Here is a 144,179-nt window from a genome sequence, read left to right on the forward strand (position 1 = left end):
CTAGGCACAAATCTATAAGAATACCAGAACAGACTTAGGCATCATTACTTTGACATTTTCCCCTCCAGTCATGTTTGGTTCCATCCTAGTTCTATTTGAGTCATCCAGCCTTTGGGTCCTGATGCTCCAGGCACTGTCAAGGGTGGACTTATTCTCCTGGAATGGGTTTTAGGCTAAATCAGTCATTGGTTGGCCACTCCCTCAGTCTCTAGACCACCCTGACCTCAACACATACCACAGACAGGACAGACTGTGGGTGGAAGATTATGTGGCTAGGTTATTTCCCCAATCCTCCACTTGAGGTCTTGCCTGGTCACAGGAGATGGCCAGTTAGTATCTGCTATTGCTAGGAGTCTTAACTGGGATCATCTTTGTAGACTGCTGGGAGATTCCCTTGTGCCAGAGTTTTGCCTGACGCTCATATGCACCCCCTCTTTCCAGTAGTCTCTCAGGACTCTCCCTCTCCACCCTACCTGATTGCTCATATTCTCATCCCCACCCACCCTCAGTCCACTCACAAAAATCTCTTTTATTTCCACTTCCCAGGGGGTGTCCCCCCTTTACCCCTCCTTGTTACTTAGCTTTTCTGTGGCTGTGGATTCTAACAGCATAGTTATCCTTTATTTTATCGTATTTGTCAGGCTAACCTTCTATATCCCAGGACCACCTACATAGGGATGGCACTGCCCACAGTGGGCTGGGCTCTCTTACATCAATTAACAATCAAGACCTTCCTCCACACATATGCCCACAGGCCAATCTGGTCTAGGTAATTCCTCAGATGAGGTTCCTTTCTCAGGTGACTCTAGATTGCATCAAATTGACAGTTAAGACTCACTAGGACGTTTCAGACACAACCAAGGTAAACAAGGTATGTCATCCCTGACACCTTTCTAAGAGAGAGGACAGGCACCGCCAATGTTACAAAAATTCATTTTAGTGTGAGACAGGACCGTGTTAGATAAATAGACAGGGATACACAATGAGTCATTTTAAAACATCGTAGACTGAGAGAAAAATAAATCCCTTTCCAATGGTCTTTTGAATCCTTCTGATTATGAAAAGGAAAAGCTTCAATTTAATGTGGATACATCTCTACTGTCTGATTTCATAATCTCCCCTTTTAGTAAAAAGGAGGCCAGGACGTAGCTTAGAACCTTTTTGAACAGTAGTATCTAGTGAAATGTTACACCAGGCTTTTCGTAGCACTTTCTAGTTGCATTCCCTCTGCACAGAAGGCACTGCTTACCTTTTATTATATCAAAGAAATAAAGACTTTATTTCTTTAGTGAACTAAAGGGTATCAGAATTAAAGAAAATTCCAAGTAAGTAGTAGTTTTTGGTGGTATCTAGATGTGGCAAATAGAGAAAAGGGTGACATCTGAGTTGTTAAGTTTGAGAAATATGATCCCTTGATATTTTTATTTTTTTTCTGTATGAAAATGAGAATTTCATGTTTTATTCAGGATATCTGTAGATCCCATAGTGGTGAATTAGTCACAGGTCAACAACTGACAGAATAACCAAGTTTACAGAATACAAGAGGAAAGAAAGCTAAGCAGCCTTTTTAAAATACAAGAATCGTAAGAAGAGCTAAAATGCAAATTAGAGCCAAAGTGTAAGGTGTTACTTTATTTTTTTTTTCACTACTCAATACTAGATACTTAATACTGGTCTTACATCTCAGAGAATGTTGTTCTAGCCAATATTCACACGTTCATACCACGTAAGGAGAAATGTAAATTTAGTGCCTTCTTTGGAGTAAAGATGGAATGCCAGCTAAACTTTCCAGTCTGCTAATCCAGGTTCACAGCCTCTATTCCTGCCTTTCTCTGATATCCTTTATTTTCCTACTTTGTTCTCTCCTTTAATGACAGTGACGGATTCCACAAGTAAAATAAACTGGTGGGTAATCGCTCCTCTCCTCCTTCCTTCTCCAATACACACTGTAGTGGAAACGGTGTTTGATGTCTTCTAGCTCAAAACAATTTTCAAGGAAGCCTCTGTCCACCATCCTCTGTCATTAGCCAGTTAAATACACATCAACGTGCTTGGTCAAGGAGAAGAAAGTGTATTCCTTACTAGTACTGACTGAGTTTAGACAAAAATTTCAGACATTTTTTGGTTGTTACAACTGGTGGAGATTTCTGGTCCTAGCATCTGCCACCTCTGTATGTCCTATGATGCACAGGCATGCTCTCCAAAGCGAAGAGTCATTGGGACCTAAATTTCAAATAGGGACAAGGTTGGAAAACTCTAAGAAAGAGTTCTGAGTCCCTGGACATGAGATAGAGATGAAGCAGAAGGACCTTGCCCTCTGTCTACCAGCAAATGCTTTTTTAAATTGCAATTTGCACCATGATGTGTTAAATGAACTTGAACATTGAACAATGTATTGTTATAACAGTCAGTCCTTTACTAGTACGGATGGGTAACATGAAGTCAGTCTTCAAAGTGTTTGAAGAATTGTCTCATCACTTGTTCTGTATCATGAGGGGCAGATTAGTAAGAATGAAAAAGAGACTTCTACTTTTGAACTTCACTAATGGGTTGATGTGGTTGCGGATTCTTAAGGAACATGGTATTTCCTACCTGTGGTTTCTCAGAGATATTGTGAAGCTTAAATGCATTTAATCTTGAAACAACTTAAAGCACATATGAAGCATGGGTGCTGCTTAACGAACATCAACTGACACCGTCATGATCATCACTGTCATGTTGTCAGCACCACCATCAGCAGCAGCAGCATCAGTACCACCATCACCAAAGTGTTTCCTCAACTATAGGATGCTCTAGGTATATGGTAGGTTGTAGAGATGGAAAAAGGGCAGACGGTCCCTTTGCATGGAATTAAGGTTATCCTTCAGAGCTGTTAGTAAGAACCCAAACATAATGAATACTATTAGCCATCTGTGAAGCAACTCAGCAGATGGCCTAATCTTCTTAACTGGGTTACAATCCTCTATAATCCAGACCCTACTGACCTGTGTGTTCTCACTCTCTGATGAGCATCTCTTTGACCTTACCCCATGGTCTCGCTTGTCATTTATTTTATTCTTATGTCCTTTATCCCACCCTGAATGGCATTCGTCTCTCACTGTCTGTAGTTCCTGTTCTTTACCCATGACAAACTGCTCGCTACCTGCAACAATGGTCTTTATCACGTTTTATTCTGCATATCTCAGAAAGAACTCCCCAGTTTGAAAGGATTGCCTATGATCTACAGTCCCATTCAGTGTAAACTTTTTCACTGGGGGTGCAAGATTTGATTTATAGCTGCCTTTCTTGTTCATAAAAGAGAACCTTGAACTTAAGGTCACTTAACAAACATGCACTCAGTAAACAAATACTCCAGTAAATCTGTGCAGAGGCAATAATGTGGACACCAAGTTTCCCCCACGTGGATTTAGGTGTGTTCTTGGGGAGGCCTGACCGAAGTGAGACTGGGGTTCCATAACTCTTAACAAGACCATGTCCTACCGGGCCTCCTGTTTGGCTCCACCTCTCCAACACTTTATCACCTCTTTATAGCACCTAACCTGAGGAGTAAGTCTTTAATAATAGAACTTAAGAAGGTGGAGACACTGTGGTCAGGCTGTAGAATAAATAAGTAAATAAATAAAAAGAAAGTAGAGATGCTTAAGACTTAAACTATAGGAAGGAGCAAGAAAATAAAGTTTCTGTGTTTGATGATATTTTGGAATTTTTCTGTTATAGTAACATCCCTATTCCCCAATCCTTAGGGAATCACACATTTGAAAGATCAGTGTTCTATGGCCTCTAATAGTCCACCAGTGACTCTGGGATAGGCATCCTCGAGTAACCAAAGCCTGTGAATTTATGAGTGTTTCTTAGGCCTTATCCAAAAAAAGAGTTGTCAGTTTGCAAGGTTTCTAGTGCTGAGCCATGTCCCTGCTTCTAGCCCCTCCATGGTGAATTCTAGGTAGGTGCTCTACCACTGAGATACATTCCCAGCCTCCTCTTTACCTTTTATTTGGAAACAGTTATTTTGCTAAATTGTCCATGCTGGTATCGAATCCACTCTGTAGTGCAGACAAGCCTTGCACTTAGACTCTTTCTACCTCAGCCTCCTGAAAAGCATTACAGGCCTATGCCTCAGAGTCCAGTTCTGACTTTTTCTAATCCTTGTTGTACTAGTAAGAAAACTGGTACTGTGCTGTCCATGCAGTGAGGTATGGCAGAGTCAACCTTCTACCCAGAATTCCACCCGAAGACCCCAGGCACACTGCATGCAGTCTTAATGGTGGCTTTACATCTTCACTCAGCACACATCTCTCTTGGACCAGTTTTTAGAGTAGTCAGTGTTTGGCACTTACTGTTCTCATCAACCATTCTGACTCCTGGGTCTTTTCCTTCGCACCATCTCCTTCATGATCCACAAGCATATCCTCTAAGCAACACAAGACTCCAAGAGTTGGTGGTGAGTGGTCTGGGTTTGACTTGAGGCTCAGCTACCATTTCTACTTGTGACCCTCACTTGTTCAGTTTATATTGAATTTATTTTTATTTCTTTAAAAAAAACTTTGCATAGTAGCTGGGCATGGTGACACATGCCTTTAATCTCAGCACTTGAAAGGCAGAGTATCTCTTTAAGTTAAATGCCCACCTAGACTACAGATTGAGTTCCAGGACAGTCAAGGCTACATAGAGATACTCTGTCTAAAAATACAAAAAATTTACTTATAATAATAATAACTATTATTAACAATAAATTATTATAATGATTAACAATAATATTACTATGATTATTAACAATATCATAATATTAACAATAATCATTATTGATACTAATTATTAACAATAATATTATATCAATTGTGTGTGTGTGATGGCACACATGTAGATGTCAAAATACAACTTTTGTGGGGTTGGGTATCACCTCCTTTGTCTAGGTTTTGGGTATCTAAAGCTCCCATCCTCTTGCTGTCTCATCTGTTCTCTATAGGCTGCTGATGGAATTATTTGGGGGGTTAAACCCAAATGTGCTAGACAATTATTCTGCATTCAAGTCACACCTCACTCTCTCACTAGTGGATTCTAGGCAGGTGTCCCAACGCCAAGTTATATTCGCAACCCTTATGAAGGTCTCTCTTTCTTTCCTTTTTTTTTTCTTTCCTGAGACAGGGTTCCACTATGCAGTTCTGGCTTGGTGCCTGAACTCACCAAGTAGACCAGGTTGGCCTTGAACTCACAGAGATCCACCTGCTTTTGTCTTCTGAGTGCTGGGATTAAAGGTTTGTGCCACTATGCTCAGCTCTTATTAGGGCCTCCTTAATGCATGCTTTTATGTATTCATTCAGAAGCAAATTTTATTTATTTTTTTACGAGCAAAATTTGTTTTTTTTCCATTTTTTTATTGAAAAAAGGAGAAAAAAAAACAAGTTTCCACCTCCTCCCAGCCTCCCATTTCCCTTCCCCTCCTCTCCCCCTTCTCCCCCTCCTCCCCCCCTTCTCCCCCTCCCCCCACTCCTCTCCCTCTCCCTCTCCAGTCCAAAGAGCAGTCAGGGTTCCTTGCCCTGTGGTAAGTTCTAGGTCCTCCCCTCTCCGTCCATTTCTAGGAAGGTGAACATCCAAACTGGCTAGGCTCCCACAAAGCCAGCACATTACGTTGGTTCAAAACCCCGTGCCATTGTCCTTGGCTTCTCATCAGCCCTCATTGTTCGCCATGCTCAGAGAGTCCAGTTTTATCCCATGCTTTTTCAGTCACAGTCCAGCTGGCCTTGGTGAGCTCCCAATAGATCAGCCCCACTGTCTCAGTGGGTGGGTGCACCCCTCGTGGTCCCGACTTCTTTGCTCATGTTTTCCCTCCTTCTGCTCCTCATTGGGACCTTGGGAGCTCAGTCCAGTGCTCCAGAGTGGGTCTCTGTCTCTATCTCCATCCATCACCAGATGAAGGTTCTATGATGATATGCAAGATATTCGTCAGTATTGCTCTAGGATAGGGTCATTTCAGGTTCCCTATCCTCAGCTGCCCAAGGAACTAACTGGGGATTAATTTTTGTCTTATTTTGATTTTAAAATTTTATTTAAGCAACTTTTTTTTCATTTACTTTACATACCGACTGTAGTTTCCCCTTTCCTTCTCTCCTTCTATGTTCCCCCTTCCCATCTACCCACCTTCCCATCCACTCCTCCTCCATCTCCATCCAGAAAGGCACAGGCCTCCCATGGGCTTGAGCAAAGCATGACACATATAGTTGAGGAAGGACTGAGCTCCACCCCTCTACTGTAATCAGACTGATGACTGCCCTAATTGTCATCAGAGATTCTCTATCCAGTAACTGATGGAAGCAGATGCAGAGATCCATAGCCAAGCACTGGGCTGAGCTCTGGGAGTCTTGCTGAAGAAAGGAAGGAAGGATTGTACTAGCCAGGGGGCCATGACAGGGAAACCCACAGAGAGTGTACCTGAGCTCATGGGAGCTCATGGATTCTGGATCAACAGTTAGGAAGCCTGCACAGTACCAACCTAGGCCCTCTGCCTGTGTGTGGCACTTGTGAAGCTTGGTCTCTTTGTAAGGCTCCTAGTAGTGAGATCAGGACCTGTCCCTGGCGCTAAGCTGGCTTTTGGGAACTTGTTTTTCATGTTACTTCTTTTATCTTTTTAGGTTATAAAAAGTTACATAATTTCCCATTTCCCTTTTATTTCACCAATCCCATATATCCTTCCTTGCTCTCCTTCAAATTCATGTTTTTATTATTATTTTTTTGCCAAATGTGTACACACACACACACACTTTTTCTTTCTTTTTTAAAAATTTATTTATTTATTAAAGATTTCTGTCTCTTTCCCACCCCCGCCTCCCATTTCCCTCCCCATCCCCCAACCAAGTCCTCCTCCCTCATCAGCCCAAAGAGTGATCAGGGTTTCCTGCCCTGTGGGAAGTCCAAGGACCACCCACCTCCATCCAGGTCTAGTAAGGTGAGCATCCAAACTGCCTAGGCTCCCAAAAGCCAGTACGTGCAGTAGGATCAAAAACCCATTGCGATTGTTCTTGAGTTCTCAGTAGTCCTCATTGTCCGCTATGTTCAGCGAGTCCAGTTTTATCCCAGGCTTTTTTAGACCCAGGCCAGCTGGCCTTGGTGAGTTCCTGATCCCCATTGTCTCAGTGTGTGGGTGCACCCCTCGCGGTCCTGAGATCCTTGCTTGTGCTCTCTCTCCTTCTGCTCCTGATTTGGCCCTTGAGATTTCTGTCCTGTGCTCCAATGTGGGTCTCTGTCTCTGTCTCCTTTCAGCGCCTTAATATTCAGGAAGATGCCTATATGTTTTTCTTTGGGTTCTCCTTCTTATTTAGCTTCTCTAGGATCACTAATTATAGGCTCAATGTCCTTTATTTATGGCTAGAAAACAAATATGAGTATGTACATCCCATGTTCCTCTTTTTGGGTCTGGCTTACCTCACTCAGGATAGTGTTTTCTATTTCCATCATTTGCATGCAAAATTCAAGAAGTCCTTGTTTTTTACTGCTGAGTAGTACCCTAATATGTATATATTCCATACTTTCTTCATCCATTCTTCCACTGAAGGCCATCTAGGTTGTTTCCAGGTTCTGGCTATTACAAACAATGCTGCTATGAACATAGTAGAGCATATACTTTTGCTGTATGATAAGGCCTCTGTTGGGTATATTCCCAAGAGTGGTATTGCTGGGTCCAGGGGTAGGTTGATCCCGAATTTCCTGAGAAACCGAAACACTGATTTCCAAAGTGGTTGCACAAGTTTGCATTCCCACCAGCAATGGATGAGTGTACCCCTTACTCGACATCCTCTCCAGTAAAGGCTATCATTGGTGTTTTTTATTTTAGCCATTCTGACAGGTGTAAGATGGTATCCCAAAGTTGTTTTGAGTTGCATTTTCCTGATTGCTAAGGAGGTTGAGCATGACCTTAAGTGTCTTTTGGCCATTTGAACTACTTCTGTTGAGAATTCTCTGTTCAGTTCAGTGCCCCATTTTTTAAAAATATTTATTTATTATGTATACAATTTTCTGTCTGTGTGTATCTCTGCAGGCCAGAAGAGGACACCAGACCTCATTACAGATGGTTGTGAGCCACCATGTGGTTGTTGGGAATTGAACTCAGGACCTTTGGAAGAGCAGGCTATCATTGGTGTTTTTGATATTAGCCATTCTGACAGGTGTAAGATGGTATCTTAAAGTTGTCTTGATTTGCATTTCCCTGATAGCTAAGGAAGTTGAGCATGACCTTAAGTGTCTTTTGGCCCTTTAAACTTCTTTTGTTGAGAGTTCTCTGTTCAGCATAGTGCCCCATTATATAATTGGGTTGATTAGCCTTTTACGGTCTAGTTTCTTGAGTTCTTTATATATTTTGGAGATCAGACCTTTGTCAGTTGAGGGTTTGGTGAAGATTTTCTTCCAGTCAGTGGGTTGCCTTTTTGTCTTAGTGACAGTGTCCTTTGCTTTACAGAAGCTTCTCAGTCTCAGGAGGTCCCATTTATTCAATGAGGTCCTTAATGTCTGTGCTGCTGGGGTTATACGTAGGAAGTGGTCTCCTGTGCCCACGTGTTGTAGAGTACTTCCCACTTTCTCTTCTATCAGGTTCAGTGTGTTCGGACTGATATTGAGGTCTTTAATCCATTTGGACTTGAGTTTTGTGCATGGTGATAGATATGGGTCTATTTTCATTCTTCTACAGGTTGACATCTAGTTTTGCCAGAACAATTTGTTGAAGATGCTCTCTTTTTTCCATTGTTTACTTTTAGCTCCTTTATCGAAAATCAGGTGTTCATAGGTTTGTGGGTTAAAGTCAGGGTCTTCTATTTGATTCCATTGGTCGACTTCTCTGTTTTTATGCCAATACCAAGCTGTTTTCAATATTGTAGCTCTGTAATAGAGTTTGAAGTCAGGGATGGTAATGCCTCCAGACAATCCTTTATTATATAGGATTGTTTTGGCTATCCTGGGTTTTTTGTTTTTCCATATAAAGTTGATTATTGTCTTCTTCAGATCTGTGAAGAATTTTGATGGGATTTTGATGGGGATTGCATTGAATCTATAGATTGCTTTTGGTAGAATTGCCATTTTTACTATGTTGATCCTCCCAATCCAAGAGCAAGGGAGATCCTTCCATTTTCTGGTATCCTCTTCAATTTCTTTCTTCAAAGACTTAAAGTTCTTGTCAAATAGATCTTTCACTTCCTTGGTCAGAGTTACCCCAAGATATTTTATGCTATTTGTGGCTATCGTGAAAGGTGATGCTTTTCTGATTTCTCTCTCTGTTTCCTTATCCTTAGTGTATAGAAAGGCAACTGATTTTTTGGAGTTGATCTTGTATCCTGCCACATTACTAAAGGAGTTTATCAGCTGTAGGAATTCTTTGGTAGAGTTTTTGGGTCGCTTATGTATACTATCATATCATCTGCAAATAACGAAAGCTTAACTTCTTCCTTTCCAATACGAATTCCCTTGATCCCCTTATGTTGTCTTATTGCTATTGCTAGAACTTAAAGTACTATATTGAAGAGGTATGGAGAGAGTGGACGTCCTTGTCTTATTCCTGATTTTAGTGGGATGGCTTTGAGTTTTTCTCTGTTTAATTTAATGTTAGCTGTCAGCTTGCTGTATACAGCTTTTATTATATTTAGGTATGACCCTTGTATCCCTAATCTCTCCAAGACCTTTATCATAAAGGGGTGTTGAATTTTGTCAATCAAAATGCTTTTTCAGCATCTTATGAAATGATCGTATGGTTTTTTCTTTCAGTTTATTTATATGGTGGATTACATTGATAGATTTTCGTATGTTGAACCAGCCCTGGATCTCTGGGATGAAGCCTATTTGATCATAATGGATAATTTTTCTAATGTGTTCTTGGATTTGGTTTGCCAGTGTTTTATTGAGAATTTTTGCGTCAATATTCATGAGTGAGATAGGCCTGTAATTCTCTTTCTTGGTTGGGTCTTTGTGTGGTTTTGCTATCAGGGTAACTGTAGCTTCATGAAAGGAATTTGGCAATGACTCTTCTGTTTCTATATTTTGAAGTACATTAAGTAATATTAGCTCTTCGTGGAAGTTCTGGTAGAATTCTGCATTGAAACCATCTGGTTCTGGGCTTTTTTTGTTAGGGAGATTTTTGCTAACAGTTTCTAGTTCTTTGCGACTAACAGGTCTATTTAGATTGTTCACCTCGTCTTGGTTTAGCTTTGGTATATGGTACTTATCTAAAAAAAATGTCCATTTCTTTTGCATTTTCCAGTTTTGTGGCATACAGGCTTTTGTAGCAAGATCTAATGATTCTCTAAATTTCCTCTGTGTCTGTGGTTACGTCCTCCTTTTCATTTCTGATCTTATTTATTTGCATGTTCTCTCTCTGCCATTTAATTAGTTTGGATAGGGGTTTGTCGATCTTGTTGATTTTCTCCAAGAACGAACTTTTTGTTTCATTGATTACTTGGACTGTTTTCTGTGTTTCTATTTTGTTGATTTCCGCTCTCAGTTTGGTTATTTCCAGTCCTCTACTCCTCCTTGGCATGTCTGCTTCTTTTTTTTTCTAGAGCTTTCAGGTGTGTTGTTAAGTCCCCAATGTATGCATTCTCCGTTTTCTTTAAGTGGCCACTTAGTGCTATGAACTTTCCTCTTAGCACTGCTTTCATTGTGTCCCATAGGTTCGAGTATGTTGTCCCTTTATTTTCATTAAATTCAAGGAAGACTTTAATTTCTTTCTTGATTTCTTTATTGACCCAGGTGTGGTTCAGTAGTTGACTGTTCAGTTTTCATGAGTTTGTCAGCTTTCTGGGGGTAGCATTGTTGTTGCCTTCTAACTTTAATCCGTGGTGATCTGATAAGACACAGGTGGACACTGATATTTTTTTGTATCTTTGGAGGTTTCCTTTGTTTCCAAGTATGTGGTCAATTTTCAAGAAGGTTCCATGAGCTGCAGAGAAGAAGGTATATTCTTTCCTATTTGGGTGGAGTGTTCTATAGATGTCTGTTAAGTCCATTTGCTTCATTACCTCCATTAATTCTCTTAATTCTCTATTAGGTTTCTGTCTGATTGACCTGTCCATGGAGAGAGAGGTGTGTTGAAGTCTCCTACTACTAGTGTGTGTGGTTTGATGTCTGCCTTGAGTTCTAGTAATATTTCTTTTACATATGTGGGTGCTTTTATATTAGGTTCATAGATATGCAGGATTGAGATGTCATCCTGATGAATTGTTCCTGTTATGAGTATAAAGTGTCCATCTCGATCTCTTCTGATTGATTTTAGTTTGAAGTCAGTTTTGTTAGAAATTAGTATGGCCATACCTGCTTGTTTCTTAGGTCCATTTGCTTGAAACACCTTTTCCCAACCCTTTTCTCCGAGTAGATGCCTGTCTTTGTGGTTGAGATGTGTCTCTTGCAAACAGCAGAATGTTGGATCCTGTTTTCGTATCCAATCTCTTAGCCTGTGCCTTTTTATAGGTGAATTGAGACCATTAATATTAAGTGATATTAATGACCAGTGGTTGTTTACTCTGGTTATTCTTATTGTTTTTGGTAGTAGAGTTTGTGTGTCTCCCTTCCTTGTGTTGTGCTGGTGAAGGGTCGCTAGATGCCTGAGTTATTGTAGGCAGTGTTGGCAATGTTGGATTCCTTGGGTTGCGATTTTCCTTTTATTTCTTTCTGTAGGTCTGGATTTGTGGCTACATATTGTTTAAATTTGTTCTTATCCTGGAATGTCTTGTTTTCTCCATTGATGGTGAACAGTAGCTTGGCTGGGTATAGTAGTTTGGGTTTGCATCCATGGTCTCTTATTTTCTGCAGTACCTCTATCCAGCACCTTCTGGCTTTCTTGGTTTCCATAGAGAAGTCAGGTGTAAGTCTGATCGGTTTACCTTTATAAGTTACTTGGCCTTTTTCCTTTGCAGCTCTTAATATTCTTTCTTTAACCTGTATATTTTGTGTTTTGATTATTATATGGCAAGGGGATGTTTTTCTTTGATCCAGTCTGTTTGGTGTTCTGTATGCTTCTTGAATATTCAAAGGCATATCTTTATTTATGGTGAGAAAGTTTTCTTTCATAATTTTGTTAAAAATATTTTCTGGGCCTTTGAGCTGTGACTCTTCTCCTTCTTCTATTCCTATTATTCTTAGGTTTGGTCTTTTTATTGTGTCCCATATTTCCTGAATGTTTTGTGATGAGAATTTGTTGGCTTTGCTGTTTTCTTTGATCAGTGCGTTTATTTTCTCTATGGTGTCCTCAGAATCTTCGATTCTTTCTTCTATCTCTTGTATTCTATTGATTATGCTTGTTTCTGTAGGCTCTGCTCATTGACCTAGATTTTCCATTTCCAGCTGGTCCTCAGTTTGTGGTTTCTTCCTCGCTTTCATTTCAGTTTTTAATTCTTGAACTGTTTCCATTACCTGTTTGATCGTTTTTTCTTGGTTTCCCAGGGTATCATGTACGTATTTACTCATTTCTTCAATCTTTTTGTTATACTTCGGATCCATTTTTATAAGGGCGTTTTTCACATGTTGTTTAAGGGACTCTATTGCTTTCACAAAGTCAATTTTTTCCACTTCTTTTGTGTTAGGGTGTTCAAGTCCTTCTGTTGTAAGATCATTGGGTTCTGGTGTTTTCATGTTGTTTTTCAGATTATTGGGTGAAATTTTGCCTTGGCTCCTGCCAATCTCCTCCTATCAATGCTATCTAATCGGTCTTTTCAAACCGGATCAGGTTTCTCTGCTGGCTAGGGGCTCCTCTTACAAAATGCCCTTGCTCTGTTTCCTGGCTCCTACGGGGGCCAAGATTCCTCTCACCCCTCAGAAGCGCCTTCAGGAACAGGACCAGGCTCCCCGTTTGCCAGGGACCTTGCCAACCAAAGGCCTACCTCTTTGATTTAATTGTAGTGGGGCAATCTGCTCTCATCTGCAGCCTGCTTCTGCCGCCTGCGACCTGCGTTGTCTGCTGCTGTGCAGGTCCCTGTTGGTCCCCGCCACCTGCGGCCTGCATCGTCTGCCCTTTTGGTTTTTTTTTTTTTTTTTGTTTACATTTTTCCCATGTTGTGCTTCTCCATTTTGCCAAAGTTCTCAGCTCATCATCTCTCTGCAACAGTAACTGCACCCGAGTACCCACACACACTTTTTCAAGACAGGGTTTCTTCATGTAACAGCCTTGGCTGTTCCGGAACTCAGTCTGTAGACTAGATTGGCCTTGACCTCACAGAGATCCACCCACCTCTGCTTCCCAAGTCCTGGGATTAAAGGCGTGTGCCACTGATTCTTTGGTTTGTTTTCTGTGTTTTTATTTTGTTGATTTCAGGCCTCAGTTTGGTTATTTCCAGTCTTCTACTCCTCCTGGGTGAGTCTGCTTCTTTTTTTTTTCTAATGCTTTCAGGTGTGCTGTTAAGTCTCCAATGTGTGCTTTCTCCATTTTCTTTAAGTGGGCACTTAGTGCTATGAAATTTCCTCTTAGCACTGCTTTCATCGTGTCCCATAGGTTTGAGTATGTTGTCCCTTTATTTTCATTAAATTCAAGGAAGACTTTAATTTCTTTCTTGATTTCTTCCTTGACCCAGGTGTGGTTCAGAAGTTGACTGTTCAGTTTCCATGAGTTTGTCCGCTTTCTTAATGGTAGCATTGTTCCTGCATTCTAACTTTAATCCATGGTGATCTGATAAGACACAGGTGGTCACTGATATTTTTTTGTATCTGTGGAGGTTTCCTTTGTTACCGAGTATGTGGTCAATTTTCAAGCTGCAGAGAAGAAGGTATATTCTTTCCTATTTGGGTGGAGTGTTCTATAGATGTCTGTTAAGTCCATTTGCTTCATTACCTCCATTAATTCTCTTAATTCTCTATTAGGTTTCTGTCTGATTGACCTGTCCATTGGTGAGAGAGGTGTGTTGAAGTCTCCTACTATTAGTGTGTATGGTTTGATGTCTGCCTTGAGTTCTAGTAATATTTCTTTTACATAAGTGGGTGCCTTTATATTAGGGGCATAGATATTTAGGATTGAGACGTCATCCTGATGAATTGTTCCTGTTATGAGTATAAAGTGTCCATCTCGATCTCTTCTGATTGATTTTAGTTTGAAGTCAGTTTTGTTAGAAATTAGTATGGCCATACCTGCTTGTTTCTTAGGTCCATTTGCTTGAAACACCTTTTCCCAACCCTTTTCTCCGAGTAGATGCCTGTCTTTGTGGTTGAGGTGTGTTTCTTGTAAACAGCAGAATGTTGGATCCTGTTTTTGTATCCAATCTTTTAGAAGTAGCTGCAGGCTGCGTTCTTGCCACCCAAACCCAAAAGGATGAACATGGGATGTACTCAGTCTAATTGGTTTCTAGCCATAAATAATGGACATTGAGCCTATAATTCGGGATTCTAGAGAAGCTAAATAAGAAGATGAACCCAAAGAAAAACATGTAGTTATCCTCCTGGATATTGTAAGTAGACAAGATTGCCAGGCAAAAACTGGGAACTGGGGGTGGGATGGGATGGGGGAAAGGGGAGATGGAGAGAGAAAAATGATAAGGAGAGGATGGGAAGAACTTTGGGGAATGGGATGGTTGGGATAAAGGAAAGGTAGATATGGGAGCAGGGCAGTATATATCTTAATTAAGGGAGCCAATTTTAGAGTTGGCAAGAGACTTGAGCCTAAAGTGCTTCCCAGGTGTCCAGGGAGATGTCCCCAGCTAGTTCCCTGGGCAGTTGAGGAGATGGAGTCTGAAATGGCCCTACCCTATAGTCATACTGATGAATATCTTGCATATCATCATAGAACCTTCATCTGGTGATCGAAGGAGATAGAGACAGAGACCCACATTGGAGCACCGGCCTGCACTTCCATGGGCCAAATGAGGAGCAGAAGGAGGGAGAACATGAGCAAGGAAGTCAGAACTGCAAGGAATGCACCCACACACTTAGACAATGGGGCTGATCTATTGGGAACTCACCAAGGCCATCTGGACTGGGTCTAAAAAAGCAGGGGATAAAACAGGACTCTCTGAACATGGCAGACAATGAGGGCTGCTGAGAAGCCAAGAACAATGACACTGGGTTTTGATCCTACTGCATGTACTGGCTTTGTGAGAGTCTAGCCTGTTTGGATGCTCACCTTTCTAGATCTGGATGGAGGGGGACCTTGGACTTCCCACAGGGCAGGGAACCCTCACTGCTCCTCAGGCTGAAGAGGGAAGGGAAGAGGAGCTGGGGAGGGGGAGGGAAATGAGAGGCGGAGGTGGGGAGGAGGCAGAAATTTTCAATAACAACAACAACAACAACAACAACAACAACAAAACAATAATAATAATAATGCCTTCAGAAATGCAAAAAAAAGGTGTGTGCCATTACCACCTGACTCATATATATTCTTAAATACAACCCCAGAAGCATTTTTTTTTTTTTGTTGAACTCTTCTAATGTAGTGGGTGCAATGAGTAGGTGTTCTGAAAAATCTACACAGGAGGTGAATAAAGCCCAAGTAAATACATACTCTTGGTAATCATGGACATGAAAAAGTGTTGGAGTCTGGTACTAGCCTGGACCATAAATTATTTTTCTTGACCAGACCCCAACATAAACTATTTCTCTCTGGACCGGTGTGAAGGTGTGGAATAAAGACACAATTCACATAGCTTTATCGGGAGGGAAATTCTCAGAGATCCCTCATGAAGTCCTGATTTTACATCCTGAAGAATTCCTTTCGCTTATTCTCCAAACAGTCTTTATACCAAAACTTAACTTAGGGGAAATACATTAGCATTCTGTCTCCTAGGTAACCAGTTGAATGGCTTTTCTGTCATGCCCCCAACTACCTGCCTGCTCTGTATGCTAGCTGTCATGTAAGTTTGAATTAGCATCTCTATCAGGCATCCTCCAAATTACAAAGAAAGGAGCAACAACATGCTGACCTTTTTTTAGGTAGTGAAGGCCTGTCTGGTAGGCTACATGACCCTCCTCAGATACTGACTATGGCTTTAGAGACTGGCTTGCAGAGGTCTGAAAAAGGTGTCAAATCCCCTGGAACTGAAGTTACAGATGTTTGCGAGTCACCTTGTGGGTGCTGGGAATGAAACCCAGGGCCACTGGAAGAGCTATTAGTGCTCTAACTGATGAGCCATCTCTCCTGCCTCAGTTCCCATTTATGGAGACAGGAGAGAAACAACTTTTGCTGTGTCCCCCAGATCTTTTTACCAGTTACAACTCCATGCTTATATCCTTACCTCCTAGAAACCTGATAGCTACATCTTAGTTAAATTTTTAACCTTAATCCATTTCTACCTTACACTAATCCTTTATGTGAATCTTTAAACCACCCCTCTATGGCAAGGCTTGCTTTCCTAATTTTAGTGAGGAGAAAGATAAGATTAAAATCAAATTAACAGTTGTACATGTACTAAGACCTAGGCAGGCAGTACCACACTGCTTAAAAGTACCTGCTCGGGAGCTGGGCTGCTTGACCTTCTGTTACCTTCTGAGTCCAACAAAGTCACTACATGTCTGGGTCTCACATCATCCACAATGTCTGTCAGAAAATTATTCTATGTCTTTAAAATCTTACAGAAACATTTTATCTCCTCTCTCTCCTCCTGTCCTCTCTGTTCTCTTCTCCCCTCCCTCTCTTTTCTTTCCATTTCTCCTCTCTCTTTACCTCTCTCCTCTCTTCTCTCTCCTATCTCTTTCCTTCTCTGTCTTGTCCCTCTCTTCTCTTCCCATCCCCTTCTCCATTCTTGCTCTCTCCCTCATCTCGTCTCCAGTTTTACATATTTAGATGTCTTTGGAGATCTTCAGAGGATCCCTTTATATCACCATTTTTCTCCATTCTAGAATTAGGAGAACAAGCATTACCACAGAGGGGTGGAACAAACATTCCTGCATCTGTAAAGAGCTTAGTCCAAGGTGTAGGAAGGACTCATCTATTCTAGTTCCTTTTTTCAAGCCTTGGGATGCAGGCAGGCATCCTTAGCATCACACTGTACAAACACTCTGCTTCTCCTCATTCCTCAAGTTTCTGCACAGATAAAGGAACCTTCCTTCAGAACTTCTCACCTTGTTTCTACCAACTTACATGGTTTGGGTATCAGGGAAACTACAGCCTCATAAAATGAATTGAGCAATGTTCCTTCTGTTTCTGTTTTGTGTAATAATTTGAGGAGAATTGGCTGGTAGAATTCTGTGCAAAAATGGTCGGATCTGGCCTAATTTGTGTTGGGAGTCTTTTAATGACTGGTTCTATTTCACCAAGTTTACAGTTCTATTTAGCTTTCTAATCTTGATTTAATTTGGTAAGTGGTACCTATCAAGAAAATTATTTATTTCTTTTAGATTTTCCAATTTGGTAGAATACAGGTTTTTAATGATTCTTATGATTCTTTAGATTTTTTTTTTTGATGTCTGCTCTTAAGTTTCCCTGATTTCTTTTCCTGATTTTGTTAATTTGAATATTCTCTCTACATCTTGGAGTTAGTTTGTATAATCAAGTTAGTTGATTTCCTTAAAGAATCAATTCTGTTTCGTTGATTCTTTGTATTGTTCTCTTTGTTTCTATTTTATTGATTTCAGCTCTCAGTTTGGTTATTTCTTGCCATCTGTTCTTTTTTGATGTGATTTTCCCATCTTGTTCTTTAGCTCTCAGGCGTGCTGTTAGGTTGCTAGTGTGCGATCCCTCTGATCTTTTACTTAGGCACTTGGTGCTATGTACTTTCCTCCTAGTAACACTTGCACCGAAGATTGGGTATGCTCTGTGTTCATTTTCATTCAATTCTAGAAAGTTTTAAATTTCTTTATTTTTGTCTTGAGCCATTTTTCATTCAGTAGGGAGTTTTTCAGTTTCCATGGGTTTGTAAGCTTTCTGTTGCTTCTGTTGTTGACATCCAGCTTTAATCTGTGGTGGTCTGTTAGAATGCAGGGAGTAATTTCAATTTTCTTAAATCTTTTTTAAAAAATTTAAAAACAATTTTTTAATTTAAATAACTTTTTTTAACTTATTTTATGTACCAACCAGTTTCTCCTCCCTCCTTTACTCCTGTCCCCTCCTTTTTCTCATCTATCCCCCTCCCCATCCACTCCTACATCTCCATTCAGAAAGGGGCAGTCCTCCCATGGGTTTGCACAAAGCATGGCATATCAAGGTGAGGCAGGGCTGAGCTCATCCCTTTACATTGAGGCAGGGCCAGGTAATCCAACATGATGAACAGGTTACCAAATGCTAGCTCAGCGCCAGGATCCTGCTTTCACTGCTGGTAGCCTTACTAAGAGACCAAGCTACACAATTATCACATACATGCAGAGGGCCTAGGTAGGTCCCATTCAGGTTCCCTGACTGTTGGTCTAACTTCCATGAGCTCCCATGAGCTCAGGTCAATTATCTTTGTGTGTTCCCCTGTCATGACACCCCTGGCTGGTACAATCCCTCCTCTTTTTCTTCAGCAAGACTCTCAGAGCTCAGCTCAGTGATTGACTGTGGGTCTCTGTCTTTGCTTCCTTCAGTAACTGGATGTAGGTTCTATGATGGCAATTAGGGATGTCACCAATCCACTTTCAGTAGATGGCCAGTTCAGAAACCCTCGCCACCATTGCTAGGAGTCTTAGTTAGGGTCATCCTTGTATGTTCCTGGGGGTTTCCATGGTACCTGGTTTTTCCCTAACCCCAAAATGGCTCCCCCAACAAGATATCTCTTTTGTTACTCCCTCCCTCCATCCTGCTTCCACCCACCTCCTGCACCCAACCTGCCCAACCTGCTCCCTCTAGTTCCCATCCCTCCATCCCTCCACCCCTCCACCCCTCCACCCCTCCATCCCTCAATCCTTCCCTCCCCACCTCTCATTTACCCAGATCTTTTCTCTTTTCAGGGAAGCCCATGCTTCCCTCTTTGGGCCCTCCTTGTTATCTAGTTTCTCTGGGGCTGTGGATTGTAGGTTGATTATCCTATCCTTTCTTCCTAATAACCACCTCTGAGTGAGTACATACAATGTTTGTCTTTCTGAGTCTGGGTTACCTCACTCAGGATGACATTTTTTCTAGTTCCATCTATTTGCCTGCAAATTTCATGAGGTCATTGTTTTTTACAGTTGTGTAGTATTGCATTGTGTAAATGTACCACTTCCTTATTCATTCTTCGGTTGTTTCCAGGTTCTGGTTAATTACAAATAATGCTGCTATGAAAATAGTTGAGCAAGTATCCTTGTGTCTATTGAGTCTTGGGTGTCTGAGTATGTGATCAGTTTTAGAGAAATTTCTGTTAGGTTCTGAGAAGAAGGTATATTCTTTTGTGTTTGTGTGAATTGTTCTACAAATATCTGTCAGGGTCATTTGGTTTATACCATCAATTATCTCCAGCATTTCTCTGTTTAATTTTTGTCTGGATGACCTGTCCATTGGTGATGGTAGGGTATTGAAGTTTCCATTGGTGAGTAGGATCAACGTGTTATTTAAGCTATAGTAATGCTTCTTTTATAAGGGTGGGTGCCCTTGTGTTTTGGGCATAGATATTAAGAATTGAAATCTCATCTTGGTTGATTTTTTTTTGATGAGTATGTAATGTCTTTCCCCATCTCTTTTGGGGAATTTTAGTTTTAGTTTGAAGTCTATTTTGTTAGATATTAAAATGGCTGCACCACCTTGTTTCTTAGGTCCATTTACTTGGAATGTCTTTTTCCTTTACCGTGAGGTAATGTTTTTCATGATGTTGAAGTATGTTTCTTGGATACAGCAGAAAGATGATCTTGTTTTTGTATCCATTCTGTTAGTCTGCCTTTTATTGCGTTACTGAGACCATTGATATTTAGAGATATCAATGACCAATGACTGTTAATTCCTGTTGCTTTGCTGTTGTTGTGTATGTTTCTCTTCTTTTGGTTTTACTGGTGTAATATTAATTATTCCTCATGTTTTCATGGGTATAGTTAACCTTCTGGGTTTGGAGTTCTCCTTCTAGCACCTTCTGTAGGGTTGGACTTTTAGATAGGGAATCTTTAAATTTGACTTTATTATGTATTATCTTATCTTCTCCTATGGTAATTGAAAGATTTGCTGAATATAGTAGTCTTGGTTGTCATCTGTGGTTACTTAGAGTCTGTAGCATGTCTGTCCAGGCCCTTCTGGCCTTTAGAGTTACCATTGAGAAGTTATGGGTAGTTCTAATAAGTTTGTCTCTCTATGTTACTTGGTCTTTTCCCTTGCAGCTATTAATATTTTTTTTTCCTGCATGTTTAGTGTTTTGATTATTATGTGGCTAGAGGACTTTCTTTTCTGGTCAATCTATTTGGTGTTCTATATTCTTTTTATATCTCTATAGGTATCTCCTTTAGGTTAGAAAAAATTTTCTTCTCTAATTTTGTTGAAAATATTTTCTGACCATTTGAGCTGAGATTCTTCTCCTTTTTTATTCCTATTATTCTTAGGGTTTTTTTTTATAGTGTCCCACATTTCCTGGATTTAATGTCAGGAATTTTTTAGATTTAACATTTTATTTGACTGATATATCCCTTTCTTCTATCATATCTTCAATGCTTGAGAGTCTTTCTTCCGTTGCTTGTATTCTGTTGGTGAAACTTGCCTCTGTAGTTCCTGTTTGCATTCCTAAATTTTTCTTTCTTTTTTTGATGCCCATAATTCTTTCTTTATTCATTTTAAAATGCTTTAAAATTTCAATTTAATTAGCATTTTAAAATTTATTTTACATACCAACCACCATTTCTTTTCTCTTTTCCTATTCCCTCCCCACACTTTCCATGTACCTCCTTCCCATCCACTAGTCCTCTATCTCCATTCAGAAAGGGGAAGGCCTCCCACAGACTTGAACAAAGCATGGCACATCAAGTTGAGGCAGGACCAAGCACCTTCCCATGCATCAAGGCTGGGTGAGGTAATCCAGCATGGGGAACAAATTCCCAAAAGCCAGCTAAGTGATGGAAGCAGATGCAGAGATCCACAGCCAAGCACTGGGCCAAGCTCCAGGAATCTGCTGAAGAAAGGAAGAGGGATTATACAAGCTTCAGGAGCGGGTGGGGGGAAGGGCAGAGGGTGGCGATTCAAGGAAATAATGGGCATGGGGAACACACAGACACAACAATTTTTCATTCCCTGTATCCCTCTGTCCATGTTTTCTTTATTCTCTTTCTATTTTCAGGTCTTGAACAGTTTTACTTATTTCCTTCAACTGTTTTTTCCTTGGCTTTTTAAAAGAGATTCACTCATTTCTTCCAATGGTTTGTTTCTGTTTTCCTTGTTTTTTTGAGGGATTTACTAATTTCCTTCAGTTATTTGTGTTTTCCTAGATTTCTTTTAGGGGTTTGTTAATTTCCTCTTTAAAGACTGCTGTCATATTCATCTAGTTGGTTTTAAGGTCTTTTTCTTGTACTTCAGCTAAGTTGGAACATTCAGGGACTGCTGCGGAACATAGCTTGACTTTGGTGGGCTCTTATTGCCCTGGCTGTTATTGCTTGTGGGTTTTTTTTTTTTTTTTTTTTTTTGTTATGAAAGCTTGGTCAATAGCTTAGGCTTGTATTTTTTTTTTTATTGAGAAAAGGAAAAAAAAAGTTTCCCCCTCCTCCCATTTCCCTCCCCCTCCTCCCACCTTTCTCCCTCTCCCTCCACCCCTCTCCTCCCACTCCTCTCCCCCTCCCTCTCCAGTCCAAAGAGCAGTCAGGGTTCCCTGTCTTAATCTGGCATCTAGGCATCTGGGTTTGGGGTGATTCTAGGTCTCGGTACTGATTTCTGGGTTTATCTTTGTTGGGTGTGTGTTTTGCTCTTTGGTTTCTGTTTCCTGTCTGAATTTTCAGAGAATGTGGTATCTGTATGTTGCCCATTGTATTGGCCTGTTTGGCTGGTTGCTGGTGTTGAAGGCTAAGGGAAGGGGAGGCCAGGTGAGATAGCCACCCTGGAGATTAGGTCTGGAGGAACAAAGAGAGTGGAGAAGGTCCACAGGCAGCCTACCTGGTCATCTGGCAGGCGAGGCTTTTGGTTGAGCAGCGGTTGTCTGCCCGAGTTAGTGGATGGGATACAGTGATGTTGGGGGAGGCCAGGGAAGGATGGCATATAGGATTCACAGAAGGTGTGGATGGGGGCAAGGGAGGCTGCATCTGGTATTTCTTTGCAGCACTAGGTGTGATCCTGAGGATTGCTGGTCTGATTTTTTTCCCCTTGAAACAGGGATCTCACTTTGTTACCCTGGCTAGTTCTTTACTCACTGTGTAGTCCCGATTGGTCTTGAACTCACAGTTAACCTTCTGCCTCAGCCTCTCCAGGGCTGGGAGTAAAGATGTATGTCATTATACCTTGCTATGTATTAATTTTTAAACATTTTACTTAACTTTTAGAGATTATTTACGTATTTTGATTGTGCGTGCTCCTGTCATGGTGCATGTGTCTATGTGTCGGTCAGAGGACAATTTCCAGGAGTCAGCTCTCTCTTTTCTCAATGTGGCACCTGGAGATGGAACTAAGGTCATGAGGCTTGCAGCAAACACTTTTACCCTTTGACCTACCTTACTAGCTTCATTCTAACTTTTAAATGTAATTCTAAGGTCTTAGAATTTCTTTTAAGATGGCTGTAATTCCTTCTTTGGCCTATTAGAATTGACTACATATTATTCTTGGTCTCAATTAGAATTGACTACATATTATTCTTGGTCTCAAGCAGGATTTCTTTGATGAGGAAGTTGAGGTGAGGAAGTGCCAAGGACTTATGGAAGACCCACAGTAAACTGCTGGGAAATGGGACCACAGGTAAGCCCTATGCCTTGTTCTCAGTTAATTCATTATTCCAGAATAAGAGACCTTGGTCATTCTCTTGCCTACCTACATTATCTTTTTCTAGCTTTGCCTTCATGTCTTTCTATATGTCTTAGTGATTCTATTGCTGTGTCTCAGACATATCTCTCTTCTCATTCACTGACTCTTTTCTCCCTTCCCCATCCCTGTTCCTTTTTCTCCTTCTCTTTATATTTTCTTCAACCCCCCTCTCTCTCTATATATATATGTTTACCATTAATATCTCTCTCTATCTCTGGAGTACCATTTCAAAGACCCTGAAAGTCAACAGAACCTAGGTTCAGGGATTATATCAAAGACTGGTAAAAATTAGGTTTATGTGGTTTTGGTTCTTATTAGCCCACTTGACTAAATGGAAAGGTGATCTGATCAACTTCTGTTGTTCTAGGGCTGTTTGAATATTCTGGTAAAGAAACAGAACACAGCACTTAACGTCTGTGTATTGGGCTGGCATGGGATTTCTAAGAATGTGCTTTGGAGAGATGGATGAACAGTGAAAACCAATCCAGAAGTACTTGTCTCTTCTGTCTTCCTCCTGTGTGTGAATGCCATCTAGTGGGATGAAATGGGAGGACGCCACAGTAATTGTAAGGTTATAAATGTAAATAATTTAAGGCCAGCTGGACTGTGACTGAAAAAGCATGGGATAAAACCGGACTCTCTGAACATGGCGAACAATGAGGGCTGATGAGACACCAAGGACAATGGCAGGGGGTTTTGATCCTACTTAATGTGCTGGCTTTGTGGGAGCCTAGCCAGTTTGGATGTTCACCTTCCTAGATATGGACGGAGGGGGGAGGACCTAGGACTTAACAGGGAACCCGGACTGCTCTGTGGACTGGAGAGGGAGGGGGAGAGGAGTGGGGGGAGGGGGAGAAGGGTGGGAGGAGGGGGAGAAGGGTGGGAGGAGGGGGAGAAGCATGGGAGGAGGGGAAGGGAAATGGGAGGCTGGGAGGAGGTGGAAACTTGTTTTTTGTTTATGTTTTTTTTCTTTTCTTCTTTTCGCAATAAAAAAAAAAGGAATAGGAAGACTATCATGTTAATCTGTCTCCTGGGAACCCATAATGTTCTGAGAAATGAGTGGCCTTCATTTAGGATGGCCTGCTGAGGGATTGCTGGATAAGGGAGTAGTTATGTCATGGGGGACTCAGGGCACTGGATCAGTTTCCCTTCATTGATTGCTGGCAAGTTGTGGTTGCCACTTGCACAGAATGGTGGGAGACTTGTCTCAAGTAAAACTAGAAGGCTATGATGATAATTTAGATTTTTTTAAGAATAGATCAGAACCTGAAAAGCCCATTTTGTTCTGAGGGACTGGAAAAAATTCCCCTTTCATATGCCCCTTGTATGCCCCCATCAGCACCTGCATCCCCTGTGCTCTCAGCACCACCTGTGGCCCTCTTGGCCAGAACTCTGGCCTGCCAGTGCCTACATTAAACCAACCTCAGCAGATGCTTCCGCAAGACCAGGGTCCAACTGAAAGTTGCATTGAGACTTTTATGGCCCTGCCTAGAATTCACCTCCTCCACAGAATTATTTGAAACATGAGAGACCCTCCTGGCTGGATTCTGAGCTACTGCAGGCAACATCTCATACACAGAACACCCCTGGCTCACCCCATGAGAAATCACAGAATAACTTGTTTGGCAGCCTTCCCTGCAGCACCCCCCCCCCCCCCGCCAACTCTCTGAGATCCTGCAAGGTGCCTTACAGACTCTACTGAGAGAAACCCAGGGACACCCTCTATTATGACCAGGACAGGTGAATATGAGGAGGCTAACACATTTCTATCAGTCTTTCGCCACCACTGGTAGAATCGTACACCATCATTTACAGAAAAGCCACAACCCTGGTCATAGTGAATGTATTTTCACCTGGAAATGTGTTTTCACCTTTTTTTTTTTGGCAAGATGTATAGCTCCGTTGCTGAGGACAACACCCACACAACTCATTGAGCATGGAGAGCTGAATTGGTGCCTACATAGAACCTTCACCCCCATCTTCAAGTATCTTTGGCACGGGAAGGTACTCTGCAGGCTACCAAAAGAGAAATATAAGTACAAAACCAGTCACAAATCCTTCGATCTTTCACACCTTTCAAATATTCTAGGGTACTGGTGGCACAAAATGTGTGGGAGCAACCAACCAATGTCTGCTTTGACTTAAGATCTACTCCACGAGATTGAACCCATAACCAAAACTGCTTGGGTTACCAAGAACCAGAGACCAGATAGCCAAGAAACCTATGATAAAACCAAATACTATAAAATACTCATAGATCAGTGCCTTATTCAGACATCATCAAAGAAGCATCCTCTGTAGCAGATGAGAATAAATACAGAGACATAAAGCTAGACATCACATAAGAGAGAGAGACAGAGACAGACAGACAGACAGACACACACACACACACACACACACACACACACACACACACACACAGAATCTCCATTAAATCTCCTCCCTCAGAGCACAGGAATCCTCATGGAAAAGGAGGTGGACAGAGATGATGGAGCACACCATGAGAAAAAGACCCTCTAAATCAACATGAACAAAGCTCATATGAACTCAGAGATACTGAAGCAGCAAGCACAAGTCAGACATGGGTCTGCACCAGGTTCTCTGTGTATATAGTATGGCTTTTAGTTTTGTATGGCGCTCCTGAGTGTAGGAACAAATGTGTCTCTGATTCTAGAGCTTTCTCCTAGGGTCCTTTTCCTTCTGTTGTTTTGCATTGTCAAGTTTTGATGTAATGATTTATGTTTTATCTTATTATACTTCATTTTGTTCAATTTCATTATCTCTTAAAAACCTATTCTTTTCTAATGAGACACAGAAAGGGAGTAGATCTGGAAGTGGGGAGGAACTAGAAGACATGCAGGAGGGGAAACTGTAATCAGGATATATTGTATAAGAAAATAGTCTTTTTAATAAAAGGGGGAAAAAGAAAAAAAAATCCTAAAATAGAAGTCTTCCGAGATCACTTTCTTCTTTTTAAAATTTTAAATATAATTTAAAAATCTTATATGAATTGGTGTTTTGCCTGCATGTATGCGTGTGTAAAGTTATCAGATACCCTGGAACTGGAGTTACAGACAGGTGTGAGCTGCAATGTGGGTGCTGGGAATTGAACCCAGGTCCTCTGGAAGAGAAGCCAGGGCTCTTAACTGATGAGCCATCTCTCCAGCCCCTGAGATCACTTTCAAAGGTAAAAAGAAAGAAAGATGTTCCTTGTTACTTTCAAACATAAAATCATTACATTAAAAAACTTTCAGTACTTTGCTCACAAAAAGGTACATTTTGGAGGTGATAGATTTTTTTGGTTAACTTGATGTCACCATCCACACTTTAAAAATATGCAACAACTTCAAACTGTATCATATCAATGGATGCAATAATTATTTCTTAATAAAAATGATTGCTGAAGCTGGGCTTGGTGGAACATGCCTATAATTCCAGCACTCTGGAGCAGGAAGATCAGGAGTTAAAGATCTATTTCAGCTACACTGAGAGTTTGAGGTCAACCTGGGTTGTGTGAGACCCTGTCTCAAAAACCTAACCAATCAAGCAACCAAGCAATCAAAGTTTTTTGTTTTTTGTTTTCCCCCAAGAAAAGTGTAAAAGGATTGGCTCTCAGGCTCTAGCCTTGACTTTCTGGCACTTATGTTTTGGCAGAGTTGTTTATCTTTTTCATCTTCCACTAGAAGTATAAGTGAATTCATAGAAGCTAGGAATTCAGAACTGAGTCCCCTGAACCTCTTCACTGCATCATGATCTCATAGGCACATGGAACTGCCACCCTCCTGGGTAGAAAGGCAACAAAGTTCTCTACAAGCCAACCCAGACTCTACCCATTGCTACTTCCAGAGTTAGGTTCTGTCTACAGATTTCCCCTGTACTGGCAGGTGACGGTACTGCCTGGGTCATGATGTTCCTAGTGCCCCAACCAGTGACCGTCAGATGGCACAAGACAGAGGATCTGTAAAGTTTCCCAAAGGAAGAAGTAAGGTAGCCTTGCTGAAAAATGTTTCTGTTTCCTTTGAAGGTAAATTTTAGTCAATACTTTGTGTAATATGAAAACAATTGCTATTTAGGGAGCTAGCCAGCCCTTCATTTACCAATCTATTCATTCTCTAAAGAGTCCTATGATATAAGAAACATCCCTGGGTCTCTATAATGTATTCTTCAACTCTGGCTTATGAGGCTGAATTAAGGTATCCGTAGACACATGACTCTTCATGTGACCTGGGTGATTGTTTTCATGGAAGCATCTTGAATTTACTCAACATTATTTTTCTTTGTGCCTAGTGCGGCTAAGGTGAAGTCTTTCTTTTTATGTATCAATTCATTGCAAAGCTAGAGGCTTAATTTTGTAGTGTAGAGAGAGGGAGGGAAGATGAAGGAAGAAAAGTAGAGAGGAAGATGGAGAATACAGTGAGCAGCAGAGGGAGGCTAAGGATGAGAGTGAAGAGGGGGGAGGGGCTAGGGAGGAGGGGAAGTAGAGTAGAGGCACCAAGGGATTAGGGGTAGAAGGTCAAGAGATTAGGGGGAGAAGGTGGTAGAAGACTAGCCGTCTGGAGTTAGAGATGGAATTAACTGGGCAGATGATGAGAAAAGAGATGGGAATAGATGAAAACATGGAGAGAAATAAGAGATGGAGGAGGAAGAGAGAGATGAGGAGAGGGGGGAGATAGGAAGCCAAATGGAGTAGAAAAGGATATGAAAAATTAGCAGACCGAGTCTAGCTGTTCAGAGACATAGAGTGGGAAGAAGAGGGAGGAGGGGAGAGATGACGGTACCAGGAAGAGGCAGAGGCTGTGACTGGATCCCAGGTCTGCAAGATCTTTAGAGTAAGCCAGGTTTATTAACCATTTTCTGACAGGAGAAACATGGTCCAGCATGTGGGTATCCTATTGGTTTCCATCTGCCTGCTTCACAGTCTGTTCAGTCTTCAAGAGGAAGGTGAGGCATGGGAGTGAGTGTGGCTGGGGGCGAGTTTTTGATGAAGTAGCTGCATACTTCAATACCATGTGTAACAAATTCTGAGATGTCCTGTATGAGAGAGGCCACCCTGATTTTGTGTGTCTTGATAAATAAAAGGGCAAGTTCTTTATTGCCCAGTTGTTTTTTAAAGTGTAGAAAACATGATCTGCCAAAAAGGCTCAAAACTAGCAAGACTAAACTAACAAGGGGAAAGCCAGATGTCATGTTACAGAGCAAGTTTTCTTTTCTATATGTTTTACATGCCTACAGAAGGAGAAAAACGAGACTTAGTTATGTAAAACCTATTTTATTTCATTATCCAAGTTGCGTTGTCTTGAGTGGCTCTGAAATAGCTATTTCCAGAGGGACTTTATTCTGCTTCATGTCTTAGTATTGTGAGAATTGTGAAGAACTATGCGTTCTGATTTTTATGGAGTGGCTGAGAGCACATGCTCATTTAAGTACTCCTCGGCATGGTTTAAAATAGCTAAAAGCCAGAACAGATAAGTGTTTAAAAATGAGAGATAAAAGAGGAAGAAGAGATTCTTATTGTGCGACCATTTTTCCATTAGCTGGAATTCCTATTTTATGATCATTGGAAGATAACACCTTTTGCCTTAGCTGTGTATCTTTATTTTAAAAATGAAATGTTTATTTGTGTATGTGCATGCACACTATGCATGTGGAAGTCAAAGGACAACTTGTAGGAGTCTGTTTCTTCCCTCCACCATATGGATTCCAGGGATCAAACGCAGGTCATCAGGCTTTGGCAGCAAGCACCCTTTTCCTCTGAGATACCTTGCCAGCCCAGGTCTCTCTTTTACCATGTACACTATACACAGTACATGTCTAGAAAACTGATAAGATGTTCCTAAGACCTCTCCACACTCACTGTTTGGCCTTTGAAGGGGCTAACATCTTATCACTACATGCATTATTATTATATCACTGCTATTAAGATGGAGATCCCATGCATCCTGGGCATGTTAGCCTCTACGTAGAATGACGTAAGACTGCTTTACTTTTGGTCATCCATCTATTGCTTATTCATGTTCCTCTTTTAGACAGTTCATGAACATTTGCTTCCTAGAATTGCAAGGGGCCCCATCAATGCCTTTTTGTCCAAAAATGAGTGTTTTTACCTCTGTGAATATACATGCACCATGTGCATTCCTGGTGACCATGGAGGGTTGAAGAGATGCCCTGGAACTGGAGTTACAGGTGGTTATGAGTTGACTTGTGGCTCCTGGGAAATGAACCCAAGTTTTCTCTCTGTAAGAGCAGCAAGTATGCTTCACCACTGATATATCTCTCCAGTTGTCACCTCAGTTTTGTTTTACACTGTGTGTGTGTGTGTGTGTGTGTGCGTGTGTGTGTGTGTGTGTAGCTTATCACAGTGCCTATGTGGTTGGTGGTCAGAGGGCAGCTTGTGAGAGCAGAGTCTCCCCTTTCACTATGTGGGTTCTAGGGATCTAATTCAGATCCTTAGACTTGTCTTGGTGGTAAGCACCTTTACCTGCTAAGTGCCTATGAGGCTTCTGTCTGAGCCCCTGAAGAGCATACTGAAAACTTGTGATGTTGCTCATGGTAGTCAGTGTGGGCTGTAATGATCATGTTTCCACCACAGTCAGTCTGAAGATGATAGGATGTCATCAGAAGTTAGAGGTGTTCTGCTTTCAGAGAAATCAGACAATGCAAACGATTAAGTTTTATCATTGTGGCAGTGATAGGTTGGTAGGCTTTGGGGTGAAAAAAATAAATGTCACAGATATCTTCAGTCAATGATTGAACAGGCACGTGGGAAGGCAGAAGACACAGGCCTTGAGCAATACGTGCTGAAACTATTTATGATCATGGCCTGGAGAAGGAACAGTGACTGAAGGAACAGTGACTGAGTTGGAAACACTTCACAGATGGCTGGTTTGAGTGATCTTATTCCAGAGTTGAAATTATTATTATTTTGGGAACAAAATATAGAATCAGAAGCCAGCAAATGTTAACCTCATTTGCTTTCTATTTATTTTTATTAATTTTTATTGTTTTAAAAATTTTATATATATACACACACATAATAAAATATGATTTTATATAATATACCCTTATTTCCCCCTTCAATTTCCTCCAACATGTCCCATCCTCAACCTTTTAAAAAAATATAACCCAGTAAGTCTAGTTAATGGCACTCAAGAATGCATGGGTGTGCCTATCCACTGAGGCTTGACAATCCTATCAGTAACCACACCCCCAAAAGCTTGTGAATGCCAACAGCTTTCCAGTAAGGCATGGGCCTGGAGAGATCATCTTCCTTATTTATGCTGGAACTTTGGCTCTATTGATCTTGTGCAAGATAATCACAGTTGTCATGAGTTCGTGAGTGTGCCAGTCACGCCATGTCTAAAGGGCAGAATTTCACAACACCTCTTCCCACACTTTGGCTCTTACGTTTTTTTTTTTTTCCTGCTCCCTCTTCTGCACCATTCCCTAAGCCCCAGGGAGAGGGACTTGATATGAATGTCCCATTCAGGGCTGAGCACTCAGTATCCTATGTTTTCTTGTCTTACCCCTTTTATTGCTTATATTTGATTTTTCACAACAACTGAATTTGGTAAGATTTTTTTTCATTTTAAGTGTTAAATTTATTGAAATAAATATTTGTTCCCAATTGTGTCTTTCAGATTATTATGCACCAACTATGGGTAAGTTTGCTTCAAAACCTTTTATTAGAAGTTGTGAAAAATATGTGACAAGTGGATAGTCCATATTTTTAAAAGACGAAATACTACTTTATGTGTATATACAAGGCAAAGTAAGTTCCTTTAAAAAATAGTTGAGGAATTTGTATGGCTTGAGCTTGCGTGGGTCCTGTGTATGCTGTCAAAGTTGCTGTAAATTCAAATGTGCCACCATCCTGCTGTGTCTGGTAAACAGTGTTTCCCTAAATTCATCCACTGTACTTTCTCTGACAATATTTCTACTCCCTCATTCATGATGATCCCTGAGCCTGGGGAGGAAGAAGTGTGGTGTAGATGTCCCATTTAAGGTTGAAAAATCCCACAGTGTCTTGTTCTCTGCATGTTGACAAGTTGTGGGTGTCTGTTAAATGCCAGTAATAACAAAAAGAAGCTTCTCTGAGGAAGACTGAAATCTATGAGTGTAGTGATAAGTTATCAGGAGTAGTGGGCAGGAAGTCCCACCCTTCACTGAGGAGCTATTGCTACTTGATAGCTTCTGGAGAAAAAGAGTTATTTCTCTTCAAGGAGGTTGACTCAGGTAAGTTGCCCACACTCCAATGGATGTCCACACACCCAATAGCATATAGGGAAAAATTTGGGTAGGTATGGAATGGGTGTGGATCCAGAAGGAGTTTCTATATGGAGTGAGTAGATCAAAATATAATGTATGAGATTAATAAAAATATTAAAAATAAAAAAATAGAAAGAACAATGATTTTTTCACTATTTTTAAATGATTAAATATGTCATTATGAACACTAAAACTGTTAGTTTCTTTTCTCAAAGACTGACTACTTGAAAACATTGGGAGCCTAGCCAGTTTGGATGTTCACCTTCCTAGATATGGACGGAGGGGGGAGGACCTTGGACTTTCCACAGGGCAGGGAACCCTGACTGCTCTTTGGACTGGAGAGGGAGGGGGAGAGGAGTAGGGGGAAGGGGAGAAGGATGGGAGGAGGGGGAGGGAAATGGGAGACTGGGAGGAGGCGACAACTTGTTTTTTTCCTTTTCTCAATAAAAAAAAGAGAGAAAGAAAATATTGAAGCAGAACTTTCTTGTGTCTCTTCATATGGTCATTTTTGATAACAGCTGAATGTACTATAAAGCATGTTTTTCTTTAAAATTCCCTCACTCACTTTAATATACTATTTCTAGGAAGAACTATTTTACTTTTAATTGTATGTGTGTGCATGCGTGTGTGTGTCTGCTGGTACCCACAGAAGCCTTGATTTGGTCCTACATGCTCTTTGACTGTTACAACCCATCTACCCCTCTTCCATGATATTTCCTGAGCCCCAGGGGTAGTGCGTATGATATGGATGTTCTATTCTGGCTGAACACTCCCTAAGTACCTACTCTCTTCACTTTGACCCATTGTGTTTTTCCGAGTTAACTGCTGTGAATGGCATTCTTTTTTTTAAAAAATATTTTTTAGGGTTTATTTAACTTTATTTTATGTGCATTGGTGTGAAGGTGTCAGATCCCCTGCAACTAGATCTTCAGACAGTTGTGAGCTGCCATGTGGGTACTGGGAATTGAACCCGGGTCCTCTGGAAGAGCAGTCAGTGCTCTTAACCACTGATCCATCTCTCCAGGCCCTGTGAATAGCATTCTTAATTGGAGTAATATTCCAACTAAACCTTAGGAATATGGGATTATCTATTGCCAACAATACTAGTTAACTTGACTGGAGAGGGGACTTCTAATTTATTTGATATTATAAAAGAGAAATAACCTATAAGCCTATATAAAATAATAGGCTACTTGAAAAGTTGATAAAAAATTATTAGAATCTGTCTTTGTGACTGATATAAAATAAATATATTGTAAACACATTTTCTGGATAATTAATGTTAATAGCCAGACAGACACTGATAAGAGAGAAGGTACTCTCTTTTACACTGATGATGAAATGTACTTTGAATTTAAGTCATTAAGAGATGTATGGGATTAGGAGAGACTCTGCCTAGAATCCCTCAGTGAGGGGTTGCGGGTGTGGCTCAGTTGGTAGATCACCTGCCTAGAGTCTCTCAGTGAGGGACTGGGAGCATGGCTTATTGCTTTCCCAGTGTGCACAAGGCCCGGGTTCAGTTCCTAGGAATGAAAAATATGTAGGATTTCAATAAAGTAAACCATTTAGGTGAATAGAACTGAGTCTGAAAAACAGTACATGTGTGTTATCCCCAACATACCCTCATGCCAATGTTGGTTTTCCTTAGCCTAACATAGCTATTAATGTCATTTGCTACAAGAGTCTATTTTAAAGCCTAAGATTGAAATGAACTTTACTTAAATTTTTGTCTCTCAGATTCTGTCATTAGTAAGCCAGAGATAGAAGGTAAGTTGATCAGAAATTTTTTGTTATTAATATATGTTCTTTCTCTTAGAATTTTTTTCTTTTTCTTTTTCTTTAAATTTATTTATTTATTAAGGATTTCTGCCTCGTCCCCGCAACCGCTTCCCATTTCCCTCCCCCTCCCCCGATCAAGTCCCCCTCCCTCATCTGCTCGAAGAGCAATCAGGGTTCCCTGACCTGTGGGAAGCCCAAGGACTACCCACCTCTATCCAGGTCTCATAAGGTGAGCATCCAAACTGCCTAGGCTCCCACAAAGCCAGTACGTGCAGTAGAATCAAAAACCCACTGCGATTGTTCTTGAATTCTCAGTATTCCTCATTGTCCGCTATGTTCAGCTAGTCCGGATTTATCCCATGCTTTTTCAGACCTAGGCCAGCTGGCCTTGGTGAGTTCCCAATAGGGGTGAGAGGGTTCTTCTCTTAGAATTTTTATCTTTATTTTTATTTTATGTGCATGGGTGTTTTACCTGTCTGTATGTCCATCTGTTCACTATATGCATGCCTAGTGCATGGGCAGGCCAGAAGAGGGCATAAAATCCCCTGGAATTGAAGTTACAAATGATTGTAAGCATCCATGTGGATGCTGGTAACTGGACCCAGGTCCTCTGGAAGAGCAGCCAGTGCTCTTAACCACTAAACCACAATCCAGTGCCTTTGTGTACTCTTCTGATCCCATAAAATGGGAACATTGATGATTCTTCTAGTAAATTTTTCTTCCCCCCCTTTTTTTCATAAAACATCATGTATGACTCTTGTAAACAGATAAAACACAAACTATGCCACCATGACGTCTTACCAACACTAAAAATGCATACTTTTAAACTTCTACCATTTTCATAGAGAATCCTGGATTTTAAAATTTATATAAAAACCAACCAATAATAATTTGGGATATTGTGAACAAAACAGTGATGAGATAGAAAAACACTTTATTTTATAATCAACTGTCTAACCGTAGTATAGATGTTTCAATATAAAAACACGGCATCAACCTAGGCAGAGTCAAATAAGGAATGTGTTTTTAAACATGTGGAATCCAGGAATTTCTCATTTTTTTCCACAATGGCATTCATAGTTCTGTTTGTGGCTTTGATCTCAGAGGTCAGGGATTTGGAGGAAAAGCTCATCTTTTTAAAGAGTTACTTTCAGTTTATGGTTATGTATGTGCCTGTGTCTCTATTTTGGTGTGTTCATGGGAGTACAGGCACCTGTGCAGGCCAGAGGTATAGGTATTCCCCTGGAGCTTGAGTTACAGGAATTGTGTGAGTTGCCTCACTGGGGTGCTGGGGATTGAACACGGATCTTCTTGTGTATGTGCTCTTAACCACTGAGCCATCTCTTCAGTCCTGGAAGGACTCACTTAATAGTTTTAAAATAGAGTAAATAGTTTTAAAAAATATAAAAATATATTATATAGAATAGTTTCTATTATATAGAATAGTTTATACTTATTCTTCAGCAATTTTACATATGTAAACAATGCATTTTGACCATGTCCATCTCTAAGACCCTGTTCCAATCCCCTAATGTCCCTAACACCCCTTCCTCCTTTCATGTCCTCTCCGTTTTTTCCTGTTTTGGTAACTCTCTCAGTACAATTAGTGATGCAGGTTGGAATGTTGACTCATCTTGTTGGTTTGATCTTAGGCAGGTCCCCACAGCTGTAGTGAGATCATGAGAGTGATGGTCATGCTATGTCTAGAAGATACTATGTCTCCAATCCCCTTCCTATCATCCTGCCCTTACATTCTTCCCATTCCCTTTCTGAGATGTTCTCTGATTCTTGTGTGTGTATGTGTGTGGTAGGTTGATACAGATGTCTCATTTAGTTAATTAAAAAAAATACTACCAACACACTCAGAAACGATGGATAAAGGATTTTTGTTTTCTTTTAGATGGTGAATGTGTCTTTCCATTCTGGTATAGAAATGAAATATTCTATGACTGCGTCACTTTCAATGCAAAACACAAGTGGTGTTCTTTGAACAAGACTTTTCAAGGTTACTGGAAGTACTGTTCTCTCTCAGGTGAGAGTCTTGACTCTAAACTCCACAGGTGAGAGTGTCATCCCTTGTATTGGGAATAATTTCATGTGATAGGCAAGAACTCAGAATCCAGAGCAAATTCTGAAGTGAAAATAAGAGATACACAACTTCTTTTGTGGTGTCATGTGTGAATGCATATGCTATATGTGTTAGTATGTGTGGCTGTGTAATTGTGAGTGTGTGGACAATGTCATGTGTCTCCTTCTAGTACTTTCCACTTTATTATTATTAATGTTTTTTGAAACAGGGTCTCTCATTAAATCTGGAGCTCACTAATTTGTTAAAACTACCTGGTCAGGAAGTCCAGGGGGTCCACCTGTCTCTAACTTCACACTGTTGAGATTAGAGGCATGTAATACTATGCTTGGTTTTTTATTTGAGTCCTGGGGATCTGAACTTGGGTCCTCATGCTTGCACAGTGAAGACTTTATTTACTGAGATATCTTATCAGTCCCTGAGATACATAATTTCTGATAGCATCAAAATCACATATAATCAAAGATGTATTAGAAATGTTTTGACTCCATCATCTTTTAAGAAAACTACCAGTAGAACATAAAAGGAGAAGAGGACTGCAGGGTACTACCGATCTAATTTTCTTAAGTTATTGGTGTACTAAGGAAGAGCAGCTTGTGTAGAATTGTGTGTATGTGTATGTATGTATGTATGTATGAATGTCTGTATATGTGTGTGTATATATGTATGTCTATATATGTATGATATATGTCAGTATGTGTGTATGTCTGTATATGTTTGTGTGTGTGTGTGCATGCATGTGTGTGTGTGTGTGTCTGTCTATATGTATTTGCTGCAAAGAAGAAAGTGTTTCTCTTCCCAATGACTCTTTCTCTTATAGACTATGCTCAATGTGCCTTTCCCTTCTGGTTCAGACGCATGATCTACTGGGATTGCACAGAGGATGGGGAAGTGTTTGGAAAAAAGTGGTGTTCACTCACTCCAAATTTCAACAAAGACCACATTTGGAAATATTGTATATAATGGTGAGATTGACCAGATGAAGATGAGGAGGAGGAGGAGGAGGAGGAGGAGGAAAAGGAAGAGGAGAACTGGGGGGAAATACTGAGTTTCCTTGGAGAGTATCCTTCTTTCTTTTGGTCAGGAGAGGAAGAGGTGGAATCTTGATTTCAAGCTTTTGTTCAAATTTAAATTTTCTTTTTCTAGGATGTGAGATGATGATGCTCTGACTGTAGATGACCTCAGGTTTAAATGATGGATTATGGTATTTTATGGAGAGTTATTGCTTAGCTTCCACATTTTATTTGCTATGTATATAAAATGAAGCTCTTAAAAAAATACCATGTCAGGTAGAAGCAACCTATCAGTGTCATTTCTTTATTGTCACAGTCACACTGCTCAGATGGGGTTGTTGTTAATGGGGGGGGGGAGTGATGCATGTGCAGAACAAAGAGAACATGAGAAATCTACATAACTTCTGCTTGATTTTGCTTTGATGATGAAAATGTTCCAATTAAGTCAAGTAAACATTCATTGCTGAAGAAAGGCTAAATGTGAGAATACAGTTCATGCGCTGCTTCATGCCCACTTTGTTTTATATCTGAGCCAACTTATCTCATGCTCCATCCTTTCCACTCCCACCATTTGTAACTGACAGAGAAGAATTCCTCCGCAAATGCCTTATTTTTTTTCACTCATAAGAGGAACAGAAAACCGCCAAACCTATCCTAACAGATGAGAAGAATTTTGCTGTGGAAACACCACAGCAACATTGACAAAGCAGCTTTGGAATACTCTGCTGAGAAGCAAAAGCTTCCTAAATTGTCTTCCTAAATTGGAAAATAGCTGAACATAATTTATTGGATTTTAAATAGAAGATACTGAGGAATTATCAACACTAGACAATAGGGGCTGTATCTGGTACCATGTGGATGGGTGGGGATTGCACTTACCTCCTTCTTCATCCAGAACATGAAAGAGCCTGTGTAAACCTTAACTTTCACGAACTTGGTTCTATAGGTACGAAGATGATGGGAATAGCTGCGGTGAGCTTGTTAGCAGGGTTACATGAAACCTGGTTAGATGGAGGGTTGACAGGATGCAGGGCCCCCTATTCAGTGGCCCCCATCTTAGAAACCAGGCAGCAATCTTTATGCCTTTCTGGGCCTTTGAGGCTTTTTGGCTACCAGGTGATCTCAACAGACATCAGTACCCATTTAGTTCCTGAAAGGAGAAAGCTAAAGACCTGAGTCTTAGAGGTCGGTGTCTGTGTCCTTTCTTACCCAGGCAGCAAAGCCAGCGGTTCTTGGGCACTGGAAAGGTGTCTGGTCTAGAGCTGGACATAAGAGTTAATGTGAGAACACAGTACAAAATAAATGGAAGCCTGGGTCTCCATTACCCAGCTTTTTATGCCTTAAATAGGTTCACATAGAGCCACCCCACTCAATGTCTGCCTTTTGCGATACTCATAGATTTTCAAAAAAAAAAAAAAAAAGATGATGTCTTGGTATATAAGCAAGGTTTGCATTAAAATGTTGAGTTTCTTACCATAGCCTCCCGAGTTCTACGATTACAGGCCCTTACCTCCGTGTCTGCTGCAATATTAGAGCCTTTGAAGATCACATTCTAGGGGCTGATGAGATGGTTGTATGGGTAAATTCACTTGCCACCAAGCCTAGTCTGATGACCCGTTTGATCCCTAGAATCCACATGATGGAAGGAGCAAACAGTCACCTTGAACCCTGCTTTCTTCCTCACAATTTAAGATAAATGTAATTAAAAAATAAAGATCACACTGTAAAGGGGATCATGCTTTCCAATAGTGATGTTTATTTTCTCTTGGCACGGCATGACCAAATAAGAACCAGATCTTCAATTCATCGTGACTTTATGTAATTGTAATTGATTATGTACAAATGTAAATCCATAATGAAAGACCCCAGAAAATCTGACTTTTTAAAGGTCAATACTATGCTAGTCATTCACCGTGGAAGAAAACTTTGATTTTATAAAGGCTTGGTAAAGTGGAGACGCTGAACTTGCTGAAGAGTGGAACTGATGTAGCAGCGCCATTAGGTTTGTGCAAGGAGCTCATTTGATGAATGCACAAGCCCTGTGCTCCAACCCCGGTACCTCATAAACCAAGCATGGTGTCACAATCCTGTAAGCCCAGAATTTAGGAGGTGGAGTCAAGATGATCAGAAGTTTAAGGTAATTCTTGTAGGTTTGAGGCCAGCGTGGGCTACATGAATCCCTGTCTCAAACAAACAATCACACAAACAAGAACCCCTCCAACCCTCCCAAAACCAATTGTCAGTAATACTCAAATTGCTCATGGAAAGAACAAACAAAAGGAAGGAGAAATGAAAGAAAATTTAAAACATGCCATTCATGAGAAATTTAAAAGAAGTGAAAGAGTGAATTCGGTATAGAACAAATGGTCACTAGGAAAGATATGCTACTTTAAGACACAGGAAACACACTCCAGGGAGATAAGGTAGCCAGTTGTTGTGATGCATAAGGCTAAGAGGATAATGAATGAGAAAGGCAATTTTACACTCCAATACTTATTTAATTATGAATCACACAAGAATCTTAGAAAAGCCTCATTCCTAGTCAGTAGAAGAGACAAAAAGCTGTCAGTGGGAACCCCAGTGAAGGGATCTGACACACATATGTAGATTCAGAGGCCATTGTGGACAAGGTCATCAGACCAGGTAATCTCAGACTTTTTTCAGTGTGGCAGTTCAAAATATCTTTACGAGAACTTCCTTGTTCCCCAGAGAAATGTGAGCCGAGAGAAGCGAGGCAGGTAGGAGTGGACTGGACACTTTGGCTGCTGGAGGTTCTCCAGAGAGAAACCTGGTATGCGCCCTCCTCTGGGAAGGGTCTGCTTTTTAGAAGGTTTACTTACATGCTTCTGACTCAATTCAGCACTTTCAGTCCTAGTCAGTGTTCATATTCCATTCCAGCCTTCTTCATGTGTGAGTCTGTGATACTGGCATTGAATATGGGGCCTCTCGGAAGCTAAATCAAAGCTCTACCACTGGGTTGTCTTCTCAGTGCTGCAGTCCAGTCTTTTAGAAAGGGAATGATCCTTCCTCTGGCTTGTAGGGGTCAGAGGGATCAACAAGGATATGACAAGAAAACCCACAGAAACAACTAACCTGTCTCATAGGAACTCACAGAGTCTGAACCAACAACCAGGGAGCCTGCCTGGGACCGACCTAGGTTTTCTGCACACATGTGACAGTTGTGAAGCTTGGTCAACTTGTGGAACTCCTAACAATGGGAGCCGGGCTGACCCTAACATTTTGGTGGCTCTTGAGATCCTAGTTCTCATGCTGGGTTGCCTTGGCCAGCCTTAGTACAAGGAGAGGTGTTTAGTGTTATTGCAACTTGATATACCTTGCTCTGTAGAAACCCATGGGAGGCCTGCTCCTTTCTGAACAGAAACTAAGACGGACTGGACTGGGAGGGGTAGCAGAGGGAGGTTGAGGGAAGGGAAACTGCAGTTGAGCTATAAAATAAATAATTAAATCAGAAAAGAAAGGGAACAATTGTTTCATGTGGAAGCCAGGCCTTGCCCAGTCTCATTCAGTGGTAGAAACTAAGGGGTGGCATCTCACGTCAAAGACAAAGAAAATTCCTGTCTCCTATTACCTCCTAAAGTCTCTTGGCATGTGATCAGGCCTAGCCCTGCCATCTCCAGTGAGTCTCAGGTGCCATGTCATCTCCTGCACAGGTGGTAATCTTCAAAAAGGGAGATTGGAAGTTTCCAAAGAGGGCCAGTTCTCTTATTTAACATTCCTATCAGAACAGGTGACACAGTGGACTAAGCTACACTCACTTGGAATATTGTCCTTTGTGTTTGTGAAGTCATGAACGTGCATTCCAGACACATGCAGCCCGTTCCTGACCCTGGCACACAACATACCTCTGATGTACTCGAAATCTGAACCTCAGATTTGTACAGATGGTACAAATTTCAGGGTGTGCCTACCAAGTGAGAGGGCTGCCTGAACCTTTTATACGAATTATTTTGTCATCCTTTTCTTGACTCCAAGACAAAGATTAGAATATCATTTTATTTATTTTTTATTTTTTATTTTTTTGGTTTTTTCGAGACAGGGTTTCTCTGTGGCTTTGGAGCCTGTCCTGGCACTAGCTCTGTAGACCAGGCTAGTCTAGAACTCACAAAGATCTGCCTGCCTCCCGAGTGCTGGGATTAAAGAAGTGCATCACCATCGCCCGGCATAGAATATCATTTTAATACTTTGTATTTTTCCCTTGTTTTTGAGAAAGTTCAGAGAGAGAGAAAGAGAGAGAGAGAGAGAGAGAGAGAGAGATATGCACAGAGAGACAGAAAGATATATAATAGATATAATAGACAGATATAATAGATGATAGAGATAAGTAGATAGATAGATAACCTATACAAACAAGGAATTAAGCCTTTCATAGAGGCTGGTCATGAGGGTATTGAGTCGTAAGGAAAGTAGAGAGAGATAGCCAGGAGAAGAAATGTGTAAGTTGTTGGCTAAAGATTTACATACTACATAAAGAAATATGTAGGCTTTAAGGTAAAGATTTACTGCATAAAATAATGTGAGCTGTTGGCTAAAGACCATATGATAGATATATAGAAACAGCAACTGAATGTCTTGGGCACCAGAGTTACAGATTTTTACAGATGTCCAAAGGCATAAAAAAACTGGGAGAGGCAATGGCTGCCCTCATTCTAACATTTCAACAGTATTGTTGCCGATTAATTTAATTTTTGAGTAGTGTACTTTCATGTAAGAATGATGGCAATAACTTCTGGGGAGCTATGAAGCCCAGCACAACTGTGCCATGTGCCATCTGGATCAGACTCAAAACATGTGGAGGAGCTGCACACACATAGATGGGTTGGATATACAGTGTTCACCAAACTTCATTACCCTAGAGAGATGTACAAATGGATAATGGATAACTATTAGAATTCATGCCAAGAAAGACTTTCTACTTTTTAACGATTCACCTATGCACAGGGAGTGTGGTTGATGAAGTTCTTTGTAAGTATGTCATGGGGAGATTGATGCCAGTTTCTCCTAGTAGGGCTTGTGATGGACACTGACCAAGCAGTTATAAGTAAGCATGGGAGGTCCCTAGTAAGGTTTTGTGCCAAGGAGAAGGAGTCCCTGAGGCATCTAATAGTATGTCTGCTTTCTCTCTCTACTCACTTGCCTCCTTAAATGCAGGCCTTCTTCCACAAGGTTGCTATTAAAATAATTTTGGTAGTATATCTTGTATCTTTTATAACATTGGGAGAGTCTATTTTCTTAGGCAAGAAGCCACAAGTGGCTACTCTATGATTCCAGAGATTCATGGGAATCAGGAGTTTCCCATAAGGTGTTATTGGTTGGTAAGTATAAAGTAACTTGATCGGGGGAGGGGGAGGGAAAAGGGAAGCGGTGGCGGGGAGGAGGCAGAAATCCTTAAATAAATAAACAAACAAACAAATAAATAAATAAATAAAACTGTTTGGGGTGATTTGTAAAAGATTTGAAATACTAGTCAGTAAAATATGAAATAATTTATGAAAATATGAATAAAAATTTAGTCAGTAAAATATGAAATAATAATACTATCTTAGTTTGAGTTTCTATTGCTGTGCAGAGACACCATGATCACAGCAATTCTTATTTATTTGTTTATTTATTTAACTTTTTTTTTGAGACAAGGTTTCTCTGTAGCTTTGGTGCCTGTGTTGGAACTAGCTCTTGTAGACTAGGCTGGCCTCAAACTCAAGAGATCTGCCTGCCTCTGCCTCCCAAGTGCTGGGATTGAAGATGTGCACCACCACTGTCAGGTTCAACTATAGCAACTCTTACAAAAGAAAACATTTAGTTGGAACTGGCTTACAGTTTCAGAGATTTAGTCTATTATTGCCATGGCAGGAAGCATGGTAGTTGTTAAGCAGGCAGACATGGTGCTGGGGAAGGAGCTGAGAATTCTCCACCTGGATCTGAAGGAAACAGGAAGAGACTGGCTTAAGCATTTGAGACAGCAGAGCCCAAAGCCCGCCCCCTAGTAACACACCTCCCTTGTCACTCTAAGCAGGCCACACCTTCTAATAGTACCACTCCCTAGGGATAATGGGGGTCATTTTTATTCAAATTACCACACTGACATATGTATGAAATTTTTAAAATGGCAGACTACACATCTTACATATGTTTATGTATAATTTTTGAATATTTTAAAAGGCCATAAAAGATATGAAGATTGATATCAGCTGAAATGAAGAAAATGTACCAATTGGAAAATTACTTATCTCTAGCAGCTACCAATAGACATATTTATTAGTCAGCCTCCACCAGAATAAAACTTTCACTAAATTTTTAAAACTGTAATACCACCCCCATCTACTCAGCTACAGATGTGATGTTAGATGTAAGGGGAGATTTAATCTATATACAGAAGTTGTCCAATTCATGCTCGACATTACTAGATTTTACTTTTTTTGTATTAGTTTCTCATTCAGATGATCTTGGATCCCTACTCTATTATTTCCTACCTTAAAGAAATGGCATATAGTAGATTCAGTGAGATGACTTTGTGGGTAAAGACACCTGTAGTCAAGTCTAATGACTTGAGTTCCATCCCGATGACCCACAGGGTGGAAGGAGAGAACTGATTCCTGCAATTTGACATACACACACAGATACACACACACACACACACACACACACACACACACACACAGAGAGAGATAGCGAGCACACAGAAAGAGTGAGCATACAGAGTGAGCAGAGACAGCAGACAGTGATAGAAAGAGAGAGCGAGAGAGAGAGAGAGAGAGAGAGAGAGAGAGAGAGAGACAGAGAGACAGAGAGAAACAGAGAGACACAGAGAGAGAACAGGGTGTCCTGATTAATTTTTGGTCAGTTTAACAAGAGCAAGACTTATCTGTGAAGAGAAACCTCAGTGGAGATAATGAGTCTCAGACTGGCCTGTTGGCAAAAATACAGGGCATTTTCTTGAGTAATGGTTGACATAGAAGGGCCCAGACCACTGTAGGGGTGGTTGCTAAGTGATATAAGGAATCCAACTGAGAAATTCATGAGGATCAAGCCAGTAAGCAGCACTCCTCCATGACTTCTGCTTCAGTTCCTGACTCTAGCTCCTGCCTTGACTTCCCCTGATGACAAACTGTAACCTGTAAGACAACTAAGCCATTCAACCCACAGGCCACTTTTGGTCAAAGTTTGTAACACAGCAATAAAGACCTACTAGGACACGTGTCTATTAAATGAATAAATAAAAATTAAAAATCATGCATAATAAGTGTATTATGAGTTTCTGTGACTAAGCTTCTCCAACTAGAAATGAAATAATAATAGAATTTATTATCTGTGAAGGTTTGAATTTTTATCCACAAGTATTTAGATAGGAACTCATTCTGTAGCTTAGGCTAACTCATTAGCTTACTATGTAGCCAAATCTGGTGTCAAACTCTTGGCAATCCTCATGCCTCAGCCTCCCCAGTTCTGGGATTCAAGTTGTCATTCATCACGCCTGGGGACTGTGTTTTAGATTTTACATGTCTTCTAGAGTCCTGTGAGTTAAAGTCTCAGTGGTAAACCTGCAATCCAACTGGGAGGTGGTAAAACCTTTAGAAGGTGGAGCTTTCTAAAGTTCATTTATTGGCAGAGAACCCCTGAGGGTGATGTTGATAGACAAGTCCCTTCTTGCTTCTCTTTGTTGATATTTTTTTGAGACAGGGTTTCTCTGTGTAGCTTTTGGAGCCTGTCCTGGAACAAGTTCTTGCAGACTAGGCTGGCCTCAAACTCATGGAGATCCGCCTGCCTCTGCCTTCTGAGTGCTGGGCTTAAAACCACGTGCCACCACCACCCGGCCATCCTTCCTCTCTCTGTTGATGCCACATGAAGTGAGTAGTTCTTCACCATGTGTTACTTGCAATGGTATTCTGATCCCATATGAGCTAAGACAACAGAGACAACCAACCATGAATTGTACTGGAGCCTCCTACTATGAAAGAAACGTCTCCTTAGAGTCTTCCAAATTCCCCCCACCCCCTCTCTCACCTTTGTCTTACAATTTTGTTTAAAGTAGTGTGCATTCATGAAATAATGAAGGAAATGATTACTGGGGAGTGTTGAAGGCCAACATAGCTGTGCTATCTGGATCAAGATCCAAACACATGGAGGAGCTACATATGAATAATGTACACGGTTCAACAAACTTTAGTATCATGGAGAGATGTACAGATAGATAATGAAGAAATATCAGGGTCCATGTCAGGAGAGACTTTCCACTTCATAACTACCTGCTATTGCATGGGAAACATGAGATGGTGTGGTGCATGCCAGCTTTTCCTGGGAGGCATGTACCAGGGCTCATGATGGTTACTGTCTAAGGAAGTTGCATATGATCACTGGGTAACATTTTGTTCCAAGAATCAGGAGTCCTAAGCCATCAAAGAGTGTGCTCAATTTTTCATCATGTGCCTTCTCAAGCATTGGCCTGACTCCTTGAGTCTGAAATCACCATGATTTTTGATAGTGTCTCTTGCATCTGTTGACAATGTCGGTGGAGTCTCTTTTTCTGGGGAGCAGTAGGGAAGGCACAAGTTTTTCCCTGAGACAAATTCCAAGGATCTAGCCAGCATCAACCACACCACCAAGCTCTGATGGAGGATCTGAAGTCAGTGGAGTTGTGGTCACAATTCTTGAATGGGATAACTGAGCTGATAGGATGTTTGTTGATATATGTTACCCTTGCTTAGCTTTTCTGTGATTAAGCCCCATTTTATTCTTTCTGTTTCCCCCATTAGGGGACTAGCTTTTTGGTCACAAGCTCCTGGATAGTGAAAGACCATGTACTGTGTGGTTGGATTATTTCTTGGAAATACCAAGTAAGAGTAAGTTTCACATTTCCTCAAGTAGATTCTATTCAACACCTAAGACAAAGTGCTTTGTGCCTTGTATTCACTTGTAGTAGGAGGCTGCTTGTTTGTTTCCCAGCTGCCCAGACTCCTGAAAAAAATCACACAGAAACTGTATTATTTAAATCACTGCATGGCCAATTACTTAAGCGTATTGCTATCTAGCTCTTACATCTAGAATTAACCCATTTCAATAGTTTTATATTTTACCACAAGGCTCGTGGACTACCAGCAAGGCTGACAGCTCACGTCATTCTCTTCTGGTGGCTCCATGGTGTCTCTTTGAGTCTGCATACTCTCTCTCTTGCTCTCTATATCTATCTATATCTATATCTATATCTATATCTATATCTATATCTATATCTATATCTATATCTTCTTCCAGCCTGGCTATATTCTGTTAAGCCATTGGCCAAAAGTAGCTTCTTTATTAACCAATAAAAGCAACACATATACAGAAGAACTTCCCACACCATTCACGATCTATTGATATTCATATAACAATTCTGTATAAATATTATAATCACCCCTCCAGGAACTGCGAATCGAATGGAAAGAGTACCTGTTTCTGAGGCAGGCAAGAGATTTGTAATTGCCTAGTGAGTGCTTATTAATTGACCTGTGAAGAGAAGTTGGTTGTAATTTTTCATATTTGTTGGACTGGCTGATGTCAACCTATATTACTTTGCCTCACCATTTCTATAGGACAACTCTGCTGAGAGAAGACTTACCTTGAATGAGAGTAGCACCGCTCCATGGGTTGGGGCGGTAGACTGACGACAGAAAAAGAAGTGAATGGAACACTAGAACTCATTTTTTTGTTTACTGACGGTGAACACAAGGCTACTAGCTGTTTCATGCTCCTTTTTCCATAGCTACAGCTGATCTCAGTGTTCTACCTTATCGCAGTGGACTGAATGCTGTGAGTAAATGGGCAGGAGAAAAGGCTCAAGAGTTGAGAGCATTTACCGATCTCTCAGAAGACCCATGTTCAGTTCCAAGCACCTGCATGGCAGCTCACAGTCATTTGTATCTTCCAGTGTCAGGGGACTCCACTTTTTTCTGGCTTCCAAAAGTGTCCCACACATGGTGCGCTAAGATACATGTGGGAAAAACACTTATATCCGCTGGTTTTCTATTACTGAGAGAAGACAACACAATGAAGGCAACTTATAAAATAAAGAGTTTAATTGAGCCTATTACAATATGCCAGAGGTTTAGAGTCCATGATGGCTGAATGAAGGATTGGCAGCAGGAGCAGAAGCTGAGAGCTCACATCTCAAGTCACAAACAGGAAGCAGAGAGAAGAAACTTGGGAATAGACCAAATCTTTTGAAACCTCAAAGTCTGTCCCCAATGACATACTTCCTCCAAGCAAGATCACATCTCCCAAACCTCCCCAAACAGTGCCACAAACTGTTGACAATATATTCAAATGTCAGAGAATAGGGGATACACATCATTTAAACCACCGTAACACACACACACACACACACACACACACACACACACACACACCCCAAACCTATGAGTCAGAATAAATCCCTTTATCTCTAAATTTATTCTGTTAAATATTTTGTTGCAGCAATGAAAAAGCAGCTACTATCAGAGATTGGTCCCCAGGAGCGGGGTCGTTGCTGCCATTATGCTGCTCACCTGGACTATAGATTGTGGGAAACGTTATGCGGGAGAAACGTTACGTGGGAAACTTTACTCATGTGTGGCTGTGACCCGGCACATCCTGATAATTCTGTAAGCAGAGCTTACTGGACCTTTTTGGCAGGGTTTGGAAGCTGTGAATGCTGAGAAACCTGGGCAGTGGTGACTGGGCTTACATTTTCAAGTGAAACAGAGAAAAGAGGTAGGGGACTGGAGAGATGATTCAGTGGTGAAGAGCTCTTGTTCTTTTTTTTTTTAATTTTTTAAATTTATTTATTTATTAAGGATTTCTGCCTCATCCCCACAACTGCTTCCCATTTCACTCCCCCTCCCCGATCAAGTCCCCCCCCCCATCTGCTCGAAGAGCAATCAGGGTTCCCTGACCTGTGGGAAGCCCAAGGACTGCCCACCTCTATCCAGGTCTCGTAAGGTGAGCATTCAAACTGCCTAGGCTCCCACAAAGCCAGTACGTGCAGTAGGATCAAAAACCCACTGCAATTGTTCTTGAATTCTCAGTATTCCTCATTGTCCGCTATGTTCAGCTAGTCCGGATTTATCCCATGCTTTTTCAGACTATAATTCATGTTCCTAGAGAAGCTAAATAAGGTGAATCCAAAGACAAACACATAGGCATCCTCAGGAATATTAACCTTCATCAGGCGATGAAAGGAGACAGAGACAGAGACCCACATGGGAGCACCGGACAGAAATCTCAAGGTCCAAATCAGGAGTAGAAGGAGACGGAGCACGAGCAAGGAACTCAGGACCACGAGGGGTGCACCCACACACTAAGACAATGGGGATGTTCTATTGGGATCTCACCAAGGCCAGCTGGCCTAGGTCTGAAAGAGCTCTTGTTCTTACAAAGGACCTACGTTCAGTTCTCAGGCACAACCATCTGATATTCCAGTCTTTGGGATCTGATGCCCTCATCTGGTCTCTGTGGGCACTGCAGGCCCATGGTGCAGAGACTACATGCAGACAAAACACACATACACATAAATAAAAATTCTAAAAAGATTGAAGTAGAATAAAAATTACAAACCTTTAAAATGCAGTTAAGTGAATATACTTCGAAAAATGTAGTAAAGAGATGGATAAGGAAAACACCAGAGGTGAAGTTAAAAAAGAAAGAAAGAAAAATTTAAAAAGAATCAAAGAAGTAAAGAACTGTTAGCCCAGTTTTTTTTTTTTTTTTGAGTCTTCGAAGACTGGAGACTGACAGTTAATTGGGCAGGAGGAAGGACAGTTGAACTTTTTGGCTTTTGTGTGTTGGGTAGTTTACACTTGTTGCTGAGCCTGCATTGGACTTTGTTAGAGACATGACTTGGCTCTAATATGGCCACTTCTTTGTGCCACAGTGCCCTCTACTGGCCCAAATGAGCTTGTGTTGTCTCTGGACTTGGGCAGATTTTCTCACAAGAGAGACTCTGACTGTACCTCCTGGGTTGGGTTGACATTTGAATAAGGGGACATTTCTTCTGGGCGTGTTGGGAATGTGAGAAGCAAAGGCACTGACACCCACATGGTTGGAAGCCCTGTCATCATAATTCCCCCAATTCCTGCAGATGTGGATATCCCCGCTGGAGGGATGCAGCTGCAGATATTACAGCTAGACCTTCAGGGTTTTCTACTCTGCAGGCATGTATGGCAGACAAGTGTCTCTAGAGGTTGTTCCACCCACTGACCTCAGGCACAGAGCTAGAAAAATAGTTATTCTCATTTGAGGAGATTGTCTGGCCATGAGGAGAAAGGCTTTTCTTATATGCCTTATCTCGTATCTAATATACCTTATCTTTGGTATTATATACCCTTTCTTATATACTGTATATTGGATACCTTTCCTTATATACTTCAGTCCTTGAACTGAGCTCCTACTACCTGCTGTTTATTGACTTGACAGCATCCAGCCCTCCTGCTCTCTATAACTGTGTCCTAGGTTTCTGTCTTCTCCTGTGGCTGTATCAGGCTGAGTCCAGGCTCCTGTATTTGTAGTTCTCTGTCTCAAATTCCTGGAGAAGTTCAGTTTTAAACAGCAGATTCACTGTGAAGATGTCACTAGATGCTCCTTGAATTGTATAGAACGACAAAGTAAGATTTCTGCCCACTGCCGACTCATTCACCACAGGAATTACCATCTCATTAAAAATATGCACCTTGTTGCAAGGCCCAAAAGAGCTCGAGGTTTGTCTGGAGTGGAGACTGCCATTTTGGTTTTACCTTGGATGCTTCAGCTTCCTCTTGATACCAAAGAACTGTGAAGCTTGAATTGTGTTCTGCTGGGTTTAATTTTTGTCTATGTATATCTGTATGGAGTGCATGTCTGTGTGCATGTGTGTGGAGAGGACAGAGGACAACAGCAGGTGTCCACTTTGGTCACTCTCAACCTTTTACTTTAAAACAAGGTCTCAGGGAGAGGTTAGCTTTCCTGTTCTCAGCAGTCCCCAGTTGCCTGTGGTTGGGGGACCTGTGAAAACTTCCTCTTCTGCACTAGCATGTCTATTGACACTGCTCTTGTTCCACTGCCATTACTAGGAGATAGTTTCACAGTAGATATCCTGGTCCTTTGGTTTTTCTAATCTTCCCACCCCTCTACCACAATGTTCCCTGTTCTATAGATGAAGGAATGTGATGTAGATGTATTCATTGAGGCTGGGATCCCCAGGATTCCTGATGTTTTCATTGTGTCTACTTGTGGGTTTCTGTATTCTGTGATGGTCTCCATTTCCTGTAAATATAGACTTCTTTGACCCTTACAACGTAATTCTATTTTAGTTAAAATGTATATTTTTTAAAAGCAGAGTCTCTCACATGACTCAGAGCTCAGCAATTCATCACTGGAAGTGCAAGTGATCCACTGTTTCTGCCAGGCATTTTTACTATGTAGGCATTGAAGATCTGAACTCTGGACATCATCTTTCCATAGCAAGTTTAGTCAGGGAGTCCTCTCCTAGTCTTTTGACTTATTTCTCTTCAGTGTTTTGTTCCTTCTTTTCTCCAGTACCTCTCAGTGGTTCTAGCATGACTGTTGTAGATTTAGGAAATTCTTTTCCTTCCTTCCTTCCTTCCTTTCTTCCTTCTTCTTCTTCTTTTTCTTCTTCTTCTTCTTCTTCTTCTTCTTCTTCTTCTTCTTCTTCTCCTCCTCCTCCTCCTCCTCCTCCTCCTTCTCCTCCTCCTCCTCCTTCTTTTTCTTCTTCTTCCATTCCAAACACAGTTCTCCCTCCTACTCCTGCCCATTCTTTCTCAAACAGAACATTCCATTAAGGAGGACACAGGCTTACAGGTTCTATAGACAGTAAAAATGCAAACTCATTATTGTATCTCTTTGTTTTTATGTTACACACAAAAATGGAGTCTCTATTGATTCCCTGTGTATCAGAATCATTGGTAATTTTTACTGGCCTGAAATTGGGGTATATACATAGTAGCTCTAAGATCCAAGTCTATCTCTGCCTTTCTGTAGGTTTTTGACCTTGGGTAAAACTTTTCTTTCAAACTTGCTTCAATACACCAAATGCTGTAGGCTAGATAGCAGCCTTGGTTCTGAGAAAATTGGAAAGCTTTCTCTTTAGCACAAGTGACAATAGCCTTAGGACATAATAACTATTCAGTTGAGACATAAAGGAATAATGGGTTCTTTCTGATGTCCATCACAGTCTTTCCAGAGGGTGAGGTGCTCTGTCCTTTGATCACAGTGTCCTTCAGCATGCATAACAAGGCACTTTTGACCACTCTTCATTCACTATGCACACATTTGTCAGAATTTGCATAACTGCATGAATATTCAGGGGCATATATGTCTATTTTCTTTTGGAAAAGTTATGACACAGTAAGGAGGATTAGAAGAATGTTCTTCAATAAAGAAGGTAAAAAGCAGCTTACTCCCAACCACTTACCACACTCTATTAATAAGGGATATGAACCGGAACCTTTCATTACTGGAGATGTGTGTAATACTGGAGATGGACTGTGATAGCTCTGATTGGAGATTGTGCTATGATGGAAAATAGTGAGCAAGAATTAACTAAAATAGTAACAATTTTCCTCCCAAATTAGGCTCCAAAAATAACTTTTGTCTCTTGGACTGGGATTCTTTGCTTTTTTCACACATGTGAGCTAAGTTGTAACTGGCATTAAGTCAATTATTTCCGAAGGAGAAATGGCATTTCCAATGACTGTGAGAAGATCAGGTGTTCTTTTTTTTCTTTATTTATTTTTAATTAAAAATTTCCACCTCCTCCCTTCCTCCCATTTCCCTCCCCCCATCCCTCTCCCTCTCCAGTCCAAAGAGCAGTCAGGGTTCCCTGCTCTGTGGGAAGTCCAAGGTCCTCCCCGCTCCATCCAGGTCTAGGAAGGTGAGCATCCAAACAAACTAGGCTCCCACAAAGCCAGTACACACAGTAGGATCAAAACCCAGTGCCATTGTCCTTGGCTTCTCATAAGCCTTCATTGTCCTTGGCTTCTCAGTCAGCCCTCCTTGTCCAACATATTCAGAGAGTCTGGTTTGATCACAAGCTCCATCAGTCCCCGTCCAGCTGTCTTTAGTGAGCTCCCATTATATCAGCCCCACTGTCTCAGTGAGTGGGCGCACTATAAAGATCTTTAACCTGTAAGATCTCGGGGACTCTGGGGTGGAGATGAGCTAGATAGTTCTGCTAAGGATGCTTGAAAGGAACCCATGACTTTTCACTTATTCATGAGACACTTAGTTTTAATGGATGATTTGACTCTTTGGTCCCCAGTTTCTAAGTCTTTGGCCCTAGTGGAATCAAGTACAGGATCCCACATGTGATGAGACTTCTAAGGGTGTGTTCAAGAAGCACTGCTAGCCTGTGTGTTTCTTAATTGTATCTGATAAGGATATTTGTTATCCATGGCAACATTGGAGGGGCTTTATGGCCTTTACATTAGTTTAGTCAAAGTATAAAAAGCCTATGTTTTTGAAACTCATCTTCAGATTCTGTGCCTTTATCAGCATTTCCCCTCATGTTTACATATGGTTACAACAGAAAAAATGTTTGAAAAAAGAATCCCTGATTTCTTTATAGACAGTTGGTGGCTAATGACTGTTAATCCCACTTTTTACCATGATTGGGCTTTAAGACCATTTGTTGTTTGTTTTGGATTATCTTGAAGTACACCAAGTCAGTTGCAATGGAGACATCTACTTCAGTTTTGGTGTTCAAATTCTAAACATCTCCCTCACTGTTAACCTTCCTCTCTCCATTCCCATCTTTTCCCATCCTCCCTCTTTCTCTCTCCTCTTCTTTCTTCTTTCCTGATCCCCAAGGACAAATTATTGGTTAATTATTGCTCTTGAAATCAGACAAGAGTGGGGCTGGAGAGATGGCTCGGTGGTTAAGAGCATTGCTGCTCTTTCAGAGGATCCGGGTTCAATTCCCAACACCCACATGGCAGCTCACAACTGTCTGTATCTCCTGCTTCAGGGGGTCCAACGCTCTCATACAGACATACATGCAGGCAAAACACCAATGTGGATAAAATAAAAATAAATTATTTTTTTAAAAAAGAAATCAGACAAGAGTTGGATGCAATCTCAAATGCACCCGCGTGGTGCTATGTAGAATAAATACTATTATATCTACATGTTTAATTTCCAAAGAACCCAGAAGAACACACAGACTACATCTTTTAAAGTTGTAAGATTTTCAAAGATTGGCTTTCATGTTGGAAAAGCCAAAGCTCCCCTACAGAGCAAACAACACTTTCAGAATGACAGCAAGGAACATTCTAAGATAGATGTTGAATCATTTTACGCCATTTAGGACAAAGGGAATTCACTGTGGAGGAAGTTTGTGTGAGAAGACAGAGTAGGAGGAGCAGAAAGGGAGAGTATAAAGTCAGAGGCAAGGTTTGCTCCTGTGTGTGCCTTCTGCAGGCAACTAGAGGTGATGAGACATCTTGTGGGCTGGCTGTTGTTAGCTGTCTGCATGTATGGACTGGATGCAGGTGAGGTGGAAAAGAAGGGGTAAGAATTGAAGTGGGAGAACCCAGAGCAAGTAAGGATTGAGAAAGGCTGGAAATCAACAGTCCATGACATCTTTTCAGTACAGGAAGCAGAGGGTGGAGAGCTGTGGATTGAACTATTGTTCGTTCTTTCCCTCCTTGGTTGAGTGAGCACAGAATAGGTGACTTTACATGGAAGGAAGCCCTAGTTTCAACATCTGTAGAGTGATAAAAATGCCTTCATGAAACAGGGATACTATTACAGGTTGTTTTTAAAATTTTTGCAAAGTCTGTTTTTAAGGAAACAAGTTCTAAAATAAATAGTGTATGGACTTAGAGATTCTTTGCATTAGGATGGTCTATTAATGCCTTCCTAGCTGGCTGTTGACTGTCAGTGTCTGTAAGTTTCAAACACACACTACATGGGCTGCCTGTGGGGCAGATTTCAGAGAGACTGGGCTCAAGTTTGGTGGGAGAATTTTCATGTGGATTTTTTTTATAAGTCATTTGTAATTTGAACCATATGAATGACATCCTTAGAAAACAAGTAACCTCAATGCAGAACAAGGGGTCTCATCTTATGGTGTAGTTGTGAGGGTTAATCAGGAAGGGCAGAGGAGTTCCTGTAGAGTGGCCAGCATCTTGCAGCTGTGTCCACAGGAATGCAGAGTCCTAGAGAAATTTGGACTTGCTGTGCATGGTAGCTTGAAGAGCACAGAGCGTGGGGTACTGTGTCTAATGAAGAGAGAGGCAGAACATTTTGTTGTAGTAGTAGTTTGTTTTGAAGGAGTCTCACGGAGTCCAAATAGATTTCATGCTCACCATGTAGATGAAGATAACCTTAAATTCCTGATTTCCCAGTTTCTATCTTCTGAGTGCCAAGATTACAGATGAGCGCCACTATCCCTAGTCAGTTTATATGTTATTGGGATCAAACTCAGGGCTTCTTTGTGAATGTTATGCAGGCACTCAACCAACTGAACCATATCCTCATCTCTTAGAAAGGATTTAGATTCTCGCTATCAGAGATCTAAAGAGGAAGAATCAGGCAATGTGGAATGCTTTAATATAGTATCTAAGTAACTCTTGTCTATGACAAGGAGGAGTAGCTGTATTTAAGAAAGGACTGAAAACAGATAGGTAGAAGAGAGGGGTTGAAGGCTGGAGGGGGAGAATTCAGAGCAAGTAAGGACTGAGAAAGGCTAGAGGTCAAAATGAAAGCATACTTAGTCATGATGTGATATTTACTCTCTTTGACCAAGGGAGTCACATCACTTGCTGTCAGGGCTTTATTTCCCTCCTGTGTTCCATGGAATGATTTTAGCCTACTCCAGGGAAGACATCAAAAGAGTGAGAACTCACATCTGAGTGGATGGAGCTTCCTGGCTTTCCAAAGCTTGCAGTGACATTTCCTGGGCAGATATACAACCCAAGCTTGATGAGATGATAGTCATTCTGAATATGCAGTGCTTTAGAAGGTGGCTTACATTTTACCAATTATTTTTTTTTTGTCTTTTAGACTTGATTCCCTATTTACACCCCCCAGAGGAAGGTAAGAAAGAAACCTCTATCTAGCAGCATCTTAAATGTCAGCTTCCACCCCTCAAAGAGTAAGAGGTGCACACTTTCCTGCCATGGAAACTTTTTCTGACCTAAGAGGATTCCCTGGGTCACATCAGCTAAACAATATTAAAGAACTCACTTGTCACTCAAGAAAGGCACTTTTTACCCATTGGGACTTTGATAAGGCACTATGTGCATTTCTGTACTTGATAGTTTATTCTCTTTTCTTTGGCAAATAGTTATTATGCATGTATGGAGTCAACTTTGATGTTTTTATATTGGTTCATATGAGTCATTAAATCAAGGTCATTAATGTGATTAATAAAACCATCTTTTTACAAATATTATCTAAAATTTTTATCTTTTAAAAATATTGCATTACTTCCCTTTATTTCCTTTCCATTCTCTAACTTCTCCAATGTTCCCTCTATATTACTCTCAAATTCCTGCCCTCCTCTTCTGTAATATATAACTTATATATTCTTACATATATAGTCATAGCTTGCTGCATCTGTACAGGGATGCATGCATGTACATGATTTTAGGGCTGACCACTTGGTATTGGATAATCAAGTAGGAGACTCCTCTATGAGAAAAAAAAAACTATTTCTCCCACTCTCAGCATCCTTTAGTTTCCTATAGTTTTTTGACTAGGGGTGAGGTTCAGTGATATTTTCCCCTTCTGTGTTAGCATGTCCATTATTGTTGTCCTTGCTCAGGTCTTGTTTAGGCAACTATATTGTTGAGCTATCGTGGGCGAAGCTTTCCTTTCATTTCTAGGAGACACAATCTCACAGTAGAGTATCTGGTCCTCTGACTCTTACAATTTTTCTGTTCTTCTTCCACAATTTTCCCCGGGTCTTCTGTGATGAAGCTGTGTTATAGATGTATCTACTGGGAATGGGAACCTCATGATCAGTTGTTCTTTGTTTTTTGACCAGTTGTGGTTTTCTGTAATGGTCTCTGTTGCCAAAAGAAGTGTCTTTGATGAAGGGAAGAACTGCACTTATCTGTGGGTATGTGGATAAATATTTAGAATGAGTTAGGAATTATCCTGAAAAGATTCGGATTTTTTATAAGGAAAGATAAGCAATGCCAAAACCTTTTCTTCTTTTAAGAACAAGAGAATGTCAGTGGGTCGTCTGTATGGCTCAGTTTATGATATGAGTGAGCTCAGGTCCTTCAGAGTGGAGCAGTGCATATGGAGAAGGCGAAGATGCTATTGTTGCAGACAGGGCAGAGAAAATTATAAGTGATGCCAATGCTTGTAGATGGTGGTGGGGGACTGGAGAGATGTTTGGGGATCGCATTAGTAAATCAGAGGAACAGATGATAGGAAAGGTTCCAGACTATGAGCTCTGGAAATGAAGTCTCTCACTGCTAATGGACCTCCCACTGAGGAAATCTCTGACACTGTTGGAGATTTGCTGGTATTTTCTGTCACAAACAGGAAAGGTAGCAAGTGACACTAGCTGCAGCTGTATGCAGGCATTCTGGGAGAGCAGGACCGTGCCTCACTGAAATGAACATTTTAAAATCAAGTTCCAGCTGGGAACGGTGAGGCAGGGGGACTGACATGAGTTAGAGGCCAGTCTTGGCTCCAGATTCTAAGACAGACTACGTTACAGGAGTGAAATTTTGCTTAAAATTTAAATGAAATACAAAAATTAAAAAGTCAATTCCTGCTAAGCATCTTAGTGAATGCTTTTAATGCTAACACTCAGGAGGCAGAGGCAGGTGGATCTCTGAGTTAAGGGCCAGCCTGGTCTAGATAGCAAGTTGTAGGCCAGCCAAGGTCAGCCTAATGAGAACCTGGAATCAAAGAAACAAAAGATAATACAATAAACTCATTTCCCATCTTGAGCATCTTTTAAATTTTGAAATTGTTCTCTTCTCCAGAATTTCCTGCGCAAAACTGTACTTTTCCGTTCATCTATAATGAGGTAGTCTACCACAGCTGCATCTCTGTTCACAGTGACTTTGATTGGTGCTCCCTTGATTATTATTTCCAAGGAAGGTGGAGATACTGCAAAGCATTTGGTGAGAGTCCTATAAAGGTATATATTAGTTATTCAGGACCCGAGAGACAGTGTGTAGAATCTGGAGAAAATGTTTTAGATTTCAGAAAATGGTCTTTCCTACATAAAAAAAAAATCATAGAAAAAAAGCTCAATGTTTTTTCAGCATGGCTTAATTTGAGGACAGTATTCATAGTTTACCCCTTACCCATCTTTTTATGCAGATCCTCCAATATGTATCTTCCCTTTCCAACTTGGAAAAAAGTCCATTAACGAATGCACCAAGCAAGGCTACATTTTGAATCGGAGTTGGTGTTCATTGACTGACAACTACAACAGAGATAGGAAATGGAAGCAATGCTCTCCTTACAAGTAAGATGATGGGAGAAGGTGGAACAATGTCCTATGAGCTGCGAAAGGAGCAAGACATTAGGTTGATGGATGGGGAATCTTAGATCTCTGTCTCCTCCTGCTATGACTTAGTCAGGGGGCAGTAGACTTTTCCTGTGAAGTATCTCCTGTTGAGTACAGCAGGTTTATCAGAGTGTGTGGTACTGGTCACCAATATTCAGCTCAGCTTTGCAGCACAAACGTGGCCACAAACAGAACAAGTGTACTGGACCATGGGCAAAGCTAATGTTCTGGTGTCTAATGTTGTTTCATTATTATAATGGCACGGGCATTGCTTACCTTTGTCATTGCTGTGACAAAACACATGATGAAAACAACTCAACAAAGGAGGGACGGTTTTCTCAGGTTCCTGGTTTGAGGGAACACAGCCAGCGGTGGTATGGAAAGAAGGGGTGGTGGGGTAGAACTCGAGTCAGCTGATCGCATTGTATCGGCATTCAGTAGAGACAGATGATAGACAGACAGACAGACAGACAGACAGAGGCTTGTACTCAGTTGGATCACTCCTTTTTTTTCTTTTTCTAGTGACTGAGGCTTCAGTCCAAGAGCTGTTGTTGCCCACATTTAGGTGAGTTTTTACTTCTCAGTTAACCCTTTTCTGACATGCCTGCATGTGTGTTTCCTAGGTGATTCCAAATCCAGTCACATTAGCAATGACTACTAATTAGTCATGTTGTTACGCGTGCATTGTTTTCCAGTTTTAAAACTTGTTTTGAGTCACAAAGTCAATATGACATAGATACTCACTGAAACTCTGAAGCAGCACACGGCAAGAGAAACGTCAGCATTCTTTCTGCTCTCCTCCCAGGAACTCCCTTCTTCCACAGGTGCTTGTGCCACCCCAGACATCTCCACCGATACGTATCTCTTTAAGATATTACTGAATCTGCTTTCCTCTTTGTCACCATGGCTTGATCATCACGTAAAACACACTGAGGGGGTTTCCCCTATGAATACATCAATCTCCCTCACTTTCTTGTTGCATGCTTGTCAAATTTTAAGTGGTTAGAGATTATCCATCATCCATATATGAAGCTTCCGATTAAAACAAAGCTTCTGAACATTGACAGTGATGGATGGATTTTTCAAACAGTGGACAGCATAACTTTATGTCATTATAAAAAGCAAGATGTATATTCAGTTTTTATTCAGTTAGCATTTAAATTTTTTTAATATTTTTTTATTGAGAAAATGAGAAAAAAAAAACAAGTTTCCACCTCCTCCCAGCCTCCCATTTCCCTCCCCCTCCTCCTACCCTTCTCCCCCTCCTCCCACCCTTCTCTCCCTCCTCCCACCCTTCTCCCCCCCCCACTCCTCTCCCCCTCCCTCTCCAGTCCAAAGAGCAGTCAGGGTTCCCTGCCCTGTGGTAAGTCCTAGGTCCTCCGTCCTCCGACCATATCTAGGAAGGTGAATATCCAAACTGGCTAGGCTCCCGCAAAGCCAGCACATTGCATAGGATCAAAACCCCTTGCCATTGTCCTTGGCGTCTCATCAGCTCTCATTGTTCGCCATGTTCAGAGAGTCCAGTTTTATCCCATGCTTTTTCAGTCACAGTCCAGCTGGCCTTGGTGAGCTCCCAATAGATCAGCTCCACTGTCTCAGGGGGGGGGGGGTGCACCCCTCGTGGTCCTGACTTCTTTGCTCATGTTTTCCCTCCTTCTGCTCCTCATTAGGACCTTGGGAGCTCAGTCCAGTGTTCCAGTGTGGATCTCTGTCTCTATCTCCATCCATCACCAGATGAAGGTTCTATGATGATATGCAAGATATTTGTCAGTATTGCTATAGGATAGGGTCATTTCAGGTTCCCTATCCCCAGCTGCCCAAGGAATTAACTGGGGACCTCGGCTTGGGCACCTGGGAGCCACTCTAGGTTCAAGTCTCTTGCCAACCCTAAGGTGGCTCCCTTAACTAAGAATTGTGCTTCCGTGCTCCCCTATCCAACCTTCCTTTATCCCAATCCTCCTTTTTCCCCAAGTTCCCCCCTTCCTCCCCTTCTCCCATTTTTCTCCCCATCTCCCCTTACCCCCATCCCACCCCACCCCCAAGATCTCAATTTTCTCCCCGGCAACTTTGTCTACTTCCCATAGCCAAGAGGATAACTATATGTTTTTCCTTTGGTTCACCTTCTTACTTAGCTTCTTTAGGATCACCAATTGTAGGCTCTGTGTCCCTTATTTATGGCTAGAAACCAATTATGAGTGAGTACATCCCATATTCATCTTTTTGGGTCTGGGTTACCTCACTCAGGATAGTGTTTTCTATTTCCATCCATTTGCATGCAAAACTCGAGAAGTCATTGTTTTTTTTACCGCAGCATAGTACTCTAATGTGTAGATATTCCACACTTTCTTCATCCATTCTTCCATTGAAGGGCATCTAGGTTGTTTCCAGGTTCTGGCTATCACAAACAATGCTGCTATGAACATAGTTGAACAAATGCTCTTGTCATATGATAGGACATCTCTTGGGTATATTCCCAGGAGTGGTATTGCCGGGTCCAGGGGTAGGTTGATTCCAAATTTCCTGAGAAACCGAAACACTGATTTCCAAAGTGGTTGCACAAGATTGCATTCCCACCAGCAATGGATGAGGGTACTCCTTCCTCCACAGCCTCTCCAGCAAAGGCTATCATTGGAGTTTTTTATTTTAGCCATTCTGACAGGTGTAAGATGATATCTCAAAGTTGTTTTGATTTGCATTTCCCTGATCGCTAAGGCGGTTGAGCATGACCTTAAGTGTCTTTTGGCCATTTGAACTTCCTCTGCTGAGAATTCTCTGTTCAGTTCAGTGCCCCATTTTTTAATTGGGTTAATTAGCATTTTATAGTCTAGTCTCCAAAATTTTTATTTAAATATTCTATGCAATATGTTTTGATTGTATTGCCCCCTCTTTTTCCAGAACCTCCTTATCAATATTCGGCTACTTCTTTACCTTATATTCTCTCTCTCCATTTCTCAAACACACACACACACACACACACACACACACACACACACACACAAATATATATACACATGCACACATGTGTATGTACACATCCCCATCCCTCAAAAACCGTTACAATGAAGAATATGTGCAGCCTTCTGAAGCCATTGGTATTATGCCAAATGGACTCATGCTATTCTAATCTCCTATCAAAGAGGAGACAAGACTGTTTAATAGCAAGGGATACAAATGAGACATTGACATTGGGAGGGTGGAGAACCAAGATATTCATTCTAACATGTTACCTTCCCTTCAGTTTTTAGGTAAGCTGTGTGCTTTTGAAGAGACAGAAGTTACAGATTCATTGGTTGCTTCTCTAGCTACAATTCTCTGTCATTAAGGAGTATTATGATAATAAATGTCTATGCTCTTGTCTATCTGGATATCCTGCTTCTGGAAAAAATGTCAAAGCATACATTTGTTGTGTGAGAGAGTTTTCCTGAGGAGACAACACACACACACACACACACACACACACACACACACACACACACACACACACCTACTTACTCCAGATTCAGAACTCACAAAAAATTAAAGTAATGATAACACCAAAGTCCAATCTGGTGAACTTATTAATTTTTATTGTGACTACTAAGATGAGTATGGGTAAGGGGCTACTTACAAGAGCAAGGATTCACTCCTGCCCCCAAATCAGCTGTATCGCAGAAAAGCACACCTTAACAGTGACGACAACTCATGGAACCTGCACCTTGAAACTTCCTGCCCAACTTTTAACTCTAGTGGGTCCAAGAATGTCCTCTCAGTAGTTTTGCTGGACATAATATTGTCTCTAGCAGTTTTTAAATCCTTGATAAAGCTGTAAAAGGACTTTAACAAACCTTGCAAATTTCCACTTTTTGAGACGTGTGACATTTTGTTTACCTCCAGGGTCTTCTGAGCCTCCCCTTCTTCCTGGAAGGAGAGTTTGAGGAAAACACTATACAACAAAATAGGTGATTCACATTGTTACACAGTCAATGCCACCCCTCAGTAGCAGTGGGACACACACAAGTCTTCAAGAAGAGTAGTGTAAAATGAAACAAACAGACCAAAAGATAGGGAGAAATGGAAAATAGAACTAGCAAGAAACAGGTTGTGTAGCAGCCAACTCAGTGGGTAAAGTGTATGCTGGACAGGCATGAGAACCTAAGTTTGGATCCCAGAATCTGCATAAAAACAGGCATGAAAAACATTCCTGTAATCTCAGCACTGCTTGGGAGTGGGAATGGAAGCAACAGATCCAAGTGGCTTGCTGGCCAGCCAGCCTACCTCTAATGGTGAGTTTCAAGTTCAGCAACAGATGCTGCCTCAAAAACAAAGTGGAGAGAAACAGTGAGAAATATTCAAAATCAACCTCTGGCATTCACACATGTATACAAACTCAAGTGCATCTGATCCCTGTGAACACATGTATATCTAACACACACAAACACAAAGGTAGGAGAGATTGAGACACAGCTATCCCAATACATGCATAAAACAAAAGAGATAAGAGGCAATGAATCATTATAACATTTCCAGGAGTTCACAGTTCCTCATTCAATTCTGGAAATCAAAGGTAATAAAAAGGCTAAAATACAAGATAAAGCTATTAACTACTCCAGGGCCTCATGTTCCAGAGTAGTTGACCAACATATAATAGGATCCACAGCTCTGTGTGTGTGTGTGTGTGTGTGTGTGTGTGTGTGTGTGGGTGTGCGTGCGTGTGCATGCTTTTATTTGGTTAAAGTTTATTGTTTGCTTTTCCTTTTTATTTTTGGGTATTATTTTATTTTGTTTTCTTGGTTTTAGGGGCTTTAATCATTATATTGGGTTTTTATTTTTTATTTTGAGAAAGAACTTAAATTTGAGTGGATGGGGAGAGGGTATGGAAGGACTTCAGGGCAGGGAAAATAATCAAAATATATTTAAATTAAAAATTATTTAAATAAAACATAGAAATAAAGTTTAAAAATAAATTATAATATGTTTAAGTGATGGGAGAAAATTTAAAGCACAGAAACCCAGTTGGTAAAAAAAGTGGAAGTGAGACTAGAAAGAAGTGAGGATGGGGAAAGTTGATCTTAACAATTTATTGAGAGGAAAACACTGTGGTAAACTACAAAGAGGGGTAGAGGTATACTATGTATCCAAAAAACAACAATAAAAGTTGTTTAACTGTTCATCATAAAGAAATGCTAAATATTTGAAGAGATGGATATGTTTGAATTGCTTTAAACAGTACAAGATATATGCATGCATGAACACATCAGATGGTACACCATACATATGTTGAATCATCATGTTTATGTGTCATTTAAAAATGGATTAAAGATCCCAATATCAATCTGAACACACTGAACCTGACAGAAGAGAAAGTGGGAAATAGTCTACAACGTATGGGCACAGGAGACCACTTCCTACGTATAACCCCTGTAGCACAGACAATAAGGGCAACATTGAATAAATGGGACCTCCTAAAGCTGAGAAGCTTCTGTAAAGCAAAGGACACTGTCATTAAGACAAAAAGGCAACCTAATGATTGGGAGAAGATCTTCACCAACCCCACAACAAACAAAGGTCTGATCTCCAAAATATATAAAGAACTCAAGAAACTAAACTTTAAAATGCTAATTAACCCAATTAAAAATGGGGTACTGATCTGAACAGAGAATTCTCAACTGAAGAAGTTCAAATGGCCAAAAGACACTTAAGGTCATGCTCAACCTCCTTAGTGATCATTTCAGGTTCCCTATCCTCGGCTGCTCAAGGAACAAGCTGGGGACATCTCCTTGGACACCTGGGAACCCTTCTAGATTCAAGTCTCTTGCCAACCCTCAAATGGCTCCCTTAATTAAGATCAGTTAGTTCCTGGGGCAGCTGAGGATAGGGAACCTGAAATGATCCTATCCTATAGCCATACTGATGAATATCTTGCATATCACCATAGAACCTTCATCTGGCGATGGATGGAGATAGAGACAGAGATCTACACTGGAGCACTGGACTGAGCTCCCAAGGTCCCAATGAGGAGCAGAAGGAGGGAGAACATGAGCAAAGAAGTCAGGACCACAAGGGGTGCACCCACCCACTGAGACAGTGGGGCTGATCTATTGGGAGCTCACCAAGGCCAGCTGGACTGTGACTGAAAAAGCATGGGATAAAACCGGACTCTCTGAACATGGCGAACAATGAGGGCTGCTGAGAAGCCAAGGGCAATGGCACTAGGTTTCGATCCTACTGCATGTACTGGCTTTATGGGAGCCTAGCCAGTTTGGATGCTCACCTTCCTAGACCTGGATGGAGGAGGGAGAACCTTGGACTTCCCACAGGGCAGGGAACCCTGACTGTTCTTTGGACTGGAGAGGGAGGGGGATGATGATTCTGGGAGGGGGAGGGAAATGGGAGGAGGTGAAAATTTGTAATAATAATAATAATAATGATAATAAAAAGAAAAAAGATAAAAATAAAAAATGAAAAGATTAGCAATAATATAGAAGACTCAAGTGGATTGATGAAGCAAGAAGCCCAATTACTTGTCTAAAGGAGAAAGTTAACAATATGGATGACATGACCAAACCTTTAGAGGAAACATCAATAGCATGAAGTTGAGGCTAAGCAAAGTACTTGAGCCTAGAATAGAACCAAATATAAATACCGGAATAAAAGAATCAATCAATTAAATAAAAAGCACCACGACAAGTGTCAGCATTAGATAAGGCCAATCAAAGGAATGAATTTAGGGGATAAAAGATAGAACAAGTTGAGACAATATTAAATTCATACAACCTTCTATATCTATACTAACCTATTTCTGTATCTATAGCCTCTGCACGGGTTGGGGGTGGTGGTAGAAGCTACAGATCCTGGTGGCTTGCTGGCCATCCAGCCTAGCTATAATGATGAGCTTTACAATTAGTGAGAAACCTTGCTTTTATCACCCCAAATAAAGTGGTGAGCTAGAGCTCAAAACTTTCAACGTTGATATCTGGCATTCAAGCATGTAGGCACAGCCAACTGCACCCCCATGAACACACATGCATATAAACACAGACATGTATGCACACATACATACACACACATATATAGAAAAGGGTAGGGAGAAAATGATGAGATAAGCATGGCCCAAATTCAAGAACTTAAATATATTCAGGAGACAAACCCCCAAGAATCCATGGTGTAGAAAGATAAGTACAGAAAGTCTAACAAGATAGACAATATAATCAGTGAGACTGTAGTTTTCTTAACCCAGTGAAAGATATAAATTTCTAAATCCAAATATGAGAGACACTTGTAACAGGTTTTGAATCCAGTTGAAGAGAGGAAGGAGGGAATATATTAGCAAGGGAGGTCAAGATAATGATGGAGAAATCTACAGGGACAACTGAACCAACCTTATGGGATCTCATGGGAACTGATAACTGTGGAGCCTCCATGGGACCAAACTAGAGCCTTCATATGTGGGAGACATGATGGTGCTTGGGCTATCTGACAAGCCCCTGGCAATAAGTCGAAGATCTATTCTTGGTGCATGAGCTAGCTTGTTGGAATCCATTCCCTATGAAGGGATTTCATGCTCAACCTTAATGCAGCGGGGAGGGGCTTAGTCCTGCCCCAAGTTAATGTGACATACTTTGTTGACTCCTCATGGGAGCCCTTACCCTTGGGAGAAGTGGGTGGGGGATAGGCTTGGGGGGAGGCGAGGGAGGTGGGAGAGTGGTGGCGGTGGGAGAACTGTGGTGGGAAGGTAAAATGAAATTTAAAAAGTAAATAAAATGCATGTGATTAAAAAAAGAAAATTAGTCAATTTCCACACAACAGACATGCACTTTCAAGACATACATATTAATAGATAAACAACAGGTAGTTTACCCACACAGTAGAGTATTATTTGGTCATAGGAAGAAACAAAGTAGTGAGATGGAAAAATGTGGGTCACTCTCCAAAGCATTAGTTTGATGAAAATAAGCCAGGCACAAATTGTCACATGCTATATGATTCTGGTGATGGGGAACATCCACAATTGTTAACTTTATAGTAAAAGAAAGGTTTGTGGCTGTCAGGGTCTGGGGGGAAAAGAAGGTGGGTGATTACTGCTTAGTGGGGACAGAACTTCCTTCCATGCTGATAAAAATGTTTGTAACTTGGTGGAGGTCGTTGTTCAACATTCTGATTGAATTAAATGCCACTGACTTGTTAAACTCAGATGTTTAACTTGTTAAAATCAAGTGTTTCACAGTACTTCATATGAGTTTCAGCTCCAAAGTTCTAAGCTGCATAATTTATTTCCATCAAAAATTAAAACTTTTGAGAAGCTTTAGGTACCATGAGAGTTTGGTTAACTTGCCTCAAACTAGAGGTACTTTTGATTTGAGCATTTTCAGAAGATTTTGAGGATGGAAAATCCACACTGAAGAGTGGGTAGCATGATTGCATGTACTGAGGTCTCTCGGTGAAACAGGTGTAGGTCTACTGAGCACCAGAATCCACCCCTTTGTGTCCTGACTGCAGACACATTGTAACCAGCCTCCTCAAGACCTTCCCCTGGGTTACAACACTACCATGTGAGAATTAATTGGTTATCAATGTGATTTGTTCTTTCCACCCATCCTAGGAAAGCAAAACACCAGTGTAGACAAGAGAACAAGCATTTATTATCAGAATGTTCCGTAATGATAAAAGAATTATATTTGGAGAGACATCTGATGGATTTGTAACTTCTGTCTCTTCAAAAACACCCATGTTTACCTAAAAACTGAGATGGAAAGAACACATTAGAAGGAATGTCTCAGTCTCCCCTCCTGCCCAAAGATCAATATTACATGTGTCTTCTCTAATAAATAGTTTTTTTCTCTCTGAGGAGAGATCAGAATAGTATGGGTCCACGGGGCAGATGTGACCTAAGAAGAGTGCATGCATTCCTGATTATAAAAACTGAATATACTTAAAAAAATAACATAACATGTACAGCCTGCTGTTTTAAAGACACTTAATTCATTGATCACTGTCAATGGTCAGGAAATTTGTTTAAATCAGAAATCTCCTATGGAGATGATGGAGAATCTCCAACCATCTAAAATTTGATATGCATGCACACAAGAAAGTGGTGGAGATTGATGCATTCACAGGGAAAACTCCCACAATATGTTTTAGGTAATGACCAAGCCATGATGACAAATGGGAGAGCAGATTCAATTATGTTTTAAAGACCTTAAAATTTTGTATCTGTGTAGGTGTGTGGGGCGGCACAAGCACACATCTTGTGTGAGAGGGAGCTCTAGGGGAGAAGAGAAAAAACACTGATGTTTCTCTTGTCATCTGCTGCTTCCGTGTTTCACTGAGTTTCTATCTCATACTTATTTCCTGACTCAAAACAAGTTTTGAAACTGTAAAACAATGCATTCATAATGAGGAGGCTAATTAGTAATCATTGCTAATGTGACTGAAATTGGAATCACTTTGGAGACACAAATGCATGCATGTCAGAAAAGGTTTAACTGAGGAGTAAAAACTCACCCGAATATAGGCAACAAAAGCTCAGGTGAGGCCTCAGACAGTATAGCAAGGAAAAAGGAGGCCAGTTGAGTGAGTATCAGCACATTCTTTTGCTGTTGTCTGAATGTAGACACAATGTAATCAGCTGTCCTAAGCCACTGTTCAATCCATGATGGACTGTATCCCCATAGCAAAATGAGAACCCAAGTAAACCCTTCCCTTCTTGGTTGAGTTGCTTTCCTTGGGTGTTTTTTCACAGCAATGACAAAATGAACACGCAACTATAATTATTAAACAGCATGTAAAAGAACACCAGCCTGTCAGATTTGCCGATGATCCAGTGTACTTGTTCTATTTGTGACTGTGTTTGTGCTACAAAGCTGAGCTGAATATTTGTGACCAACACTACACAGTCTGGTAAGTCTGCTGTACTCAACAGGAGATACTTCACAGGAAGTGTCTGTTGGCCCCTGACTAAGTCATAGCTAACAGACTGAGATCTCAGGCTCCTCATTCATCAAGCTAACGTCTTGCTCCTTTTGCAGCTCATAGGACATTGTTCCACCTTCTCCCATCATCTTACTTGTAAGGAGAGCATTGCTTCCATTTCCTATCTCTGTTGTAGTTGTCAGTCAATGAACACCAACTCCGATTCAAAATGTAGCCTTCCTTGGTACATTCGTTAATAAACTTTTTTCTAAATTGGAAAGGGAAGATACACATTGGAGGATCTGCAGAGCAAAATGGGTAAAGGATACATTAAGAACACTGTCCTCAAATTAATACCTGTGGAGAAAACAATTATTTTTTTTCTATCGGATTGTTTTCAAGTTCTGCAAATTATGCAGAGAAGACAATATCTGAGCTTATTTTTTCCCCAAAATCCAAAATCTTTTTCCTCTGGGGTCCTGCCATCTTATATATACTCTTATGGGACTCTCACCCAGTGCTGTGCAGTATCTCCACCTTCCTTGGAAGTAAAAGTCAAGGGAACACCAGTCAAAGTCACTGTGGGTGGAGATACAATTGTAGTGGACTTCATCACCATAGATGAATGGAAAGACACAGTTAGCAATGGAAATTTCTGGAAAAGAGAATGATTTCAGAATATAAAATTAGTTCATATTGGAAACTAACTTTGAAATTGTTTGCTTCTTGAGGTTGGTCTCACTGTGTAACCCAGATACACTTTAAACTCAGTCTATAACCAAGACTTACTTGTAGCTCATGACAGTCCCTCTGTCTCAGCTTTATGAGTGTTGTGATTGCAAGCCTGAGCTATTGTGCATGACTCAGACTTGACTTTGAAAAGCCTATTTTGGAGACAGGATACTGATCGCTCTCTCACTACTCCCACATACATTTAAAGCCGGTATCTTTTGCTCCCTTTCATGCTTGTGACACAAAATATCTGCAAAAACGTCCAAGGAAGCTTCATTATGTCTCAGAGATGGGTTCAGGTTGGAGATGCTGGTTTCCTCAATGAAAGTCCTTTAGCAGTGAGGGATCTCATTTGTCAGAGTTCTTCTCTGGTGAGAGTTCTTCTCACCATCTGTGTTGACTAGTTTTTTTTTTTTTATCAGTTTGACACAAACTAAAGTCACCTGGGAAGAATGAATCTCAATCAAGGAATTTTCTCTGTCAGATTGGCCTGTGTACATATCTGTAGGGCTTTTTCTTGACTAACAATTGATGTAGGAGGGTCTATTCCACAGTGGAAGATGTTCTTGGAAGGCTGTCCTGTTTTCTACAAAAAAGCAGTATGAACAAGGAACAAAGAGCCAGCAGATTGGCAGAATTCCTTCATGTTACCATCATCTACCCCTGTTTGAGTTCTAGTTTCCCTCAGTGATGGTTTGGGATTGTTAAATGTTAACCAATAATCCCTTCCTTCTCAAGCTGACTTTTGTATTTTATCATGGCAACCAAATGTAATTAGAATAGAAATTGATATTGGTAATCCTTAAAATGGACTTGACAGTCTTGTTCTTTTCTTCCTGTTCAGTCACATCTTTTAATATACATTATGTGTAATTATCACATCAAAAGCATGAATTCAATGACACAAATACTTAGGATGAAACATAACAGAAAGTTAAACCTCAGGTCACCTCTTCAAGAAAGATACAGAGTAAATAGTCCTGGGAGGCAATTTAGAAATCTGTATTAGAAGCGAGTGCAAAAACAGCCAATGACCTTTCTAGTTCCATGTGTAGGAATCAACACAAGGTGAACTTTCCACAGAGAGATGAACTTCCACACGGGTGTGGGGATGCCTCATGATTTTCTAAATTTATTCTTCTCTCATACATTACATTCTTACTGCAGTTTCACCTCCACGACTGTGTTGTTCTTTGGGAAGACTGTGAAGGATCTGTGGAGTTTTGGACTGGAAGCAGCATTCTTCCATCTTTACTGCCTCTGTTCCTTCTTGACTTCCCTCCCCTGACTTCCTTCAATGATGAATTGTGCTTGGTAGGTGTAAGCCAAAAAAGCCTTTTCTTTTCCAAATTGGTTTAGGTCAGTGTTTTATCACAGCAACAGACAGACACCAGGACATATCTGTTTCCCTCTATTCTGGAAAAAATAAATTTCCTGTTTTGCCAAAGTAATCTCTAAAACATCTCTCCAATATCTCATTGTCAACCATGTCTCTCTCTTTTCCTTCCTTCCCTTTTTCCTCCCTCCCTCCTTCCCTCCCCCTTCCTTCCTTCCTCCCTCTCTCTCTCTCTCTCTCTCTCTCTCTCTCTCTCTTTCTTTCCCCCTTCTTCCTCCCTTTCCTCCTCCTCCTTCCTCTTCTGCTTCTTCCCCTTTTCTTCCTTTTTCTCCTTCTTTTACCTCTTCATCCTCTCCTATTTTCTTCCTCATCCTCAGCATTTTCTTTGTCCTGTTTGCAGCAATAGTAAAACTGTGACTTTTTTTCAATGTATTGTTCCGTGCTGAATGGCACACTTTTAATCACTAACCCAACTCCACTTACTAACTACTTACATTCTCTAGTTCTTAGAATAAGAAATAACTTCAGGTGGCTTATGCTCTGACCATTAAAAATTCATGTTGTAATGATTTATATTAATTGCTTTGATTTAACCACTCTTGGTGTGAATATACATCCAAACATTGTTTAACTGCCTACATGATAATTATTATTTGTTAATGAAAAAGGAAAAAACAAAGTAAAGAAATTTACATTCTCTTATATTAGTCCCAATGGAGAAGAAAGCATTTTTTTTTAAGTGACTAGGAATTGGTTACTGAATTGTACTTTTGATATTTGTCTGCTGTGACCTGGGGAGGCCCTCATATCAGAATAATAATACAAGGAAAAGCTACATGAAAGAAAAGTGCAAGAACTTAAAAAATAATGGCTTTTAAGGGTTGGAGGCTGACATTTGAGAGTCTGTCCAATAGAGTTGGCTGTCTTACCTTGTTTGGAGGAATGTAAAGGAGAGATCAATTCTGAAAGACAGAAATAATGGACAAAATGTAAGTCATCTCCTAAAAATACATACTCAGAATAACTATGAAATGCACGGCAACATTCTGCAATGCCACATCAAGTTGGGACTGCATATCTACCCAGGAAATGTCATGTCATACTATGAAAAACCACACTTCAGATTGAGCTCTTACTCTTACAGATATCTTCCCTGGTGTAGATTAGAGTCATTCACAATATTAAGTACAATTCAAATTCCTCCTACTTATTGTTGTTCAACAGATTTCAACTCAGAAAAATATCTCTGAAGGGCAATGGCATTTACTGGGAATTACCAGAACATTGTAGGGAGATTCCTGGTGTCATAGTAAATGTTAGTCATATGTAAGGGACCTAGGGCAAGGGGAAAAAGTGAAGGCAAAAGTAAGGAGGGTTTTCAGGTAAATTTGGATTGGGATTGTTTTTAAGCACTCATGTTCAGGTTGGTTCTAACTCAAAATTCGATAGACACTTGTGGGAAAATGTGATTGACACAGCATTTCTTTATGAGTACATAAATTTATGAGTCTTTCTTTTGGGTACAGATCTGGGGCTGAAATTATTTCACTTGAAGGAAAGTGGATTAAGCAATTCCTTCTACAAAAACAAATACTATTTTTCTCTCATATATATGTAGCGATATATTTCCATATCTATAAATTATATTGATCACATTGGATCCACAATTGTGGAACAGAGGGAGCTAGATTTTTGTGCTTAGTTACCATTCTCATTTTATAAAGTCTATAACTCAAACCAATAAATCAGTGCCATCTACTTTAAGGGTATATCCTACTTAAAATAATCTAACCAAGATAATTTCTTGCAAGCATGCCTAGGCTCGCATAATCTAGATGATTTCTCACAGATATGTCCATAATCTTGTCTCCTATATGGTTGTAGATCCTATCAAGTTGGTTGGCATAATTAATCATCACCCAGATTATATGTGACCTGAAATCAGAAAGAAGTCTGCTGAAGGGAGGAAGGAGAGCTCCAGAAGAGGGCAGAGGGACATAGGAGGCTAGAGATGGAAAATGATCAGTAAAAGCAAAGAAAGCAAGTGAGACTACAGGGAAAATGGTGCTTTAGAGAGAGTGTGTACATTTGCCATATAGCTAACTGTATACCTTACAGTACTTATACATTAAAACCATACTTTATGCTTAGATGCCTTATAATTTATATCTCATACAAATTCATGAGAGAAACTCTGTAGTTAATTAAAACCATTATTTTGCATGCTAATTATAAAACTAATCAAAAGAATCCTTGTAGCCAGGCTATTTCCGCACTGGATGTGAACAGTACGAATGTAAATAATAACCTTAGAGAACTTACTCAGTTCTATATAGCAAGACACTGCAAAGAGCACTTGAGAATGTTGGGGAATAAAAGAAAGATACAATATTAAGCCATGTGACCATCTTAACCAAAATGAGTGAATGTCACTTCTCAACTGAGTATATTTTATCTTGCATTGCTTTTCTTTCTCCTACACAAAATTTATTGAGATTTACAATCATATAATTGGCCTCTTTACTGATTGCATTCTAGCTTGGATTATTCTTATTTCCTTTAAACCTTTGGTACCAACAAAAATTTAATCTTATCTAAGAGCTGAGAATATGTCTTAGTTGGTTGAGTGCTTGAATAGCACACACAAAAGTCTTGGCTTGATCTCAACAACATATAAATTGAGTAGGGATGATGACATTTGTCTGTAACCTCAGCACTCAGGAGGTAGAAGCTGAAAGATCAGGAGTTCAAGGCTATCTTTGTTTACCTACTGAACATGAGATCTACTTGGGCTACGTGAGACTTCTTTAAAACATACTAGTACAACAACTAAACATTCTCTCTCTTCATTAGATGCAGGGTACCCCATATAATGCTCCGCATTTTTTCAAGCTGCAATGCATGAAAAGCCCAACTTTCTATAGCACTCTATTCCTGTGAACATAGCTGCAGGATGCTGACCACTCTAAGGAAGTCCTCTACCGTTCCTGATTGACCCTCACAACTAAACTGTAAGATGAGACATCTGCCCCACTGGCAACCCATGTCATGTGTATTTGAAACTTATACTTTCAACACTTGAAACAGATACTTTGTGTGAATAGCCAGCTAAGAATGCATTAATAAATTACTGTGATGCAAAGAATATCTGGGGCCATATCTATTTGCTTCTTTAGCAACAGACTTTGCAGAAATTTCTAAATCAATCCATCATAGCATTCCTCTTTTATGAATTTTTTTTTTTTGCTGTGTAACTACTGATACTGAGGCCCTTTCACAGGTAAAATCTGTTCTGTGCTCCCTCAACCAAGGAGGGGAAGAACACAAGTAGAATCCATGACTCTCTGCTCTCGATTTGCTAGACTGAAAAGCTATTATAAACAGTTGATGGTCAGCATTTCTTTCTTTTAATTTTTATTTTATTCATTTTAATTTTATTTTTTATTTATTTTTCTATTCAATTATTTACACTTCCTTCCTTCCTTCTTCCTCCCAATCCCCTCCAGCTCCCCCACATCCCCTCCTCCCTCTCCCATTCTGCATGAAAGAGGGCAGGGAACCCTGCCCTGTGGGAAGTCCAAGGCCCTCCCCCCCCACATCCAGGCCTAGGGAGCTGTGCATCCATATAGACTAGGGTCCCCCAAAGCCAGAACATGCGGTAAAAACAATTCCCAGTGCCTTTATCAATGGCTTATTAGTCAGCCCCCATTGTCAGCCACAATCAGAGAGTCTGGTTTGATTACATGCTCATTCAGACCCAGTCCAGCTGGATTTGGTGAGCTCCCATTAGAATAGGCACACTGCCTCAGTTGGTGGACCAACCCCTCGCGGTCCTGACTTCTTTGCTCGTCTTCTCCTTCCTTCTGCATTTCAACTGGACCTTGGGTGGTCAGCATTTCTCAGTCCTTACTAGCTCTGGACTCTTCCCCTTCAACTCTCACCCTGCCTTTTCCACCTCACCTGCATCCAGTCCATACATGCAGACAGCTAACAACAGCCAGCCCACAAGTTGTCTCATCACTTCCAGTTGCCTGCAGATGGCACACACAGGAACAAACCTTGCCTCTTACTTTATACTCTCCCTTTCTGCTCCTCCTACTCTGTCTGCTTACACATACTTCCTCCACATATTTGCCATGTCACTGGGAAAAGTTATCATTATAAAGAGGATTAGAAGAATATTTTTTAACAAAGAAGGAAAGATATAAATAATTCAAGAATGAACAAACTCTCAGAAGCAGTGAAATCTTTTTGTCTTAAATGTAGAGTGACTCAATGTTTATCTTAGAATGTGTTCCATGGTGTCATTCTAAAAGTGTTGCCTTTTGGGGGAATTCGGCTTTGCAAAAAAGACAGCCAATCTGAAAAATTTTCACTTTGTTATCTTTAATCTCTATTCTTTTCTCTTTGAGACATGGACAGTAAAGTAATACCCATATATTCATTTGAAATTATTGACTTTGCCCAATTACAGAACAACTCATTGTATATGAATAGAAAATCAGGAGATAGCAAACCAGAAGACAAAATTTATTTTCTCTTTTCAATCTTTGCCATCCCAGTGACTCTGAAGTGTTGCTTTTGCATTTGGAGCCTATTTGGGAGAGAAATTGGTACTGTTTGAAGTTACTTATTTTCTATCATAACACAGTTTTGAACTAGAACTATCACAATCCAAATATATACTTTTCTGAGAATGAGAGGTTCTTTCCCATACCTCTTATTTATAGAGTGATATTTGAATTATTTATATCTTTCCTTCTTTGTTAAAAAGTATTCTTCTAATCCTCTTTATAATGATCATAACTTTTCCCAGTGACATGGCAAATATGTTCCTGATTATTCATGAAGTTATGGAAATTTTGATAAAAATTGTACATAGTGAGCAAGGGATGGTCTAAAGATTTATCTTGTGCTACATGCTGAAGAACATTTTGATCAGAGACCAGAACATCTTAGCCTCTGGAAAGACTGACAAGTATCAGAAAGAACCCATTATTCCTTTCTTGCTCAACTGAACAGTTATTATTTCCTGAGGCTCTTGTCACTAGCACTAAAGGTAATGTTTTCTCATTTTCTCAGAACCGAGGTTGGTACTTTACCAACAGTATTAGGTAGACTGAAGCAAGCTTCAAAGAAAAATTTTACTTGACCTAAACATAATCCTACAAAATGGCAAAGCTGAGCTTACATTCCAAAGCTTCTATATACTCCACTTTCAGATCCATGAAAACCAGCAGTGTCTGATACACACAGATTGTATAAGGCTTGAGTTTTGTGTGGAACACAAAAACAGAGAGATATTGTAATGCATTTGTACTTTACCGTTTATTTAAAACATGAGTCCATAACTTGTTAAAAATATACTCACATGGCTTTCACACAGATAAATGTCCAAATTGTGGAATTATCACCCATTAGTGGAGATTATATCTAAAAACTCTCTTTTTGGCAGAAGACGCTAAATATCTGTGTTTCATAACCACACATCATAAGGAGAGAATCATGTTCCCACCCACCTTGAGTATTTGTTACTCACACTCAAAAAAGACATGAATGACAGATGAAGACTGGCTGAGAAAGAGGCCCGCCAATAGTGGAAGGGTCCCTGAAGACATACATACAAGCAACATTATACAGGCTGAGCAGGTCATATATAGGAATATATATGTATACATATATATAATAGCAATTAATAAAATGGGTAATGAATCTGAAAAAGGGCAAGTATTGGTATATGGAAGGTTCTAGAAGGAAAAAAGTGAAGGGAGAAATGATACAATTATATTGTATTCTCAAAAACAAAAGAAAAAAATATAAAAATTTGGAGACAGACCTCTGTGTGATGTGAGGCTGGTAAGGCCTTTCATAGGCTACTTTTTTTTTGTCTTATTGACTGTTTCCTTTGCTTTACAGAAGCTTCTCAGTTTCTGGAGGTCCCATTTTTTAATTGTTGCTCAGTGTCTGTATTACTGGAGTTATAGTTAAGAAGCGGTCTCTTGTGCCCATGAGTTGAAGGATTCTTTCCATTTTCTCTTTTATGAGGTTCAATGTGGTTGGATTTATTTTGAGGTTTTTGCTACATTTGGACTTGAGTTTTGTGTTTGGAGATAGATATGAATCTATTTACATTCTTCTACATATCGACATTCAGCTATGCCAGCAGCATTTGTTGAATTTGTTTTCTTCTTTCCATTGTGTAATTTTAGTTTCTTTGTCAAAATTCAGGTGTTCATAGGTGTGTGGATTAATAGCAGAGTCTTTGATTTGGTTCCATTGATTCACCCATCTTTTTTTTTTTTTTTGCCAATACAAAGATGTTTTCATTACTGTAGCTCTATAGTAGAGCTTGATGTCAGGGATGGTGATCCCCCCAGAAGTTCTTTTATTATATAGGATTGTTTTGGCTGTTCTGGATTTTTTTGTTTTTGCATATGAAGCTTCTCTGAATTATTCCAGATGTCCCTGGCTGTATTCTCCCTCATATCTACAATAAAAACCCGACCCTCAACCATAAAAAGGAAAGATAACACTGTGATGTTGGAGTCTACTCTTTGTGTTGAGATTCACATTAAACTGCCTTGCTCTGTTGATAGGGCAGAACTTAGGTAGGTGGGGAGGACTGGACTGAATGCTGGGAGAAAGAAGGGCGGAGTCAGAGACACACCATGAATCCACCACCAGAGATAGATGTGCTTTGCCAGTAAGCCACTGCCACATGGAAATATTCAGATTACTAGGAAAGGGTTAAATTAATATAAGAGTTAGCCAATAAGAAGCTAGAGCTAATGGTTCTAGCAGTGTTTTAATGAATATAGTTTCTGTGTGGTTATTTCAGTTCTGGGTGCCTGGGACAAACAAGTGAACTCCTTACTACAAATCGGTGACAACGTGATGGTCTAAAGTAGACAAGATTGCCAGGCAAATATTGGGAGCTCGGGGGTGGGGGTGGGGTGGGTGTAAGAGGAGATGGCGAGAGAAAAGTGAGAAGGGGGGATGGGGAGAGCTTGGGGGAATGGGATGGTTGGGATAATAGAAGGATGGATATGGGAGCAGGGAAGTATATATCTTAATTAAAGGAGCCATTTTACGATTGGCAAGAGACTTGACTCTAGAGGGGTTCCCAGGTGTCCAAGAACATGTCCCCAGCTAGTTCCTTGGACAGCTGAGGAGAGGGAGCATGAAATGGCCCTATCCTATAGCCACTCTGATGAATATCTTGCATATTACCATAGAACCTTCATCTGGCGATGGATGGAGATAGAGACAGAGACCCACATTGGAGCATTGGACTGAGCTCCCAAGGTCCAAATGAGGAACAGAAGGACAGAGAACATGAGCAAGGAAGTCAGGACCACGAGGGGTGTGCCCACTCAATGTGATGGTGGAGCTGATCTAATGGGAACTCACCAAGGCCAGCCAGACTGGGACTGATAGAGCATGTGATCAAACTGGAAAATTTTAATAAAATTAAAAAAAAACCCGAGAGAGCTTAATTGTAGACACACAAATACAGAGTTTAACACAGCTTCTTGCTGTTTGCTGGTGGTGTGCCACAGCTCCTTTAAGAGAGGTATTCCTGACTCAGTCATAGCAAAAGAAAAGAAGTTGTGCAGTTTTAAAATGCAGGCTTTCTGGGCTATGCTGGGGTGCTGGTCACTCACCCTTTGGTCTAGTCTGTGCAGTCACTGTCTGTATCTCGGGGAGCAGCTGAGGTCTTGGGAATAAGTGGGTTTGGAGGCAGAATGGGACTTGTAGATTAAAGGATCTGATCATGGGTGGAGGAGCAGCCTTCCTATAGGAGGCTTGCTTCTGACCAGCTAGTGTGGCCATTTTTGCCCAAACGTCACAGAGTAAAAAAGAGATACATTTTCCTGTACTGTTATTTATTTTTAATATTTAACAAAGATTGCTTTCAATCTGAGTTCCATGAAGGGCACTGGAATTTCATGACAATGTATTAACAAACAGGTAACTAAAAAAGCATATATTTGATGACTCAAGATTCTAAGATTTGGAGCTAGAGGTTAAGAACACTGTACTCCAAATGTAGATGATTTGAATTCACTTCCTAGGACCCAAACCAAGCATATTACAGTAACTATAGCTCACTGCAGGGAATAGATTCACTTTTTTGGCCTTCGAAGGGACTATACACAAAAATGTGCACACACCACCAACATCAATACAACCACCTTTGCCATCACCACCACCATCACCACCACTATTACTACTACTATTGTATTTTAAAATAATTATCCACAATTACATAACAGGTACTTATTCTATGACCACACCCAGTCATTCACATGTATAATGACAGAAAAATAAACATCTCCATATAAGATTCAGTATATAAGATTCTAGTGTTTAGAGTTTATTTCCATGGGAACAGCTCTGGAGGAAATCCAGCCATGTTTTCCTGGAATGCTTTATCAAAGGCCTCAGCTTGTGCTACTGTAATGTGATTCTTCCAGTCCTCAGTTGTGCCTGTAAAATATGAAGCAGACACATAGATGGGTTAATAATGATCTTTATACCACTCACTTCTTCCTTCACAAGCTCTTACCATCTGTTTGATGAAGAGCATAAATTTAACAAAGTGGAACTACTGGTGAACCTCTAGTGAACCATTCATATGACTTGAAATCATGTAATCTACTTCTGTGGAAATCACGTCCTACCTTCTAGTCCCCAAACAATCTAGTAGCAGCAACACAGGCTCTACATTTTCATATGTCCAGATTATTCCTGCCTCCCACCACACCTGTTTTCATCGAACTATTCAACTTAACTCTGTTTTTCAGCTCAGTGATCAAGACACGCTTTAATTGTTCTTTCTCCTTTTCAGTGCTCAGTTATAGAAGTTTTTCATAATATGCAAACACCTTTAAAAGCATTTAAAAATTTTACTTATGTGTGTGTAGGTACACATGAATGTACATAGATGCAGAGGTTGGAGGCATCAGATTCCCTGGAGGAGAAAATACACATGGTTGTGAGCTGCATGACAGCCATATTGATACTTCCACCAGTTACAGTAGACCCAGCTACTTGTTGGTGAGAACATCCCAGAACTTCTCTTTCCATTCAGCCATGGTGTTTGTTGATTGATGATCTTCATTATTTCATTCCCTGTGCTTTGTAGCATTTCCCATTTTATCCATACACTGGTTCATATTAATCAGTTCCAGTAGTTGTTTAGTTTTGGAATTAGAAACACAAGGTTGTTCAAAATTTCCCACTGAATTGTGTGCCCCTTCAATGTGGAATACTGATGTCTTCCATAAAATGGCATCTTGTCTTTTTGTGTCCTTATTTATGCCACTGTACTACCTCTTCTTATTTTCCCTCCACTTAGAATGCTGGAGACCCTACCATTTTCTGTGTTTTACTTCATAGCTCTGGCACTTTGATATGCTCCATGAATTTCCTTTTTGTAGATATGCATGAAATATGTATATAATATATTTGAAAGGTAAAATGCTTCTTTTTATTTTTTTTTTGATATAGAATTTTTCTGTGTATCAGTCCTAGCTGTCCTGTAACTAGTTCTTGTAGACCAGGCTGGCCTTGAACTCACAGAAATCTGCCTACTTCTGCCTCCTGAGTGCTGGGTTTAAAGGCGTACATCACCACCACCCAGCTTTAAATGTTTCTTAACTTGCTGAAACTCAAAGCATGTCAGACATATATATCATACTGAGTATGAGATTTGAATGCACTCACAAATGAGTGAGGAAGGTCCTGTTGGTGTTTCCACTTTACTAATGAGAAAAAATTAATCCTTGAGATATTACCCAGCATGACAGTGATAGATGTGTATTTGTGGTCAAAATGATTTACAATTAATGTCATATTTTCCCTTATCACTACAGTCTTTATATATCACATTAGTTAATTTAAATTCTCCAGGAGGAAATCCTTCTATCCCCCTGTGACCTCACAGGAACTCCGAAACACAAGCTGCGACTATACAGACAGGACCAAGAGGTGAGTAACCAAGAGAGGACCAAGAAAGGAACTCAAGCACAGTCTGTCAGTGCACAGAATGGATCATGAGAGCAAATGAAGTGAGTAGACCAAGACAGTGGACCAAGGGAGCTCTCAGTGGCTCCCTGAGACACAGACAGTGACAGTATAGAGCAGACCAAGAACAGTTCCCAAAGACACAGATAGCAAGGATTGGACCAAGAGGTAAAAATGTTGCTGGTACCAATTGGAGGAAGAGATGGGTAGGCAACCAATGTAAGAATTCATTCAACATCCTAAAAAGCAACATGCATGACCAGAACCAGTGGTCATACAACAGGAAGTCTTGATCATCCTGACCCAGAAGAAGCAGAAAAAATGATTTTAAATCTAACTTTATAAAGTTGATGGGGACATTTAAAGAGGAAACAAATTCCCTTAAAAAATGAAAGAAAAGACAAACAAAAGATTGGAAGAAATCAATAAACCTCTTAAAGAAACCCAAGAAACCCAAGAAAAGACAATCAAACAAGTAAAGCAAATAGTTCAAACAGTTCAAGACTTGAAGACTAAAATAGGATCAATAAAGAAAACGTGAACATAGGGAATTCTGGAAATAAAATTCTGAGAAAATGAGCAGGAACTACAGAGGCAAGCATAACCAACAGAATACAAGAGATGGAAGAGAGAACCTCAGGTGCCAAAGATACTGTAGAGAAAATAGAATCAACAGTCAAAGAAAACATTAAACTCAACAAATTCTTAACACAAAACATCCAGGAAATCTGGACACCATGAAAAGACCAAACCTAAGAATAATAGGTTTAGAAGAAGAAGATCTCCAATTCAAAGGCACAGAAAATATATTGCAAGCCAGACTACTATACCCAGCAAAGTTTTCTTTCATCATCAATGGAGAAAACAAGATATTCTGTGACAAAACCAGACTAAACAATACCAATCTACAAATCCAGTCCTATGTAAAGTACTAGAAGGAAAACTCCAACCCAAGGAAGCTAATGCACCCACAAAAACACAGGCAACAGATAACCTCACACTAGTAAACCCCAAAGAAGGGAAACACACAAATACTAGCACCAAAAATAGCAAGAATTAACAAATACTGGTCATTGATATCTCTTCATATCAATGGACTCAATTCACCTATAAAAAGACACAGACCAAGAAAATGGATATGAAAGCAGGATTCATCCTTCTGCTGCATACAAGAAACATACTTCAAAGACAGATATTACCTCAGAGTACAGGATTGGGAAAAGATGTTTTAATCAAATGGACCTAAGAAACAAGTGAATGTAGCTATCCTAATAGCTAATAAAATGACTTTAAACTAAAATCTATCAAAAGAGATGAAAAATGACACTTTATACTCATCACAGAAACAATCCACCAGGATGAAATCTCCATCCCGAACATCTATGCCCCAAATACAAGACCATACATTATATGTAAAATAAACATTACTAAAGCTTAAATTGTACATCAAACCCTATACACTAATTGTGGGAGACTTCAATACCACACTCCTCAATGGACTGGACAACCAGAAATAATTTCAACAGAGAAATAAGAGAACTAAGAATTCCATGACTCAAATGGACTTAACAGACATATACAGAATATTCTACTCAAATACAAAGAATATACCTTCTTTTCAGCATCTCCTGGAACCCTTTCTAAAACTGACCACATGCTCTGTAACAAGACAAACTTTAACAGACACAAAAATTTGAAATAACCCCTTGTATCTTATTGGTTCACCATGACTTAAAGTTAGAATTCAACAACACTAATTACAGAAAGCCTACAAACTCATGGAGATTGAACAGTACTCAATGAACCACCCCTGGGTCAAGGACAAAATAAAGAGAGAAAGTAAAGACTTCCTAGAATTCAATGAAAATGGAGGCACAATGTACCCAAACCTATGGGACACTATGAAAGTAGTGCTAAGAGAAAAGTTCATAGCACTAAGTACTTACATAAAGAAAGTGAAGAAAACTCACATTAGTGACTTAACAGTACCCCTGAAAGCTCTAGAACAAAAAGAATGAGGCTCACCCAGGAAAAACAAATGACAGGAAACAATCAAATTGAGGACTGAAAACAATAAAATAGAAACACAGAAAACTATACAAAGAATCAACAAAACAAAGGGCTGTTTTTTTTTTTGGAGAAAATCAGTAAGATAGACATATCTTTATCCCAAATAATCAAAAGGTAGAGAGAGAACATCCAATTTAACAAAATCAGGAATGGAAAGGGGGACATAATGACAGAAAATGCACAGAATCATTGTCATTCTACAAAAACCTGTACTCCAGAAAATTTGAAAATGTAAAATAAATGGATTATTTTCTGGATAGGTACCACATACCAAAATTAAATCAAGAACAGATGAACAATTTAAATAGATATATGTTTTACAAGGAAATAGAAGCAGTAATCAAAAGCTTCTCAACCAAAAAAGCCTAATGGCCAAATGGTTTCAGTGCAGAATTCTATCAGAACTTCAAGGAAGAGCTAATACCTATGCTCCTCCATTTATAACACAGAATAAAAACAGAAGTAACATTTCCAAACTATTTTTATGAGGCCACAGTCACCCTGATATCAAAATCCCACAAAGTCTTGACACCAACCAAGAAAGAGAATTACCTATCAATCTCACTCATGAGCATTCATGCAGAAATACTCAATAAAACACTGGCAAACCAAATCCAAGAACACATCAAAAAATAATCAACTATGACCAAGTAGACTTCATCCTTGAGATGCAGGAATGGGTCAACATATGAAAATCTATCAAAATAATACACCATATAAACAAACTGAAAGAAAAATATCATATGAACATTTCATTAGATGCTGAAAAGCATTCAACAAATTTTAATACCCTTTTATGATAAAGTTCTTGAAGATATCAGGGATACAAGGAATGTATCTAAACATAATAAAAGCAATATACAGCAAGCCAACAGCTAACATCAAATTAAATGGAGAGAAACTCAAAGAAATTCCACTAAAATCAGAAAAGACAAAGCTGTTCACCCTCTCCATATCTATTCAACATAGTTCTTGAAGTTCTGGCTAGAGCAATAAGACAACATAAGGAGATTAAGGGGATTCAAATTGGAAAGGAAGAAGTCAAACTTTTGTTATTTGCAGATGGTATGATAGTGTACATCAGTGACCCCAAAACTCTACCAAAGAACTCCTACAGCTGATAAATACCTTCAGTGATGTGGCAGGATACATGATCAACGCAAAAAAGTTCATATCTCGGCCCTGCTGTATGCTAGGACCAGTGCTCAAGTACAGTTTTAAGCTCCTAAACTAAGGCTACCCACCCAGAGCGGTGAGTGCCTGCCTACCGGGCAGGCCTCAGGGTCCCCTGTAAGGGAGCCTGGGCACCTTTAGCTCCGGCGCCAGGCTTCCTGCACGCTCCTGGATACCACCTCCCCCCGCCCCTTGCTCCATTCATCCTGTTGGCCCTGGATCATTGGGCTACCGGCAGCCCTGTTTAGTTGCTGAGGAATCCCATCGGGACGGGAACGGTTCCTGCTTCTACACTGAAGAGATATACCCAGAGAGTCAATCACAGTAAAGACTGGACCAAGACACCAGGCCTCTCCTGGCTCCATTTGAAGGAAGAGATGGGAAGGCGCCAATACAAGAATTCCTCCAACAACCTGAAAGGCAACATGACACCACCAGAACCCAGGGATCCCGAAGTAAGAAGAATTGTACACCTTACTCCTGAAGAAATAGAAGAAATCGACTCAAAAGTGAACTATATGAAAATAATAATGGACCTTAAACAGGAGGTGAAAAACTGCCATAAACAATTATAGATTACAAACAAAAAGGTAGAGGAAATAAATAAATCGCTCAAAGACACGCAAGAAAACCAAGAGAAACAAGAAAAAGCAATCAGACAGGTTAGGGAAGCGGTTCAAGACATGAAGAATGAAATGGAAGCAATGAAGAAAGCACAAACCGAGGGAAGAATGGAGATGGAAAATCTGGGTAAATGAACAGGAACGACAGAGTCAAGTACTAACAACAGATTACAAGAGATAGAAGAGAGAATATCAGACACTGAAGATACCATAGAGAAAATAAACACACTGATCAAAGCAAACAGCAAAACCAACAAATTCTCATCACAAAACATTCAGGAAATTTGGGACACAATAAAAAGACCAAACCTAAGAATAATTGGAGTAGAAGAAGGAGAAGAAGTGCAGCTCAACGGTACAGAAAATATACTTAATAAAATTATAGAAGAAAACTTTCCCAACCTGAAGAAAGAGGTACCTATGAAGGTTCAAGAAGCATACAGAACACCAAATAGGTTGGATCAAAAAAAAAAAAGAACCATCCCCTCGCCATATAATAATCAAAACACAAAATATACAGAATAAAGAAAGAATATTAAGAACCGCAAAGGAAAAAGGCCAAGTTACTTATAAAGGCAAACCTATCAGACTTATACCTGACTTCTCTATGGAAACCATGAAAACCAGAAGGTCCTGGATAGATGTACTGCAAAAACTAAGAGATCATGGATGCAAGCCCAGACTACTATATCCAGCCAAGCTTTCGTTCACTATAAATGGAGAAAACAAAATTTTCCAGGATAAAAACAAATTTAAACAATACGTAGCCACAAATCCAGCCTTACAGAAAATTATAGAAGGAAAATCACTAACCAAGGAGTCCAACAATGCCCACAATAACTCAGTCATCTAGAGACCTTTCACCAGCGCAACTCAAAGAAGGGAAACACACAAACCATACTACTAAAAAAGTGACCGGAGTTAACAACCACTGGTCATTAATATCACTTAATGTCAATGGGCTCAACTCACCTATAAAAAGGCACAGGCTAAGAGATTGGATACGAAAACAGGATCCAACATTCTGCTGTCTACAAGAAACACACCTCAACCACAAAGACAGGCACCTACTCAGAGTAAAGGGCTGGGAAAAGGCTTATCAAGCAAATGGACCTAAGAAACAAGAAGGTGTGGTCATACTAATTTCTAACAAAGTTGACTTCAAACTTAAATCAATCAGTAGGGATGGAGGGGGACATTTTATACTCATAACAGGAACAATTCATCAGGATGAAGTCTCAATCCTGAATATCTATGCCCCTAATATAAAAGCGCCCACGTATGTAAAAGAAACATTACTAAAACTCAAGGCAGCCATCATACCACACACACTAATAGTAGGAGACTTCAACACTCCTCTCTCACCAATGGACAGGTTAATAAAACAGAAACCTAACAGAGAAATTAGAGAATTAATGGAGGTAATGAAGCAAATGGACTTAATAGACATCTATAGATTATTCCACCCAAAGAGGAAAGAATATACGTTCTTCTCTGCAGCTCATGGAACCTTCTCGAAAATTGACCACATACTCGGTAGCAAAGCTAACTTACACAGTTACAAAAAAATATTAGTAACCACCTTCATCTTATCAGATCACCATGGATTAAAGTTAGAATTCAACAACAATGCCATCCCCAGAAAGCCTACAAACTCATGGAAACTGAACAGTCAACTACTGAACCATACCTGGATTAAGGAAGAAATAAAGAAAGAAATTAAAGTCTTCCTTGAATTCAATGAAAATAAAGAAACAACATACTCGAACTTATGGGACACTATGAAAGCAGTCCTAAGAGGAAAGTTCATCGCACTAAGTGCCCACTTAAAGAAAACAGAGAAAGCTCACATTGGAGACTTAACAGCCCACCTGAAAGCTCTAGAAAAAAAGAAGCAGACTCACCTAGGAGGAGTAGAAGATTGGAAATAATCAAACTGAGGGCTGAAATCAACAAAATAGAAACACAGAAAACAATCCAAAGAATCAATGAAACAAAAAGCTGGTTCCTGGAGAAAATCAACAAGATTGATAAACCCCTATCCAAACTAATCAAATGGCAGAGAGAGAATTTGCAAATTAATAAGATCAGAAATGAAAAGGGGGACATAACCACAGACACAGAGGAAATTCAGAGAATCATCAGATCTTATTACAAAAGCCTGTATAACACAAAACTGGAAAATGTAAAAGAAATGGACACTTTTTTAGATAAATACCATATACCAAAGTTACACCAGGACCAGGTGAACAATCTAAACAGACCTGTTGGTCGCGAAGAATTAGAAGCTGTTATCAAAAACCTCCCTACCAAAAAAAGCCCAGGACCAGATGATTTCAATGCGGAATTCTACCAGAACTTCCAAGAAGAGCTAATACCTATACTCCTTAATGTATTCCACAATATAGGAACAGAAGGGTCATTGCCTAATTCCTTTTATGAAGCTACAGTTACTCTGATACCAAAACCACACAAAGACTCAACCAGGAAAGAGAATTACAGGCCAATCTCACTCATGAACATCGACGCAAAAATCCTCAACAAAATACAGGCAAACCGAATCCAAGAACACATCCGAAAAATTATCCATTATGATCAAGTAGGCTTCATTCCTGAGATGCAGGGCTGGTTCAACATACGAAAATCTATCAATGTAATCCAGCATATAAATAAACTGAAAGAAAATAACCATATGATCATCTCATTAGATGCTGAAAAAGCATTCGACAAAATTCAACATCCATTTATGTTAAAAGTCTTGGAGAGATTCGGAATACAAGGGTTATACCTAAGTATAATAAAAGCTATATACAGCAAGCCGACAGCTAACATCAAATTAAACGGAGAGAAACTCAAAGCCATCCCGCTTAACTCAGGAACACGACAAGGCTGTCCACTCTCACCATACCTCTTCAATATAGTGCTTGAAGTTCTAGCAATAGCAATAAGACAACATAATGGGATCAAGGGGATTCGAATTGGAAAGGAAGAAGTTAAACTTTCGTTATTCGCAGATGATATGATAGTGTACTTAAGCGACCCCCAAAACTCCACCAAAGAACTTTTACAGCTGATAAACACCTTTAGTAATGTGGCAGGATACAAGATCATCTCCAAAAAATCAGTCGCCCTCTTATACACAAAGGATATGGAAGCAGAGAAGGAAATCAGAGAAGCTTCACATTTCACAATAGCCACAAACAGCATAAAATATCTTGGGGTAAATCTAACCAAGGCAGTGAAAGATCTATTTGACAAGAACTTTAAGGCATTGAAGAAAGAAATTGAAGAGGATACCAAAAAATGGATGGACCTCCCTTGCTCTTGGATTGGGAGGATCAACATAGTAAAAATGGCAATTCTACCTAAGGCAATTTATAGATTCAATGCAATCCCCATCAAGATCCCATCAAAATTCTTCACAGATCTGGAGAGGACAATAATCAACTTTATATGAAAAAACAAAAAACCCAGGATAGCCCAAACAATCCTATACAATAAAGGATCTTCTGGAGGCATTACCATCCCTGACTTCAAACTCTATTACAGAGCTACAGTAATGAAAACAGTGTGGTACTGGCATAAAAACAGAGAAGTCGACCAATGGAATCATATAGAAGACCCGAATTTTAACCCACAAACATATGAACACCTCATTTTTGATAAAGGAGCAAAAAGTATACATTGGAAGAAAGAAAGCATCTTCAACAAATGGTGCTGGCACAACTGGATGTCAACCTGTAGAAGAATGAAAATAGACCCACATCTTTCACCGTGCACAAAACTCAAGTCCAAATGGATTAAAGACCTCAATATTATCCCGAACACACTGAAAAGGATAGAAGAGAAAGTGGGAAATACCCTACAACAGATGGGCACAGGAGATCGCTTCCTATGTATAACCCCAGAAGCACAGACATTAAGGGCAACATTGAATAAATGGGACCTACTTAAACTGAGAAGCTTCTGTAAAGCAAAGGACACTGTCACTAAGACACAAAGGCAACCTACTGACTGGGAGAAGATCTTCACCAACCCCGCAACAGACATAGGTCTGATCTCCAAAATATATAGAGTACTCAAGAAACTAGACTTTAAAATGCTAATTAACCCAATTAAAAAATGGGGCACTGATCTGAACAGAGAATTCTCAACAGAAGAAGTTCAAATGGCCAAAAGACACTTAAGGTCATGCTCAACTTCCTTAGCAATCAGGGAAATGCAAATCAAAACAACTTTGAGATATCATCTTACACCTGTCAGAATGGCTAAAGTCAAAAACACCAAGGATAACCTTTGCTGGAGAGGCTGTGGAGGAACGGGTACCCTCATCCATTGCTGGTGGGAATGCAATCTTGTTCAACCACTATGGAAGTCAGTGTTTCGGTTTCTCAGGAAATTCGGGATCAACCTACCCCTGGACCCAGCAATACCACTACTGGGAATATACCCAAGAGATGCCCTATCATATGACAAAACATTTGTTCAACTATGTTCATAGCAGTATTATTTGTAATAGCCAGAACCTGGAAACAACCTAGATGCCCTTCAATGGAAGAATGGATGAAGAAAGTATGGAATATCTACACATTAGAGTACTACGCTGCGGTAAAAAACAATGACTTCTCGAATTTTGCATGCAAATGGATGGAAATAGAAAACACTGTCCTGAGTGAGGTATCCCAGACCCAACAAGATGAATATGGGATGTACTCACTCATAGTTGGTTTCTAGCCATAAATAAGGGTCACAAAGTCTACAATAGGTGAATCTAAAGAAGCTAAATAAGAAGGTGAACCCAAGGAAAAACATATAGTTATCCTCTTGACTAAGGGAAGTAGACAAAATTGCCAGGGAGAAAATTGGGATCTTGGGGGTGGGGTGGGATGTGGATAAGGGGAGATGGGGAGAGAAAAGTTAGAAGGGAAGGAGGGGGCGCCTTGGGGAAACAGGAGGATTGGGATAAAGGAAGTTTGGACAGGGGAGCACTGAACCACAATTCTTACTTAAGGGGGCCACTTTAGGGTTGGCAAGAGACCTGACCCTAGAGGTTCTCCCAGGTGCCCAAACCGAGGTCCCCAGTTAGTTCCTTGGCCAGCTGAGGATAGGGAACCTGAAATGACCCTATCCTATAGCCATACTGACAAATATCTTGCATATCATCATAGAACCTTCATCTGGTGATGGATGGAGATAGAGACAGAGACCCACACTGGAGCACTGGACTGAGCTCCCAAGGTCCCAATGAGGAGCAGAAGGAGGGAGAACATGAGCAAAGAAGTCGGGACCACGAGGGGTACACCCACCCACTGAGACAGTGGAGCTGATCTATTGGGAGCTCACCAAGGCCAGCAGGACTGTGACTGAAAGAGCATGGGATAAACCTGGACTCTCTGAACATGGCGAACAATGAGGGCTGATGAGACGCAAAGGACAATGGCACAGGGTTTTGATCCTGCTTAATGTGCTGGCTTGGTGGGAGCCTAGCTAGTTTGGATGTTCACCTTCCTAGATATGTTCGGAGGGGGGAGGACCTAGGACTTTCCACAGGGCAGGGAACCCTGACTGCTCTTTGGACTGGAGAGGGAGGGGGAACGGAGTGGGGGGAGGGGGAGAAGGGTGGGAGGAGGGGGAGAAGGGTGGGAGGAGGGGGAGGGAAATGGGAGGCTGGGAGGAGGTGGAAACTTGTGTTTTTTTTTCTACTTTTCTCTATAAAAAAATATGAAAAAAAGAGTTACTGTTTATGAATTCTCAACCCTAGCTTAGTTCTTATTTTAAACTGCTTCTCTCTATCTACATTTTTGCATTGAGTCTATTTACTTTTCTTTCCCTCTTTTTAATTTCTTCTTTCCTTTCTTTCTTTCTATTTCACTGATTCTTTTGTCTGACTGGTGGCTGACTGGTTTCTGCCCAGGGTATTTCCCTCTTTCTCCTTCATTCACTCCTCCTTTTTTCAAGCCTACTTTTTCCATTTATTCTCTCTGTCTTCCTGTCCCATCTATGTATCTCCTTCCTATGCATTGCCATAGCTTTTTATTAAACTAAACAGGTGTCTTAGGCAAACTAGGTGAAAAAATGCTGTAAAACTTTACATAAGTAAACAAATGCAGCACAAACAAATGTAACATACTTTAGACAAAGCAATATTCCACAGCATAAACAAATATGACTCATCTTTACCTAGTTAATGTAATATTGCACAACATTTCCCCCATTTTGTCTAAATAAAAAGGGGTCTTAACTTGAAAATAGTAAAAATGTATGTGATAATACAAGCTATCAAGTAAGTGTTACATTCAAAATATCCAGTCAATTTGTATTTTCAAGTTCAGAGAAAATACTGCATTATTTACCTTGTATTAGTGAATCCAAAGTAATGTATTTAATTTCTGTTCTATCATAATTAAGGAAAATTATAGTTATAACTAGTCCTCAACTCCATGAAAGACCCCAAAATGGTATAATATTACCTGAATAAATAGGAAGTGCTGTGCAAGCCACTTTCAAAAGTCCAGAAATGACAATCATCTGGCTGCCTGGACATTTACTCCATGTTCCTCTGAAATGGACATCTGTCTCTGGCCTACAGTCCAAGACCATCTGGTAGATTGTCTATGAAACAGGAATTTTGAAGGATTTACCACCTTGATTTGATAAAGTTGTCAGTTGCTTTCCTCTGTGCCTTCAGAATGTCTGATAGACTGTAACACCCGATTCTGTGTTACACCCTTGGTACAGTTCATGCGCCACTGTACCATACGCAAGTCGTGCGAGGGCCTGGAGATTGAAAGAACACACAAAGAGACCTGGGTCGTTCGTAAGGAGATCAGCCGAATGCCCTTTATTCAACCTTGGGGAAATCCTCATATACTTAGCTGCTGCACAAGGATTTCTGCCCAGGCAGGTGGGAAATTACCATCAACAATGCCCTACAGCTAATCACCAGGCAGAGCAGGGGGAGCACAGGAACAAACAGAATGCTTTAGTTAGCTGACCAGAAACTGTCCTCAAGATGAACCCCAGGAACAAGGGTAGACCCGGGCCTTACAGTAGACTTTTCTATAAAGCAGAAATTTTGAAAGACTGCCCACTTTATGTTGGCAAGTTTCAGGAGACTTTTTCTTTTGTGTCCTACTTGCTAAGTTTGGATGGTATGCTGTTAGCACTCAGGGCAAGAGCAATTTCTTCCCCAAATTACTAGTTCGCCATAAGGAAACCAAGCTCAAGTGGAGGTTCTTCGATGCCCACCATTCCTTTATGAAGTACATTGGTGTTGCCAGTCGTGTCTCATTCTCACGAAAAGTCCTACATTGACAAAACATTTTAAATGCCATAGTCTATAGGTACTGGAAGTATTTGAGGGCCATAAATCTACCTAAAATGTATCTCCATAAAAATTTGAAAACATACCTAACATGAATATAAGGTTGATTGTTATAGGTGACTAACTACTGAACCGTGTTTCTTAATTTACTTGAATGGTTTACAATAATAACTTCCTTTCTCTAGTGCAATGACTTTTATCATTTATATTTTGTTAGAAAGACATCATCTTTTTAATGTTCTTTTTATTTATTCTATTTGCATTTTACATCATGTACTTTGATCCTATTCGTTTCCCCATCACCTTGTATTATCTCTCTGCCTCTGGACCTCTCCAAATAAAACAAAAGTTAAAAGAAAAAGGAAAAACCAGAGAGAAAACCCAACAAACTTTCTTTAAGGAGGGAAAAATTATCATGGAAGCTCTAGTGGGACACAGTGAGTCACAGAGAAACCCCTTTGTATATTTATCTTTTGGTGAAAGTGTTCATTCCAAGAGTCATTGGTCTAGTAGGAGTGCTTTGGATTCTACTGTACTTTTGATTCTGGACCATCACTGGGACTTTTCTTAGATATCCTGTTGTTGTCCAGTGTTTTGGAGATCCTGAAGCTTTGGGTCTGTGAGTAAGGTCCCTTCACATCTTCCAATAGATCAAAGATGGTGTAGATATTGGAAATTTTATGGGCCACAGGGAGGGGCAACTCTCCCCTGCCCATGCTGCCACAAGAGAGATGAGTAATGGGACAGTTCTGCCATGCTCACAACTTCAGACCTGGCTTACCTATACATCTGCTAAAATAGTTGGCTCTCAGGTGCTATCTTTATGAGGTACAGGGCCTATTCTCCTGAGTGCTGCAGCTGGTGGAGTAAGGAACAACTATCCCACTCTTATGACCACAGAGAGAGCTCTCCCACCTGCCTGAAGTATTGATAAGCATGGAGGAAGTGCTTCTCTTCCCAGGCCATGCTGTCATATGGCAGATGAGAGGCGGATCTAGATCTCCCATTCTCTCTACTTCAGACCTGGCTCACACACACCTCCACAACAGGTTTGCTTTTTTTGTTTTACTCAGGAAAGTTTCAGAGTCTGCTCTTCTGAGCATTGTAGCTGGTCACAGGAATGGACAGCTCTCCTACTCTTGTGGCAAGGGCCAGTTTTTCTCACCTGTCTTAGGCATTGATGGGTGGGAGGTAAAGGACATTGTTATCCTGCCTATGCTACCACAAAACAGATGAATAACGGTAACAGCTCTCCCATGCTCACCTCTTTGTATCTGGCTCACCCATTTTTGCATCAACAGACTTGGCTCTATTATGTTGCACAGGAGTTATACAGGGTTAGATTTCTGAGTGTTACAGCTTGTGGGGTCAGGGATACATCTCCCACTCTTGTTACCACAGATCAACTCTCCCACCTTCCTTAGGCATTGATAAATAGGAAATAATATTAGCTTTTAAGGATTACCTTACATTTCTATAAGAACTGCAGAGATACAATAATTCAAACAAGAGTATAAATATATATACAGTCTTTTGTAACAAAAATAAGAATAAATATGTATCAATACACAAAAATAATTTAAACAAGAGTAAAGACATATAGGCTGTATTAAAATAAAAATAACTTCGTTTGTACTAATATACAAAAACCCCTAAAATGTTCAGAGAGTCCGGTATTATCCCATGCTTATTCAGTCCCAGTCCAGCTGGCCTTGGTGAGCTCCCAATAGATCAGCCCCACTGTCACAGAGAGTTCGATACTACTGCATGAACTAGCTTTGTGGGAGCCTAGCCTGTTTGGATGCTCACCTTCCTGGACCTGGATGGAGTGGGGAGGACCTTGGACTTCCCACAGGGCAGGGAATGGACTGTTCTTCAGAGGGAGGGGGAATGGAGTGGGGGAAGGGGGAGAGGAGTGAGGAGAGCGGGAGAGGAGTGGGGAGAGGTGGAAAGGAGAGGGGGAAGGGGGAGGGAAATGGGAGGCAGGGAGGAGGCAGAAAGTTTTTCAACAAAAAATTTTTTAAAAAATCCCTAAAATGAATAGAAACATATACACAAAATGTTATAACAAAACAACCTTAAGGTTGAATCAATGTACAAAATTCATACCAACTTAAAATATTTCTTATTAATAATTGCTTTTATTCAAAAGGTAGATTTTCTAATCTACTTTTATCCTGTCTTCCCGTATCTCCCTCTTTTCTTTTCAGAAAGAGATACTTGAACCAAACCCCATACTCATTTTCCACCTTCATCATGACCAGTATCCATTTACAAGCAAACACCCTAAATGATGACAAACATCCATAACTCTGAATGATCAAAACCACCTCCTTGAAATGTGGGTGTTGTGTTCTCTAAACTGCTTTCCATTGCTTATGGTCAGTGCCATCTTCAGAGAACCTGATAAAATTGAGATAATGGTCAACTCCTGGAAAAAATAGTCATAATATTTGTTGTCCAATCTCTTTGAAATGGGAAAGTTCAAGGCTTATCTGAATTCCTGAATAAAATGTCTGTGAGGCTGGACCATATGATCCAGTAAGCTTTAATCTCTTCTGGATGCAGAATTCTGAGCAAGTTGAAACAGAGGGTCTCTGAGAATCTAAATTACCTGGGATACTTTCTTTTATTGTTGACTGAGACCCCTGCACTAAAACCACACAAACATTCAAAGGTGACATATTTATCTGCATTAACACATGGAAAGATTTGTGCTGTTCACATTGTACTCAAGCCAGCCAAATCAACACAAGCTTTAACTTCGCAGCTTCACACAGTGACCTTTGTACTAGACCGCCATTCAGGGATACGCCTGACACATACCTGGCCTTAGAAGCTTCATTCCATAACTTTTTTTCTTCTTTTTTTTAAATCTAAAGCTAGAACCACATGGCCAAAGTTGCTAAGTTCTCTTGATTATTGAAGCTGAAACATGGGCCCTTTTTCTAATTACATATTCACCAGCTATCTGTTATTCTTTACTCCCTAAGTTTGGCTGTCTTTGAACTTTTCCTTTAGAGGAGGTTGGCTTCAAACTCAGATATCTGCCGGACTCTGCCTTCCCAATGCTAGTATTAAAGATGTGCCCACCACACCTGACTCTAAGCTTTTTACTAGTTTCCTTTTCACAAGTAGAAAGGTTAGCTGGGTGAGATCTTGAACTGAAGTCACTACTCCTGTTTTTCCATTTCTTAAACTATTTATCTTCTTGAAATAGGGTTTAGCTGCATTTCACATCCGGATACTATTTTTCTCCTCAAAATTTACGTTTTGATATTTACCCTTCTCAGGTGGTCCTTTTCATTATATGTCCTCACTAGAGTTATCACTGAAAACCTCATAACAGAGTCTATAGTAGGCCATTTTGAAATTGCATTTGCTAGTAGAATTCATCAAAAAATTTGCACCTTAGTCTCAGGTAGACTTTTTGGACAAGGGCAAAAAGTGACCACTTTCTTCACCAAAACATAACAAGAATAATCTCTATGAAACATGCTAAACTTCTTCTCCTCTGATATCTGGAGTGAGCCTCCTATAATCCAAATAAGTCTTATCATGATTGTATTCTATGCTCCCTCTAGTATAGATCATTAAGCAGCACTTAAAGCATTCCACTGCTTTCATAACCCAAAGTATTAAAGTAAAAATTCCTCCAAACAAAATCATGATCAGGACTATCTCAAAAATACCTCAGTACTAAGTTCCCTCTTAGTTTGGGTTTTATTGCTATGAAGAGATACCACAAACACAGCAACCCTTATAAGGAAAACATTTAATTGAGGGGAGTTACTTACATTTTCAGAAATTCAGTCCATTGGCATAATGGCAGGGAGCATTGACATCATGCATGAAGATGTGGTGCTTAAGGAATAGCTGAGAGTTTTACATCTTGTAGGCAACAGAAAATCAACAAATGTTACACTGAGGGAAGTTTGAGTAAAAGAGACTGCAAAGTATGCCCCCACAGTGACACACTTCCTCCAATAAAGCCACACCTCCGAATAATGCCATTCCCTTCGGGGGACATTTTCTTCCAAATCAGCATAGAGAGTTAGTGCTGAAGAATAGCTCTTTCCAGGTTGTGAAAGAAATATGAAGCCTCAGAGCAATCTCTTAAATTACCATGAAGATGATTCTTATTGCTGAGAAAAAGCAGAGACAGAGAAAGGCTGTACTCTCAAGATGTGTCTGATTGCCCTGGGGCATTCTTGTGCTTTGGAAAGGATGCTAAATTCTAATGTTTTTGTTTATGTCAATATATCTTTGTTTGTTTGTTGATATTTGTGTGCTGTGTATGCATTTTCACACATGTGATGCATTCATATATAGGTGCACATATATTTGTGTGTATATGTTTGATGAAGCCCTACTTTGGAGATTAGTATTGTTCTCCATCAGGTCCAATTAACATTTGAAAATAGGGACTCTCACCGAACCCAGAGCATGGTGATTATATTTCTTCTGTCTAGCCTGTCTTTGCCTCCCTAGAGCTGAGATCTGAGGTAGTTGCAACATCTGTCCTGCTTTAATATAGTTATATACTCACAACTCCAATTCTCATGCTTTGGCAGTAAATGTTCTATTAAATGAACAGTTTTTCTAGTCCTTAATTATATTTTTGTACAGTTGCAAAACTCAAAGACAAAGTATAACATTCTATCATGGCATTTTCAAACATAATTTGTTTCTGTTGTTTCCCTTTGATCACTTACCCTACTGTACCTTTCACTAATTTCAATTTTCATGACTCACGCATCATATTTCTTCTCCTCCCACCTCACCTTTTCCTCCTTCAATGGACCCTTTTTAGTTTCATAACCCATATCCACACTCACCTAAATAGAAAGATACATAAGCATTTAAACCTCAACTTCCCATATATAATGGATATTCTTTTTTGTCAACTAGACTATATCTGGAATCACTTAAAAACCAAAAAAAAAAAAACAAAATATGAAGGGCACACATTGAGAGGGGTTTTTGATTAACTTGAAGTAGGAAGATCCACTTCTAATCTGGATCTTGAAGTATGAAAACATACTATTAATTCAGAACATTTGAGCTAGAGAAAACCCACCTCTAATCTGGGCCACACCTTCTGCTGGAAGTTTATCTAAGGACATAGAAAATTATTCTTTTGTTATTTGCCTGATTAATTTTGCCTTGCTAGAACATCCATTCCTTCACTGACATTAATTCTTTGTGATTCCAGCATATACTGAGACATCCAGATTTGACACATGAACAACTACTAGATTCTTAAACATTCAATTTACAACTAGACATTGTTTAATAATCTGTAAATCATTCTAACGGATTAGTTAGAAGTTAGTACAGCTTAGGAGGAAATCATCTTCATAATAATTCGCAGATAAAAATGCCTAATAAAACAGGATATTTCAAAAAGGTGATCATACTGTATTAATTGCAAGGTATCAGAAAAAAAATGGAAGCAGTAAACTTGCAAAGACACAACAGTAGTAACAAATATTCCTCTTGCATCTTTGCCTATCTGAGATTTATTCATCACGATTTTGCTTCCTGGTGGGCTGATGCCCTGGAGTCAATTGTCACCTGCTGCTCCTCTGTCATGGCTACCAGCAGACTACACATCAGCAGCTCTCCAGGAATTCTCCAGGCTTCCAGAACTAATTTGGGACTGTTGAGACATTCAGCTTCATGAATTAAGAAATTAGTGAATTCTTAGTTTCCAATGTGAGATAATCATTGTTGGACTACCAAGATCACATACTCTAAGACAGTCTAATAAATCTCATATATACGTGTAAAAATATATTGAAAAATATATTTATATATCTAATCCTGTTGTTCTTTTGTCCCTTGGTCATATGACACCAAAGAGGGTCTGCACAAGTTAATTTTTCTTAAGCGGTCCTGATACCTGATTCTTCTTCTTCTTCTTTTTTTTTTTGGTTTTTCAAGACAGGGTTTCTCTGTAGCTTTTGGAGCCTGTCCTGGAATTAGCTCTTGTAGACCAGGCTGGCCTCGAACTCTCAGAGATCCGCCTGCCTCTGCCTCCTGAGTGCTGGGATTAAAGGCGTGGGCCACCACCGCCTGGCTCTGATACCTCATTCTTTTTTTTTTTTATTAAACGATTTTTTTTTATTGAGAAAAGGAGAAAAAAAACAAGTTTCCACCTCCTCCCAGCCTCCCATTTCCCTCCCCCTCCTCCCCCCCTACGCCCCCTCCTCCCACCCTTCTCCCCCTCCCCCCACTCCTTTCCCCCTCCCTCTCCAGTCCAAAGAGCAGTCAGGGTTTTCTGCCCTGTTGATACCTCATTCTTTTAATACTTTTCTACACCATTCTTTGCCATCACTATTAGGCCCTATGAGGGCAAAGATAATTCTAGTCAATCTAACTTTGTTGCTGTGTATGCCATATGTGGCCCTCAAACTCATATGCCACATAATCACCTGAGCATATAGTGAAAATAGTCTTGTATTCTGATTTGCTCCCAACTCCTCTAGTTCACCAAATTCCCCCTTAGAAATTCTGTTGACCTTTCAAAGTTTACATGTTCCTCAGTAAGCACAGGGATAGGTATTTGTATCAAAACTTCCAGGGCACAAGGAAATGTTTACACTGATGAAATGGCAAACTTACCTAATTGCTGCTGGGAGATGACATGCTGCAAGATATGAGAGTCAGAAGGTTAGTAGGGATAGTGTCCCAGTGTGACTTAAACCACAAGGGTAGATCACCATCACGAAAGGATTCAATCATCAGTATCTGCACCAAAATGTAAGGTAAGGAAGACCTTCAAGTAGGACCAGATAAGGAGCTCAAGAATCTCCTGGAGATGTTTAGAATCAGTACTCCTGGAAGAAATTATTAAGGATTGATAAGAAATTTTCCAGCAATCCATTATTCCCAAGTTGTATTGTATTAAAAGCCCCCCAAAAACATGTAGCATGCAATGATCAAAGCCGAAAGTGAAATAAGACACAACAGTGCTCACAAAATGTGGTTCATCTCTGTTGGATCTTTGTCACACAGCTCTCCTGGATTTATGACTTTTGCCATTACATCAGATATGGCTGCACCAGAAACTGAGCATTAGCCTGTGGATAAACTGTTTCATGCAGCATGACCAAAAAAAAGAGAAACAAGGGATGCAAGGAAATGTCCAAGGATCTTGGTGAACAATCACAGTGAATTGAGACCTGAGCAGACTTGGAAAAATGTTTTATTGATAGTTACACAAAAGGTATTTTTAGCAAGTCAACTTCCACATACTACAACCTTTGATCTGATCTAGAAGTTGTCTGAAGGAGCATATTACCTAAGCAAATCTCAGGCATTACAGTACTTCCTAGTATGCCAGGAATGTCTTGGGACTGAAGTCATGCAAAGACTCTGAAGCTCCTATAGGAAAAGTAACTCCGTAAAACTAAGATAATATTCACTGCTTCTTTGCAAAAAAAAAATCTTTAAAGTCTATGTGTCCATCACTCTGAAATAAATACCAAGTACAATGTCTCTACTAGATTTCCCACTCTATTTCCCCTTTTCTTTAAGTTTTTTAAATAAACTAAGAATTATAATATGTTGAAGATTATTTAGCCATACAGTGAATAAAGCCTTTTCTATCATGCTGTATCATGATATTGCACAAATAATCCAGAATATATGTAAAAGGCAGTAAAGTTATTAATTCAAAAACAAGTATAACAATGCATAGAACAAAAAAATCTATTAAAATGGTGCATAGGATTGAAAGAAGCTAAAATATCTGCAAGACTGTCCGTAACATCCATTCCTGTCACATCAGAAAACCTTTTTATAAAATTTCTTTAATTTCAACTATTTGAGAAGAATTAGGCTGTTCCATCAAATACATTTTAACCTTTTTGAAGTCATATTTGGTATCATTAAAACTCAAATGTGTAATACAATAATATCTAACATTCCTTTAATTTATTCCCTCAAAATTGCCAACAGATATCTCAAATTAGCTATCTCACTATCTGTTTTAGAACTTGGGCTAAAGTTCTGCAAAATGCTAATGCCAGTCTCTCGTGAACTTAGGACTTTGCATTTGCTTATGTAAGGGCAATAAAGTTGAAACAGCATTGGCAGTTATGTAGCAATTCTCAAAGCTATAGTAATAATCAGCCCAATCATCTGATGACTTCTTAATATTCTTTTAGCATGTATCTGAGCTAGAATCATCACCAGGAGAGTCTTGCCATGGCCTCTACCATTTCACTGTCTCCAGAATGCTGGTCTTGCTTTAAACAAAAAAAGACAAGATCTCCTGAGTAAATTGGGAGCATAGGGACTTTGGGAGAGGGTTGAAGAGGAGAGGAAAAACAGGGAGGGGAGCAGAGAAAAATGTGGAGCTCAATAAAAATCAATTTAAAAATGGATTAGATTTGAAATAGTGCAGCAGGGGCTTGAGAGCAAAGCAAACATGTGAGAGTGGCCCTACTGTGAAACAAGTAAAATAAAGTAGGAGTCTGCCCATACAAGAGTGGCTGCCCCAATACTGGCTGCTGGGAAATATCTCAAAGGTTCTTTCTATCCTGGCTGTGATTCAGTGGATTTGGACAAGTATTAGTCCAATTTAATTTATTGTTTTACTAAAAAATTTCTATTTGTTAGAATAATAAAAAATAAAGAATGTACAAGCTCTCGTTGGGTGGCAGTGGTGCACATATTTAGTCCCCAAACTTGAGAGGAAGAAGCAGGAGGATCTCTGTGAGTTTGATGCCAGCCTGGTGTACAAGACATAGTTCTAGGACAGCCAAGACTGCTATACAGTGAAACCCTGTCACATAAAACCAAAAAGAAAAAGGAATGTACAAACTTTCAGAAATGACATATAAAGATTTACTAGTAGTAACACAGGTATGAGGGTTGCAAGGACAGCAGGGCCCTTTGTTCCATCCTAGCCACCCGGCTAGCTTACACCTGAAATAACCACACAGAAACTGTATTTATTAAATTGCTGTTTTGCCCACTAGCTTTAGTTTCTTATTGGCTTATACTTACATTTTAATTTAACCCATTTCTATTAATCTGTGTATTGCCACGTGACTGTGGCTTACTAGCAAGATTTTAACCAGTGTCTGTCTCAGGCAGGAGATCCATGGCATGTCTCACTCTGCCCTTCTTCCCAGCATTTAGCTCTGTCTACTCAGCCTACCTAAGTTCTTCCCTATTGACTAGGCCAAGGCAGTTTCTTTATTCATCATTCAATGAAAGCAACACATAAACAGAAGGAACTCATACACCATATGAAGAGTACAGAATTCACAAGATTATAATTAGGGTGGTGATGCACAGGAAATTTTAGTAATAAACAAGGTAATGATAAGGGGTGACTTTGATTTAAGCTAAAGGACAAAGTAAGCTTATTATCATTAATGTTTAACCTTCCTTTCCATGCTTCAAGAGGGTAAAAGGCATTTCCCAGTTTCCACAAATTAGTCTAACTCGGTTACCAAATTACAGGAGAGGATCTGATATACCAATATCAAGTAATTGAATAGATTCATTAGAATTATAATTAATCCTCACAGTTTCATTAGAATGATGTCATTTCTACTTTAAACCTAAGTGAGAACATTTTCCTCAAGGGAAGCCATGTGGGCTCTAATCAATAGCTTCTCTATGGAAGATATTAATAAATACTCAAGGGCTCTAAATTTTAAATTGTTGCTAATGTATTCAGACAGATTCATTGTTGGTAACCCCCATCTCACAAAAAGGCAGATTTATGGAACTGTTCATCTCCTTTATCCTAAAACCAGATGCAGGAAGCATATGAAATTTATGAATATCCTGGATAGTATTATGATTAACTATACATAACTACTCTTGAAAAGTTATATTTAGACATTAATTTCCATTACCCACACAACTAGGAATTCTTTGAACGTCTGCAGTATAATTCATTATTTCTTCTACCTCCTCCTTAGACTTATCAGGTTCTAAGTCATCATAAGGATCACTTATTGAAGAAGATTCATTAACCATTATAGGTGTATCTGTATCTCCACAACTTACTCTTTTGCTAATTTTGAGGTTTAATATGCACAATTGGTCCCTGTTACCTGAAAATAACCACAGATTGCATAGCAAGGAACAAAACTGGAGTATTCAAAAGTTTCCCAACCAGTTAAACTATCCTGTCTCCTTCATAAGACAGTATCTTAAGTTGTCCCCATTAGAAGGATCAGCTGTCTGTTTCAAGGGCTTTCTGTATCTATTCTTTCCAAGAGTCACGTCATTCATGTCAGCAGCCAAAGCATTCAAGAGACTTCTCTTGTTCTTGCTGAACTTTTTTTTAAATAAATTTTTGATGTATCCACAACATCAATTTTGATTATCTCTTGCAGAAACTAGCATAACCTCAGCCCCATTGCAATCCCTTCTCTGGTTTTGATTTTGATGCGGAAACATACTTGTAGTACAGAGCCTGAACCAATTCAGCATTTTTCCACAATGCAATGCCTTTCAGTAGTTGTTGTCCTTGATTCATTAACATTTAAAAATGTAAAAGTTAGCAATGCATTGTGTAATCTATTCACTGGACTTTTTATACCCCCTTTTGTTTTATATGCATCTCTTTGAGTGTGATTAGATCTTTCAACAATGCCTTGTCCTTGATTATACGGCATCCCTGTAATGAGTTTTATCTTTTATCATGCAAAAAATGTTTCATTTTCCTGGAAACATAAGCAGGAGCATTATCACTTCTAATTTGTATCAATATGCCCATTATAGCCATTGCCTCTAATAAATATGTAATTATAGAATCAGCCTTTTTAGAACACAAATGAGATGGCCATTAAAATTCAGGACATGTATCAATAGTGTGATTTATATATTTAGTTTTCCAAATTCTGCTAAATGAAATATACCCAATTGCCAAATTTCATTTCTTTTTTAAATTTTTTATTGACTTTATTGAGCTATATATTTTTCTCTGCTTCTCTCCCTTCCTTTCCCCTCCTCTTCTATCCCTTTCCATTGTCCCCATGCTCCCAATTTACTCAGGAGATCTTGTATTTTTTAATTCCCACGTAAATTCAATCCATTTATGTCTCTCTTAGTGTCCTTTTTGTGGTCTAGGTTCTCTGGGATTGTGAATTGTAGAATTGTAGGCTTGTTTTTCTTTGCTGTATGTCTAATAGCCATTAAATTTTATTTCTTTATGTACCTTTAGTGTTCTGGCTGGTGAAGAAACAGGTTCACTCTAGGATGATTTTAGCCTTTTTTGGCTGTAGGGGACTTAGCTTCTGCTGAACTGAATGGTCATGCCTTTGAAAAAGACAATTTTATTGTTATACAATTTACACCTTTGCAAGTAAATTTCTGCAAACCAAAACTTCATATCTGAAATTCCACAAAGGAAACATATGCCAAGCAGTTCCAAGTCACAGAACTGCTCTCTTTTCACAGTTGTTCTGCAACTAACTTGCCATAGGGTTTGAATCTCTTGGAAAGCACTCAGATAAGATTCACATACTTCAAATAGAAGATAGAAGTCACAAAAGGCAAATCAAAGCCCATGTTCTAGCACTCCAGAATCAAACCACCTGCAAAGCCCTAGGGGCTCTCCCACTACATTGAGGATTGTTTCCCATAGCAAAGGAATTTGATTACACAAAGAAGGCTTACACAAGTAAGGCTTTTTAATAATGTGTTGAGCTTGTTGCCAGCTAATGCAAAATTTTGTCTTTAATCACTTACTGTTAATATGATATTTTTGTAAAATTATGAAGCTTCCAACACATTTTCTATTAGTATTTAATAAATTTCTTCATCTCATTTTGCTCATGGCCCAGGAAAACTACCCTGAAGCCAAATGAGGGTTGTACAGAGGATTAATTCCTGTCTTAAATTGTTTGTTGTAGTTGCATAAATAGTAGCACTAATTCTATAATGTTAATGCTAGTTAACGGAAAGAAGTATAAGAGTTTTTGGATGGAGCACCAGACAGAAATTTCAAGGTCCAAATCAGGAGCAGAAGGAGAGGGAGCACAAGCAAGGAACTCAGGACCACGGGGGATGCACCCACACACTGAGACAATGGGGATGTTCTATTGGGAACTCACCAAGGCCAGCCGGCCTGGGTCTGAAAAAGCATGGGATAAATCCGGATTAGCTGAACATAGTGGACAATGAGGAATACTGAGAACTCAAGAACAATGGCAGTGGATTTTTGATCCTACTGCACGTACTGGCTTTGGGGGAGCCTAGGCAGTTTGGATGCTCACCTTACTAGACCTGGATAGAGGTGGGCGGTCCTTGGGCTTCCCACAGGTCAGGGAACCCTGATTGCTCTTTGAGCAGATGAGGGAGAGGGACTTGATCGGGGGAGGGGGAGGGAAATGGGAGGCGGTGGTGGGGAGGAGGCAGAAATCCTTAATAAATAAATAAATTAAAAAAAAGAGTTTTTGGATGTAATACAACCTTTTCTCCATATTGAAAATAAGTAATTATAGTAAGATTCATTAAAGTCTAATAAAACTCATAGAATGGCATATAACTATGATTTCTGGGATGAGGATATAGACTTTGAATTAATTTACTTATGTTTCTTGTTTTATAAACAGACATTCTTCACTTATTTGCATTGTTATAAAGTATAGGATGCCCAGAAATAGTTAGGGAAGAATTAATTCTGTTATTTCTATAAATTAAAGTCTTTACTTTTGGGATATTTGGTGTTGATTTCTCATAAATAATTACTGCAAGATGTTTGCAAATCATTGATAATTACCCACATTTGTATAATTTCAGCATTAATATAGGGTAAAAACATCTCAACTAGATACATTCCTGACAAACTACTAAGTCTTATTGTTCCCTTTATAATTATTTCTGAAACCTTTTCTGTGTAGTTTTTTTCACTCTTTACTCTGTAGATTAAAAAATTCATTCTAAAATATTGTCCATCCTTTGCATGATAATTCCTGTATGGGAATGGGAAAAGTACCTAAAATACATTCAAGTTTAGGATCTCATCCATCCAGATATGCCTTTCGTAGCCTTTCTTTCCACATGGACCAGTTATCTTTATGCTTCAGCCTTCAGTCTAGACTATTTAAATCAGAAATGTCTTATATTGTTCAGAATAAATCCTTAAATATCATGAAATATTTTAAATAAATTTCGTGACTCTTGAGTTGTCAATCCAATAGTGGGTTGTACTCAATTCCTGTATCCCGGTAATATTTGAAAATAAATTAGAGTGCAATTTTTCTCCTCTGATCAGAACTTTTTTGCGTTGAATTTCCTGTTGATTTAATTTAAATTATAAATAGTTTATAGAATTCTCTTTCTGCATCTTCTCAGGTGTAATCTACATTCCCCAACAAAGTAAAATCTATTTTACTTCTTTAAACATTATTTATAAGGTATCTGTCTCAGAAGCAGCAAATAAAATATCATTCATATAAATAATGGATTGATAAAATTGCTTATGAACCTATTCCAGTGGTTGATACAGGAAATATTGATATTAATTTGGATCATTTAATATACTGAGAAGAAGAAACTCCATCAATAGCTATTTTCAGGTACATATTTAAGACAAGTAGGCACTGTAAAAGCATATCTCTATCTCGTTCTTGTAACAGGATATTGAAGAAACAGCCTTTTAATCCAACAAGTATAATATGTAAATCATTGGTCAATATGAAAAGTAAAGGAATTCTAGGCTGCAAAGATACTATAGATTGAATCACCTTATTTATAGCTTTTAAATAGGTTAATATTCTCTATTTTCCAGATTTCTTTTTTATTACAAATAGAGAATTACAAGAACTAATAGTTTTCTCATTAAGGATAGCATCTCACTGTACCTTTACAAGTGCCTGAAATCTGTCTTTAGTAAGTGTCCACTGCTCGACCCAAACAAGCTTACTAATTAACCATTTTAAGAGTATGACAGTGGCTGTTCTAGCAGTGGCCCCTACTCCAAATTTGAATAGTCAGTTCCTGGTTCATTCTATGGCTGGGAAACCTGTATAGCCTGTGATTTTCTTTGACAATTTTTTTCTATTTTCTTTTCCAGGAATGTATCTCAGTTTTAATATCTTTCTATACACTAATTCTGAAATTGAAAGAGTATCAACTTGAGCCACCCAATATTGTAACAAGTCTCTCTTCCCATAGGTTTATAGATCTATCAGCTATATAAGGTTTTAACTAGCATTCTCACTTCTAGACCCTATGCATTTACTCCATTTTAAACTTTGTATCTTCCTCTGAGAAAACATCCTCCTCAACTGACTAACAATTCCTAGCCAAAATATTTTCCTTCTTATCTCCTTATTGCAAAATGGATGGAGCCTTCTCTTACTCTTCACTCTTTGCAGCATCTCCAAAGCATTGGAAATTAAATAAAGACCAAACCTCAAATAGTATAGCTTCTCTTTGAGAAATTTCCCCAAAGTTCTCAATACTTTCCACATAGTCAATTTTAATTGAACATGAGGAGCTGCCTGAAACCGATAGCAATGTTGCTTTAATAGCACTAAAAAAACTTTGGTAAGCAATTTTTCTTTCACTTTCACTCCACTTGTTCCTTTTAACAAGCATTTTAGCAACTGTACATATTGCTGCTCCTGAGATAAGAAATTCTTCACATCTCTGCCCAATCTCGGAGTCTCACTGAGCTGTGAATGTATTTAACCTCTAGTCCTGGACTATCTGTACACTTGATTTCTTTGAGCCCCATGGGGTACATGTCCATGTTTCATGTTGTTTCATGTGAGATGATGGAACAAAGAGAGACTTGAGGATACAATGCAACTTTGAAGGAACAAGGGCACAAACACAGTGGATTAAACACTGAGCATCCTTGGAGAAGTATTTTAGTAATTGTTACCCAAAATGTATTTTTAGCAAGTCAACTTCCACATACCCGAACTTTGATCTGATGTAGGAGTTATCAGAAGAAACATAAAACCCAATCAATTCTCAGCTATTACAAATCTTCTTAGTTTGCCAAGAATGTCTTGTGACTAAAGTCATGCAAAACATCTGAAGCTCTGACAGGAAAAGCAACTCCATAAAACTCAGATTACTATCACTGCTTATTTGCAAAAGGTTGCTTCCAAGATTAGATGTGTCATTACCCTTGAGTTTACCCAAGGCACAATGACTCTACTAAATTTGCCACAGTAGCCTGTATATCTGTTGTGATGTGACTACTTTCTTTAGGATCCTATGCCTTGACTTTCCCACAATAATATGCTGTATCCTGAAACTATAAACCCAACACACTCTTCCTCCTGTAGGTTACTTTTCTCAGGATATATTATCACTGCACAGGATATGAAAATGAAGGAGGTTGCTTGATCTTTATTAACTCCCACCCTCAGTCCAAAGCACTTGGAGGAATATAAGACTGATGCTACCAGATAGCAACTAAAATGAGTACTTTTAACAGGGCCTTAACTTAGACACCAGAAAAGGGGGGAAGAGTGCATGTGTTTATAAAGATGGGCATAGACAGAAAGGGAAAAACTGAGTTGAGAAAGGTTTGTTTGCTATTGTTCTCATTCAAAGGGCTAGTTGGCTGAAAATTAGATGGAAGCAGGCTTTAGGGCATAAACTTGCTGTCTTTTCGGATTGGTGGCCCTCAGAATACTACACAATGGAACTCTTTTGTTATAATGCCTGATCATGGGCAATTTGTGTTTAGAGGCTGTGTAGGTTACTTGTGGCCACACAGCTAAAAACGGTTTAGTAGTTTGTGCTAAGACAGTAAGGAAGAGCACGACTGTCACCAGAGCTGGCAAGGCCTGGGTATGAGCTTGGAAGGTTCTCAGCTATTGCCTAGTGAATTTACTCAGTTATTGCAGAAAACAGCCAAAGGTTGTTGTATTAAGTAATTGCTAACTAACTCAGAAATCATTCTTCAGCATTTGTGAGCCTGAGTTCCTGACCCCAAACTAGAAACTCAATAAAAAGTACAAAGACATAGAAATGGAACATAATTTAAAATGTTTTCCAATAAAATTTTGCTTTCAGAATGGTTTCCTATATTCTTAATTATTACAGAGATCATGCAAAATGTTGTCATGTGCAATTATTTTTATTACACTGGTACTTGATTTTGAGAAACTCATAATGCCTTAGCTGCACTGCATGACTCCCTCCTCCCCTCTCCCAATCCAACATCTCCCACTCTTTCCTATATTTATGATTTCTTCTTTAATTTTCATGGCTACATATATGATTCTTTCTCTTTCAGCAGCTAATGCCCTTATGTATACCTTTATGTATGGGTAAGATCATGTAGAATTTCCTCACCCTTATTTGTATACCAGTTGGTGACATTACATTGGTGGTTTGGGTATATATACTGTTGAGTGTCCATAAGTGTACTTCCTTGTCAGGTCTAGGGGATATATTCTATCAATAGAGAACATGGACGTCTGGGGCTTTCTGTCCCCTTTTCTGTAGATTCCCCAAGCCTTAGGCTGAAAGGATTCATTGCAGATGTAACAGTTAGGGTTTGGCATCTTACAATCACCACCTGCATTTTGACCAGCTGCAGGACTTTGTGAGAGTCTTCATATATTGCAAAAAGAAGTTTCTTTGATGAAGGGTGAGAACTATATTAACCTGTGTGTATAATGATAGGTATTTAGAAATCAGTAGAAAGTATTCTGGTTTAGTTAACTGTCAGTAGTTAGTTCAATACATGTATCTATCTATGCCCTTTTCAGGCCCAAGTAGTTGTCTATGTTTACAGAAGTAGACATGGCTACCCCCTTGTTGAGTGGATCTTAAGTTCAATTTGATAGTACTTGAAGCACCAATATGAAAGTCTGACTATTGCACCATGGTGGACGTCTTGACCATTCAGTAATTGTTGTGGCTCACAGATATCACATCTGGATAGATAGAGTGACTACTACTCTTTCTTGGCAGCTTATCTCTCTATGAAATCCACTTCTCAGAGAAGAGGTGCCAGGTCAGTTTCAGTTAAAATTTCCCAATTTCTGTGTCCGAAATGTTTTGAAATGCTTCTACAACAGAGTAGTAGCTTCAAGTTCTATGAGCCAATAAAGTACAATAATAGATGATACTGTTTTAGAGGTCTCTTGGGCTACCCTGACCAGCAACTGAGAAGATGTTTTCAATGCATGATACTGGGGTTTTCTTAAATATGATATGACACATGGGGGGGAGTATTTTCACTATAAATGCCATAACATCTTTAAAATATATGTTAATATATACACACACATCTATATTATATGTGATTTTAGGTAAATATGAGATAAGGTGATTCTCTACAAATATATATATTCATATATATGCATGTGTATGTATATGTATATATGACTAACATTTCCTATAATTAATATTAAAGATCTTTTGAAAAGCCATATGAAATGTACTACTTTAGAAGCTTACTAAAATAATTAAAATTGCATTATGACATATAAGGGAGACAATCCTCCAACTCAAAATAACATATTACCAGTAAAATCTCAAGTACCAGGAACTGGCTATATCTTGTGACTTGTTGGCCAAAGGAGTTCTAGAGAATGCCAACAAAACATTATAGGCTATTGCCAACACAATTGGTTACTGAAGAGAAACAACCTTTATCATTGAAGATGGAGAAACAAAACTTGTATCCAAGCTTCTTCTCCACTTCTTTTCATCAATAATGCTGGAAGGTACTGTGCACACTACAGAAGGAGAAAAGCAATCATCAGTCTCACACATTTAAAAATCCTGTTACCTACAACAGTGACCTAATTGTAAGATATATTGGTGCAACAACATCATAAACATTATGGGTGTAATCAACAACTTTCTAATTGTATTTAAATCCAACTCCATCAGCTGGAACCCACACCTGACACTGATAATGAATGGTGAAGCTAAGGCCCTAGGTGTCATACAGTTGTGGCATACATCTTTAATGCCAGGATTTGTGAGACAGAGGCAGATGGATCTCTGTGAGTTCCAGAGCCTTCCTGGAATTACTTCTTGCTGTCATGGGGGTGATGTTCTTTCTTGGGGATCCTGTGAAAGTAAAATGATGGTTAAATTTCAGGATCAATGTCTTTTAAAATTGCAAATAGTCTCTGAGTATTTTGTGGAGGTCTGGTCAGAATGTTGTACAAGATGTACACCATTTCAGCTAATCAAGTTGGGATCGTCTTGTGCAGCTGGTACCCAAAACAGGTCTTGTAGTAGTGCTATCGGTATCATGACGTCATATCAACCAGGTAGAGTTGTTGTTGTGGGGCCCCATCTTCTTCCTGGAAACTTCAAATGTCACTTCAGGAAAAACTCATTGTTCATTGTGAAAAACTTAAACATTAATAATATAGACATACATATATATATATGTATATATATTCTATATATATACATATATATATTCAATGAAAGGCATAATAGATATATTCAATGAAAAGTATGATAGATATGAAGAAAAGCAAAGATGTTTGGGGTATGAAGTCATGTTAAAACCATTTGCTTCAGGCTTTTTAACCACCATTACAAGCCAGGGCTTCATGTCAGCTCCAGTCCCACCTGGCTAGGCCTTCTTTTCTTTTTTCAGCATTATGATTTTGCCTTATCACTAAAAGTCAATTAATCTGAGTGCTAAAATACAGGCCTTGGAAAATATAATAAAACAGATCACAGAGAGGTATGAACCCAGACAGAAGAATTTAATGGAAGGCCAACTTTAGCCTTGCATTATAAGATTAGAGAGGAATAGCCTAACGTTTTCAGACAACCAACCATAATATATCTTGTAATCTTACAGGAATTGCCAAATGGCAAAGGCTCTGTTACAGTTAACTGGACTCCTGTGCTGTTGTTAGATTTACAGAGATTCAAGGAAGCAGTAGTCTCATATGGCATGCTGTCAACTTTTGTGAAGCAAGTGTTAAACCTGCAGTCAATTTGTAATAGAATTATCCATTATGACTGGAAAGATTTGGTTAATGGAGTTTGAGAGACTGGTACACAATTTCAATGGAGTATCTGGTTCAAAGAAGAGACTAAGATTTTTGAACCATGGAATAAAGCCAGAAGTCGGGAATCTGCCTTATCTTGTTATAGTCTTCCTTGTTTACCAGATGTAGAAAGTAAGTTATGGAAGAAAATAGATTATGTACAAGACTTTGGACTCACCAAGATAGGATAGATAAGGAGTATTTCCCTGAATTTATCAAATGCAAATGGACTAGAAATTGTTGTTGTACTTATTGCCTGTATATATTGTATATAGTTATTGTACTTACTGTATGTAGTTTTCCTTATACTAGTTATAACCTTTTTTATTTTAGACAAGAAGGGGGAAATACACTGGTTATTGATGTTTTAATAAATAAAACTTGCCTAAAGATCAGAATGGCAAAGTTAAGCCCCTAGAGGTCACACAATGGTGGCACACACCTTTAATACCAGGGTTTGGTATTAAAGATGGATCTCTGTTAGTTCAAGGCCACCCTGGGCTACACAAGATCAAATGCAGAAACAAATTCAGGAGATGGTTGTTACACCTTTCATTACAGTACTAAGGAGTCACCCACCTGTAATCCTAGCACTAGAGGGAATGTAAAATGGAAGTAGAGAGTCTTAGTATGTTTAGTCTGCTTTGTCTGAGGTCAACCAGCCTTGGTAGAGGTAAGACTTCTCTAGTGCCTTGGCTGCTTTGCTTTTCTAATCTTCAGGTTGAACCCCAATATCTGGCTCTGAGTTTTATTATTCCTGCTATATTGGAAAGAGGGCTAAATAATACTAAGGATGTTTGAAAAAACATAGGGAATCATATTCTATCAAAGAGAGTCACTGTGGGCACCCACACTAAATTAGTCAGCAAAACGGCACCAGGTGGTATTCAAATAAGAATGAGGAAATTCTACATGGTCTTATCCCCATATGAAGAAATACATCAGGTCAATGACTGCTAAAAGAGAAAGAATCAGCTGCCTCAGGAGGGGAAATCCCATATTGGCCGTACAATCAAAAGTGCTCGTACAATCAAAAGTGCTCAGTTTAGGATACATTCACATAATACAGAACTAAATGGAATCCATAGGTTATATGTATATGTTACCATGTGCAAATAGCAATGAAAATTAAGGAACACATCATAAATGTGGAAAATGGGGGGATGAATGAAGGAGAAGAGGGAGATGGTGAAAGTCATATAGTGCAGCTAAAGAACATTAAAATTCTCAAAAAACAACCACTAATTTTTTAAAAAATTGCAAATGACAACATTTTGTATAATCTCTGTAATTTTATGCACATTTGAAAGCATTCTGAAAGCTAAATTATATTTAAAAAGCATTTTAAATTAATCCCCATTTCTATGTCCTGGTGCTTGTTATTGATTTTCTAGTGTGGAGTCATGAACTCAAGCTCAGATATGCTAAAGAATGATCTCTGAATGAGTTCACAGTTGCTTAATACAACAACCTTTGACTGGTTGTTACAATATCTCTTTCTTCCTATCAGTAGCTAGTTTCACAATAAACTATGGGTGTTAATAATTTATTTTCCCACACTATAAATTTTAGTTCTCAAGATTTGCTAGAAGCTGAACAGGTAGCTAAGTCTGGAATCATAAGAGCATCTACAAAATTTCTTTGCCATGTCAGACTACCTTTGGTTTGAAGGGATGCCTTTCCCTGGTTTGGGTTATACAAAAGAATTACTTGAAGAAATCCGTGATAAATTTGTGGTGAGAGATGAAGACACAGTCATACTGACTTACCCCAAATCAGGTAAGGAGTTAGTGAGAATGATCCTAAACTATATAAGGAAGGTTAGGACTTGATCCTCATTAATTTAGGCAATGAATGAAATGCTCTCTATATCTGATTATCTAATGTTTAAAATAATTTGTGGGCATGAAGAGCTATGTGTCAGCAGATTTACACTCAGAGAAAGAACTCTCGCTTGATCTGTGTGGTCAGAGGATCAGTTAAACCATGAGAGCAATGGCAGTGAAACCTAAGGCAGACTCTGGCATTGTGTCTCTGTGTGGAAGAGTGAGTGGAAGAGGGAGAAAGATGAGAATTAACAAAAGAAAGAGCATCAGAAGAAAAAAAAGGCCCGGATATAAGAATATGTGGTAGAGACTACAGTGTCATGCAGGTGAATCACCATGCTTGTTGTCCAGACAGTGTAAAGAGTCTTAAATCTCAAGGAACCAAAAAAGAGGCATCATGGGTTTTGGGGAAGGGATGCTTGCAGAGTGGAAGAAGCACTGAACTTTGAGTATGTATTAGGTTGTTAACATGAAAAATACAATAATATAGAAAACCAAGGGCAGCAGAATGCAGGAAACGATTCAGACAGTAACCAGAGAAGAAAGTTGGAAAAATATCCACTCACAGATGAGCATTTAAACACAAATACTAGTGTGTGTGGTAAATAGACAAAAAGGGATTTACTTATCTTAAAAAGAAGGTGTATTCATACACACACTGCAGCATGGATGCATTTCAATGGCATTGCATTTTAAAAAAGGGAGTCAGTCTCAAGGACAGATTTCATGACTGCATCCTTTTGAAATATATAGACTACTCAAATTCACTGCACCCAAATGGAGAATGGTGATGGCTGAGAACTGGAAGAGATGTTCAGTAGGCAAGTAGAGTATATTGAGTATAGTCTTAGTTTTTCCATGCAAAACATTGGGAATTGCTAGATAAATATGTTTTGTACTTACACCATATGTACATGGTGAGCAAAACAGATCTGTGGCTTGGAAATGCTGCACTGTTAATTGTATGGTTGTGTATTCTATTTGAGTCTTTTCACAAGTACTTTGGAAATGAGTGACCATCACTTCTTTTCAGGAACTAACTGGCTAATTGAGATGATCTGCTTGATTCAGACTAAAGGGAATCCCAAGTGGATTCAATCTGTTCCCATTTGGGAACGCTCACCCTGGATAGACAATGAAGAAGGATATCAGTTATTAATCAACAGGAAAGGACCACGCCTCATCACCTCCCACCTTCCCTTCCATATTTTTCCCAGGTCTTTCTTCAGTTCCAATGCCAAGGTCAGTGTCCAGAGGTTGAGAAATTCTTTTTTTAATTGATTTTTATTGAGCTCTACATTTTTCTCTGTTCCCCTTCCTGCCTCTACCTTCCCCTTCAAACCTCCCACAAGGTCCCCATGCTCCAAATTTACTTAGGAGATTTTGTCTTTTTCTACTTTCCATGTAGATTAGATCAATGTAAGTCTCTCTTAGTGTCCTCATTGTTGTATAAGTTCTCTGGTATTGTGGGCTGGTTTTCTTTGCTTTATGATTAAAAACCATCTATGAGTGAGCACATGTGATAATTGTCATTCTGTGTCTGGGTTACCCCACCCAAAATAATGTTTTCTAGCTCCATCCATTTTCCTGCAAAATTCAAGATGTCATTTTTTTTCTGTTTGTAGTACCCCATTGTGTAAATGTACCACATTTTCCTTATCCATTCTTCAGTCAAGGGGCATTTAGAAATTCTTGATCAAAGGTTCACGGAACCTAGTATACCATGACAGGCTCTGCAGCTCTTGCTAAAATACACTCTGATTTTATAGATTAGGGGAGGAAACTGAGATTTCCAAGCATTAGGTGATGCTGGTGTGTCCCCTACTCAGACTGTATCAGAGTAAAAGGATGTCAACCACCACACAGAGATCCTGGGCAGATATATGAGAAAAATGAAGTATCACAGTAGAACTTTCAGGAGCTATATATACAGGCCAAGCAAAGTTAAAATCTTAATGTATAGTGATTATTACTCTTTTGCTGTCATGAAAGTCAATTAGCCAATTTTGATTCCACAAATACCCCATGCACAGTGGGTGAATTAACCAAGGCAGAGTTGCTCATGGAGGAAGCAGTCTGAACAGGCACCAAAGTTCTAACCACGGAGATGGTTCAACAATTATGGCTCATCTCTACCCATTATGTCTTTCTGGTCTAGCTGTTCATTGAGATCAGTAACCATAGGAATCATCACCCATGTCCCAGCTAGAGGAATTCCAGTAGATATCAGAGATATCCATGTTTTGACCATTAATTGTGGTCACACACACACATTATATGTTATATGTGTGTGTATACATATACATATACATACACATACACACACATACATACATACATATATGTATATTCCTAAACACTTAAGTACAACCTGATCAGTCTGTACAATGTTCCTTGAATGTACATTTTCAGGACTGAGCATTTGTTATTGTATACCCAGTTGTTATGATTTTCCCAGTGGAAATTATTTTCTCTAACTCTCTGCATTTCTTAGTTGCCTGTAGGTCTTTTTTTTTTCACCATCGTGGAATGACACATTGGCATTAAGCTCTGCACCATGATTTTTTGAGAGGTATATTTGGTAGTTACAGTTACAGAAACCAATAGGTTTGTCATGTTGCAGATAGATTTAGCACAGTACTAATCACTTTATATATGTAAGATGTCCTTTTCTAGTGGATAGATGGCTCCTTACCCTAAGAGACGTTGATCTTTACAACTTTAGAATCAGTCTTGGATTATTATTGTTGTTGTTGTTTTGTTTTCTACAGTATTAGTCACCTTAGTCAATTGGCTATTACATTTTTCAAAGCATATAAAATTATCAAGAGGATTCTGACTACATATATTTTTATTTATGTATATATTTTGACCAAATAAAAATAATAAATGTTTTAGAAACCTCATGGATATATGTTTGGGATTTCATAATAATTTTACCAGTTAAAAAGTGGTGAATGACTATAGTGACCTTCATGTACATGTTTTTCTATTTTAGATGATCTATGTCATCAGAAATCCCAGAGATGTACTTGTGTCTGGTTATTTTTTCTGGTGTAAGACAAATCTTGTTAAGAATCCAGAGTCACTGAGTACTTACTTTGAATGGTTCCTCAAAGGAAATGGTGAGTGTCCCATTAAATATAGGAACTGGGTAAGGCTCAGGGACATTTTTCAAAGACAAGGTGAGCTATAGATTAGACTGGACTTGAACTTCCTATATAGCTGAGGAAGACCTTGAAACTCTTCTCTTCCTGCATCTTCCTCTTGTGTTCTTAGACTACAAGCACTTACTACCATGTTCTGTTTATTTTATATTGGAGTTCAAACCCAAATGTCATGTAAGTTATCTTACTTAGATACATCTTTAGCCTTTAGTATATTATGTAGTCTTCATCTCTCTTGATCATATATTTCTACAATCAACAAATCTGTGCATTCAAGTTTCATGACCATTTCAAATTTAATTGTGAAGTCTTCCTGTTCTCACACATCTTTGCATAACAGTGCACAGCAACATCTTGCCCCATGGCCCACTATTCTGGCAACATTTGGAATTCTTTCTAGTACTAATGTAGATATTATCATTTTTGGTGGTTTGAATGACAAATGCTCCAAACACTATTTCAAAGCATCAATTGCAATATTTTAGATGACTTATGAGGAACAGCCTTGCTGGTGGAAGTATATTCTGAGTGTGGGCTTTGAGAGGTTAAATACTTAAACCACTTCTAGTTTCTTCCTTCTGTTTCATGATTGTAGTTAAGGAGATGACTCAGAGCTCCCAGTTTCTATAGCCCTGCCTGCTACTTTTCTGCAAGTACCTACTTTACCCCATCTTTTATTCTAATTTTCTAAGTATATAAGCCAAAAATAAGATGTCTCTTCCTTAAGTTCCTTTTGTTCATAGTATTTTATCAGAGCAACAGAAAAATAACACGTGGTTTTATTCCTACAACTCTTCTTATTTGTGGATTTTCTTGTCTTTTTTCACGTGTCTTCCCATATATTAGCCTGACCATACACCATTTTGTTAATATGCAACTTTCCAAATATTTTAAGTCACATTTTCTTATTTGTCTCAAATTTTTTCATAGGCAGGGATTCTTTATACTTTATCCTTTTATAACTTTTGTTGGAATATATCAATTATATACAATAACGTTTTTCATAAATTATATTTCTACACATGTATGTATTTTGACCACAATAATGACACACTAATCCATCTTGTCCTGTTTCTATATTTGCATAACCTTTTCCTCTTTTCAACTATTTCTCCTTTCTACTTTCATGTTCCTTTTCTTCACGTGTGTGTTGTGACACAGTTAGCTATTGTGGTTGCTATAGGCACACAAGTGAGGAGTCATTTACAGAAACATGGACACCTTAACATAGCTACTCTACTGAAAAAGTACTTTCCTTCTACCAGCAATCACTAACTGCATATAGATCCTTAAGAGGGGTTCTCATGAGCACTGGCACCCAAGTTTGCTTAACTGCTTATAAATCCAAAGGGAAGGTGTAGAATCTTAGAAGTACTTGCTATCTCCTTGATAGAATATTAAAGAGCCCAGTCTTGTGTGGGTTGTGTGAAATAATCACTGCTACTATGAGTTAAAGTGTGCTATGACCATGTTATGTCTAGAAGACAGCATTCCACACCACTCTACTCAATCTTTAAGCTCTTATATCATTATTGTATCTTCTTCATCCATGATTCTTAACCCTTTATTGGGTTATTCATTTATAATGATCATTAAAAAGGCACTTATTCTCAGCACTTGGACCAGTTTTGAGTTTGCAAAATTATTTTTGCCCACTATAAGAAGAATCACCTTTGACCATGCTGATAATAGTGATATATAAGAAGAAACACGTCTACTTAGAAGACAAGTTAATGTGCATGTCATGTCCATTTCACAGAAAAACAGTGATGGCTTCTGCACTAGGACCTATTTCTTAGCATGGAGATTCACCTATATTGACTGTACCAAATGTTAACTCTTCTCAATCCAAAAATTATTGGCTACTCTGATACTACAATTGTCATTATTGCACCATTTGGCACACCTTGTAAGGGTATTTAAGTATAGATCACAGTTTCCATAGCTGAGTAGTACTACTGACAACAATCTCCCACTAAGAACCTTCATAATTCCTTCTGGTACTATGAAGACTATTCAGCAGAAAGGTATGTTTCAGCCCATTCCCAGCTTGCTCTCTTTATGTACTGTAACAAGCATATGTGGATGTTTATAGAAATATGGTCTTACCAGCTCATTTTTTTAGTGGGGGGCAACTGACAACAGTGACAATTGCCTTTATTATTTGGATACTTAGACCCTTCATAGGGAGCAACTCCGAGGATGGTATCCCAACACCAGCAATGAAGTTTTCTATGATTTCTATGATTACTGGGGGCAGTATTGTCCACTCACACGAAGTGCTTTGATTTAAACTTTCTAATATTTTTTAAATGATCTTACAAACTAATGTGAAACATGATCAATAAAAACTCTGAGAGAGAAATTGTAATTCAACATAAAGATCTGAAAAGCAAAGCAGGCAGCCACTAGGTCTACCTTGATCTCAGTCCGAAATGGCAATCATGCCTCCAGGAATTTCTGACAGCTGTTTCCTACCATTTTATAATCCTCTCAAGGACTGGAATTAAAGGCATTCACCACTGGGATTAAAGGAATGCACTGCATAGTTTGTATTGCAACTAGTGTGGCTCCCGGGATTAAAGGTGCATGTTATTGTGGCTACTGGGATTAAAGGTTTATGTCATTTCTGGCTGTACAGAGTGGCTATTATACTTTTTCAATCCCCAGGCAAACTTTATTGAAATACAAGTGAAATGGCACTGCACTAATGAGTTTCTGTAAGGAACTTTCATATATTCTTTCATATATTCTTGGTTTTGGTTAATTCTACCCCATATATATATATATATATATATATATATATATATATATATATATATATCTTTGTATAAACACATTCAATCTCATATTTCCTCCCTTCACATTTATACCATATATATTATATATTCTGGAATTTCTCTTTCCTTGAGGTATTTGTTTTTCTTGTTGTCCTTTTAATGGCCCATTTCTAGTGTCCTGTTCTTAATAAGCACATGTTAAACACACTAGTAATTTGGCTATGAGCCAGGGGTTGTGGGCACATGCCTATAATCCCAACACTTGGGAAGAAGAGGCAAATGTATCTCTGTGAGTTTGAGGCCAGCCTGGTCTACATAGTGAGTTCTAGAAAAGCCTCCAAAGCTACAAAGAGAAACCCCATCTTGAAAAAAAAAGGAATTTGGCTATGATAATGTTTGTCAATCTATGACAAGGTTACTTCATTAGGTAAATTTTTTAGTTCCATCTATTTTACTCAGAATTTTATTTTTAAAACTGAATGAAATTTTATTGTATATACCTATTACAATTTCATTATCTATTTTCAATTGATGGTCACGTAGTTTGAATCTGTTTCCTAGCTATTGGGTAGAGAGCTGCAATGAGGACTGATGTTTGAGTACTTTTGCACTTGCATATACCTAAGTATATCATAAAATATACCTAATTTGTATGAGTATATACTTAACACCTGATAGCTGAGTCATATGGAACTTGTGTTTTCATCTTGCTCAAAAGAAAATCCCACAGTAATTTCAATATAAACTGTGTCAGTTTCCCTCACAGTCCTGAGTTCCTTGCTCGTGCTCTCTCTCCTTCTGCTCCTGATTTGGACCTTGAGATTTCAGTCCGGTGCTCCAATGTGGGACTCTGTCTCTGTCTCCTTTCATTGCCTGATGAAGGTTAATATCCAGCAGGATGCCTATATGTTTTTCTTTGGGTTCACCTTCTTATTTAGCTTCTCTAGGATCGCGAATTATAGGCTCAATGTCCTATATTTATGGCTAAAAACCAATTATGAGTCAGTACATCCCATGTTCATCTTTTTGGGTCTGGGTTACCTCACTCAGGATAGTGTTTTTTATTTCCATCCATTTGCATGCAAAATTCAAGAAGTCATTTTTTGTTTTTACCACTGAGTAGTACACTAATATGTATATATTCCACACTTTCTTCATCCATTCTTCCATTGAAGGGAATCTAGGTTGTTTCCAGGTTCTGGCTATCACAAATAATGCTGCTATGAACATAGTTGAACAAATACTTTTGTAGTATGATAGGGCATCTCTTGGGTATATACCCAAGAGTGGTATTGCTGGGTCCTGGGGTAGGTTAATCCCAAATTTCCTGAGAAACCGCCACACTGCTTTCCATAGTGGTTGTACAAGTTTGCATTCCCACCAGCAATGGATGAGTGTACCCCTTATTCGACATCCTCTCCAGTAAAGGCTATCATTGGTGTTTTTTATTTTAGCCATTCTGACAGGTGTAAGATGGTACCCAAAGTTGTTTTGAGTTGCATTTTCCTGATCGCTAAGGAGGTTGAGGATGACCTTAAGTGTCTTTTGGCCATTTGAACTACTTCTGTTGAGAATTGTCTGTTCAGTTCAGTGCCCCATTTTTTAAAAATATTTATTTATTATGTATACAATTTTCTGTCTGTGTGTATCTCTGCAGGCCAGAAGAGGGCACCAGACCTCATTACAGATGGTTGTGAGCCACCATGTGGTTGTTGGGAATTGAACTCAGGACCTTTGGAAGAGCAGGCAATGCTCTTAACCACTGAGCCGTCTCTCCAGCCCATAATGCCCTATTTTTTAATTGGGTTAATTAGCATTTTGATGTCTAGTTTCTTGAGTTCTTTATATATTTTGGAGATCAGACCTTTGTCTGTTGCGGGGTTGGTGAAGATCTTTTCCCAGTCAGTGGGTTGCCTTTTTGTCTTAGGGACAGTGTCCTTTGCTTTACAGAAGCTTCTCAGTTTCAGGAGGTCCCATTTATTCAATGTTGCCCTTAATGTCTGTGCTGCTGGGGTTATACGTAGGAAGTGGTCTCCTGTGTCCATGTGTTGTAGAGTACTTCCCACTTTCTCTTCTATCAGGTCCAGTGTGTTCAGACTGATATTGAGGTCTTTAATCCATTTAGAATTGAGTTTTGTGCATGGTGACAAATATGGATCTATTTTCATTCTTCTACAGGTTGACATCCAGTTCTGCCAGCACCATTTGTTGAAGATGCTCTCTTTCTTCAATTGTATACTTTTAGCTCCTTTATCAAAAATCAGGTGTTCATAGGTTTGTGGATTAAAATCCAGGTCTTCTACTTAATTCCCTTGATCAACTTCTCTGTTTTTATGCCAATACCAAGCTGTTTTCTATACTGAAGCTCTGTAATAGAGTTTGAAGTCTGGGATTGTAATGCTTCCAGACGTTCCTTTATTGTATGAGATTGTTTTGGCTATCCTGGGTTTCTTTGTTTTTCCATGTAGCATTGATTATTGTCCTCTCAATGTCTGTGAAGAATTTTGATGGGATTTTGATGGGGATTGAATCTATAGATTGCTTTTGGGAGAATTGCCATTTTTTTACTATGTTGATCCTTCCAATCCAAGAGCAAGGGAGATCCTTCCATTTTCTGGTATCCTTTTCAATTTCTTTCTTCAAAGACTTAAAGTTCTTTTCAAATAGATCTTTACTTCCTTGGTCAGTTACCCCAAAATATTTTATGCTATTTGTGGCTATTGTGAAAGGTGATGCTTCCCTGAATTTTCTCTCTGCATCCTTATCCTTAGTGTATAGGAGGGCAACTAATATTTTGGAGTTGATCTTGTATCCTGCCACATCACTAAAGGTGTTTATCAGCGTAGGAGTTCTTTGGTAGAGTTTTTGTGGTCATTTATGTATACTATCATATCATCTGCGAATAACGAAAGTTTAACTTCTTCCTTTCCAATTTGAATCCCCTTGATCTCCTTATGTTGTCTTATTGCTATTGCTAGAACTTCAAGTACTATATTGAAGAGGTATGGAGAGAGTTGACATCCTTGTCGTGTTCCTGATTTTAGTGGGATGGCTTTGAGTATCTCTCCATTTAATTTGATGTTAGATGCCAGCTTGCTGTAAATAGCTTTTATTATATTTAGGTATGACCCTTGTATCCCTAATCTCTCCCAGACCTTTATCATTAAGGGATGTTGAATTTTGTCAAATGCTTTTTCAGCATCTAATGAAATGATCATATGGTATTTTTTCCTTCAGTTTATTAATATGATGGATTACATTGATAGATTTTCATATGTTGAACCAGCCCTGCATCTCTGGGATGAAGCCTACTTTATCATGATGGATAATTTTTCTAATGTGTTCTTGGTTTTCGGTTTGAGGATTTTTGCATCAATGTTCATGAGTGAGATAGGCCTGTAATTCTCTTTCTTGGTTGGGTCTTTTTGTGGTTTTGCTATCAGGGTAACTGTAGCTTCATAAAAGGAATTTGGCCATGACTCTTCTGTTTCTATATTGTGAAATACATTAAGGAGTATAGGTATTAGGTCTTCTTGGAAGTTCTGGTAGAATTCTGCATTGAAACCATCTGTTCCTGGGCTTTTTTTGGAAGGGAGGTTTTTGATAACAGTTTCTAATTCTTCGCGACTAACAGGTCTATTTAGATTGTTCACCTGGTCTTGGTTTAACTTTGGTATATGGTACTTACCTTAAAATATGTCCATTTCTTTTGCATTTTCTAGTTTTGTGGCATACAGGCTTTTGTAGTAAGATCTAAAGATTCTCTGAATTTCCTCTGTGTCTGTTGTTATGTCCCCTTTTTCATTTCTGATCTTATTAATTTGCGAGTTCTCTCTCTGATGTTTGATTAGTTTGGATAATGGTTTGTCGATCTTGCTGATTTTCTCCAACAACCACCTTTTTGTTTCATTGATTCTTTGGATTGTTTTCTGTGTTTCTATTTTGTTGATTTCAGCCCTCAGTTTGATTATTTCCAGTCTTCTACTCCTTCTGGGTGAGTCTGCTTCTTCTTCTTCTTCTTCTTTTTTTTTAGAGGTTTCAGGTTTGCTGTTAATTCTCCAATGTGTGATTTCTCTGTTTTTTTTTTTAAATCTGGGCACTTAGTGCTATGAACTTTCCTCTTAGCACTGCTTTCATGCTGTCCCATAGGTTTGAGTAAAGAAACAGCAGTATAGCAAAAGACATTCTAGGGCCAAGCCCTTGGGGCCTTCCTTATCTCTTATTCAACAATCAGAGCTTTGCTTGTGGGTGAACCAATTTCCTGAACCTTTTCTGCCACCTGGTGCTCCTCTGACATGGCTACAAGCAAATGTCACACTGAATACTTTAAATATTGGTTTGATTTTTCTTAGTAAAAATTTGCAGAAAAGTGAAGAATATCAGACAAACCTCACCTTCTTTTCTCCCCACCAGTGGCATATGGATCATGGTTTAACCATACTTGTGCCTGGATGTCCATGAGAAAAATGGACAACATTTTGGTACTGAGCTATGAAGACATGAAAAAGGTAACTAGCATTCTCAAAGCAGCCCCACAATCTCCAGCAACCAACCCCATGCAACACCCCATATTCCTCAATTTCCTCACTCTACCTACTCTGTCAGTGTCAAGCTCATGAGGTACAGAGGGTTCTGCATGTTGGAACAGAATAAACTGGAGATTTCAAAATATTATTAGAAAATATCTAAAATTTTTCAAAATTAAGTAATGACATGCATCTAAATAGGTTGATATGCCATTACCTTATTTGATCATTGCAGATTTTATTTGATTGAAACGCACAACTGAATGTTATAAACATGTTTAAATCCTATGTGTGTCTCTCAAATAGCTCTTATTTTAGAAACTAAAAAATATTCCTGGAAGGGTGTCACATAATTGTAAACCTAGTACTGGGAAACAGAGACAGATTCAGAGATCATCTTTGGATGTTGGGTTTGAGGTTAACCTTGGTTATAAGAGACATTGTTTCTAAAGACCATTTGATAGAAATATTTTTAAGTTATAGGTGAAAGGTATTACAGATAAAGATAACAATTGTACTTTTACTGAGCAAGAAAAAATTACACTGATCACAATCTCTATGGGAGAAAACATTTGACCACCCTGAGTAGTGTTCAAAAACTTATCTAAGGCGGAGACGAAGCAGTCTTACAGCCACTTTTTACCTATAGAAATAGACTCTGGTGACGATGAAGGTTACTGATAGTTCTAGCTTCTTTGGTTTTTTAAAATTTTTTTCTTATTTTTATTATTCAAATCAATTTTTAAAATTTAATCATATTTTGATCATACTTTTTCCCTTTCACAATTCCTTCCAAATATTCTCTACCTCTTTACCCACCTAACTGTAAGATCCTTCTCAAAAAAACAAACAAAAACAATAAAACAAATCTCCCCTCACAAAATAAAGCAATACCTTACAAGAAAAAAAATATAAAACCATAGAACTATAACGAAATACATGCACCCATACGCATACACACAAACTGTGGAGTCTATTATCTCTTCATCAACTACTCCTGAATATGAAGACTTCCCTGAAGTGGTTGATATATACAGTGCTACTGCATTGCAGAAAACTGATTTTCCCAGAAGATATAAATGACAGTACACCTTTACCTGGTGGCTAAATTTTCATTCATTCATTTTTTTTGAAAAATATAACAAATGAAATACAATATGAAGAAACAATAGTATCACCTCAGAGTTTAAACAAGGCAAACCAACAGAATGAAAACAACTTAGAGAAGGCACAAGCAAAGACTAACATATTTACACACGTGAGTTCAGGAAGCTCACAAAAACACCAAAATTAAAGCCCTAATATATAAGCAAAGGACTGGTGCAGTCTAATGTGATACTTTGCACGCTGCTAGAGTCTGTGGGTTCATATGAACTTTACCTATGTTGATGAGGAATGCCTTGTTTTCTTGGCGTCTTCCCTCCTGTCTGGCTCTCACACCCTTTCTTTCTTTCTTTCTTTCTTTCTTTCTTTCTTTCTTTCTTTCTTTTTTTCTTCCTTCCTTCCTTCCTTCCTTCCTCCCTTCCCCCTTCCTCCTCCTCCTCCTCCTCCTCTTCCTTCTTCTTCTTCTTCTTCCTCCTCCTCCTTTTCTTTTTCCTCCTACTTCTCTCCCCTTCTCCTCCTCCTCCTTCTTCTTCCTTTTCTCTAAGCTCTAAAGGGAGAGTTTTGGTGGATACTTACCATGTATGGCTGATTGTTCAAAAGTATCTCAGTCTCTGTATTGTCTGTCTGTGGATATCTATATTTGTTCCCAACTGCATTGGGAGAAAGCTTCTATGAAGCTGTCTGAATAAACACTAATCTGAGTATACCAAAATATCTTTAGGAGTCATGCTGTCACTAAATTTTTAGACCAGTATTATTTGGCTTTACCCCTAGTTTCCCAGGTTATCTAGTCTCTGCTCATCAAAGCACTGTCAGGTATGGGTTCTGTCTTGAGAAGCAATCTTTAAATGAAGTCAGTCACTGGCTGGTTATTCCCATGAGCTTTGTGACACCATTGCACTAGTATATCTTGCAGTTAGAACACCATTGTAGATCAAAGGATTTTTGGCTGGTTTCATGTTTATATTTCTTTTTTAGTAGCATGCAGAATCCATTCCTGTAAGAAAGATGCTGGAAAGTATGAGTGAAAGTTTTATGTAGTCATCAGTCCAGCATCTCCATATCCAATGAGTTGTAAAGGTATTGTCTTCAATTGAACTTGCTGTCAGTTTTTTTGAGAACAACCTATAATCTCAGCAATAGCCTGTGTTGTTTAGGGGTTCTCAGGGGATAACTTTGGCAAACAAATCAACTAGATCTAACCCAATCTCAGTACTGGAAGCTTCCTTTGGTGATAAGAGATGGCCATTTGGGACCGTCTCACCCAATACAAGTTTATATCCTTTAGATTTCTTTCGTGTGTGTGTGTGTGTGTGTGTGTGTGTGTACATACATACATATTTTAGGAAGTTTCTGCTGTAATAGGCTGTATATATGTTTTATGAATTGTTTCTTAACTTTAGCAGTCTAATTCCATACTCCGTTCCTCAAGTCTCTCTCCTTTCTCCCTCCCCACTTGATCTTCCCATTCTAGCTCTTAACTATCCATCCATAGTTTATCCTCTATGTTTAGATTTTTTATTATTTTGCAATAAGGGGATTTTCTTTACCTTTCCAATCTATTTGGTGTTCTGTCGGCTACTTTTACTTTGATAGGTATCTACTTCTTTAAGCAGGAAAATTTTCTTCTATGATTTTGTTGAAAATGTCTTCTGTGCCTTTGACCTGGGTTTTACTTCAACCTCCACTATTAAATTATTAGGTTTGGATTTTTCATAGTGTAACAAATATTCTGATTGCTTTGTGATGGGAGCTTTTAGGTTTAACTTTTCCTTTAACAAATGTATCTATTTCTTCTATGTTGTCTTCAATGCCTGAGATTCTCTTGACCATCTCTTATAGTCTGTTCATGAAGCTCACCTATGAGGTTCCTGTTGTGTTCCTAGGGTTTTTTTTTTTCAGATTTTCTTCACTCTGGGTTTTCTTGATTGATTCTGTGTCTACTTTTACGCCTTGAATTTTTTTAATATTATTCCACTGTTGGTATTTTCATAGATTTCTTTGGGCAATTTGTTCATTTCATCTTTTAGGATCTCTATCATCACCATACAGGCTGTTTAAAAGTTTCTACTTGTTCTACAGCTATGTTGGAAAACTAGGAGCCTGCTGTAGTAGGGTGACTGGGCTCTAGTGGAGACATTCTGTCCGGGATATTATTAATTGTGTTTTTAGGGTGTTGCATAGCAGCTGGTATCGGTAAATTGGAATTATAGGTGATGATATCTGGTCCTGTCTTTGTTCAGTTGGTGATTCTTTCCTTATTTTTTGTTGCCCTGACTGGTACTTATTTGTTGCTGTGTGTTGTCTGGTAGGAAATTTTTTCTGGGATCCTAATAAGTGTGACCCCTGGAGATTCCAGGTAAAATGTGTTTCTAGATATGGAAAGATGACTCTTAGGAATGGAGATGGGCTAGGAGGGGGCAGAAAAATTAAGTTCACAGAAGAGAAGACATCTGAGTTTTCCATGAGATCTGCTTAGTTAGTCACTGGGGAAGGACACTGACAGGCTACAACAGAAGTTTTGTTATAAAGCTGTGAGTGAGACTGGGCTTTAGACTTGGAAGGATGGAGGGAGAGATGAAGATCTGTAGTTAACCTACTTGCTTTTCTAGTTAGAGTGGCCTATGCCTTCTTAGGGGGTGTCTTCAGGATTTTAGGGCTAGAAGAAAGCAATTGATAGGGAGAATAAACTTTGGAGTATAAGATTGAAGACATCCACTTGCAAATGGGGCATTTGAGGGAGGTCAGCTGCTTAAGGTGTTAAACATAAAGCTGAGAATGAGATTAAGAAACTGGATTTGGAAAAGCAAATGGAGAGATGAAAATCAGGATTTAACCTATGTGCTTCCTTGTCCAGCTTGGGCTGTGGTTTCCCAGGGATGCTTGATGGAGTTGGGGTGTGGTACAAAGCAATCTGTTGGGGTAGAGCTGTTGCGAGGTGTCTGTGAGTTCCACTAGAGAAGTAGTTCACTAATGCGGGTGTTCTGTTGTGGAGCTGGGGATCAGACAGGATCTTTGGACTCAAATGAATGAAGAGGAAATAAAGATTTCTAGTTATCTTAGCTCTTCCATGGCCATAGTAGTCTCTGATTTCCCAAAGACGGCCTGTTGGAGTTGGGGATTGGGATGGTGCAATGAGTTGGAGGAATAAGGTTAAAAGAAGATCCATTGGATCCATTCTAGATGGGGGTGTTGCCATGGATTTTCTGTGGCATTACTGGGGATGAGACTAGGGATTTCTATGTGTATGAGGACAGGGAATGTTCAAGATCTTCAGTCAGTCTACTTAACTTCCCTGGCAGGAATCATGAAAACAATTTTTAATGAAAAATATTTAGGAGCAACAAACCAGGAAAATTAGATTATTCAAAAGGAACTTGATCTTGTTTTTCTTCAAGGAACAGAAAGTTTCCTTGTAAATAGCAAAAACAAAAACTTCTTTGCCTTTTGTCAAATCATTTTTCACTTAATAAAATTCAATATTCCCCAGAAATCTTCATACTCAGCTGTCTGTGCTTTGTGGTAGTTCAGTTTCCCATAAATCTGTCCAACCATTCAATACATTATATTTTATTACCATCATGGTTGTTTACCTTCCCATGATATGTTGATTTAATTGGTAATAAAACATGTAATAACTATTTTGAGCCAATAGTACCTTTACGGGCCCAGGAAAGGGGCTAGAATTCAAAGCAAAGTCTTCAGTATTCCGAGATTCTGTCTTGCTATGACAATCTCCTATGATTAAGGCAGTTGTGCTATTGCACAGTTATAGTTCTAGTATATGGGTATCTGATGTAGGAAAATGGTGAATATGATGCCCATCTAAGTTATAGCCCAAGATCATACCTTAAAACAAAATAGTATCTCCAAAAATACCCCCCATGATAATTATTTTTATTTATTTTATTTTTTTATAAATTTATTTATTTATTAAAGATTTCTGTCTCTTCCCCGCCACCGCCTCCCATTTCCCTCCCCCTTCCCCAATCAAGTCCTCCTCCCTTGTCAGCCCAAAGAGCAATCAAGGTTCCCTGCCCTGTGGGAAGTCCAAGGAACCCCCACCTCCATCCAGGTCTAGTAAGGTGAGCATCCAAACTGCCTAGGCTCCCACAAAGCCAGTACATGCAGTAGAATCAGAAACCCATTGCCATTGTTATGCAAGTATTGTAAAGCTATGTCACTCTCAGTTTCCCATAGGAGACATTATTGCATGGTGTAAACGTTAACCTCTCTCAAATTATTTGTGCACATTGCCATCAATCCAATTTATCATTGTCTACAAATACTTTTAGAAGTTACTTTAAACATCTTAGGGCAGGTTGGGTATGGTGGTGCACACCTTTAATGCCAGAACTTAGTAAAATCATGTAGGTTGATCTCTGACCTCTTTGAACTTGAAGTCAATCTAGTCTACATAGTAAATTTAATACACCGAGGCAGAGCTCTGTAGTGAGACCTTGTCTCAAGAAAAAGACATCCCAGTTCATTTAGTAGGCATGTTGGCACACACGTGTGAACACACAGAGATGGAAGCAGAAGGATCAGATGTTCAAGGTCCCCATCTATTACCAAGTAAGTTTGAGTATAGCCTTAATTATATGAGATCCTCTCTCTAACGCCCTCTCCTCTATATAAGAAATTCTAACCTCTATCTTTTAGGGCCAGAGATCAACAAGTCCATACAATATATAAATGCTATGTGTAACTCCTGTTCTTTCTACATGGCCTGTTTCTTTCCTAAACTTTCAATGTTTTCTCATTTCTTTCTTCATGTTCCTTTTTTCCATCCGCCATCTATATTTCCCTTCTGTGTATCTATTCTGTCAGTGTTTTCTGTTTATTACCCTCATTTTGTTTTCCTCTTCTTTTAGGACACAAGGAAAATCATAGAGAAGATCTGTGACTTCCTAGGAAAGAAATTAGAGCCAGATGAACTCGATCTGGTCCTCAAGTACAGCTCCTTTCAAGCAATGAAAGAAAATAAAATGTCCAATTTTAGCCTCATCACGGAAGATGAGGTTACTAACGGATTGGTCCTCCTGAGAAAAGGTGAAGAAATTTTCTAGCTTCAAAATATGTCAGAACAGCCAGGTGGTGGTGGCGCACGCCTTTAATCCCAGCACTTGGGAGGAAGAGGCAGGCGGATCTCTGTGAGTTCGAGGCCAGCCTGGTCTACAAGAGCTAGTTCCAGGACAGGCTCCAAAACCACAGAGAAATCCTGTCTCGAAAAACCAAAAAAAAAAAAAAATGTCAGAACAAGTAGAGGTCTTGTTGCTCCAATAAGACTCTAAGGAATACTTGGGAACGTTTCAGAACTCATTGTTCATTACATCATGGTTTTTCACAGACCTTACTGGGGAATATTTTGGTGGTGAATATGTGGTCCTCAGGAACTCTGAAAAAAATGGATTTTTTTTCTGTAGGTACATATTAGGATTGCAGATGGTTGTGTGCAATACCAATACCCTCATTGTGAAACAAAAGTGTAGATATGTTGCAATGAGGCTTTGTAAGCCTCTGTGTATCTTATACCTCAACTCTAAAGAAAATGTTTAATCCAGGGATCAAAGATATATCTAGGATGATGGTCACAGAAAACACTTCCATTAATGGCTGAATAAGATGTTTAACATGCTAAGATTGCTGAAACACTTCCATCTGAGAATAGGTCTCATAAAGACTAAGCAAATTATTCACACAAGTGTTATAATCTGAAACAATTTGGCAATCTAAATTTGAACTGCTTTAGGCTTGGGAGTACTCAGTTTATTCTAAACTGTCTCCCCTGGAATGGGATTAGCCAGCTTCTCTACATCTGGATATCCTGTCTGTGTGGGGAAGACTGTGGTTATGGTTTCATAGTTGTAAACTTGAGGAGTAACTTTGCCAGAGTGAATCACACCTGGAGTATCATCTATATTTAATTAGCAGATAATAGGTGATATGAGACTCAGGTTTAAAGAAGCATAAGTCAGATGTCAGTTCTTTGGGGATGAGTAAAGAACTTGGGTATAATCTGGCAGTGGTGGTGCATGACTTTAATCCCAGCACTTGGGAGGCAGATGCAAGTGAATCTCTAAGCTCGAACCCAGTCTGGTCTACAGAGTTAGTTCCAGGATACCTAGGGCTGTTACACAGAGAAACCCTGACTTGAAAAAAAAAAGAAATTTGGGTATATATGTAGGAAGTGAAGAATAATGGATTGAATATTCTTCTCCCAGTAATTTGCATGCTTCAGCCTTAACCTTCAGTTCTCCTCCATCACACAGTGTGAGGTTTAGATCTTATAATATAAGGACATCAGCGATAGATAGATAGGTAGATAGATAGATAGATAGATAGATAGATAGATAGATAAGTTTAAGTGGTTAACAGGTTTCATTTAATCCATTACTCCTGGTGTCCTTACAAGAGAGAGTTTGGACGCAGTTTTGACAACAAAAACATGTCTCCTCAAGAATTTGGTCATCTATACACTGAAGACTGAGGCCTCTGGAAGAATCCACTGCTTTTGAAAGATAATATCCCATTCCTGTGTGCTGGACTCTGTGGAGACAGAGTTCTCTGAACTAGAAATGAAGGTCTCACATAAGAAGTCTCTCATTTCCTATATCAGATTGTTCCCCTTTTAATCTTGAAATTATGAACAGATCAAATATTAATTCTAAAATTAATTCATTACTTACCATTATGTACCTAATTCCCTAGATCATAATACATGAAAAGCTGTGTTAAGTGTTATGCTGGCCTTAACCTGGAGGAATTCTGTAGACCTGTTTTCATTGTCCTTTAGTTGCATTTCTCAGGACATATAAAATACCTTCTCTTGCCTCTGAAGAGCTGGTCCTTACCTGAGAGACTAAACCATTTGACCAAGTGGGGTTAATCTGGTTTTAAACATCAAGCCATAATTTTCCACAAACAATTTTGTTGATTATGGCTCTATATTTAGATACTGCAGGAAATAAAGACCAGAAAGATTACCATCCTTGTTCACTGGTTAGTTGACAGAACTTTTATAAAGACATTATCACAATCAAAATATGTGATAAAAAGTCTTCTGACAAACTTCAAATATTTTAGATTTTTTCCATGACAGAGTTCTCGAGTCATTAATAATTTTCACTGGTGTCCTGAGAAGACATTAATCTGAGACACAGAGGGAAGAAGACCTAGGGAGAAGCCCACTATCTACAGGCCAATAAGAACCAAGGGATGGTCTGGATAACAACCTTTTGTGATACCTGCAGTCTCCAGATCTATGAGCAAACTTCTTTCCAACAAGAGTTAAGTCACCACACATTAGGGTTATCCTTTCCCATAGCTAGCCAGAGATTGAGGGAATTTTTAGAAAGAACAAATAAAGAGAAATGTATCCATATTAAGTGTACAGGATATTGGCAAAGTTGGACTCAGAACTTCATGTGTGTATCTGCAAAAACATGCTTCTCTCATTTGGACTGATACATTCCAGTGGGCACCATATTGAATTTTCTGAGATTCAGGTAGCTCAGCATCTAATCTGGCTTATCAGGCATCAGACATGCTTTGGGAAGCAATAACAAAGTTTGCTCTAGTAATGAAGATAATGATGAAGCTGAGAGTAGCAATGGATGCTGATAGATTCCCATTTTAACAGATTAGACTTGTATGGTCACATCAATCAATGAGATATTATTTGAATATGGTATACCAATAATTACCATTTAATTAAGAATATTTTATATTTTCTTTAATTATACTACTGTAAATTAAAGTTACCTTACATGATAAATAAGGAATGGAAGGTGATAAGGTAAAGCATGACTTCTATTGTCAATCTTTTTGGCTTCAAATTCACATTCATCATTATCACACTGGGTAACATCTCAAAGACTAATTTTTTTCCTCATGAACAAAATGAGGACAAGACCAGTATCTTCCTCACTAATTCATGAATGCTTTCATTAGTTCCATACTGAGTATATGGTATTAAATGATATGATTTGATAAATGAAGCTTTTGGTGATATAAGTTTCCTTTTCAAATATATTAGATATTAGATAAATTAGTTATTTCAGGCTTATCTTATTTCAGGGTTTATCTTCCTGTTGTACATGTGAATTGATGTGGGAGTGTCATATATCAATCTGTTGATTTCATTGGTTAAGCAATAAAGAAACTGCTTGGCCCTGTGGGTGGAGTAAACAGAACAAAATGCTGGGAGGAAGAGGAAGTGAGGTCAGACTCCACAGCTCTCCTCTCGGGAGCAGACGCCTGAGAGAGACGCCATGCCCCGCTCCCGGGCAGACACACGCCGTGAAGCAAGCCACTAGGTTAGACATGCTGAACCTTTCCCGGTAAGACCGGTACTCACCGATTATTAGAGATGGGTTGATCGGGATAACAGAATTAGCCAGTAAGGGCTAGGGCTAAAGGGCCAAGCAGTGTTTAAATGAATACAGCTTGTGTGTTGTTATTTCGGGCATAAGCTAGCCGTGCAGGCGGCCGGGGTGCTGGGAACGCAGCCCCGCCACCCCTATTACTACAGTGAATGAATGAGTGTGGTCCTATACAAAAAGAAAATGTGCCAAAGTATTACAGCTATGAAATAAAATAGAACAAGAATGAGGACTACAGAATTCTACTTGGAAGGAAGATAGGAAGAAGTGGTCATAGTGACATAAATAAGGAAAAATGTACTAAAAGCAACTATATGGAACACAACCACACTTTAGCGTGAAGGAACACAATACAATGAAATGTGAGCAGTTGGATAATACGGCATCTCAAATGACAAAATTAAAGGCATACTAGAATGAAGTGATGAATCATGTAAATATTCATGCATTATCAAACACCAAACTGACTGAAGACAGTAATCTTGGAATGTTCTTGGCTTGCAGTATCTGGGTATCCTGCATCAGATGGAAGCATTAAATAATTTGAATGTAGCTCCCAACAGTGTGTTTCTCAAGTTCAAAGAGATCTAATGTAGTAGGAGCGGCGGGCTGCGTCCCGCCACCCAGCTAGCTTTATACCCAAAATAATTACACAGAAACTGTATTTTTTAAACACTGCTTGGCCCATGAGTTCTAGCCTCTTATTGGCTAACTCTCATGTCTTGATTAGCCCATTTCTATTAATGTGTGTAACACCATGAGGTGGTGGCTTACCGGGAAGGATCTTAACCTGTGTCCATCTTGGAGAGGAGAGCTATAGAGTCTGCCTGACTCTGCTTCTTTCTCCCAGCATTCTGTTCAGTCTACTCCACTTACCTATGTTCTGACCTATCAGGCCAAGCAGTTTCTTTATTAATTAACCAACAAAACAACAGATAGATAGAAGATCCACCTACATCAATCTGATGCCTCAAATCTCTGTAGACACCTGCATTCACTTGTGCCTATACACACATAATTAAAATTAATGTTAAAAGATGTTTTAAAGTTGATTGCATGCTTTGCAGAATTTTTACACTTAATACTAAAACTTAGAAAGAACAATTTAAGTCTGCTTTGAAAATTGAGATAAGAAACTTTTTTGGGTTGGATAGTGTGATGGAAGCAGAAATAACTGAAAGACTAATAATCTGGACATAGAGAAGTTAGAGCTATTGTTGATGTTGTTAACTTGTGTCATTGATAGGTTGGGATAAGAGAAGGTGAGACATTATTTCTGTAGAGGTAAAAGTCTGATGCACATTATTTCAAAGAATAAGAAGTGTGCTCCACAGAGTTACTGATGGTTCCACTTTATTAACTATGGGGTCCTTGTCAAGCAGATGGTAACAGCATGTGAAGGAGTGAGAACCGTATTAAGAACATCATTAACTCATCTATGTGTTTGCTTCACATTTTCCAGGCATGACTGGGGACTGGAAGAATCACTTTACAGTAGCCCAAGCTGAAGCTTTCAACAAGAAATTCCAAGAGAAAATGGCTGGTTTCCCTCCAGGGTTGTTCCCATGGGAATAAGTTCTTAAAACTTTTAAATAATGTAAGGACAGTGGGGTTTATCTTCCTGTTGTTGTACATGTGAATGACTGAGTGTGGTCATATAATAAATAATGTTACTGTATTTTGGAGTATTTTTTAATAATTGGTAGTAGCAGTAGTAGTGGAGTAATGGAGTAGTGGCAGCTTTATTGTGTGTGTGTGTGTGTGTGTGTGTGTGTGTGTGTACAAATTTCTATGTGTAGTGTCTTTAAAGGCCAGATTATTGCATTGGTTCTCATGAAATTGCAGTTACATGATGCAGTAACTCAGTTGCTTTGAGTACTAGGAACTGAATTCGGGTACTAAATAAGGAAATAGCTCTTGAACTATGAGTCATCTCTCCAGACCTAATCATGCTTGAGCCATAAAATATTTGATTTGTTTTTATTATTACTGGTTTGTTATACTTTATCAGCTAACTCCAATTTTCTTTATGGAATTCTAGCTTTAAAACAATCATTGTAGTCAGGCGGTGGTGGCGCACGCCTTTAATCTCAGCACTTGGGAGGCAGAGGCAGGCTGATCTCTGTGAATTTGAGGCCAGCCTGGTCTACAAGAGCTAGTTCTGGGCCGGGCTCCAAAGCTACAGAGAAACCCTGTCTCAGAAAAAACAAAAGATAGATAGATAGATAGATAGATGATGGATGACAAAAATCCTTGTAATATTATAAAAATAATAAAAGCTACAAGAAAATATAAGTGATTTTTACTCTGGGACATTTAGGTTAAATAAATAAACAATTTATATTTATAGAGAATTTAAAACTTCATTCATATAGCCTATGATGTAAGAAATTTATAAAATTACATTTATGTTCAGTATTTTTTACCTGTTTATCACTTTTTCTCCTTTTCAGTAATTTTTAGTGGGTGTGTAGAGGTAGGCTGCTTGTATGTTCTTGGCTGCCCAGAAGTGAAATGATCACACAGAAACTATACTAATTAAAACACTTCTTTGCCCAATAGCTAATGCATATTTCTAGCTCACTCTTATCTCTTAAATTAACCTGTTTCTGTTATTTTATATTTTACCATGAGGCTCATAGCCTACCTGGAAGTTTCAAGGTGGAGGCTTGCATTTTTTTCTTCTGGCAGCTCCATGGCTTCTCTCGACTCTGCCTTCTTTCTCCCAGCATTCAGTTTAGTCTTCCCCACCTAACTCTTCTCTGCCCTATCACAGATCAATGCATATTTTTTATTCATTAACCAATAAAAGCAATACATATACAGAAGAACTTCCTATATCATCTACCCTTTTATGTCTAAATAAGAAAGAAGGTTTTAAGCTTAACATAATAAAATTACATATAACAAAACAGGTATCAAGCAAGAATTACAGTTACAATATTTATATCTACTTTATCTTTTATCACAACTAAGGAAAACTATAATTAAAGCTATCTATTCTTCAACTCCATCAAAGACTCCAGAAGAGTATAGTATTACCTAAGTAAACAGGGAGTACATTGTAAGCAAGTTCCAAAACTCTAGAATTGACAGAGACATCTTGCTGCCTGGACAGTCACCCAAAGTTCTTCTATACTATTGTGGCATCTTCAGCCTACAGACCCATATTATCTGGCAGACTTTTCCATGAAGCATGAAATTTCAAAGACAGTTTCGTCTGCATTGGTAGCTTGTCAGTCACTTTCTTCTGTTTCCTGAAGACAAGGGGTAGCAGAGACAGAGCAAGAAAGAGAAGGGGGCCATATGGGGGTCTATCTTCCTTTTAAAATCTCCATTGAGAAATTAGGTGAAATTATAATATGTTTGCCTTTAAGTATTACTTGGTCTTTTTACGTTTAAGCTTTCAATATAATTTCTCTTTTATGTTTAGTATTTTGAATATTATATGCCAAGGAAACATACTTTTTTGTTCCAGACTGCTTGGTGTCCTGTATGCTTTTTGTAATTTTATTGACATCTCCTTATTTTTCTATGATTTTGTTGAAAATATTTCCTGTACTTTGATTTGGGTTTCTTCTTTTTCCTCTATTTCCATTATTCTTAGTTTAGATTCTTTCATGGTGACCCAAATATCCTGGGTGTTTTGTGTCAGGAGAATTTTAGATTTAAAATTTCTGACTTTTATATCCCTTTCATCTACAATGTCTTCCATGTTTGAGAGTCTCTGTTCTATTTCTTGTATCCCAATGGTAAAATAGCATCTGCAGTCCTGTTTAAGTTCCTGAAATATATTTTTATAGATTTCTTTTAGTTTCAGTTTCCTTATAGATCCTATTTTCATTTTCAGGTTTTGAACAGTTTTATTCCTTTCCTATCACTGTTTCTCCTTTCAAAGATTTCTTTAAGGAATGTATTCATGTCCTCTTTAACAAACTATCATGTTTATAAAGGCTGTTTTAAGGATTTTTCCTTTTGCTTTAACTATGTTGGTTTATTCTGGGTATTGTGCAAGAGAATTTCTGTGAACTAGTGCAGGCATATTGTCCTGGCTGTATTATTGTGCTTTTATATGAGCATCTGGGCATCTGGGATTGGGAAGGTGGCAGCTAAAGGTGCTTACTTCTACTCTTGTATTTTTCGAGTAATTTTTTTGGTTTCTATTTCCTCTCTGTTTCATAGAAAAATGTTGTGTCTATGTGTTGCCAGTAGGAAAATATTTTGAGGCTCTTATAGTCATAGTCACTGGGGATTCTGGGTAAAATGTATGTGTAACTGTTAGAACCAGAAACTTAGTAATGTGGAGGTCTGGTGTCAGTGATATGAATTCACAAGAGGAAGGAAAGCACTGTGTTCCACCAGGATGTACTTGGATACTCTCCTAGGTACAGGGTAGTGAGGAAATGTCACAACAGAAGGCTTGCTTAAGAGCTGTGGGTGAGACTTGGGGATTGATTTGGAAAAATTGAAGGAGAGGTAAAGATCTGCAGTTTAGCTACTTGCTTCCCTGTTACAGAGTGGCCTTTAGGTTCCTAGAGTTTGGGTCTGGTAAAAAGACAAAGAGTGGTGGAAATAAATTTTGGAAGGGATGATTTGCATGATCCACTGCAAATGGATGAAGGAGTGGAAGGAGAGTTGAAGCACATGTTTTTCTGATGAGAGACAGTAAGTTTGGTGAACTCTATTTCGAGGAGCAAAGGGAGAGGTAAAGATCTGCAATTAGGCCTTGTGATTCCCTTCCCGGTATGGTTTGTGGATTCCCAGCAAGTGCCTCCCAAATTAGTGGGTTGGTACAAAGTAACAAATCATGGGTGAAATGTTAGGAAGTGAAGACATGTGGCATTCAAGGAGATGAGGTTTAGGAGGTCCCATTTATTCAATGTTGCCCTTAATGTCTGTGCTGCTTGGGGTTATACATAGGAAGTGGTCTCCTGTGCCCATGTATTGTAGAGTACTTCCCACTTTCTCTTCTATCAGGTTCAGTGTGTTCAGACTGATATTGAGGTCTTTAATCCATTTGGACTTGAGTTTTGTCCATGGTGATAGATGTGGATCTATTTTCATTCTTCTACAGGTTGACATTCAGTTATGTCAGCACCATTTGTTGAAGATGCTTTCTTTCTTCCATTGTATACTTTTAGCTCCTTTGTCGAAAATCAGGTGTTCATAGGATTGAGGGTTAAAATCCGGGTTTTCTATTTGATTCCATTGGTCAACATCTCTGTTTTTGTGCCAATAACAAGCTGTTTTCATTACTGTAGCTCTGTAATAGAGTCTGAAGTCAGGGATGGTAATGCCCCTGGAAGTACCTTTATTGTATAAGATTGTTTTGGCTCTCCTGGGTTTTTTGTTTTTCCAAATAAAGATGATTATTGTGCTCTCAAGGTCTATGAAGAATTTTGTTGGGATTTTGATGGGGAATGCATTGAATCTATAGATTGCTTTTGGTAGAATTGTCATTTTAACTATGTTGATGCTCCCAATCCAAGAGCAAGGGAGATCCTTCTGTTTTCTGGTATCCTCTTCAATTTCTTTCTTTCTTTTTCTTTTTTTATTTATTTATTAAAGATTTCTGTCTTTACCCCGCCACCGCCTCCCATTTCCCTCTCTCTCCCCCAATCAAGTCGCCCTCCCTAGTCAGCCCAAAGAGAAATCAGGGTTCCCTGCCCTGTGGGAAATCCAACGACCACCCATCTCCATCCAGGTCTAGTAAAGTGAGCATCCAAACTGCCTAGGCTCCCCCAAAGCCAGTACGTGCAGTAGGATCAAAAACCCAAGACAACTTTACGATACCATCTTACACCTGTCAGAATGGCTAAAATCAAAAACACCAATGATAGCCTTTGCTGGAGAGGTTGTGGAGAAAGGGGTACACTCATCCATTGCAGGTGGGAATGCAAACTTGTGCAACCACTTTGGAAAGCAGTGTTTTGGTTTCTCAGGAAATTCGGGATCAACCTACCCCTGGACCCAGCAATACCACTCTTGGGAATATACCCAAGAGATGCCCTATCATACAACAAAAGTATATGCTCAACTATGTTCATAGTAGCATTGTTTGTAATAGCCAGAACCTGGAAACAACCTAAATGCCCTTCAATGGAAGAATGGATGAAGAAAGTATGGAATATATACATATTAGAGTACTACTCAGCAGTAAAAAACAAGTACTTCAATTTCTTTCTTTAAAGCCTTAAAGTTCTTGTCAAATAGATCTTTCACTTCCTTGGTTAGAGTTACCCCAAGATATTTTATGCTATTTGTCGCTATTGTGAAAGGTAATGCTTCTCTGATTTCTTTCTCTGCTTCTTTATCCTTTGTGTATCAGAGCGCAACTGATTTTTTGGAGTTGATCTTGTATTCCGCCACATTACTAAAGTTGTTTATCAGCTGTAGGAGATCTTTGGTCGAGTTTTGGGGGTTGCTTATGTACATTATCATATCATCTACAAATAACGAAAGTTTGACTTCTTCCTTTCCAATTTGAATCCCCTTGATCTCCTTATGCTGTCTTATCGCTATTGCTAGAACTTCAAGCACTATATTGAAGAGGTATAGAGAGAGGGGACAGCCTTGTCTTGTTCCTGATTTTAGTAGGATGGCTTTGAGTTTCTCTCCATTTAATTTAATATTAGCTTGCTGCATATTGCTTTTATTATATTTAGGAATGAACCTTGTATCCCTAGTCTCCCCGAGACCTTTATCATAAAGGGATGTTGGACTTTTGTCAAACGCTTTTTCAGCATCTAATGAAATGATCATATGGTATTTTTTTCCTTCAGTTTATTTATATGATGGATTACATTGATAGATTTTCATATATTGAACCAGCCCAGCCTCTCGGGGATGAAGCCTACTTGATCATAATGGATAATTTTTCTAATGTGTTCTTGGATTTGGTTTGCCAGTATTTTATTGAGAATGTTTGGGTCAATGTTCATGAATGAGATTGGCCTGTAATTCTCTTTCCTGGTTGAGTCTTTGTGTGGTTTTGGTATCAGGGTGACTGTAACTTCATAAAAGGAATTTGGCAATGACTCTTCTGTTTCTATATTGTGAAATACATTAAGGAGTATAGATATTAGCTCTTCTTGGAAGTTCTGGTAGAATTCAGCATTGAAACCATCTGACCCAGGGCTGTTCTGGTAGGGAGGTTTCTGATGTCAGCTTCTAATTCCTCGTTACTTACAGGTCTATTTAAACTGTTCACCTGGTCTTGATTTAACTTTGGTATATGGTACTTATCTTTAAAAATGTCCATTTCTTTCACATTTTCCAATCTTGTGGCATACAGGCTTTTGTAGTAAGATCTTATGATTCTCTGAATTCCCTCTGCATCTCTTGTTATGTTTCCCTTTCATTTCTGATCTTGTTAATTTGCATGTTCTCTCTCTGCTGTTTGATTAGTTTGGATAGGGGTTTGTCGATCTTGTTGATTTTCCCCAAGAACCAGCTTTTTGTTTCATTGATTCTTTGGATTGTTTTCTGTGTTTCTATTTTGTTGATTTCAGCCCTCAGTTTGATTATTTCCAGTCTTCTACTCCTCCTGCATAAGTCTGCTTCTTTTTTTCTAGAGCTTTCAGGTGGGCTATTAATTATCGAATGTGTGTTTTCTCCATTTTCTTTATGTGGGCACTTAGTGCTGTGAACTTTTCTCTTAGCACTGCCTTCATAGTGTCCTATAGGTTTGTGTATGATGTGTCTTTATTTTCATTGAATTCAAGGAAGACTTCAATTTCTTTCTTTATCTCTTCCTTGACCCAGGGGTGGTTCAGTAGTTGACTGTTCAATTTTCACGAGTTTGTAGGCTTTTTAGGGTTAGAATTGTTGTTAAATTCTAACTTTATTCCATGGTGATCCGATAGTACACGGGTGTTTACTACAATTTCTTTGTATCTATGTATGCTAGTTTTGTTACCAATTATGTGTTCAATTTTTGAGAAGGTTTCATGCAATGCTGAGAAGAAGGTATATTCTTTTCTGTTTGGGTGGAATGTTCTATAGACGTCTGTTAAGTCCATTTGGTTCATTACATCTGATAGTTCTCTTATTTCCCTGTTAAGTTTTCTGTCGGTTGACTTGTCAATTGGTGGGAGCGTAGTGTTGAAATCTCCTACTATTAGAGTGTGGAGTTTGATGTATGCTTTGAGTTCTAGTAATGTTTCTTTTACATATGTGGGTGCTTTTATATTAGGGGCATAGATATTCAGGATAGAAGCTTCCTCCTGATGAATTGTTCCTGTTATGAGTATAAAGTGTCCATCTCCATCTCTTCTGATTGATTTTAGTTTAAAATCAATCTTGTTAGATATTAGTATAGACACACCTGCTTGTTTCTTTGGTCCATTTGATTGGAAAACCTTTTACCAACCCTTTATTCTGATGTAGTGTCTGTCTTTGAGTTTGAGGTGTCTTCTTGTAAACAGCAGAATATTGGATCCTGATTTCATATCCATTCCCTTAACCTGTGCCTTTCTATAGGTGAATTGAGTCCAGTGATATTAGTGACCAGTTGTTGTTAGCTCTGGTTATTTTTTTTTGGTGGTAGAGTTTTTGTGTTTCCCTTCTATGAGTTGTGCTGGTGGAGGGTTGTCAGATGCTTGTGTTATTATGGGTGTTGTTGGCTTCCTTGGTTTGTGATTTTCCTTCTAGTATTTTCTGTAAGGCTGGGTTTGTGGCAACATATTGTTTAAAGTTGTTTTTGTCCTGGAATATCTTGTTTTTTCCATCGATGGTGAATGCAAGCTTTGCTGGGTATAGTACTCTGGGCTTGCATCCATGTTCTCTTACTGTCTGTAGCACATCGATCCATGACCTTCTGGCTTTCATGGTTTCCATTGAGAAGTCAGGTGTAATTCTTTTTTTCCCCATTTTTTTTATTGAGAAAAGGAGAAAAGAAAACAAGTTTCCACCTCCTCCCAACCTCCCATTTCCTTCCCCCTCCTCCCACCCTTCTCCCCCTCCCCCCACTCCTCTCCCTCTCCCTCTCCAGTCCAAAGAGCAGTCAGGGTTCCCTGCCCTGTGGTAAGTCCTAGGTCCTCCCCTCTCCGTCCATTTCTACAAAGGTGAACATCCAAACTGGCTAGGCTCCCACAAAGCCAGCACATTACGTAGGTTCAAAACCCCGTGCCACTGTCCTTGGCTTCTCATCAGCCCTCATTGTTCGCCATGCTCAGAGAGTCCAGATTTAACCCATGCTTTTTCAGTCACAGTCCAGCTGGCCTTGGTGAGCTCCCAATAGATCAGCTCCACTGTCTCAGTGGGTGGGTGCTCCCCTCGTGGTCCCGACTTCTTTGCTCATGTTCTCCCTCCTTCTGCTCCTCATCGGGACCTTGGGAGCTCAGTCCAGTGCTCCAGTGTGGGTCTCTGTCTCTGTCTCCATCCATCACCAGATGAAGGTTCTATGATGATATGCAAGATATTCGTCAGTATTGCTCTAGGATAGGGTCATTTCAGGTTCCCTATCCTCAGCTGCCCAAGGAACTAACTGGGGATTAATTTTTGTCTTATTTTGATTTTAAAATTTTATTTAAGCAACTTTTTTTTCATTTACTTTACATACTGACTGTAGTTTCCCCTTTCCTTCTCTCCTTCTATGTTCCCCCTTCCCATCTACCCGCCTTCCCTCTCTCTGCCATTTGATTAGGTTGGATAGGGGTTTATCAATCTTGTTGATTTTCTCCAGGAACCAGCTTTTTGTTTCATTGATTCTTTGGATTGTTTTCTGTGTTTCTATTTTGTTGATTTCAGCCCTCAGTTTGATTATTTCCAGTCTTCTACTCCTCCTAGGTGAGTCTGCTTCTTTTTTTTCTAGAGCTTTCAGGTGGGCTGTTAAGTCTCCAATGTGAGCTTTCTCTGTTTTCTTTAAGTGGGCACTTAGTGCTATGAACTTTCCTCTTAGCACTGCTTTCATAGTGTCCCATAAGTTTAATTATGTTGTTTCTTTATTTTCATTGAATTCCAGGAAGACTTTAATTTCTTTCTTAATTTGTTCCTTAATCCAGGTATGGTTCAGTAGTTGACTGTTCAGTTTCCATGAGTTTGTAGGCTTTCTGGGGGTAGCATTGTTGTTGAATTCTAACTTTAATCTATGGTGATCTGATAAGACACAGGTGGTTACTAATATTTTTTTGTAACTGTGGATGTTTGCTTTGTTACCGACTATGTGGTCGATTTTTGAGAAGGTTCCATGAGCTGCAGAGAAGAAGGTATATTCTTTCCTATTTGGGTGAAAAGTTCTATAGATGTCTGTCAAGTCCATTTGATTCATTACCTCCATTAATTCTCTTATTTCTCTGTTAGGTTTCTGTCTGATTGACCTGTCCATTGGTGAGAGAGGAGTGTTGAAGTCTCCTACTATTAGTGTGTGCGGTTTGATGGCTGCCTTGAGTTTTAGCAATGTTTCTTTTATGTACGTGTGTGCTTTTATATTAGGGGCATAGATGTTCAGGATTGAGACTTCATCCTGATGAACTGTTCCTGTTATGAGTATAAAATGTCCCTCTCCATCTCTTCTGATTGATTTATGTTTGAAGTCAACTTTGTTAGAGATTAGTATGGCCACACCTGCTTGTTTCTTAGGTCCATTTGCTTGATAAGCCTTTTCCCAGCCCTTTACTCTGAGTAGGTGCCTGTCTTTGTAGTTGAGGTGTGTTTCTTGTAAACAGCAGAATGTTGGATCCTGTTTTCGTATTCAATCTCTTAGTCTGTGCCTTTTAATAGGTGAGTTAAGTCCATTGACATTAAGTGATATTAATGACCAGTGGTTGTTAACGCCGATCATTTTTTTAGTAGTAGGGTTTGTGTGTTTCCCTTCTTTGATTTGTGTTTGTGAAGGGTCTCTAGATGTCTGAGTTATTGTGGTCATTGTTGGACTCCTTGGTTAGTGATTTTCCTTCTATTACTTTCTGTAAGGCTGGATTTGTGGCTACGTATTGTTTAAATTTGTTTTTATCCTGGAAAATTTTATTTTCTCCATTTATAGTGAATGAAAGCTTGGCTGGGTATAGTAATCTGGGCTTGCATCCATGGTCTCTTAGTTTCTGTAGTACATCTATCCAGGACCTTCTGGCTTTCATGGTTTCCATGGAGAAGTCAGGTGTAAGTCTGATAGGTTTACCTTTATAAGTAATTTGGCCTTTTTCCTTTGCAGCTCTTAATATTCTTTCCTTATTCTGTATGCTTTGTGTTTTGATAATTATATGGCGAGGGGATGTTCTTTTTTGATCCAGCCTATTCGGTGTTCTGTATGCTTCTTGCACCTTCATACGTATATCTTTCTTTAGGTTGGGAAAGTTTTCTTCTATAATTTTATTAAATATATTTTCTGGACCATTGAGCTGCACTTCTTCTCCTTCTTCTACTCCTATTATTCTTAGGCTTGGTCTTTTTATTGTGTCCCATATTTCCTGAATATTTTTGATGAGAGTTTGTTGGACTTGCTGTTTTCTTTGATCAGTGTGTTTATTTTCTCTATGGTATCTTCAGAATCTGAGATTCTTTCTTCTAACTCTTGTATTCTGTTGGTTATGCTTGTTTCTGTAGACTCTGTTTGTTTACTTAAATTTTCCATGTCCAGCAGGCCCTCTGTTTGTGTTTTCTTCTTTGCCTCCAGTTCAGTTTTCAAGTCTTGAACTGTTTCCATTATTTGTTTGATTGTTTTTCCTTGGTTTTCTAGGGTATCATTCCCTGATTTATTCAATTCTTCAAACTTTCTGTTATATTTCTCCTCCATTTCTATAAGAGCGTTTTTTACATGCTGTTTAAGGGCATCAATCACTTTCATGAAGTCAATGTTTTCTACTTCTTGATTAAGGTGTTCATGTCCTCCCGTTGTGAGGTCGCTGGTTTCTGGTGGCTTCATGTTGCTTTTCAGCTTGTTGGGCGAATTCTTGCCTTGGCGTCTGCCCATCTCTTCTTCCAAATACTCCCTTATGAATCTTCTTTTACCGGATCAGGTCTCCTTGTCTACCCAACGCTGGCTCTCCCCAACGTTGGCTCTCCTGGCACCAAGAGATCAGGTCTCCGTGCTGTTTGGGCAGCTTGCAAACAAAGTGCCTACCCCCAAGCTGTCTCTCCTGGCGCCGAGAGATCAGGCCTCCGTGCTGGTGGGCAGGTCGCAAACAAAGCACCTACCCTGCTTGGTGCAGGCAGGCGATAGAAACAAAGGGAGTCCCGCCCGCTTGAGTGCCCCGAGGATTCGGACCCAGTGCCCAGACAGGCTGGGTTGGGTGATGTTATTTGCAGAAAGAGGACAGTGGGGCAGAAGGGGGGAGGGTTCTGGATGGGAGCTGGGTGGGCTAGGAAGAAAGAGGAGGTATGCAGCTCAGGTGTAATTCTGATAGGTTTCCCTTTATATGTTACTTGACCTTTTTCCTTTGCAAATCTTTGTTCTTTATTCAGTATGTTTTGTCTTTTGATTATTATATGGCATGGGGATGCTTTCTTTTGATCCAGTCTCTTTGGTGTTCTGTATGCTTCTTGTAACCTTCATAGGAGTATCCTTCTTTAGGTTGGGAAAGTTTTCTTCTATAATTTTGTTGAATATTTTTTCTGGCTCTTTGAGCTGTAATTCTTCTCTTTCTTCTACCCTTATTATTCTTAGTTTGGTGTTTTCATGGTGTCCCAGATTTCCTGAATGTTTTGTAATGAGAATTTGTTGGATTTGCTGTTTTCTTTGATCAGTGCATTTATTTTCTCTATGGTATCTTCAGTGTCTGAGATTCTTTCTTCTATCTCTTGTATTCTGTTGGTAGTATTTGTCTCTGTAGTTCCTGTTTGTTACCCAGAATTTCCATATCCAGCCTTCCCTTGGATTGTGTTTTCATTACTTCCATTTCATTTTTCAAGTCTTGAACTGTTTCCCTTACCTATTTGATTGATTTTTCTTTTTTTTCTTGGGTATCTTTGAGAGATTTATTCATTTCATCTACCTTTTTGTTTGTCATCTCCATGTCTTTATGGCAATTTTTCACCTCCTGTTTAAGGTCCTCAATTATTTTCATAAAGTTCCATTTAAAGTTGATTTTTTCTATTTCTTCTGGAGTAGGGTGTTCAATTCTCATTGTTTTGGGATCCCTGGATTCTGGTGATATCATGTTGCCTTTCAGGTTGTTGGAGGAATTCTTGCATTGCCGTCTGCCCACATCTTCCTTCAAATGGAGTCAGGAGAGTCTTTGTGTCTTGGTCCAGTCTTTGCTGTGACTGACTCTCTGGGTGGATCTCCTCAGTGCAGAAGCAGGAACTGTTCCTGTCTGTCTGGATGGAACTCCTCAGCATTGAAACAGGGATGCCTGGTATCCCTAGGGCACCGTGGACAAAAAGGCAAGTGTGGGGGCAAGGCGGGGTCTAGTAGAACACAGCACACCCTGCAGCACAAGCTGAAGGTGCCCGCACTCCCTTGCAGGGACCTTCAGGCCTGCCTGGGAGGCAGACACTCACCCCCTCTTGTTCTGACCTTCTTTCATAATGAGTAGTGATATGGAAGTGCAAGCCAAGTTTCCTCTATAACTGTATCCTCCACATGTTGCTTTGGAAATGGTAATTCAGTACAGAAATGATGCCCAATATTGTGAAAAAACTTTCTTTAGCAGATGATACTCTTGAAAATATTACTTTTCATGCATGCTGGATAACTGAAAAAAAAATAAGCTTAGATAAAAGCTCAAACCAAAAAAAAATATTTAGTGACATTACAGGAGAAATTCACTAAACTAAGGAAACTAATGTACATCCAACACCAATAGACATTTTGTCCCCAGAAAAAAATAACCATAGAAGAAATTCTATATGATGTATTTGCATTAAAATTAAAGTCCACATAGCAAGGAAGACATGGT

The 144,179-nt window shown here is 39.3% G+C and overlaps 4 protein-coding genes across 4 annotated transcripts; 3 read left to right on the plus strand and 1 right to left on the minus strand.

Moving 5' to 3' along the window:
• Positions 1-27,624: 27,624 nt before the first annotated feature.
• On the plus strand, positions 27,625-36,061 carry LOC121449062 (binder of sperm protein homolog 1-like). Its single transcript, XM_041653266.1, has 6 exons — positions 27,625-27,697; positions 30,394-30,414; positions 32,759-32,788; positions 34,701-34,832; positions 35,707-35,851; positions 36,033-36,061. Exons 1-5 carry the CDS (start codon positions 27,625-27,627, stop codon positions 35,847-35,849), a joined length of 399 nt encoding a protein of 132 aa, XP_041509200.1. The 3' UTR covers positions 35,850-35,851; positions 36,033-36,061.
• An 8,356-nt stretch (positions 36,062-44,417) lies between these two features.
• On the plus strand, positions 44,418-56,361 carry LOC121449911 (binder of sperm protein homolog 2-like). Its single transcript, XM_041654571.1, has 6 exons — positions 44,418-44,448; positions 46,364-46,562; positions 52,337-52,407; positions 53,924-53,956; positions 55,867-56,007; positions 56,210-56,361. Exons 1-6 carry the CDS (start codon positions 44,418-44,420, stop codon positions 56,359-56,361), a joined length of 627 nt encoding a protein of 208 aa, XP_041510505.1.
• Positions 56,362-66,437: 10,076 nt separating this feature from the next.
• Positions 66,438-99,579, minus strand: LOC121449912 (binder of sperm protein homolog 2-like). The gene is made up of 8 exons (XM_041654573.1): positions 99,456-99,579; positions 96,202-96,226; positions 95,152-95,236; positions 94,330-94,412; positions 72,316-72,386; positions 69,285-69,317; positions 66,802-66,942; positions 66,438-66,589 (listed from the first exon to the last, which is right to left on the minus strand). Exons 1-8 carry the CDS (start codon positions 99,577-99,579, stop codon positions 66,438-66,440), a joined length of 714 nt encoding a protein of 237 aa, XP_041510507.1.
• Positions 99,580-110,134: 10,555 nt separating this feature from the next.
• On the plus strand, positions 110,135-132,019 carry LOC121449541 (sulfotransferase 2A1-like). Its single transcript, XM_041654034.1, has 6 exons — positions 110,135-110,333; positions 111,414-111,622; positions 113,379-113,505; positions 120,741-120,835; positions 126,832-127,009; positions 131,804-132,019. The coding sequence occupies exons 1-6, from the start codon at positions 110,201-110,203 to the stop codon at positions 131,914-131,916; spliced, it is 855 nt and encodes a 284-aa protein (XP_041509968.1). The 5' UTR covers positions 110,135-110,200; the 3' UTR covers positions 131,917-132,019.
• The last annotated feature ends 12,160 nt before the right edge of the window (positions 132,020-144,179 follow it).

This window comes from Microtus oregoni, unplaced genomic scaffold, assembly GCF_018167655.1.
Source record: "Microtus oregoni isolate MIOR12 unplaced genomic scaffold, Mior012 000006F_ref0000085, whole genome shotgun sequence".
In the NCBI taxonomy this organism is placed as follows: Eukaryota; Metazoa; Chordata; class Mammalia; order Rodentia; family Cricetidae; genus Microtus; species Microtus oregoni.

Coding starts and splice junctions, on each gene's coding strand:
- LOC121449062 (XM_041653266.1), top strand. CDS start 27,625: ATGGTCCAGCATGTGGGTATCCTATTGGTTTCCATCTGCCTGCTTCAC. Junction 32,789..34,700: donor TAGTAAGCCAGAGATAGAAG/GTAAGTTGATCA, acceptor GTTTTCTTTTAG/ATGGTGAATGTGTCTTTCCA. Junction 34,833..35,706: donor GAAGTACTGTTCTCTCTCAG/GTGAGAGTCTTG, acceptor TTTCTCTTATAG/ACTATGCTCAATGTGCCTTT.
- LOC121449911 (XM_041654571.1), top strand. CDS start 44,418: ATGTCGGTGGAGTCTCTTTTTCTGGGGAGCA. Junction 44,449..46,363: donor GTCTCTTTTTCTGGGGAGCA/GTAGGGAAGGCA, acceptor ATTTTGTTGCAG/CAATGAAAAAGCAGCTACTA. Junction 46,563..52,336: donor TACTGGACCTTTTTGGCAGG/GTTTGGAAGCTG, acceptor TGCCTTCTGCAG/GCAACTAGAGGTGATGAGAC.
- LOC121449912 (XM_041654573.1), bottom strand. CDS start 99,579: ATGGTTAATGAATCTTCTTCAATAAGTGATCCTTATGATGACTTAGAA. Junction 69,318..72,315: donor CATGTATGGACTGGATGCAG/GTGAGGTGGAAA, acceptor TCTGTCTTTCAG/AATTGATCTCTCCTTTACAT. Junction 66,943..69,284: donor TTTACATTCCTCCAAACAAG/GTAAGACAGCCA, acceptor TCTCTTTTCCAG/AAATTTCCATTGCTAACTGT.
- LOC121449541 (XM_041654034.1), top strand. CDS start 110,201: ATGTCAGACTACCTTTGGTTTGAAGGGATGCCTTTCCCTGGTTTGGGT. Junction 120,836..126,831: donor GCTATGAAGACATGAAAAAG/GTAACTAGCATT, acceptor CTCTTCTTTTAG/GACACAAGGAAAATCATAGA. Junction 127,010..131,803: donor ATTGGTCCTCCTGAGAAAAG/GTGAAGAAATTT, acceptor CACATTTTCCAG/GCATGACTGGGGACTGGAAG.